This window comes from Pongo pygmaeus, chromosome 11 (assembly GCF_028885625.2).
Source record: "Pongo pygmaeus isolate AG05252 chromosome 11, NHGRI_mPonPyg2-v2.0_pri, whole genome shotgun sequence".
NCBI classification, from domain to species: Eukaryota; Metazoa; Chordata; class Mammalia; order Primates; family Hominidae; genus Pongo; species Pongo pygmaeus.
In genome coordinates, this window is record NC_072384.2 from 119,540,689 (window position 1) to 119,682,266 (window position 141,578).

The 141,578-nt window shown below is 45.5% G+C and overlaps 5 protein-coding genes across 23 annotated transcripts in view; 2 read left to right on the plus strand and 3 right to left on the minus strand.

Moving 5' to 3' along the window:
- Positions 1-6,405: 6,405 nt before the first annotated feature.
- LOC129031824 (non-homologous end-joining factor 1) lies at positions 6,406-102,188 on the minus strand. 9 transcript variants are annotated; one of them, XM_063647991.1, is made up of 14 exons: positions 101,181-102,188; positions 100,846-101,038; positions 100,544-100,701; positions 100,308-100,429; positions 100,052-100,125; positions 98,969-99,083; positions 96,139-96,392; positions 89,258-89,434; positions 88,556-88,768; positions 78,379-78,517; positions 77,458-77,516; positions 9,139-9,256; positions 8,293-8,411; positions 6,406-7,536 (listed from the first exon to the last, which is right to left on the minus strand). In XM_063647991.1, the coding sequence occupies exons 1-14, from the start codon at positions 101,213-101,215 to the stop codon at positions 7,462-7,464; spliced, it is 1,851 nt and encodes a 616-aa protein (XP_063504061.1). In that variant the 5' UTR covers positions 101,216-102,188; the 3' UTR covers positions 6,406-7,461. The 9 variants fall into 9 exon arrangements, with proteins under 9 accessions (XP_063504061.1, XP_063504063.1, XP_063504062.1 ...); XM_054478591.2 differs by lacking the exons at positions 6,406-7,536; positions 8,293-8,411; positions 9,139-9,256; ... (2 more) ...; positions 88,556-88,768; positions 89,258-89,434 and adding exons at positions 91,721-93,203; positions 93,298-93,393; positions 94,386-94,553; ... (1 more) ...; positions 99,234-99,357; positions 99,690-99,871 and having other exon boundaries at positions 100,332-100,429; positions 100,846-102,188; XM_054478594.2 differs by lacking the exons at positions 6,406-7,536; positions 8,293-8,411; positions 9,139-9,256; ... (2 more) ...; positions 88,556-88,768; positions 89,258-89,434 and adding exons at positions 91,721-93,203; positions 93,298-93,393; positions 94,386-94,553; ... (1 more) ...; positions 99,234-99,357; positions 99,690-99,871 and having other exon boundaries at positions 100,846-102,188.
- Positions 102,189-102,915: 727 nt separating this feature from the next.
- Positions 102,916-109,294, minus strand: CNPPD1 (cyclin Pas1/PHO80 domain containing 1). Of its 10 annotated transcripts, none has more exons than XM_054478598.1 (9): positions 109,154-109,294; positions 107,799-107,886; positions 107,264-107,372; positions 106,627-106,708; positions 106,002-106,122; positions 105,792-105,920; positions 105,158-105,219; positions 104,362-104,479; positions 102,916-104,141 (listed from the first exon to the last, which is right to left on the minus strand). In XM_054478598.1, the coding sequence occupies exons 2-9, from the start codon at positions 107,865-107,867 to the stop codon at positions 103,599-103,601; spliced, it is 1,233 nt and encodes a 410-aa protein (XP_054334573.1). In that variant the 5' UTR covers positions 107,868-107,886; positions 109,154-109,294; the 3' UTR covers positions 102,916-103,598. The 10 variants fall into 10 exon arrangements, with proteins under 10 accessions (XP_054334573.1, XP_054334576.1, XP_054334575.1 ...); XM_054478601.1 differs by having other exon boundaries at positions 108,731-109,157; XM_054478600.1 differs by lacking the exon at positions 109,154-109,294 and adding an exon at positions 108,985-109,143.
- On the plus strand, positions 109,251-114,521 carry RETREG2 (reticulophagy regulator family member 2). The gene is made up of 9 exons (XM_054478597.2): positions 109,251-109,659; positions 109,947-110,053; positions 110,761-110,791; positions 111,139-111,274; positions 111,699-111,783; positions 112,091-112,234; positions 112,398-112,492; positions 112,669-112,804; positions 113,043-114,521. The coding sequence occupies exons 1-9, from the start codon at positions 109,379-109,381 to the stop codon at positions 113,657-113,659; spliced, it is 1,632 nt and encodes a 543-aa protein (XP_054334572.1). The 5' UTR covers positions 109,251-109,378; the 3' UTR covers positions 113,660-114,521.
- A 21,709-nt stretch (positions 114,522-136,230) lies between these two features.
- ZFAND2B (zinc finger AN1-type containing 2B) lies at positions 136,231-139,093 on the plus strand. The gene is made up of 9 exons (XM_063647958.1): positions 136,231-136,491; positions 136,771-136,865; positions 137,092-137,223; positions 137,331-137,482; positions 137,701-137,793; positions 137,871-137,931; positions 138,017-138,084; positions 138,422-138,494; positions 138,707-139,093. Exons 1-9 carry the CDS (start codon positions 136,437-136,439, stop codon positions 138,749-138,751), a joined length of 774 nt encoding a protein of 257 aa, XP_063504028.1. The 5' UTR covers positions 136,231-136,436; the 3' UTR covers positions 138,752-139,093.
- A 120-nt stretch (positions 139,094-139,213) lies between these two features.
- ABCB6 (ATP binding cassette subfamily B member 6 (LAN blood group)) overlaps positions 139,214-141,578 on the minus strand; it is a 9,244-nt gene continuing 6,879 nt past the window's right edge. The window contains exons 14-19 of one of the 2 annotated variants that reach the window (XM_054478613.2): position 141,578; positions 140,393-140,567; positions 140,159-140,271; positions 139,829-139,923; positions 139,678-139,746; positions 139,214-139,494 (exon numbers count right to left, since the gene is read on the minus strand). The exon at position 141,578 is cut by the window's right edge and continues 104 nt beyond it. In XM_054478613.2, the coding sequence (XP_054334588.1) occupies positions 139,383-139,494; positions 139,678-139,746; positions 139,829-139,923; positions 140,159-140,271; positions 140,393-140,567; position 141,578 (565 nt within the window). In that variant the 3' untranslated portion in view covers positions 139,214-139,382. Of the gene's footprint in view, positions 139,495-139,677; positions 139,747-139,828; positions 140,038-140,158; positions 140,272-140,392; positions 140,568-141,577 lie in introns of those variants that run through there. The other variant, XM_054478614.2, reaches the window with a different exon arrangement.

Sequence of the window (141,578 nt, forward strand, 5' to 3'; positions counted from 1 at the left end):
TATCTTTTAAATATCAACTTTGGGCTGGGCCTAATGGCTTTCCTTCAGCCCAGGAAGGTGAGGCTGCAGTAAGCCATGATTGTGCCACTGCACTACAGCCTGGGCGAATGAGTGAGATACCTCGAAAATAAATAAATGAAAATTTTAAAAATAAACGGGAAATTTAACACGGTGATATTTTCAGCAAAAGGCAGAGAAGACTCCTCACTAGGACACCCAGCTTGTGAGGCAGCTGACTTCGAGTTTGTACTTGGCTGTCATGCACCCAGGATGCACTAGGCACAAGTCACAGCCACACTGTTTTTGGAGGTGTCATCAGTCAACGAGGTGAAGTACAGTGAGGCCCCGGTTCCTGCACTATGGACTAGTGAACGGTCAAAATATGTGTGCATTTTTAGGGTTTGACAAGTGAAAATAGCAGAACTGTGCCAAACGAAACTATTTAATCTGTTCATATAGGGTAGGGGTGGAGCAACAGCAAAGAACACTTCAGGGTTTCTCACCTAGGGTACTCTGTGATGACTCAGGGATTGGCCTGGCTCCTTTGGGTCATTCATCAAAGCCATTTTGAAGCAAGGACTGCTTAGTAGGAGCTGAGCTTTCCACCAGAAAGACAACTTAGGAAATAGTTCCTGGCTGTGAGAACCTAAGAGGTATGCATGGTTCTGGATGGGAATCTCAAAGATAATGGCGGTCATCAAATGGAACTGAAGCAGGTAGAGAAAGTGGTTTCAAAAGGATCTAAAGATGATGGAAAACATTTCAACAGTTAAACCACTTAGATAACTAATAGGAAGAATTCAGTGGGAAGAAAAATCCCCACTGGAAGCTCCAGAGAATGGGCTATATTGCTGACCAGGAAGAGAGATACAGGAAGCCTATAAAGTTGGCTTAAACCTCATGTTGATTAAACCTCATGGTGTTCACAGACTTGAACTGCAAATGAGAAAATCCAATGGGAAAACATTCCAGATCACTATAAAGCAATTCAAGGGAATGGCACTGGCTTGTAGGAAATGTATTGGGAATGAGATAGAGAAATCCACATTCAACAAGAAACAGGAATCATTAAACATGCATTAACTCAAATTATATACTTATTGACTGCATTGAGTGCTCATTCACTATCACCACCAACAGGGGCATTATGCTCCTTGCCGAATGGCCACAAACTGCCTGTGTTCAATAAGCCCACAATCTGCCACAGCCTCCTGAGTACCTGGGACTACAGGCGCACATCACCACACTAATTTTTTTTTTTTTTTTTTTTTTTTTTTTTTTGAGATGGAGTCTTGCTCTGTTGCCCAGGGTGGAGTGCAGTGGTACGATCTCAGCTCACTGCAGCCTCTGCCTCCTGGGTTCCTTCTGGGTTCCGGTGATTCTCCTGCCTCAGCCTCCTGAGTAGACTAGCTGGGATTACAGGCATGCGCCACCACATCCAGCTAATTTTTGTATTTTTAGTAGAGATGGGGTTTCACCATGTTGGCCAGGCTGGTCTCAAATTCCTGACCTCAGGTGATCCACCTGCCTCGGCCTCCCAAAGTGCCGGGATTACAGGCATGAGCCACTGCACCTAGCCCACCATGCTAATTTTAAAAATGTTTTGCAAAGACAGGGTTTTGCCATGTTGCCTAGGCTGGTCTCAAACTCCTAGCCTCAAGCAATCCTCCCGCCTCAGCCTCCCAAAGTGCTGGGATTATAGGTGTAAGCCATGGAGCCCAGTCTTAAATTTCCCCTTTAGCACAATCCAGACACTCAATCTTTTCTTTCTTTTTTTTTTAATTCAAAATACCATTGGACAGCTTATCCTTCTGAAATGATCTATTCCCTTTGTCTTGCTATTCTAATTATTTAAATTTTCCTGCCAGATTTAATTCACACCTATGAAAGAGGGCAACACAACGGACATTACCACTATCAGAAAACCACTCAAGTCGGGCCATCAGTATCACCTTCAAATGTCATCACACCGTTATTAGTATTGCTGTTATCTATGAAACAAAATCTAAATTATTACCAGCTCTGCCTTCCGCAACTAGTGCCTCCCCATTCCTCCCACGTGACAGGACACCCTGAAATCCCCCCTAGGCAACAATGCTAAATGAAACTGGCAGTCTTCCCTTCTCGTGTGGCATCAGGCTTTTTCTGTCTTGAGTAAGGGCTGTCTTTACCATGCATGATTCCCAACAGCACTGCTCTTGACCCCTGAGTGGAGACCCACACCCTATGGGGCTTCCCTACCAGCTCCAACCCCTTTCATCATCCCCTGCTCAGCCTTCAAGGCCTGAGGTAGGAGGGAAAAGCCAGGATGAAGTGCCAGTCAAGAGGATCACCCTTCCCCTACTCCATTCTCCCCTCTCCTGTCACCCATTTCTGACTGGCCGTCAATCCTATCAGGGGTCCATAAAGCTAGGAGGACTCTGGCCCAGGAGAGGGGGGTAGGGGTTAGGCAAACAGGCCAGGGAGGCAGTTGGTTGAAATTTAACCACAATATTCTCGGTCTCTATTGTTTTGAGTGAGGCCCAATATTTCCACAGCAGGATTATAGGATCTGATTAACCATGTTAGACAACAATGCCGAGCTGGGATGTGCTTCCCCTTCCAGCTGCCAATATGAAAAAGTAAATACAACACATTTCAGAAGGGACTCCCAGCAGCCCCCGAACCCTACTCCCCAATTGTAACTCTGCTACTGTTTTGGGCCCCAGAGTAAGAGGAGAGAGGAAGAGTGTGGCACTGCATGCTCCTTTAACTACTGGCCCTTGGCCCAGCAGGACAAGTAATCCTAGCACAATCTTCCCAGGTGAGTCAATGGCTGTGCGCTCCCCACACCCTGGAGCTCCTCTAGTGCTTCTTCCGGGTTCCCCTGGTAGGCTGGCCCAGATTCTCGAGCACCCATGAGAGTTGGGTGTTGAGTGGGTGGAAGGATAGCAAAATCTGTTGGGCTCCAAATAGAGAAACTGAGTGGGGTGGGACTTAATAGCTCAGAAGAGTGATGAAGCCTTTGCTAGAATACTTGGGTGCTACCTAATGACTTCCTATGTGCTAGGATAGAGAACTGAGAGCCCAGAGCTGAGAGGATACATAAAAGACCACCACAAAAAAAGTCTCAGAAGATGGGATGAAAGATCAAGAAAGATGGACTTCTAGATGCTAGACCCTATGGTCCCTCTTCCTCACATAAGACAAGCTATCTCATACCCTCCAAGCACTGGATGTTCCGCTCACGGTGAGATCTTCTGAGGCCTTGGCCAAGAACACAAGGAAAAAACATAGAGCAATGAGCTGCCCTGGACAAGAGTACCCTATAGCAGCTTCCAGGGTGTCACTGCAGCTGGGAACCCCCCTCCTACAAAGTGTGGGCTTCCTTCTCTTCCTGCATTCCCCTCTGTATCTAAGGGCCTAGTGTAATCCATTACAATTTTGCTAGCCCATATATTTATGGATATTAGTAACAGAGACAAGGAACCAAGGTTCTTGAGCTCTGAGTTTGGTGGCTTCCTTGCAGTATGTCACTTATTCCTTTCAAACAGTTTTTTCTTCAAGAAAAATTAGAAGACAGAAACTACTTCACAGCAGAGCTTAGAAAAACATATCCTGATTGTATCAAAATCGAGTTAACATAAAATTATATTCGTTAATGGTATAATACCCCTGCAGTGATATTTTCTGAGTTAGGGTCAAAACTGACCCTGTTCTCAAAGAGTATAACCTAATGAAAGGATGAAAACAGAAAAGTGCACAGAAAATGTGTCTATTAACACAGTCTACATTAACAGCATAAGCAGAACAGATAAAGTGAGCTTACCATATCATGAGGAAGGGCTATTAAGAGAATTTAGGCTTACTCTATACTCTTTGGAGCGAATCCGTGTAGTTTTGTAAGTAGGAGAAAATGAGAGAATAAATGGAGAGAGGAAAATGCTCCTAGTGACAATGTAAGGAATGAAACCAGGAGGAGCAGCCCAGCCTTTTCCATTCCCCACTCCTCCCGCCAGCTTTTTACAGAGTACACAAGGGGCCCCTGCTTATCTCCCAACAAACGTGGGCTAAGGAGGAGGTAAGGGCTTGGGAAAATGGGAGGTCTAAGTGAAAAGGAAGGAAAGAAAAGGGAGTCCAAATGTACCGCTGGATAAAAACAAGCAGCAGTAGGGCTGAATATCAAGAGATGTGAGCCTCTCTCCTTCCCCCAGTGCTCACTGTGGGTGCGCTGCACCAGGCCTGTGGAAAGATTTTGGTCTCAACAGGCTAGACTCTTTCCAGTTCAGAGCACAGAAGCACAGATCTCACTCTTTGCCACCTTACACCATAGGAATTTGCTTCTCAGGAGTCAGGGAAAGATGGAGACTAGAAGCTTTCTTCCTGCCTTCTCAATAACTTGACTATCCCATGGAAATTCTCCTTGATCTGGCAGACTGGCTGCCTGGTGACAAGAGAAGAGAATGACCCTAGTGATATCTTTTAGGACCCAGCCTGAGCTCTGCTTTTAAGGGTTGCTGGGGAAGCCCCCACTGAGGCATGAGAAAAGGAGGTGCTACCCAGCTAGAGTGGAAAGGGATGAGGCTTTCTCTCCAAGCAAAGAGCATGCCTGTCCTAGCTAACTATGGGGGACCAGCCGGCAAGGCCAAGTAGGCCTTGCAACCTAGGTGGCGCTATTTCTCTACTTTTTAGGTCAAGTTCCTGCAGGAACTTCCTCGAGGTCCCAAGTCCTGCTCCTGGTTTGCTGGCTTGCTCGTGTAAACCGCCTTATATTATTTTTTTTTCTAAAAATACTCCAAAGCAATTGAAAGAGTCCCTTCTCCCACCAGCCAGCCCTGGCCCCAGCCCCAGCCCCAGCCCCGGGGAGCGGGCGGGTAGGCGGGGAGGTGGGCCACTGCTTTATTAAACACAGGGAAAACTAATATTTACGGAATAAAATTTATGGAGCAGCCACGAGAATTCGACCCTTTTATGTGCATGTAGAGTGGGGGTTGGGTCAGGCTGGGGGCCTCAGGGAGGGGCCCAAGCCAGGGGGCAGGGCTGGAATACAGCCTGGCTAGGCCAATTTGTCAAAGCAGGGATTTCCCTGGAGTTGCCTTAGGATGAATGATTCTCAACCACTACCCCTAGCTTTGGGGGGTAAGGGCTTCGGGGCAAGAATGCCTGTGGCAGGGCCTCTGGTAGCAATGTTTCTCTAAGGACGTATTTAAGCAATACCTCCATGGAGACAGCAACCTTTGGGGATGATGGGGGCAGTGGATGGAAGGTTACTAGCTATAGTCCTACTTAACCTTTTTAGAAAGTCACACATTCTTTTTGAGAACATCAACAAAATTTTGCTCTTAAGATTTTACCTACAATTTTGAGGGATTCACAGGCCTCCGGCCCCACTGTGATGAAAAATGTCTTGAGTCTGTGCTCTTACAGTACAGGGAATGCCCAGCGTAAAGAACCCATATTTTCTCCAAGCTTGCAGGGGAAGCCTTTCCATTTTCCATGTGCCTTGTAGATACTGAAATCTGACTATCTAAATTATGTTGAAAAGAAACGAAAGATCAGCCAGACACGGTGGCTCAAACCTGTAATCCCAGCACTTTGGGAGGCCGAGGCAGGTAGATCACTTGAGGTCAGGAGTTCGAGACCAGCCTAGCCAACACGGTGAAACCCCGTCTCCACAGAAAATACAAAAATTAGCTGGGCTTGGTGGCGGGCACCTAATCCTAGCTACTCGGGAGGCTGAGGCAGAAGAATCACTTGAACACAGGAGGTAGAGGTTGCAGTGAGCCAAAATTGTGCGATTGTACTCCAGCCTGGGCAACAAGAGCAAGACTCCATTTAAAAAAAAAAAAAAAAAAGTAACGAAAGAGCAAAGTAAGCCAGCTGATAGGCTGTTTTTATATAGTTCCCAATTCACTTCAATGACAGTCACTACCACACAGCACACTCTAGGGTCCTGTGGTCTGGGGGTAAAGAAAAGTTATCAGCAGTGAATGGGAATGAGCCTTGGTGGAGCTCTCAGACTCTGCTAGCAGGAAAAAGCATGAGCGTAAGTCCTGGAGTCCTCAAGAGCTACTTCCTTGAAGAGCCCCTGGGGAGTAGAGCATCCTATTGAAAGGAGGTAAGGTCATGGGATAAGGAGGTTTACAGTGGGAGACTGGAAAGAAGGACCTAATGTCCTTTCTGGAAAATAAATGTTTTCATTAGTGTATATAATAATGCTGTTAAGAACTCAGCTGTCTGGGCTTAAATTCTGGCTGTCACTTACTAGCTGTATGACCTTTGATAAGTCACTTACTCACTTCAAGACCCAATTTCTTAGTGGGTTAACAGCATCTTCCTCATATGATGCTATGAGGATCAATGTCAGGTGCTCATTAGAGTACCTGGTATACATTAACTGCTCAATAAATGTTAGCTATTTATTACTGTTGTTCTTATTATAATTATTTTATTATTGTTTGATCATCTTCTCTCGAGACTTGACATCAGGACAGAAACACCAGTATATATACAGGATATATGAATAAGGAGGCATTTAACCATCAAAAGTAAATAAACCAGAAATGGGAGAGGCGTGGTGGCTCATGCCTGTAATCCCAGCACTTTGGGAGGCTGAGGTGGGCAGATCACTAGAGCCCAGGAGTTCAAGACCAGCCTGGGCAACATGGCAAAGCCTTGTCTCCACACACAAAAAAATACAAAAATTAGCTAGGTGTGGTGGTGTGTGCCTTTAGTCTCAGTTACGCAGGAGGATGAGGCGGGAGGATCGATAAACTACCCCATGTGGTAGTTTAACCTGTTGCCTATACTTTGGAAACAAAGAGAAAAATGCATCCAAGTTTGGCAAAGGAAAGCAGCAATCATCTATCTGTCTTGTGCCCACCATCAAGGGAGTTCTTGAGATCGAAGTTTCCGAATGGAGGCTTAGCTCTGGCAACTGCAGAAAAGTTTAAGAAGAATCTGAAGGACTGGACTGATGGCTAGACTTCATCCAGAGACAACAATGGGGTGGGACCCAGTGAAGGAAGTGAATTGGATTATGAGTTCCACAGCATAAGTAATCCCAAAAGCAGGGAGTGTGAGTGCTTTTTATTCCATGCAAAAGAGAGAAGTGGGTCTCTGAGGAGTATCTGGGGCTGGCTGGCTAGAGACACTAGGGAAAGGTAGACAAGGCTTCCTGAGTGTGTGGTGCTTTCTTGCTGACTTGCCCTATATACCTACAGTCCATGGTAGAAACCTGAACCTACAGAACCTCCACCAAAAGAGAGGAGAGCACGGGATTCTCAGAGACTGGCTTCCACTTGAATAGGGAAGGCCAATTCCCTGTGGGCATGTCAACATGAACTTCAGTTCTCTCGCCCTTACAGTAGGTCTCTGACTGTATCACTATTTTAGAAATATTGCTGCCATGTAAGCTTCTTTCAAGGTGAAGCTTGGAAGCTATTCTCCAAGTCCATCCTCAGCAGCTGAGGCCACAGCAGGTTAACTGAAGAGCCCCCTTGGCTTCTTCCTCTTGACCTTTGACAGCTGAGGTCTCTGCAGAGGGCCTGAAGTACCCTAGAAAAAAGGGAACCCAAGTTAGTAGGGGTTTTGAAATAGTTCCACTGAAATTAGGAAAGGAACTTTCTTCCTCTCATGGCTCCTGGTTAGGATGAGGCCTTTTTTTTTTTTTTTTTCCACCCAGGCTGGAGTACATGGGCACAATCAGAGCTCACTGCAGCCTTGAACTCCTGGGCTCGAGCAATCTCCCTGCCTCAGCCTCCAACATATCTGGCTAATTTTGTTTTTTGTAAAGATAGGGTTTCACTTTGTTGCCCAGGCTGGTATCAAACTCCTGGCTTCAAGTGATCCTCCTGCCTTGGCCTCCCACAGGTTGTGATAACAAGCATGAGCCACCACGCCCAGCTAGAAAGAAGAGGCATTCAGGAAGTGTCTGACATAGGTATTTTGAAGTCTATGTCAGACAGCAAATGTGATATAAGACCCTAAGCAGGAGATGTAGATTCCCTTCTCCCCCAAGGAATAGCCTCGCTGACTATCACTGGTCATCACTGGCCATCACTGGAAATGGGATAAGGTGAAAGAGGAGTCAAGGCACATCATTCGTACAAGAACTACAGAGAAGGGGCACCAAGGGAAGATGTGCAAGACCATGACTCTCCATCTAGACACCTACAATTTGGAGCCTGGTCACAAATATCCCTCAATATTTTTGAGGCAGTGCCAATGAAGCAGCAATTCCAGGGACCACTGGCTTGGGGGCTATAGGTGCCAACTCTCAGAACACCATCCAGGAAGCTGCTCATGACTCACCGTGGACTCTTTCTCAGGCGCTGAGAGGGTTGGGGCTGAGGAGACCAGTTGTTCTGGCTGGTTTACACACTGGCTATCGATTCCTTGCAGGGAAGCACTGTTTGAGGTATGAGGATCTCCTGAAATCAGAAAGATCAAGAGAAGATAGTGATAAATGCCTTCTTCTTACCAGGAAGATATTAGCATTCACCAAGCATTCTGATAAAGGCCAGGGTTTGGTACAAATACATAAGCAGACAGAAGTAGCCACAAGTCCAACTTCCAGCTGACTTTCAGAAAGCCCTGTTTCTGCTATGAAGATTTCCCCAGGCCCACTATCAGCAGGTAGGATGAGAGTTTCCTTGACTCAAAATAGCCAGCTGTTCTTCTACATATTCCCTGACATGTCTGAGGTACGGAGATTAATTTTTTTTTTTTTTTTAAAGAGATGAGGTTTTTGCTATGTTGTCCAGGCTGGTCTCAAACTCCTGGCCTTTCCCACCTCGGCCTCCCGAAGTGCTGGGGTTACTGGTGTGAGTCACTGCACCCAGCTGGGGAAACTAATCTTTCTCCTGGTTCTTTTGCTAACCCTTCTAAGTACCTAGACCAGTGCCATCCGATCGAACTTTCTGCAATGATGGAAATGTTCTGTGTCTGCACTAACTTGGTAAGCCACCAGCCACATGCAGCTACTAATCACTTGAAATGTGGCTAGTGCAAAAGAGAAAATACATTTTTAGTTTTATTTCATTTTTATTAATTTAAACTTAAATAGTTATATGTGGCTAGAAAACTATCATATTGGACAGCATAAACCTAGATCCTAATTGTATCCTCACACAGACCGGGTACCTCTGGAGTGCTCACCAGTGCCTTGATGCTTCTGTCCCACTTGGACCTCTTGTTTGGTGACTGCCATATACAGATTCTGCAGATTCATGACAAAGGGCTTTCCATCACCAATGCTGCATGCCTCTGGCAGTTTCTGTAAGAGAGAGGAGATACTGTCATTGGTTACACTGTATTGCTAGAGAAGTGATCTAATACCCCACATGCAGAACTGGCATCAACCCCAAATGAATTAATATAAAGCAGTTAGATCCAATAGGGGGCGTCCATATCCAAGCCTGGTGGCACCAATATAAAGATTTCTTGGGACATCTCCTCTGAAGGGCAACTCCAAATGTATATCTTATTTCCCCTAATCCTTAAGTCTATTATGTTTTCCCATGAATACCCTATAGATTTCTAGGCTCTTTTTCCAAAGGGATGATTTCTTAGAGGGCTATTTTAGGAAATTATTTCCCCTAAATTTTCTCTGAGCTGAACAAATTACTATTTTCATTAAATTCATTCCTAAACTAGAGAAAAATGATAAAATTCAGGATAAAGGAGAGAGAGCAAAATGGTAATGACAGACTGAGAGGCAAGAAACAATTATGGAGCTGTGATGTTCAGGCAGAGGAGACAGGAAAAACAAAGCTGACAAAGCTTTTGAGGCCCCCGGCCATTTTCCATTCCCCACTGCTGTCCCACCCTCCTTTACTATCACCCACATGCTCACAGTGGGCTGAGATTCCCCCAAGGGGGTGAAAACTGTTCTTGAGGGGTTAAAAAAACTGACTGTTTTAAAGTATAAAGGTGCACACGCACGCGCACACACACACACACACATACACACACAGAGTACATAAATAGATTTTTTGGTATATCTGTGGCATTAAGATTTCCTGAGAGGGAGTGATTAGGCAAAAAATGTCTTAAAATGTTCCTTAGGGAAGTGATAATTTTTAAAAGGCTGAGAAACACTGCTATGATTACATTATATTTATCTGTTTCCTTCACTACAGAATGAACTGTGGACTTATATCCACAGCAAAATACTTTGCCTAGTTGTAGTTTCATACACTTGGCTGAACCGGGTTGAGGTAATGGCTGAAGACTGAACAAAGTGCGATAAAAATGAGATGAAAGAGTAGAGTATCTAGTGGTCCCAAACCTGGCTGCACTTTGGAATCTTGGAAAGGGCCCAGAACTATTTCACCTGTCCCTAGGCGTGCAAATCACCATGGTTCCCAGCCAAGTTAGCAGGTCCCCAAGAGCAGCCATGCCAGCAGCTCACATGGGAACCAACCCAAGAATCCTGGATTGGCCCATATCTTGGGTCAAGGGCACCTTTTTGTGCTGTAAGGGCATTCATTTCTGAAAGCCCTCTCATGGGAGAAGAATAGAAAAGAGAAAGTGGGAGAGGCAGGAAAGCAGGTGCTGAACCAGTCAGGATAGCTGAAAACCTTGTTGATTACCAGGAAATGTCACATACATTTCTACTCCAACCCTATCCCCATAAAGACTATATCAGGCCTGGACTTTCACTGGAAACCACAGGCAATGAATCAGAGCCCCGAGTCCAAACTTTGCCTCTAGCCAGTAATCACACTAGAGTCTAACAGCCCTCTGGCAGCATTCCCTGAGGAATGAACTGAAACAGGGAAGGTAAACTATCAGGCCACACCACCTCTACCCTACCTCACTCTCCTTCCTAAGTTCAGCTCTCTAACTCCCAAGACACCACCTTCAAAAGAGGGTTCTCTCCTCCATAGCCAGAGAGCCCTGATGGTGGGGAGGGAAACAGCTGCCCTCCTTCCTTATATATTGACCTCTAGCATCTCCCTTCATGCTACCCAAGAAATGTAGCTTCTCTTAGGGTCACTCATACATGACTTGGTAGGCACTGTGCTGTCTACACAAACGGGTTAGGCAGAATGAGGCAGTCCAGAGTCATTTCCTCCTGCCCTTTCCATGGAATCAAACAGATTCATCAATTTTTCAGGGCGACCTTCACTCAGCTCAAGTATTTAACCTCAAAACGAAGTGCCAGAAATGCTGGACCTGAGTCTAAATGTGGAACCTAATCTAAGCCCTTCTTCCTCTGTCCTTCCCCTTCTCAGAGAGATCTGATCCTGCAGTTGCTGGCAAAGTTATTCCACCTGACTATCTATTCTCAGAAAAGTCCTAGGAACAGCATATCGTAGAACTGTCGAATACCTAATATATGCTAGACATGGCCGGGTGTGGTGGCTCACGCCTGTAATCCCAGCACTTTGGGAGGCCGAGGCGGGCGGATCACAAGGTCAGGAGAACGAGACCATGGTGAAACCCATGGTGAAATCTCTACTAAAAAAGACAAAAAATTAGCTGGGCGCGGTGGCAGGCGCCTGTAGTCCCAGCTGCTCGGGAGGCTGAGGCAGCAGAATGGCATGAACCCGGCAGGCGGAGCTTGTGGTGAGCCGAGATTGCGCCACTGCACTCCAGCCTGGGCAACACAGCAAGACTCTGTCTTAAAAAAAATATATATATATATCTAGATATATATCTATATATATCTAGATATGCTAAAATATATATATGCTAGACATTTGCTCTAAGTACTTAAAATGTATTAAACCATTTTTGTGTTTTCTACTACTATTTCCCTGGCATCTACAAGAACCCTGACCTCACGGTAGAGGCTCAGTACTATGTGTGAATGAATGAGCATGGTAGGCACTAGCATGACCCCGTTTGGCTGAGATGGTCCCAGCTAGTAAGTGGTGGCACATGGTTAGAGTCCGGGCGGTCTGGCTTCAAGGCCCACACATATAATTACTATCCTATTTACTTCCCTGAACAGCAGAATTTTGGTCAAACGGGCAATCCAGCTTCTCCCAGGATCACAACCTGCAATCCTTCACATCCCAGATCACCTGCCATCCAGCTGAGGAACAAGCTCCCCAAGGTGACAAGAAAAGGGAGCAGATAAAAAGGACACAGCTGGACCAGACTGGAACCCATGGGGGCTGAGAGACCATACTCTTAATCCCATTCTAGCCATTCCCCATTATCACCGATTCCTTGGGCCTCATTCTCAGAATACACTAGGGAAGAGAGGTGGAGAGGCAGGAGCTTGGGAAAGAGAAATATTAGCTCCTGGGGCAGGACAATGGTAGTGGCTACCTGGGGCAGGCGGCAGAGATCAAAGGCAGAATGCTGGAGTCAGGAGTAAGTAAAGTAAATAGTGCCCCCTGCTATAAGTGCGAGTGAGCCAGGAGCACGATGTACCGGCCACAATGCGGGTCACTGCCCAAAGTGGGGAGGGAAAGAAGAGTCAGGTCAGTAGAACGTGTTCATCTGATTAACCCATAATCAATTCTAGTAAGCAAAAAAGTTACTGAGAGTCTACTATGTGCCAGGCACTACAGGATTCAAGGCAGGGGAAATAGATGCATCAATCCTTCCCTCATAACAGGTCTGAGTTAATACAAAGATAGTAACTCAGAGTCCCTACTTCAAAGAGTTCACATTTGCATGTGGGAGATAGGCAGACATATGTTGTTTTGTTTTATTTTTCAAGTGATTTGCTATAACAGAGTTCTCAACAAAGGGTAATAGGGAACCACAGAAGAAGAAAGGGATGAATTTTGACACACGAGTTCTGCAAAAAGCATCAAAGGTGGTGACATCAAGACAAGCCTTGCAAAGTTAGACTCTGGATGTGCTGGAAGTAAGTGAAGCATAAAGGTGTGAAGACCGGGTATGTGGATGTCTCATGGGAAGCAAGACTAGAAGGCTAAGTTCACATTCACTAGTTTGCAAAGGACTTCATTTTCTGAATGAAGGTTATGCCCATGGGAATTTCCTTTTGTTTCATAAAGTGGCTTTCTCTACTCTACAACTGTTTGCCAAAGCTTCCTTGGCTCCAAACTAGTATTGATGGAACAATGAGGAATCCAGAGCTGCTTCCAGGCTTCCCTTTTTAGACTCTCTGTTACATTTACCTAAGCTCTTAGTACTTCCTCATTACTTACTTCTAGTAGTGTGATTTTTCAACAGCCACAAGAGCTATATTACTCTCCCATCTCCAATGCACTGGGACTTTGGACCCTGGTATACAGCCATATCAGAAACTTTAGGCAAACCAAAGTGACAGAAACCCTGTAGGGCATTTTATTTCCCCTTCTTGTCCCTACGGCAGCCCATCTTGGTTCTGAGGGTCCAACCTCCCCTCTTCAGAGGTAACTCTCATCTTCATGAGGTCTAAACTCACTCGCAGTGGTCCAGAAAGCCCAAGACTCTCTCAGGATTTGCTAGAGAGCTTCCAATTAGCATTTTCAACTACAAATACGTAACCTGCCTCTCCTCCCTGTCTCACCCCTCCTTTCCTCTGAGACTGTTTCAGAAAAGAAACTTCTAGAATCCTGGGTAAGAAAGGCTAGATCTGATCTACTGCTCACCCTATAAATATGGGCCCACAGTCTGAGGATACAGGTTTAATGAAGAAAAAGGGAAAACGAGCTAACTGGAGCTCTCCAGAGTCAGCCTTTGAGCATGTCTTTGGTTCTGGCACCCGCCCCAGAAACTGGCACAGCCCCAAGACCCTGGCACTGACCATCACAATATCACAAGGGCAGGGCCCACAACACGTGACTTCCCTAAGAGTAAGAATTCCGCTCCTCCCTTTTGCAATGTGGTAAACATTGCTGGTCTAGATACAAACTTCCTTCCCTCGGGAGCCCAGGTCTCCATTTAGGGAATCATGGCAATGTTCACCATCAGTTTCCCTTAGGAATAAGAGCATATTAGAAAACTCTTCTAAGGTCTCAAATGGCCAGGGGGTTTGCCAGAATAAAGAGAAAGGAACAAGAAACGTAATTTAGGAAGAAGACTCTAATGAGAAGGACTCTTCAAGAAACGTAACTCCCCCATTGCCAATCCATTCATATTTAACAAATATTTGCTGATCATCTACTGTGGTGTTTGGGATTATTTAGATGCTGGGAATATGGTAGTGAACAAAAGAGATAAAATTACCTGCCCTCTTGAAGTTTACATTCTAGAGGGGAGATCACCAACAAATATATAGCTAATTAAAATGTATACTCTGTGAGATGGTACTATTACCATCCAAATGAAATCCCTAAATCAAAGATAACCTGAAATGGCCCTGGGTCCATGACACAGACCCAACTGCAGTAGTAAAAGGCTGAGAGTCAGAAGGAAAGATGAACCCAACGTGCGAGGATAGTATCAAGGTTTAAAAAAGAAAGTCCAAAGTAGCTTATCACTCAAAGAGGAAGAAGCAAAGCTACTCGGGAATTAGAAAAAAAATTACCAGAAAAAAAAAAAAGAAATACACTTTAAGTTCTGGCCTTAAGGTCTCAAAGATGTGGATTTGTACCTAAGGTGGTCTTCTATTTGCTAGCTGTGACACTGTGGGCAAGCCATCATACTTAATGGTTTATTTTGAGAGAGAGAGGAGGGAAAGGAGACAGACATTGGGAGTCAGGCACTGAGGGATCAAGACTAACAACATTTACATCACAGAATGTGTGAAAGGATTAAATGAGAGAATCGAGTAAGTGCCCAAGAAATGTCTGTTCCTTCCCTTTGCAAGGCACACTGAGACTTTTCTTGCCTGGCCCTACTCCAGTGAGTGCTAAGTGGACTCAAGAAATGCCCTAATGATAAAGTACATAGAGAAACTCAGTCTGATCTAATTACAGATGGTCCCTGACTTAGGATTTTTCTATTTTACTGATGATGTGAAAGTGATAGGCATTCAATACACTCCTTGACCTATGATGGGGCTATCTTTGGATAGTCTCATAAGTCAAAAACGCACTTTCAACTCAGGATATTTTCTTTCTTTCTTTCCTTTTTTTTTTTTTTTTTGAGATGAAGTCTCGCTCTGTCTCCCAGGCTGGAGTGCAGTGGTGCAATCTCCGCTCACTGCAACCTCTCTCTCCCAGGTTCAAGCAATTCTCCTGCCTCAGTCTCCCAAGTAGCTGGGACCACAGGCACCCGCCACCACGCCTGGCTAATTTTTGTAATTTTAGTAGAGATGGGGCTGCACCATGTTGGCCAGGATGGTCTCGAACTCCTGACCTCAGTTGATCCACCCGCCTTGGCCTCCCAAAGTGCTGGGGTTACAGGCGTGAGCCACCACGCCCGGCTCTGCTATTTTCAACTTAGGATGGATTTATTGGGATGCGGCCCCATCGTAAGTTGAGGAGCATCTGTATTAACTTCTCTTCACTGGCGTCCCAAAGCATACTATTATCTAGTAATACGGTGACCAGTCAAGGTCCAGATCAAGGAGACACAGAAATCTACCCAGTAACCTGTGGGTAGTTCACTGACTCCATCGCCACACTAGCCGACTCCTCGGTCTCTAGTAATGACTGAGGCAGCATGGCTTTTGCATCAGAAGGTCCTGGGTTTAAATCCTGGCTTTGCCAGTTACCAAGTGTGTTACTAACCTCTTTTAGCCTCTGCTCCCTTACCAGAAAAATGAGGAGACCAACAGCTACTTTGATGAGGCTGATGGAAGGATTCCACGGGATGATAAGTTAAAGGGTGCCTACTCTGTAGGTATTGTCTCCCTACCTCCCCAAAATAGCTCCCGCTTCTCAAAGCTCTCCTTTACTCTCCAATTCTTCAGGACCTACCCAAGAGGCCAAGGTTTCATCTTCATTCTCTCCACCCTCTTTTTTGGGTGGCAAGTATAACAGTGAAGAGTAAAGCTGCTACTCTCTCCAGAAGCACACAAAGCACAAACAGCTTGCTTCCAACAACATTTTAGCAAGAGTATTCTGCACAGCCCAACTGATCCCGCAATGCTTGAACTAAGAACTCTCTCACCACCATTTCCTGCTTCCTAATGTGGCTTGTGCAAATGCTCTGCTATGTCATTTCCATTTTTAAGTAATATACACTCAATAAGGGCTGTCTGGAAAACACAAAAATATGATCTGCAGATATAGGCCATAAAAATAGCTAACAGTCAAATGGTTTTTGATGGGATTAATTTCACAGTTTCCTCAGAGTCTGACAGAAAAAACTACTAGGACAGAGAAAAGAGATAGGGTGGTGATAACTAGATTTTTAGAAGACAACTGTTTCATTCTCCTTTCTCCTCATTTCAAATTTTCCACAGCAGCTCACTTGGATGAGCTACCTCTGAGTTTCAGGCAATATCCAACCCTGATACTGGGTCTCTCTCTTTGTCCTCACAGAATACCCCTCTATCAGTTCACGATCAGAAACCTTGGTGACCTGGGAGAAAATATAGTACCCTAAATATACAAGGCACACTGCCCTTGAAGGTCCGAATGTGAAAATGAAGACAGAGCTAACACTGCCCTGTGTTTGGTCTGATTTAGCTTTGTTTGGGTCTGTGCCTGCAACAAGGTCTTCCCTGATCATTCTGCCCTGCTGCTGCCGACCTCGCCATGCTCTATGATTAGCCTCCAGCTCCTGAGCATCCACTCAGTGCTGGGCTATAAAGAAAAAGAACACAGAGAAATCCAAACTTAATCTTGTGTTTAGGGACCTTGCAAATTAATTCAATCATAGTCCAACTCACCCCACCCCCGCCACCTTTTAAAACAAGATGGGAGAATGGATGCAGCCATACAGTCATATACACAAACATCCACGTATGCAATCTAGTCAAGTTACCGAATCACTTTCTTTGTGGCCTCCCTTCAAAATGAGATAATTTTGCTGCCTCTCTCTCACGATGCTGGACATGCAATGGAGTAAGATAGGTACAGAGTTCAAAACCGTTTGAGACAAAGTCCAGGTCCTATGTATACTATTCAGATTTTTCTGGTTCAGTCTGAGGTCTGGCTAGCTCTCTGGACTGCAGAGTCAGAAGAGGAGGGGGATGTGAAGAAAGACTATAAAAAGAGGTCCAAACAGAAGGCTTGAATAATATTAGTAAGATTAACTTTGTAAATGCTTTCTATGTGCTAGGTACTAGGCTATGCATTTTGACACATTACTGCAATTAACCTCCACTGTTACCCTATCAGTTGGGCTCTAGAATCATTCTCATTTTATTTATTTTGAGGTTTTTTTCTTATTTACTTGTCATGACTTGAAGCCCAATCTCACTTTATATATAAGAAAACAAAGGCTTGAAGAGATTAAGTAACTTGACTAAGGTCAGAGCAGAATGGGGAAACAGAAGGCCCAGGAAGCTGAACTCTAGAACCTACACTTGAATCTCTACACTATAATGCATCTTATCAATGAGACATCCATTTCTCCCTCCCATCTCCTACCCCTGTAAAGAAGTTGGTCCCTGTTCTGAGGTCTAGTGGTACTAGAAGCTGGCTCTCACTTCCCTTCTTAAATCTCCAAAGAGCTCAAGAGGCTGAAAGAGGGAAAAGACAAAATGCCCTCTAGAAAAGGAAAGCCTTACTTCACCCCTTGAGTGTCCTCCAAGTATCCTGGAAAATAGGAAAAATGAATTTCTGGTATGGGAAGTCTCTAGACTTGAATCTCGTTTTAAAATAAGTACAGCCCCTCAGAGTCATAGCAGGAAGGCCCCTCAGCTCTGCCCCCAAAGAAAAATAATGGTAAAAGGAGTGGAAGTGAAGGTGGGGGCGGGGCAGCTGCTCTCATAAGAGCCCTTTGTGGTGGCTGCCTCTGAAAGGAGGTTTTGCTAGACAAGGTGGAACTTCTCAAGGTGACAAGCAAATGGTACAGACTGAGCTGTGACCCTCTGCTTGCTCTATAACCACCCCCTCCCCTTTGGAGGGCCAGAGCCTAAACTGTCCCTGGAGCCCCACCCAGCCCCAGCACAAACCATGGCTTTCTAGTCTGGAGGGCAACTAACGAGCAGCAGAGGGGCTCGGGGAACGAAAGTGGTTTCCTGGGGGGGACGGATCCTCAGAGCCCCTCAGAAAGTGTAGGAGCAACTCTCATTCCTTCTTTTCTCTACTCCCACTCCTTCTCCAAGAAGAACAAGCAGCTCCTGTCAGCTCTGGCTCAGGGAAGGGGCTCTGACCAGCCTAGCAGGGGAATAAGCAGTTTGAACATTATTTTAGCACCTCTCTCAAATTCAGCCACCTCAACATCCTCTTCCCAATGGAAATGAAACAATGTGGTAGAAACTGGAAAGAACAAAAGCATCAGATTTAATAACAAAAAGAAAATCACAGCTATAAGGCAGATAGTCTGGCTCTGAAAGCTCTTCATCCCTGCTCTGTGCTACTAGCACTGTGCAGGAGTGCAGATTCCTTTCTTTTTTCCCTGTCTTAGTGGAGAAGAGAGGACAGTCAACTGGGTGTGTAGGGCACAAAGTTGATTTAGAGTACCCTGCAGTATTCTCTGTAGGACCTCCACCACCAAAAGGATTCTCTTTCACTCCAGATTACACGCTTGACAGCTGGGAACACAGCCCACAGCAGCCAGGTTCTCACGGACTCCCTGCCCCCATCCCGCCTGCTGCCTGCCTTTCTGGAGGGTGACAGTGTCTTCTCTGCCCTGAGAAATCGTACTCTATAGGGTGATACACCACCTCCCCCACCTGCCACACACACTCAAAATAAGATAAGGTACTGATCTTCATGACCTTGAGGAGGTAAAGATTTCTTAACAGGACACAAACCATAAAGGAAAAGGTTGATAAATTGGACTAGATTAAAATTAAGAACTTCTATTCATCTAAATAGACACTTAAGAGAGCAAAAAAGCAAGCTATAATGTAGGAGAAAACACTTGCAATACATATAACCAACAAATAACTCATTTCCAAAATATATTAAAAACTCTTAAAAAAATCAGTAAGAAAAAGACTTAGTCATACCTAAGGCTTAGTCATATTTAAATGACTGATAATTACATAAAAATGTACAGAATCTCATTGAGAAAATTAAAACCACAACAGGATATCTCTACATATTCATCATAATGGCTAGAAGGAAAAAGATGATAATATCAAGTGTTGACAAAGACACAGTACAACCACAATTCTCCTAAACTGCTTGTGTGGTTATAAATTGATACAGTCATTTTGGAAAACAGTTTGGCAGTATCTATTAAATCTAAAAATATACACACCTATGACCTAGCCATTCCACTTCCATGTATTTCCCCAACACAAGTAGGTAAATAAGTTGTGGTATAGCTTTACAATACAATATTATACAGAAGTGAAATGTTAAAAGTATGACTACAAAGAGCAACATAGATGAATTTCATTAACATTTTGGGCCAGGTGCGTGGCTCACACCTGTAATCCCAGCACTTTGGGAGGCCGAGGCAGGAGGATTGCTTGAGCCCAGGAGTTCAAGGCTACAGTGAGCTCTGATCGTGCCACTGCAAGCCAGCCTGGGCGACAGAGTGAGACCCTGTCTCAAGAAAAGAAAAAAAAAATTAACATTTTATTGAGTAAAAGAAGTCATACACAAAAGAATATATACTATATTATTCCATTTCTATGAAGCTCAAAAACAAGCAAAATTAATGATCATATCAGAAGTCAGGATAGTGGTGTTACCCTTTGGAGGTCGTAGATATTGGTAGATAACGGGGGGTACTTCTGAGTACTGGAAATTTTCTAGCTCTTGATTTGGGTGCTGGTTACACAGCTATGTTAATTTTGTAATAATTCTTCAAGCTGTACATTTCTGATATGGGCACTTTCCTACATGCATTTTATACTTCAGCTTTGTTTTTTTTGTTTTTTTTTTGAGATGGAGTCTCACTCTATCGCCCAGGCTGGAGTGCAGTGGCATGATCTCAGCTCACTGCAAGCTCCGCCTCTTGGGTTCATGCCATTCTCCTGCCTCAGCCTCCTGTGTAGCTGGGACTACAGGCGCCCACCACCACACCTGGCTAATTTTTTTTTTTTTTGTATTTTTTAATAGAGACGGGGTTTCACCGTGTTAGCCAGATGGTCTCGATCTCCTGACCTCGTGATCCGCCCGCCTCAGCCTCCCAAAGTGCTGGGATTACAGGCATGAGCCATTGCGCCCAGCCTATACTTTCAATTTTAAAAGTTTATTAATAAAAGATGAATCACTATGGAAAACAGCGAGGTAGTTACTAAAAATGTTAAGCATAGAGTTACTATATGACCCAGCAATTCTACTCCTAGGTACATACCCAATAGAACGGAAAACATATGTTAACACAAAAATGTGCACACAAATGTTCACAACAGCATTATTCATAAGAGCCAAAAAGTAGAGACAACCCAAAAGTCCATCAACAGATGAATGGATAAACAAAATGTGGTATATCTGTACAACGGTATATTGTTCTACCATAAGAAGGAATAAAGTACTGATATTCGCTTTAATACATGAACCTTGAGAACATAATGCTAAGTGAAAGAAGCCAGACACGAAAGACCACATACTGTATGATTCCATTTGTATGAAATATGCTGAATAGGCAAATCCATAAAGACAGAGAGTAGTGATTTCCAGGGGATAGTAGACAGGGTGAATGGAGAATGACTGCAAATAGGTATGGCATTTCTTTTTGGGGTGATGAAAATGTTCTGGAATTAAATAGTAGTTATGGTTGCATAACCTTGTGAATACACTAAAACCACTGAATTGTATATACTTTTGGTATATACTTTTTGGTATATTTCATGGTATGTGGATTATAGCTCTAATTTTAAAAACAAGTTTTAAAATAGATAAAGTCTCTATTCTCCCCATCTTTTTTTGCCTATTCTCCACTCTATTTCCTCTTTTAGGAATAGATGCTTAGGCTCCCAACAGGCTTGGACAACTTTTGAAGAACTTTAAGGCAGTCAGTGGAGCAGATACCTACCAGTGGCTGAGAGACTGGAGGTGGCATGGAATGTTGAAAGACCACAGGATCTAGAGTCAGAAAGACCTGGTTTTGAAAATAAGCCCACCACTTACATGTTTGTTTTATGATCTTGATCTTGGCCAAGTGACTTAATTTTTTGAGCCTCAATTCTCTGTCCATGAAATGAGTAAAGGAATTCCTACTAATGAGGGTTGTCCAAGGATTGTTAAATGAGACAACGTAGGTAACATATTAATTCTGTTCTCTTGAGAGTTCCATGCACTCTCAACTATTTGAAGGCAACTGGGAAAATCACTTTATTCCAGCAAAAACAGTGTGGGCTCTGGAGTTAAATTGCTTACACTCAAATCCCTGACCCACTACTTCATCTTCATCTCTAAGTCTTAGTTTCTTCAACTGTGGAATGGGAATGATATTACTACCTGCACTATAGAGTTATTATGAGGATTAAATGAGATAATGCATGTAAAGTTCTCCCTATAGTGCCTGGCACATAGGAAGGGCTCAATAAATATTAACTGTTATTATTAATTCAATCATTAAACAAAATTGCCAAGGATACGCTATAGCATGCTGTGTCCTAAGGATAAGACAGGGTTCACTGCCCTCAAGGAGCTCATAGTCTGGTTGAAGAGTGAGACACATAAACAAATAATTGTTCTTCACATCTAGCCACACACGGGAGCCTTTGATTCCCAGTCAACAGCACTAGGTCTGAGGCCTTACTAAACAAAGCTGGATATGTAAGGAACAGCGTGGGGTGGGGGCAGCAGTTAACAGACTAACCGTGAATCAACAGTAGGCCCTTCTTTTCCCACAAATAGCCTACAAAAATCTAGATAGGCATAAAGACTTTCTCCTCTGAATTACTACTAAGGGGCCATCTGTGTCCCCCAACTTCTTCAAGTGACTGGTTTCTTCTTATCTTTCAAGTCTCAGTTTAAATGTCACTTCTTCTGGCCGCCTGACCATATCATCTGAAGTGCTTTTACAGCACTCTATTCATTTTCCTCAAGTGATTATACTTTTTAGTTATTCATTTACTCATTTCCTGTCTTCCCCATTAGGCTGTGAGCCCCTAGAGTTCAGGGACCATTCATCTAGCAAATATAAGTATCTACTATGTGCCAGGCACTGAAGTATGTGCTGGGAATTCAGTTTGGGGGTAGAGACATGGCCACTGCCCTCATAGAGCTTACACTCTGTATCTGTGGAAAAAGTTTTGGGATGCAGGTTTATCCGAATTCCAGCTAAGGACTCTCTTATGACTAGCCCAGTTAGATAGGAGCCTTTGGCTGCCAATCTCTCACTGAGTTCAAAAAGCCAGAAGCTGAAACTCGGGCGACTTCTCAGTTCTTTTTTCCGCAGTTCTAGATTCCTGTGGAGTTTAAGCTAGGGTAAACAGCATAAACTCAGAGCCATTTCTGCAAGTTCTTTCCTTATAAAGCTATTTCTATCAGCATTCTAAGGGCAAGCATGATCGGTATCAGGCAAGAAACACATTGGCTGGGGTGGAGGGTGGGGTAGGGCATGGGGATAGGGAGGCAAGAGTCTCCCTAAGTCCTGTAGAGATGAAATGACTGAACTGGAAGTGCTGAGCCCTCAGCGCCTTTCAAATTCTATGCCTTGAATTTCTCAGATGGCTGCTTCCCACAGTCTAAGCTTCTCTACCATTGGGTCTCACTTCGTCCTAAAGGCTACTTCCTGCTAAGCCAGCCTGACGTCTAGTAATGCTGAATTCGACTCTAGGAAATATATTCTGCTGCAAACTCTCTGAAGAAACGCCAAGGGAACACTGTTTTCCAGGACTGGGAGATAACAAAATTCAAAGGATTGTTGAAAAAGCTTCTTTAAATTTGTTATTAAATGAACAAGGGTATGTGTATATATGAAGTATGTGTGTATATAAAATTAATGAATAAATCTTTGCTTAATAGCAGGAGATAATGTCCTGAGAGCAGAATCAAGGACAAAGTTTCAAGCCACATAAGCAAACAGACCTATTCATTCAAGAATTATTTACTTGACACCTTCTCTGAGCCAGATTATTCTAGGTACAAAGAAATAAATGACTGATTGTGGGTTTAGCAAAATATGTTCAGTTCTATGATACAGGTCTATGTACAGTCTGGTTTGAGAGAAGAGCAGACCAGCCTGGGCAACATAGTAAGACTCTGTCTCTATAAAAAATGAAAACTTAGCCAGGTGTAGTGAGTGGCACATGCCTATGGTCCCAGCTACTCAGGAGGCTAAGAAGGGAGGATTGCTTGAGCCTGGGAGTTCAAGGCTGCAGTGAGCTGTGATTGTGTCACTGCACTCCAGCCTGAGTGACAGAGTGAGACACTGCCTCAAAAAAAAAAAAAAAAATTATAGGATTACAAAGGAAACCAATTAACTGAAATGTTACTCAAATATTTTAAAACAAATCTGTAATATTATAACATATGAGCTTCTTTATTAACACATTAAATCACAAGATCTAGCAATGAGTCTAATAACCATAATTTCAAGTAGTAATCAGCAAAAGTTGTATTTCAAGATATCTGCAGCAGTATAAAATGATATGAAAGTATCTGTGATTTCTACTGGTGACAGATACTTCTAATATACAGTGTCTTTTGCTTACATTTACAATTGAAGGAAATGCTAAATTTCAGTTACAGGTTAATGAAATAAAGATGCAACTTTCCCTCTCATTCCATTCACAAAACCCTGAACTCACGAACCCAGGTAAAAACCCCTGCTGTAAAGATGTAAAGGCTCTCATTGGGTAACAGTGGATGCATAATCAGAAAGACCACTAGAGCCAGTTCAGAGTTAGCAGTAAGGGGAACCAAAGCCACATGCCAATCAATGGTCTGCAGGAGTAGAAACAAATTGGCTGTGGGGGGCAGAGATAAGAGATCTTGAGATCCCAGAGAAAGAAGCTGCCTGTCCAGTTCCTGTGAGGCATGGGTAGCCATCTGAAATTAGGTACCAAGAGACCTCCCTGTGCCTATTCAGTAAAACCCCTTTTTACTTAAGCTAACTAAGGGGATTTTTCTGCCTTACAATTAATTGCTGAGATAATACTTTAAACAAAAGTGCTCACTGAAACACGTTTGTAATAGACTATGTATATGTGTGTATATTAACAGCCTTCCAGATAAGAAATTCCTTAATTTATAATCAGTTCAGGGTATGTATACTCTAGATTCTGTAAAGCCCACAGCTGCTGATTTCCATAAACCTGCTGTAGAAGATACCACTGTCGAATACCTTAGGGAGGAGGGAAAGCCACCTGTCCTCTACATAGAGGGCTACCCTGGCAGGCAGGGTGACTAATCAACAGGTAGACAGAGAACTCGTAGGAGCCAGAGGAAACGGAGCAGGATGAACAATCAATAAAGAAGTCAGGGCACTATCTGAAACTGTGCATCTTTAGGTTTAACGAGGCAAGGACAAGAGGGATATATAAATGGCCAGAAGAAGAATCCTAAGCTATCAGAGGTCCTCTTGCAAAATGTGTCTTAAACAGATTTTCGATATTATTGACAGGGGAAAATTGAGAGGGATAAACTGTGCCCTGAACACAGAATGGTCAGTGCCTAAACTCCCACAGGACAGATGTAGATCTGGGGCCACTTCTGTGGAGAAGGGAACAGAATGACGTTCCAGGCCTCTCCAGCTGCTCTTCCCACTGTTTTTAATACCACTAAGGGCAAACAGGAAAGGAGAAGTGACTGGGAAAGGAACTGAATGTTACTATTAATTAAATGTTTAAAAATGCAGTTGAATAGTGGGTATATAGTGTTTGTTTTATTATATGTTCTTTTGTGTGTATTAAATATTTTATAGTAAAAATATTTTAAAAAGACACAGTGAAACCAAATCAAACCAAACACACAAATGGAAAATGAAATTACTTAACACAACATCAGCAGTGACTACCGAAGTCCAAGCATGGAACGTGTGTGGAGGAAATCTCCAGCCTGTGTCAATGCCTGTTCCCACTAGACTCCAAGTTTAAAGATGGGCAAGGATTCTGAGGAAAGGCTCTAGAGAAAAATAAGTAAGTTCTGGATACAAAGTCACTTTCCAGGAAATCAAGACTGGCAGGTTTTGAGGTGAGGAAGTCAAAGGGATAGAAGGTCAACTGCTAGGCTTGAGTTATCTGCCACCAGTTTAACTTAAAAGACTCATTCTCAACAGGGTACCTGCCTAACCCATGGCTGGAGTGGTGATGGAGGGATCTGATCTGATCTAAAATGTTAGGATGACCCTAACATCCAGTGCCTGGGGAAAATTAAGCAGGACCTACTAGCCATTAAAAAGATCCCAGAAAAAGATGGAGGGTAGGGAGAAAAAAAGAACTGGAAATTAAGATATACTTCAATTCAGACCTCCCACTCAGAGCAGGAGTCTGGCAGTACTGTGGAAGCGGAGGTTGTGGCTGGGTGCTGGGAGAAGGGGACTGGAAAAAGAGAGAAGTATGAATCTGCAGAGGAGTCAAGACAGGCTTGATTTGGAAGAAGTTTTCCTAAAGGGATAAGATCAGGCTTGAGGCTAAGAGCTACTTCCTGAGACTTCTAGTTCCCCGGTTCAGAATTTCTTCATCCCTGTCCTGACTCCTGGCTATACTCCAGGTACTCTAAAATGCCCAGATCATTTCTAGGTGTAGTACATCTCACACTCTTTTGGGTCTAGGTTTCACTAAGCAGGAGAGAATGCCCTGGTTACTTAATTTAGCATTTCCTAACTGATAATCTCTCCACTTCCTTGCAGGAAGTTATAGCTGTGGGTATAGGATTCCCATTGAGTGTGCTAACCCCCTATCCTCAGGCTCACTTAGGAGGCACAAACAGGCAGCCCTGACATCAGGCTGACCCTAGGCAACAGAACAGCACTCCAGGGTTCATCTCCAGGTGAGGAGATGAAGGAAAGACCAAATCTAGGCTCTGGTTACAGGGCATCTTGAACACCTGCTAATAATAAAACATTATCTGTCAAGGCCTTGACCCTCCAAACCACCAAAACAGAGGAAGAGGGTGGGAGAGGAATTTTAGTCCCTCTGATTTTCACCCCAGGTAATAACAACCCCCCACTCCATCCCAAAGGCCACTAGCCAGAGTAGAAGAGCACCTAGGAGGATCTAAAGAAAAGACTGACCAAGGCATGTGGAAGACCATGTTGGTCCCATCCTAGAAGGTGGGCAGTGGGTGTGGCTAAGGAAACACTTGGCTAAATCAGCTTTCTTCCTTTCCCACTTCCATTCAGCCTAACTACCGAGGTGGCTTTTGTAAGATCTGTGAGAGAGTATGTCAGGGAAGACAATGGAAACAAAAGCCTACCATGATAAAAAGAGACCGACACAGTGTGTAGAGTTCTAGGCCAATATGCCGGGTCTCCAGTTTTGATGGGTATATCTTTTAACTGAGGGATGATAAATTATTTAGTTACTAGTAGTCCTGACTGTTAAAAGATCTCACCATCAAGTTCTTAGCATGTGTTTCTGGGTGATAATTGTACAATGCTTTAAACCTAATGGTCACTTAATAGCTGTCTCCTTCCCATATCATTCCCCGTATAACTGAAACCTAAGTTAAAGACTCCTTAGCCTCTGCCAACTTCTTGTGGCCAGGCCTGGACTGCTTCAAGGAAGCCCTTACCACAGGGATGAGAGCTCACAGCCAATGGGGAGAGCACCATCCATAGCAGGGATTAGTTTCTTGATTAAATTCTTAAGAGCCTAGGATCTAGTTCAGGGAGAAGGGGTATGGGTACTATTACAAATGCAATCAGAGAGCTAAGGGGCAGGTTTCAAAGTACACAGGAAATTCAAAACATTTTCCAGGAGGTAATGAGGAGGACTGAAAGCAGAAAACCAGATAAAAGCTGGCGAAGCAATAAATGTATCAATTTGACAACATCTGAATTGGGCCTAGGTAGAGAAGCTTTAAAAAAAAAAAAAACTGGCAAAGGGTAAGAGGCTTGATAAACCAAAATTTAGATTCAGGGAGAGAGGTGGAGACTCATATTAAGGGGCTCCTGGATACAAAGCATTCTATATCATCCAGAAACATTTCCTAAAACTCAACATCAAAGCCCAGAAATCAAGGAATCAAACTTAGAGAGGGCCACTTGGAGAAAGGATACATGGCTTTCTAAGATTTCCTTCTTTCTAAATAATTCAAGGCAGGAGGAAAGTGAGAGGACCTATCTCTTGCTATTTACGTATTTTTTAATTCTTTGAATTTTTATTGTACAGAGTTGATAGAACTTTGCAAGACTAATCCCTCAGGAGAAGAATACTTGAGGACACAGGAGAAAAAGAGTTGGCAATGACCCGGGAAAGATTCTGTAAACATAAAGTGCTGTAGAGATATATGAAATTACTACTCAATTGACTCAGATTTTCAGTCATTTTTGCTCTGCAATCATGCCTAAAAGTAGACAAGTATTAATTCAACAGGTATTTATTGAGGCCCTACTATGTTCCAGGTACTGTTCTTGGCTACTGAGAAACAAAAGTCAACAGAAGATACAAAAATCCCCGCCCTTGAGGAGCTTATATTATAGCAGTCGAACACCATCAATATTACAGTTATGTTAGGAAATGTTCAATGCAATGGGGGAAAAAAGAGTAGGGTAAAGGATTGGGAATGTAGGGATGAAAAGGTGGGATGCAATTTTAAATAAAGTGATCAGAGTAGGCTTTGATGAGACGACATTTAGCAAAGATTTGACAGTGTGGGAATTAGCCTATGGATATTTGGGGCACAAGTGTTGGGAGCAGAGGGCATAAGACAGGATTGTGCCCAGTGTGTTAAACAAAATAGTAAGATGACCAATGTAGCTAGAGTGAAGTGAGGGAGAGAAAGGTGGTAAGAGATGAGGTCAGAAAGATTATAGGGATCAGATAAGAAGGGGCCTTGTGAGCCACTGTGACAACTGTTTTTACTTGGAGTAAAATGGAATCCCTTGCAGAGTTTTGAGCAAGGAAGTGGCATGAACTGACTCCGAACTTTAAAGAATCACTCCAGCTTCCAGGTTGAGAAGAGATTATAGACAGTTCCTGGCTTATGATTTTTTTGGCTTTACAATGGTGTGAAAGTGATATGCATTCAGTAGATATTCAGGGATATTCAACATTTCCTTATAAAATAGGCTTTGTGTTAGATGATTTTGCCCAACAGTAAGCTAATATAAGTGTTCTGAGCATGCTTAAGATAGGCTAAGCTATAATGTTCTGTAGGTTAAGTGTATTCAATATATTTTCAACTTATATTTTAAACTTATGATGGGTTTATCAGGATGTAACCCCATCATAAGTCAAGGGACATCTGTACAGGAGAACAAGGATGGAAACCCAGAGACAACTGCAGTCCCCTAAGCAAGAAATGATGGTGGCTCAGACCAGGTATTAGAGCAGAGGCAGATTCTGTATTTATTCTGAAAGAAGGGCCAATAGAATCTCTTGATGGATTGGATGTGGGGTATGAGAGAAAGACAAGAGTCAAACATGACTCCAAGATTTATTTGTTTCAGACACAGAATCTTGCTATATTGTCCATGCTAGATTCAAACTCCTGGGCTCAAGAGATCCTCCTATCTTGGCCTTCCAAGTAACTGGGACTACCCATGGGCTCCACTATGTCTGGCTGAACTCCAAGATTTTTAACCTGAGCAAGTCTGAAAGGATGAAGTTGCCATTAACCAAGGAGAAGGCTATGGGATGAGCAGGCTTGATGTGGGGGTTGGGCGTAGGGGAGAAGAAATGAGAAGTTCAATATGAATATGTTGAGTTTAACCTATTAGACTTCCAGGTAGCAATGTTGAACAAGTAGTTGAATATACAAGTCTGGGGTTTGGGAGAAAGAACTGGGCTGAAGATACAGGGATAAAGATGATCTTTAAAGCCATGAGACTGAATGTGATCACCAACAGAGCAAATGTGGGTAGAGAATAGAAGAGGGCCAAGGACTGAGCCTTGGAGGTAGTGCAGAAGAGAAGAGATCAGCAAAGAAGATTGTGAAGAAGTAACTGATGAAGCAGAAAATAAAGCCAGGAAAGTGTATTGCTCTGGAAACCAAATGAAAGTGTGTCGAGAAGGACTGGGCGACCAACTCTATCAAATGCTGTTTGACCAAATAAGATGAGAGATGAGAACTATTTACTGGATTTTGCAACGAAAAAGTCATTAGTAACCTTTTCAAGAACAATTTGAATGGAGTGATGGGACCCAAAACCCCATTTAAATGGTTTAAAGACAGAAGTGGAAGAAAAGGAAGGTAAGATCACAGTAAAAATAGACAACACTTGTAAGGAGTTTTGCAGTGAAGGGGAGTGAAGATGTAGGGTGGTAACTGGTGGGCAAACTGGGGTGTCATAAGGATTTTTAAGGTGGAAGAATAATAGTACATTTGAATGCTAATATAACAATCTTACAGAAAACAAAAACTTAGGTAGAGGAGAATTACCAGAGCAATTTCCTTGATAGGTGAGATAGAATCTAATGCACAAATAGAGAGACAGCCTTTAGACAGAGGCATGGCTACTTTACCTTTGCACACAGGTGGAAAGGCAGTGTCTGAGGGTACATATGTTAGTAAGAAGTAGAAGTATGGTGTAAGTCTGCAAAAGTTCATTTCTGACTGATTCTTCTTTTTTAGGGAAATTTAATTGCCTGGCAGCATTAAGGGTGCATTTGAGAGGCAGGGTCAAGAATTTAAATTGAAACTAGGTAGGCTGGGTGCAGTGGCTCACTCCTGTAATTCCAGCACTTTGAGAGGCCGAGGTAGGAGGATTACTTAAGCCCAGAAGTTCGAGACTAGCCTGGGCAACACAGTGAGACTCTGTCTCTAAAAATTTTTTTAAAATAAATAAATAAAATGAAGAAACTAGTCAGCATGGTTTTATGTTTTGCTTTCTGACTACATTTGACTGCATAGGTATGGAGGAGGTAGAAAGTTGAGTTTAACTACACACAAGAAATGGGCAGGCAATAAAATCATTAGTGTGTGCAAGGGAGTGATTATAACTGACCATAGATGCTGGGTAAGGAAGGGAGGCAGGATATCACAGGAGTCAGGACAATGAAAAGGAAGGTAAGATCAATGGGCTGGAGCTCTCTGTAGGATTAAAGGAATGTTGAGTCAAGGTAGAGGAAGAGAGCCAGAAAAACAGGATGGGGATGTGCTCAGAACGTGGGACGTATAAAACTGAGAATATGGAGGAGTGCAATGATTGGTGATTACAAGGCCTAGAGCAGACTCTAGAACAGAGCTTCTCAACAGTGGCACTACTGCCACTTTGTGCTGGACAATTCCTCATGCTGGAGGGCTCTCCTGTGCACTACAGGATGTTGAAAAGTGTCCCTGGACTCTACTCACTACACCAGATGCCAGTAGCACTTCTCAAGTTATGAGACCCAAAAATGTCTCTGGACCTTGCCAAATGTTCCCTGTGGGCAAAATCTCCCCTTGTTGAGAACCACTGCTCTAGGGTATGTCCAGAGAAGTCAGTGAATGAGATAGGGCAAGAGTCAACATAATTAGAGAAGTACTGGAGAAGGCAGTAGTGAGTCAGGAGCTAAACTCCTCAAGAAATGAGTAGGAATTACTCAGAGTCAGTGCATTTCATAACAGTGAAGAGTCCTGGGTGATAGGTTCAGATGCATCGGACTCAAAGCTGGGCTTTTTAAAGAAGACGGAGGGGACATGGTCAGAAACCAGCAATTAGAAATAAGGAAGACGTGTATCCCAGCTCCATACTCACTAGTAAGAGGACTATGAAAGAAGAAACAGCCACTGTGTGAGAGTGCGGCAGAAAAGACATGGGAAAAGGCAGAAAAGACATGGGAAAAGTCTTTAGGGGAAGGCCAGGTTTCTGACCAAGAAGGAGAAAGTAATGCTCGAGGAAGAGACTGAAGATAAAGAAGATTTTGCTGATTATAAACTATGAATTTCAGAAGGTACAAAGGTAGGGCCCAGAAACCGAGGAAGGGTAGGAAAAGAGGACAGAATGGGGAAATGCAAGCTGTATTTCTGAAACTGGTAGGTGGCATCCAGTGGGAGGTCCACTGAGGGGAGGGGTGGTATAGTGGAGGCAGATCTTTAATACAGAAGAAGAAGGAAGCCTTCAGTTATTGTGGCAAGAAGGTGGACATAAAGTAAGAATCTTCTGGGAACATGGCACATGACATATTCACACTATAGTCAGGAATCACGCAGTAATTACCAACCCTAGGCTAGAACTAGTTTAGAACAAAAAGGATAGTTTTCTAAGCTTCAAGAGCTTTAATATGAGGAAGTCGACCAAACAGATACAAATCTATCAGGACGTGAGAACAGGGTCTTCAAAGGTCCAGGAGCTAAGAAAACCTTCAAGAATGGTGAAACTTGGCTGTGCATGGTGGCTCACACCTGTTAATTTCAGCACTTTGGGAGTCTGAGGCAGGTGGATTGTTTGAGGCCAGGAAGTTCGAGACCAGCTTGGCCAACATGGCAAAACTCGATCTCTACTAAAATGCAAAAAAAAATAGCTGGGGATGGTAGTGCACACCTGTAATCCCACCTACTTGGGAGACTGAGGCATGAGAATCACTTGAATCCAGGAGTCAGAGGTTGCAGCAAGCTGAGATCGTGCCACTGAACTCCAGCCTGGGCAACAGAACAAGACTGTCTTAAAAAAAAAAAAAAAAAAAAAAAGCAGCAATGAAATATGACTAAGAATCCAGAGAATCTGATCTAGTGCTTATACACTCTGGAAGAGAATTAGAATGCAGATTCCCACAGGGACCAAGAATCCCACCAAGCCAGACAGGGTTGAGGAAAGTAATCTGGACCCAGGAAGCTAAACCAATTGAGCTAAGAAGTGGCAAAGAACTCTATCAAGATAAAGAATTGGTGCTGGGAAAATTCATCCATTTATATTTCTTTCTCTATGGGCATTTTACAAAATTATTTTTTAAATACTAATCAATGTAAACACTATAGATGTATATAAATAAAAGACTTCTCTTTAACTCCAATCCCCCCCTCAGAGGAAACCACTGTGAACAATTTGATGTGTATCCTCCCAGACTTTTTTTCTATTTGTTATAAACATTCCAAATGGGATCACATTACATATATTCTTATGCATTTTGCCTTTTTTGCGTAACAGTATATCATGGCCATCTTTTCAAGGCTATTTATTTATTTATTTATTGGGGATGGAGTCTTGCTCTCTCACCCAGGCTGGAGTGCAGTGGCACCATCTTGGCTCACTGCAACCTCTGCCTCCCGGGTTCAAGCGATTCTCGTGCCTCAGCCTCCTGAGTAGCTGGGATTACAGGCGCGTACCACCATATCTAGCTAATTTTTGTATTTTTAGTAGAGATGGCATTTTGCCACGTTGGCCAGGCTGGTCTCAAACTCCTGACCTCAGGTGATCTGCTTGCCTTGGCCTCCCAAAGTGCTGGAATTACAGGGGTGAGCCACCGCGCCCGGCCTATTTATTTATTTTTGAGACAGGGTCTTGCTCTGTTGCCAGGATGAAGCACAGTGGGGGGAATCATAGCTCACTGCAGCTTCAAACTCCTGGGCTCAAGCAATCCTCCCACCTCAGCCTCTTGAGTAGCTGGGACTACAGGAACTTGCCACTGTCCTTGGCTAACTTTTTAATTTTTTGTAGAGATGGAGTCTCGCTATGTTTCCCAGGCTGGTCTTGAACTCCGGGCCTCAAGTGATCTTCCCGCCTCAGCCTCCCAAAGTGCTGGGATTACAGGCCTCAGCCACCGCACCTGAACTACCTCATTCTTTTTTTTTTTTTTGAGACAGAGTCTTGCTCTGTCACCAGGCTGGAGTGCAGTGGCACGATCTCAGCTCACCGCAACCTCTGCCTCCCGGGTAGCTGAGATTACAGGCATGTGCCACCACGTCCAGCTAATCTTTTGTACTTTAGTAGAGATGGCATTTCACCATGTTGGCCAAGATGGTCTCGATCTCCTGACCTCGTGATCCGCCCGCCTAGGCTTCCCAAAGTGCTGGAATTACAGGCGTAAGCCACCGCACCCGGCCCTCATTCTTTTTAATGGCTTCATTGTATTATATTATATGGATAAGCCGTAATTTATTCATATTTCCATAATGATGGACTTTTAAACCGTTTCCAATTTTCTGTATTATAAACCATGCTGCTGGTGTTTTTGCATGTTTAATAATTTTATAGAGTACATTCCCACTGGCTAGATTAAAGGATATATTTGACACTGCCAAAAAAATGCCCTCGAAAAATGTACCAACATACCTTCCAACGAAAATTGTATAAAGTGCCCAATTCCTCATACTCTAGTCAAAGCTATAATAATCTTAATTTTTGCCAACTAATAGGAGAAGATCAACTCATTCTTGTTTTAATGTGAACTCTTTTTTTGGTTTTCTTTATTTTGGTGGCAGTGGATATTTCAGTTTAAGAATACTGAAAACTTGCTGGGTGCAGCGTGTGCCTGTAGTTCCAGATACCAGGAGGCTGAGGCAGGAGGACCGCTTGAGCCCAGGAGTTCTGGGCTGTAGTGCGCTATGCCAATCAGGTGTCCGCACTAAGTTCAGCATCAGTATGGTGACTCCCGGGAGCGGGGAACCACCAGATTGCCTAAGGAGGGGTGAACCAACCCAGGTTGTTAACAAAGCAGGTCAAAACTCCCATGCTGATCAGTAGTAAGATTTTGCCTGTGAATAGCTACTGCACTCCAGCCTGGGCAACATAAAAAAAAAAAAAAGCCAGGCACAGTGGCTCACACCTGTAATCCCAGCACTTTGGGAGGCCAACACAGGCAGATCACTTGAGGTCAGGAGTTCAAGATCAGCCTGGCCAACATGGTGAAACCCTGTCTCTACTAAAAATACAAAAATTAGCCAGGCGTGGTGGTGGGTGCCTGTAATCCCAGCTACTTGGGAGGATGAGGCAGGAGAATCTCTTGAACCTGGGAGGCAGAGGTTGCAGTGAGCTGAGATCGCACCATTGCACTCTTTATAAAAAAAAAAGCAAAAATGGGAGAAAAAAACCCTGAAAACTGTTTTCAGATTAGGTTATATGCATAAACATTGAACCAAGAGGATACTATTTTTATTTATTTATTTATTTTTAACTTTTTTATTATTTTTTTCTTTGAGACAGAGTCTCGCTCTGTCGCCCAGGCTGGAATGCAGTGGCGCCATCTAGGCTCACTGCAACCTCTGCCTCCCGGGTTCAAGCGATTCTCCTGCCTCAGCCTCCCAAGTAGCTGGGACTACAGGCGTGCACAATACCTGGCTAATTTTTGTATTTTTAGTAGAGACAGGGTTTCACCATGTTGGCCAAGATGGTCTCGATCTCCTGACCTCAAGTGATCTGCCTGTGTTGGCCTCCCAAAGTGCTGGGATTACAGGCGTGAGCCACCGTAACTGACCACCATTTTTTTTAAAACAGAATGACTGCTAAATGGAAAGAAACCTAAGAATACATTACACATATAACTAATACTTTCAAATGCTTCTAATGTGCCAGACACTATGAAAAGCACTCAAGTATATCTCATTGAGCTCTCACAACTCTAAAGAGAACATTATCCCTATTTTACACCAAAATAAACTGGAGCCAGGTAGGTTAAGTAAGTTCTCAAAGTCACACAGCTAGTAACTAAGTAGAGCCAGGTTTCAACTCAGATCACCAGACTCTGGAGCCTCCATTTAGACCAAAGTCAGCTCAACTGAAGTCAAATAGCTAGTAAGTGGTACAGTCAGGATTCAAACCCAGGTTTGCCTAACTCTAGAGCACACATATGTAAGGTGTTTAATAGAATTTATATTATCTGTATGAATAATGTTATGATAGTGTTGGGAAGAATTTATTCTTACCCAAGCATTTTTTTTGGTTCTGGTTTTGTTTTTTTTGGTTTGTTTTGTTTTGTCTCAGGTTTAAAAAACAAAATGACATTGCCTTGGTTGAACAAAGTCAGGGTCACTGCACTGCATGAATCCAGGAGCATCCTACTTTATGAGAATGGAACTCACTGGAGCTGTGCCATGCACAACCTGCAGGGCCAAACATGGTGGCCCCAGGACCAGGTACAGACTGAAGGAAAAAGGGGATTTCTGCCTGCAACTATGCCAAAAGAGCTAAGGGAAACAGTGTGTCCCCTAGTGGTTGAGAACAGTATTGACAGCTGCAAAAGTCTAGCTAGAGAGCTCCAGAACTGACAGAATTAGGGTAGTTGCTGCAGTGAGACCAGCACACATGAAAACTTTAATTGCTGCTCTCTCTACCCAGGGTGTTCCCTTACAAGAAGGTGCAAGATCTATCAAGGCTACTCTTTGAAGAATCAGAGGTTCCCTAGGAAACAAAGGGGAACAAAGGAGAAGTATCACCCACAACTGAAGTCTCAAGAATAAGATGCCTACATAATAAACGAAGAGAACAACTTTTACTACATGACAGAAGGTGGTAGAGAAAGAGGGATATACATAAATAGACTCAAGACTAGATAATCAATGCTGGAAACTTCGCAGTAATCTTCCAAAAGGCACCCCCCACACACACACAAAAAAGAAGAAACCACTAGAAAATTAAGAAAACCTTGAAAATGTTCTCAAGAGGGAAAATGATGCTAAAAGAAACCCAGATGTGGTGAATATAAAATGAATGGAATTTTGGACTCATTCCTACTGTCAGCCTCTCTTAGAATTGAGGCAAAGGCAATTGCAGACTTGGGAAGAAAGGCTTAACTTGACCAAATTAAAATGGCCTAAAGCCATAAGGAGACCATGGGTAAAACAGAAACACACATCAGCTGGGGTGGAAGGCAAGCACTCAGATGTATCACAGGAACTGAGGGAAACGAAGAGGATTCACCAAGGTAAACCTGATTATAGTTGAGTGCTGTCACTGCTTGATTGAGAGGGGGATATTCTGGTTAAACACATCTTCTAGTTTAGTATTTACCATTTGTTCTGTAAGCAGATTACTAATTTTCAAATAATTAGAAAGTATATTAACACACCTCATAATCTTCCAGTAACATAGGGTGTTAATCAAAAGTATCAACTGTCACTATAGTCTAAGATTTGTGTAGAATCTGGTCTGTTATTGACTTGTCAAAGATCTGGCTAAGAAGAAATATCTAGAAAGATGTAGGTGGCACCAGATTTCCACTGGCCAGACAGGAAAGAGACTTTTTTTAGTTCAAAGAACTTGTACAGTAAGACATGTGGTTAATTATCACAGCAATGGGACAGAAGGGAAACCCTGCCACATCCGTTTTGACAGCTCACTAGACTGCAAGCTCTATGAGAACAAGGACTTTGCTTTGGTCGCTGCTCTGCCACTGCCTCTAGAACAGTGACTGGCACATAGGAGGTGTTCACAAAGTATTTAAAGAAGAAATATTAACAAATGCTGTTCCATTTAATATGCCCTTTTCTCATTCTTTCAAAAAAACCTCTTGAAATAAAGAATAAATTCTGTTCATTCTGTCTAACACACCGTCTTCCTATCCTCTAATTAGGGAAATCTCATTTATGAAGGTCCAACTCAAATTTCTTCTCTTCCTTAAAGTCTTCCCTGATCCCTTTCTGCTGCCTACAATCCTCCCTCCTTCAAATGGCCAGAATTAAACATTCCTTATTCATTTTCCCATGGTACGTTACTTGGACCTATATTTGCTCTCATTTCGTTCTATACTGTATTTCAATTTAGTATTTACATGTCCAATTCTTCCATGGGGTTATAAGCCCCTTGAAGGCAAGGTTTCAGTTTCAGTTATCCTTGAAGATCTATCTTCTAACATAATGCCTTGCAAATAGTAATTACTTAAATGTCTTTTAAGTTTAATAAAACGGAATTATATTCTTGGTATTTAATAAGGTACCAGCATATACTAAGTGCTCACTAAACGTTCATTCCATGAATGAATGGAAAGAAAGGTAATACCAGCAAAACTAAGCTGCCTCAAATCCCAGGACTAGGAGGCATCATGCCTTGAAGACAGAGAAATGGTCTTTTTCTCTTGGGTCTAAGAAGACCTTGCCTGGCTCCTGAGCCCAATGTCAGGCACCCTGGCACCAAAACTGTAGAGATAAGTTTGAAGAAGTTCCAGGGAGGGTCACATAATTGACTTGGGGTGGGGGAGAAAAGGATAAAAAAGGAGCGATTAGGGGCTCAAGTTAGACAGATGGCCTAAGTGACGTCCGAGACTAGACACGATAACCTTCTGCTAACACTGAGAGAGTGTAAACACCCAAGAGGGGAGGAATTGTTTAGCCTGGTCCAGTGGGCTCAAAGTAGGAGAAAGGATGAGACAAGGGATGGGAGATCAAAGCCCTGCGACAGAAAGCCAAGCAAAAGAGACACTGCTCTCCTTGGACTCAGAGAAAACAAGGCCATATACATTTTCACAGATATCTACAAGTGTTATATCCTCATCTTCAGGCATAAAGGAGGCCTACAACAGATGGATTATTGAAACCTAATACAAAGAGCCTATGCTTGGAACAGAAAGCCTTTTTACCATTATGCAAAATGTAGCTCCATACTCAATGTTATTAAACAGTGCCCCAAAAACCCACAGATTCAGGCTGTGCTCATAAGTAAAAGCACCTTCGAGAGAAGATGAGAAGAGAAAAAGTATAGAGAGTCAGCAAAGCAGTGAACTGGAATCCCACAGTTTGGTAACATGCATGAAATTTCTAACCTGTGTTCTCATTTGCTGTTTTCCATTTTACTCTAACAAAAACACCTCTCAAACTGGCATTTGCTGAAAAAATATTCATTTTTTCCTATTTCCCATTCTACTCCAAGTCGGCCTACCTGCCTTCTAGTAAGCTTGAGTGGGCTTCAATGGTGCCCACAACATTGATAGTGAGTGCTGAGAGAGCGATATAGAAGATATGGTGTCCTGCTTCAACAAGCTTCTAATCTACTTGAAGAGAAAAAAGGTAAGTATGTGAAAACAGCAAGAAAACAACTGCAAAGAAACATATGATATATGCAAGAGAAAGGAGGATAAATGAGCTATATAACTGCTAATGATCTGTCAAATCAGGGGAAGATAACTGAACTGATCATTCAGGGAGGGCTTCCCAGCCGAAGTGAAATTTTCTTCCTAAAGAGGAAAAATAGAAATCGATTGATTGAAACCAATTTATGGTTTACAAAAGCTAGAAGGAACCTCAGGGTGTATCTGATCAAAATTGCTCGTCTGACAGATGAACCCCAGGGAGAATAATAATATGCCCAGGTGACAAATCAAAAAAGTGGAAGAACTGGAATTCAAATCAAAGTATTCTGATTTCAAAACCCAGGGCAGATGACAGGAACAAATGCAGAGAAGCAAGAAACAGCAACGTCTATCAGGAAAAAGGTAAGCAGACTGGCATCGTGGGGACAGAGGAACTGTTTCACAGAGTAAGGAGAAATAAGAAGCCCCAGGCTGCTCCCAAATAATCTTAGTTGCTCCATATGGACCCCACTTCTTTCTCTCTCTTCAGGAACATCCACCATACCTTAAATTAGTGGCAGGTGCCCTGCAGGACTTATGTATTTCCCATACCACACGCCCTGCTCTGGGGCCTAATCTCCCTCTAAGGGCCACAATTCTCACTCCCAGAGTCTGTACTGGTTCTAAGGGCCCTAGAAGCTCCAAGATATACAAATGGCAAAACTAACCAAGAAGTTACTCCACATACGAACTTCTTGTTCTGCTTACAGCCCCACCCTCCTCCCTTGCCCCACCAACACTGAGGAAACCAGATGTACAAATGGTTAACAGAGAAAAAAAAAATCCCACCCAGACCACTTGAAACGCGGCTAGTCTGGCTGGGCTTCGAGTCCGCTCAGCGACTGCGCCATGACTGCTATTTATAGCTTCTGGGTGCCCAGCCCAGCTTCCAGGTCACTAATTGTGGCCCAGCCCCAAGCCAACCCTCACACCTCCTCCCCTGCCCTGTAATACAGGGAACAAGAAGAAAATCTAGCTTTGTCCAGCCCAGGAAGAACAGCCAGGAGTGAGATCTGAATCCAAGACCCTGCATTATATGCCTTGTGAACAGTATCAAAACTGTCAGAAGGCTCTGCCCTCGTTCCACACATCTTGAAGAGCTGAGTGTCCCTCCTTCCACAGCAGCCTCCTCTCCTGAATTCTCTAAGTTCATCCAGAGTTGAATCCTGAGTTCAGTCTAACCTATCCAAATGCTAGAGAGTGAGAGACAGGTTTTGGCTATCAAGGACACCAGCCAACAGTTAAGTAAAGAACATATGTCTTTGAGCAAGCATCTAATCACCCTTGGATTCATGCGTTTGCCTTTTCCTGGGGTCTATTTGTTAGATTATCTGTCCATTTATTTGTGTTACTACTCTAGTCATCCACAAAAAAAGTACCCAGGCAGGAGGCACGCTCAAAACTAAACTTCTAAAAATTCTTTTCTAGCACTTACCAAATACATTTTAAATCCCACATATTCTTAGTTTCAGAGGACCTGAATAAGATAGTTTTATGAGAGTGCTATAAATAATCCCTTCTGATTCCAAGATGCTATTATTTGAGTATTATTCTATAATACTGTTTTCCCCCTAGAGATACAGATTACTGAGATGGGCAATGACCCTTTTTTGGCACATGAGGCTTTGTGAAGTTATCCCAGGTGGAAAAAAAAAAGGTTTTTATAAGGTATAAGAGTTAATGGCAAAAAGACTCAGTGAAGCTTACTCTGTTAGTTCTATACCTGTACTACAGTGGGGAAACCACCATGGGCCACATTCCCCTGTGAATTCTACATCTGAACCCTTGTTCCCATCCCAATTAAACTTAACCACTGTCAATGACACCTATATTCAGAACAAAGGACTGGGACTAGAGATGAAAGAAGAGTTAAGAGACTTAGAATAAGAGTGAGATATCTCTTTCTTTTTCCAGTGCCCCAGCACCTAAACTATGGTTACCATTCTCAGACAGAACAACAAGCCCCCAACCCTCTATATCCTTGACTGATGCTGCCTAAGACTACACATCCCAATGCCAGTCTTTTCCTTCTCATTTTGGGGTTCATTTGGGCAACTGGATAATATGCCAGGGATTCTGGTTATTGGAGCCAGAACCAGAATGCTGCTGTGCTATCTCATCATCACCCACAAATACCAATTCCCAGCCCCAAATGGTCCCAAATCTTTCCTCCCCAAGACCACAAAGGATAAAAAAAAAAAGTTTCCAAATTAAAAAACTAAAACTGGCAACAAAGGTGCCCCATGGCAGTAACCTTTAAAACTGGCCATTAAAGTTTATAAGTCAGACGGGCACCAACGTGAAGGATCAAGAAGAGAAAAACAGCCCCCTCCCTTGGGGACCCGGAGCCACAGCCTTCCCCCTAAAGCCACAGAGCTGATGTCACAAGAAGCGCTTGCTGCATCAAGGGCTCTCTGTGTCCCAATTACAACCATTCACAATGTAGGCAGACTGCGTGCTAGAGGCGGGCTGGTGTCTGGCAGAGAATAAAGGAAAGGGGAGGGGCAAGGAGGCGTGCGTTGGGAGTACATATGAGGTAGGGAAAGGTGAGAAAGGAGAGAAAAACATCAAATCTCCTCCTAGCCCTCAGGACTGCCTGCAATTCACAGGCCAGGAGGAAACAGGCCCTGTCAGACTGCCTAAGATAGTGGTTCTCTTTTTCCATCTAACACATAAAAGGCATACCACAGATTTTCATCAGTAACGACAGTATATTATGCAATAATCCTTAACTATCTTGGGGTGGATAGTTTTTTGATATGTGTATATCAAAAATTTTTTGGTAAGGGTATGAATAGTTTGAAAAGGCTTCCAAATAATTCTAACCATCTCCCCGATTGGGTATGTACCCCCTATGAAGAATCATGAGCTTAAAGAGCCTACTTTTCCTTCCCTCCCTTCCTTCCTTCCATGTATTCAACAAATACATTTTGAGAGCTTACATGTGCCAAGCATTGTTCTATTGACACTGGAGGGACAGCAATGAACACACAGACAAAAATCCCTGCCCTCATTGAGAATCCATGTCTTCACAGGGGGTAAAATCAACATAACTAAAAAGCAGAATCTAAGGGGTGCCCACTGCACCCTGTAATCCCAGCACTTTGGGATGCCAAGGCAAGAGGACTGCTTGAGCCCAGGAGTTCGAAACCAGCCTACATAACATGGAAAAATCCCGTCTCTACAAAAAATATATATATATATATAAATTAGCCAGGTGTGGTAGGGTGCACCTGTAGTCCCAACTACTCGGGAGGCTAAGGTGAGAGGATCGCTTGAACCCCAGGAGGTTGAGGCTGCAGTGAGCTGTGTTTGCACCATTGCACTCCAGTCTGGGCAACAGAGTGAGACGCTGCCAAAAAAAAAAAAAAAAAAAGTAGAAATTTATGGTATATTGGGTTATGGTAAGTGCTACGGAGAAAAGTACAGCAGAGACAGAGACAGAAAGTGCTGGTGGGGTGGGGGTGGAGGTGGGGCTGAAATTTTAGATGGGGTGGCCGGGAAGTCCTCAATTAGAAAGTATCACTTAAAAAACGACCTGAAGGAAGTGAAGGAATGAATCATGCAGATATCTGGGAAAGACCATTCTTAGCAGAGGGAACAGCAAGTGAGAAGGTCCTGAGGTGGGGCACCAGTCTCAGATGTTCAAGGAACAGGAAGGAGGCAGCCACCGTGGATGGAGTCCATATGCTACTGTTCATCACAGCGCTCCTCCTCCATTTCAGATCCTTTGGCTGTGAGGAGTCTGGGCTGACTGCATGTTGGACTGAACTGTCCAAGCCAGGAACATGCTCGCAAGCAGAAAGAACTTAAATAGCTTGGTGAAAAGGGACATGGGGAGATAAGATGAGCTTAGTGTTAAAGTATTTCTCTTTACTGAAACAGCTCAAAGTTCCTTTAAATAAAACATCACCCATCCTCACAAAATCCTTGTAAGGAACAAAGGTCATATTCCTTAACTAAGGACCAGAGGGGGGAAAATCATTTTAAAGATGATTTTAGAACTGGAATAGAATTTACTCTTGATACCCAGACCAATGCTCTATTATTCATAAAAGCATAGACTACTAAAAGGTGGAAGCCAGATTTATCTCACCCATTCTCCTCATTTACTCAAAACGCAGCTGACAAAATTAGAACCCAGGTTTCTTGGATAAGGGGTTAACACTCCTTAAAAAGCAAAGTAGGGGGATGGTACAGCTTTTAAAAGAGGGGACCAGCTCTCAAATCCTGCATTCTAGAAACTCTCCTACAAGGGAAAGATATGGTGATGACATTAGCATTACAGAATACTAATAAACAGTCTTCTCAGTCCCCTGACCCCTAGAAAAAATCTAATTATCCCACACGCTTGGCCCACTCCTGTTATCTAGATCCCTTCAGCCCCAAATGTCTTTCATGAGACAGTATGGCCAAGCCAGTGGGCTGCAGGTTCTGAAGACCAGAATTAAGTCTACAGTGTGAATACAGACACACACACACACACACACACACACACACACACACACACACACAGAGAGAGAGAGAGAGAGACAGAGAGAGAGAGAGAGACATACAGTCAGTGGGAAGGAAGGGGAAAGGAAAGCACACACAACACAACACACCAGGGCAGCTGCAGAAAACAACTGCTTGTTAAGTTAAAATTAAACTCTGTACAAATATTGACCTTTGGAGGGGACAGAAACCGGTCCCATATTTACCAGCTTTATAAATGGGACTGACCACAGCTGCCCCACGCGCTTGGCCAGCATCATGGCAGGATGGGGCGAGGCCACGCTTTAGGGGTGGGGGGATGAATGAGAGGGGCAGGAGACATTTTAAACACTCTCTTAAATGTAGTTACTACTGGTAGGTCAAAGTTCCCAAAAGCCTTAAAAGGGGAATTTCTAGGAAAGCAAATAAGGCAGTCTCTCAAAGTGGGGGTCAGAGAAATAGGAATAGAGTGGAAAAGGAAAGCTTCGGCAAGGAAAAATTGCTAAAAAGAATGAGAAATATAACAGAGATTGTAACTAAATGGTGAAAGCACTGGGGAGCTTATCCTTTTGAACCCTGGCCCTTGGTCAAAGCAAGAGTCATAAGGTAGAAGACCAGGTGACCAATTTAAGTAACCTAATGGAACAATTTAAACTGACCTGGTTTGAGTTTTGGCTCTGTTGCTTACTTGCTATGTTACCTTGGGAAACTCAAGGACCCCCAGTTTCCTCATCTATAAAATAGGGATAATAATACAGAAATATTGTCCTAATTCACAAAGACTAGGACCAACCATAAATATCACACATATATAAATCATCATTATTAATTCTATTCCAGCTAACTGTGCCTTTTACACTCCAAACTGGCCAACAAACTGCAGTCTCTCCAGGAACAAAGTCAAGGGCTAGAAAGGAGAGCTTGATCTTGTCTTGAACTTGTAAAAGTCTCCTAGGGGCACACACCTAGACCCTTCTCTTGTTGCAGGATAACAGGGAGGCCAACCTGCTGAAACAGGCCCCAAAAGTCATACTCAGGTTGCAAAAGGTCCAGATATGAAGGAGGAGAAAGGACTCATCAATACTACTTCCCTGAAAGCTGATCTCTAGCAACCTGAAGTTTTTCAGGAACAAACATCACAGATGCTGGGCAACTTAGTTCTGTTCCAAACCCCTGAAACTTCGCCTTCTTTTATGCCCTCCTTTATACTCATGACTTTCATAATGAATAAGAGTAAGCAGAAAAAGACTGGATCCATCTCCATATGATAGGACATGACACATGCACACACACACACACACACGCACTGTGCCACCAAGAATCACAATTCTGAAAGTATTTCCAATAAAAACACATGAAAAGATTTTGCTGAAATTAGTTGCCCAGATTTACAGAAAGCTCTTATGCCTTTATGTGGTATATTGTTTATGCTATACATCTTAAAATCATGGGGTAGGCAGGCAACTATCACGGCATATGAAAAAGGCAACGACTAAGTCAAAGTACTTTACCTCCTCAGTGCTAACCAAACATGTGTCACCAGCATCTCTCGACTCTGCTTCACTTGTTCAATGTTTTACCTTAATATATTACAGTTTATATTGTTAAACGTGTGTCATAAAATATAAACAATGTACAGCAGAACCAGGTCAGCAATTCAGGAAGAATTTCCAACGCTGCAGTCTCTGTGGTCACAGGGCAAGATGATTTGCATTTGGTGTACCAAATACGTGCTGAAGCACAAACTCAAAACAAACTGAAGAGGGAGAGATGGACAGGAATAGAAAAGGGGAGGAAAATGGAGAAACTATCCTCCAGGTAGGGACCAGTTTCCTTGAATTCTGATTCAATATATATTTTTTATTTTGTAATCTGACATTTTTACCATCAATAACTTATCCTAAAATGTAATCATTATTTATCTCTATAACCCGCTTTCTCTGGCTTTGTCCTTCTTCAGAGGCTCCAGATAAGTGATAAGCCTCCAAGTTTAGCCACTCAGAGCCTCCAAGGCTTTTGTTTTGACATAGAAAAGAGCCCTTACCTCAGTCCACTCTCATTTTTCTCCCCCTCCATAAGTCTTCGTGTCACCTTCTATAAACTATAGAGAAGTGGAGTTAGCTGGCCTTACCTGTATGAGCCTAAGATCCTTGGCAAACCTATTAAGCTACAGCCAGAACTGCTATCATTTCCAAGGTATCCCATACTTGGAGTACCTTTCTAGAAAAGGGAGAGTTATCATAATGATGACCATCACCCATTTAATACTCCACAAAAAGTTCTTCCCTCTCATTCTCAGCAACAACGCTCACAGGAGAAGCCTGAAACAGAACTCAGTCTATCACTCTTCAGGATCCTCCTCCCACAATATTCTCATCCAAACAAAACCAATGCCTTAGACAGGGAGGTTTCTAGGCTAGGAAAGTGGGGCAGGGGCTGAAAACAAGCATCTTCCAAAGCAAAATATTCTTAGGGAGAAGTTCATGGCTTTGAGCATGTTAAGGAAATCTCTGAAAACACACACACACAAGCCCAGAAGGGGACAAACAATTGTCATCCAGCAATTAGAAGTGACATGTCCAAGGATACTTTGCTTACGAAGGGGTCTCCTGACCCTCCAACCATAGCTCCATCTGTAAGACCCTGCTGATTACCTCCCAGACTAAATTCAGGCTGCCTACATTCAACTCGATTCAGCAAAATGCAACCCCACATAGGATTTCTAGTTGAATATTGTTTGTTTCAGTAATCTCATACTCTTTCCTAGCCAAGCTGGTATATCAGTCTCAGAGAAGTCCCTAAGCAGATCATGTGCCTGGACTGATTCCTTTTAGAATGTCTTGGCCTAAGCAAGCAAAATGTCATTCTCAGGGGCTTCCAGACAGAAGGGCACTCCAATATTGCAGATGACAGCAGCATAAGTACTCCACAGGCCTACAAGAGGTAATGCTTACACAGGCCTAAGAAATAGAAAATGGAAGCCAAGATCCCAGGAAAATGCTCTGATGCAGCCCAACAAGAAGGACAGGAAGGGGACTCTTACACAGAAACTGGGTAAGGCTGGGAGCAGACTGCAAGCACGAAGTGACCCACAGACCTGGAGAACATCTCCATACACCAGTGCCCATCTAATTCTGTATCTGGGGCCTAGACATGGCAGAGGTTTCTGATTTTATAAGAACTATATCTGTAATCCAGAAACAACTAAATTTCAAGCATGCTAGGAAGCATCCCTCTACTGTAGTCTCTGAAGCCCCTAGAGAGGCAAATAAGGAAACATTGCTACCGGGTACCAGTGAGTGCTGCCGACTTACCAGGCCTAGGAAATGTCTGAACAGAGTCTTATTCAAGCCAAGGGAAAATGCTGTTAAAACACACAAAACTCCTTTGACTAATGTGAGAGGGGGAAAGAGCCTCTATAATTAACAGAAACTGTCACAGGCATTGGGGGCCTCCGACGTGTTCAATGCAAACCACTTGAAAAGACCCGGTCTTCTAGGAGGTTGGGGTTTGTGAGTGGGGCTCCAACAGACTGGGGACAGCTTTTCCAAAAGAATCCCACCATATTTAAAAAAAAAAAAAAAGAAGAAGAAAAAGAAGAAGAAAGGGGGCAGGGGGAGGAAAAACCCAAACCTCAGCTTAATGTTTTTCCACCAGTGGAACTAAAAAGCAAAAAAGAAGAAGAAAAGTCCAAATGTAACCAGTTTTCAATTAGGGTCTAATTAGAAAGAAAAGTGGCCATGCTATTACAGATCTAGGAAGGAAGAAATGCAGTCAACGACTTTAGTTTGGGCTGAGCCATCCACTTGAAAGCTATGATGATTAGAGGGATAATTTATGGTGAGAGATGGTAGAGGGGAAGGGAGGAACAGAAGAAGAGAGCCTGGGGGCTGACTGATCATGCAAGTCAAGAGCCTGAGCAAACAGTCAAAAATATGTATTGATCAGCCACAATCTGCAAAGCATTACACAAAGGGCTAGAAGGAGAAACAAAGATCACAACAGATATAACTCTGACCTAAAGAGGCTTATAAACACTTTCCCTGCAATAAGCACCCACCTCTTAACACTCAGCCACTGTATACACATGCACAAGTCTTCAGAGAAAATTCAACCTCAACTTCTTTTCATACACAAAGTCCACTCCGACAACTCATGTGGGCTGTCTCTGCATTTTTCCCAGCTCCCTACTCATTTGCAATTATGACACACAGAGACCCCATAAGAAAAAGATGTTATCACATCAAATATAATTCCTGGCCTGGCCCGATGGCTCACACCTGTAATCCCAGCACTTTGGGAGGCCAAGGTGGGCAGATCACGAGGTCAAGAGATCGAGACCATCCTGGCCAACATGGTGAAACCCTGCCTCTACTAAAAATACAAAAATTCGCTGGGCGTGGGGTCGTGTGCCTGTAGTCTCAGCTACTCGGGGGGCTGAGGCAGGAGAATCACTTGAACCTGGGAGGCGGAGGTTGCAGTGAGCCCACATCACACCATTGCACTCCAGCCTGGCAATAGAGCAAGACTCCCTCTCAAACAACAACATCAAAAATATATAATTCCTGAATGAAGTGATTGGATTTGCCTCTGCCCTCAGAAGAAGCCAGTCAAGGCCTATACCCTGGCTCAGGCAGGCTGAGACACTGCATCAAAACGGAGAATCTGAGAACAGCTGAAAGAGCATTTCTTGATTTCTTTTTTCTTTTTTTAATTCAAAATAAAAAAGATCCAAGTAAGGTTTACACATTGCAATTGGTGGATATATCTCTTAGGATTTTTTTTTTCTTTTTGAAACAGGGTCTCACTCTGTAGCCCAGGCTGGAGTGCAGTGGCGTGAACACAGCTCACAGCAGCCTTGACCTCCCAGGCTCAAGCAATCCTTCCACCTCAGCCTCCTCAGTAGCTGGGACTACAGGCATGCACCACCACACCTGGCTAATTTTTGTCTTTTTTTGTAGAGATGGGGTTTCGCCATGTTGCCCAGGCTGTCTCGAACTCCTGGGCTCAAGTGATCAGCCTGCCTTGGCCTCCCAAAGTACTGGGATTACAGGTGTAAGCTACCATACCTAGCCTTTCTGCTTTCTTTATGATCCCAAAGGATTCAGGTCCATTTTCTGTGTAAAGGCCATAACACATGAGAACAAGCAGAAAGAAACTGGGGATGGGCACCCTTGTGTATGGCTATAGGAAGGAAAGGATCAGCTGGTTCCATTCCACATTTGCAATAAACAAACCAGTTTGATTGGGAGAGGCGTGGAATACTTTCTTCCCCTTGCTCTGGGGTACCCTCTCCTTTGTTGATTTAGTTCAGGCAACTTGGAGGAGGGACAGGAAGGGCTAGGGCAAACATGTCACAGCCTGCAGTGAATAGAGCCAACAGAAAGGAGAGGCAAAGAACAGAGCTAAGAGGAGAGGAAAAGAGGAGAGGCCTCTCTTCCCATCCCACAACCTGGGCTCCATCCAACACAAAGTTAATTCCTAACCTCGGCTTCACCACCCTGCCCACTGCTTGCATGATTTATCCCCCTATCTGCCTGCATCGCCTTTACAAGCCTCCCAGCCCTGCAGACCATTATAAAAGCTGTCTGTGCTACTGGCTCGACCTGGCCTGGCCCGGGCTCCTGCCACGGTAACCCTTCTCCACCCCTTCATTTTACAAGCCTTCCACCATCATGGAAATCTGAAATCCCACGAAAGAACAGTAAACATCGCAGGGGAGAGAAAATACCTAGCCAGGCTACTCTGGACAGCAGAGTCACAAATAGACTGATGTCTCTAAGCCAGGGATAAAGACCTCTAGGCAACAGTGAGCTACCTTCTTGCCTGGACTCACCTGGTCAGTAACAAAGAGATGCACACACAGATGCCAATCCTTCACGGGGCACAGCCAAGTATCCTGGTGCCCTGGGAGTTCCCAAGCTCAGAGAATCAGCCAGAATGTTGGGGAAACTCACAAGTAAACACAGGTGTCAGGTTCAGAGAACCATGTGGAAATGTGAAATTTTAAATAACAGAAAGAGACTAAACATTTTTCAAACCGCGAACTCAGAATCAGCTCTGTCGCCTTCTTATGGGCTCCAAAGGGAGGTGACATGGTGTAGTGGAAAGAGCATAGGCTTTCAATTCAGCTGACTGGGTCTGAAAGCTAGCTTCATCACTTATTTATTAGCTGTGTGACTTTGGACAACTCATATTTTCTGAATCTCAGTTTTACTCTGTATCATAGAAAAATACCAACCTGTAAAAAGGTTGTGAAGATTAACAATAAGATTTATAGCCAGGATGCCTAGCATACAATAGGTACAAAAAGTTGTAGCTATTATTGTTATTTGGGATGTTAGACATCCTCACATGCGGGTGTGGTGAGGGTGGACAGGTCCTATTCCTTCTCCATGCAAATACAGCCTTTTTAATAGGCTTCCCCTTTATTCTATGCAGTTCCCTTTCTACACCAGATTCCACTGTTTGATCTCCTGGCCAGGGAAAGAGCCAAAGATAATTTCCTAGGCGAGTATTCTTTCCTACCCACTGCCATGAGGACCCCTGCCCCTTCATGACTTTGAACTCACATAACCTAGCTCTGCTCCTGGCCCTTCTCACTAGGCCCCCATTGGCTTCTTCAGCCTCAGTTTATAAAGGCTCTTCTTCTTTCTCTTCAGATGCCTCAAGAGAACCTGCCAGCACCCAACGGATTTCATTCTTTTCACGAAATGTTGGACTGCCCTATTACAACAGACCCTAAGCCAGAAGTGAGGGTTCATACCTTCCCGAACTAACATAGTGGAGAATGGACACTAAGGAATTCTCCAGTCTCTGGGGGTCCAAAATGCTCTGCCAAGGAGACTGAGTGCTCCCCAGAGCTCCGTTATTCACTTGGGGGTAGGCAGTGGGAAGATGGAGGGGGAGGGATGGGGAGGGCAGGAAGAGAAGAGAGCCTTGATTCAGGGGGCCAGACTGAGTCCGCTACAGGCCAGGCTCCGCTGAGGTTTCTCGGGTGAAACACGCCTCTGTGATGGCTGTGTCTGTAAAGCGGATGGAAATGCCCATAAAGCCGTATCAAACCCTGTGCAGAGAAGGACAGGGATATATATAGAACCAGGAACCAAAGGGACCACAGGGGATTCAGGCGGACAGCTCCGCCCAGCCCTTAAACCCGCCCCAGGGAAGGGGGAGGCCCAAGGAACAAGCTGAAGGAATGAAGGCTGGAGACAGCCCGGCGGGCTTACGAAGGGAGTGGGGAAATTAGGGGCATCGGAGACAATGCTGGAAGAGAGCTAACGACTGAGCTGTGGGAATCAATGGCGGCTGGTGGGAGCTGGGGCCTGCTCCAGCACACAGACAGATGCTAAAGGGCAGACTCTGAGTTTCAGCAGATCCTGGGGGGACTTGAACCATCTGCTTTGGTGTCCCACAGTCTTGACAGTGCTCTGCTTCCTTCTCAGGACCAACAACCCTCTAACAAACCACTTTCCCTGTCTTCCTCTGCATCCCAACCAGTACCTGCAGTTTAAATTAGTCGAGGAGCCGATGTTCTCCATGCCTCACTCCCTTAACCCCACTCCCAGTCTCCCAGAGAAATAACAGTTGGGGGCAAGTGAAAAAAAGAAACCTATCTGTAAAGAAGTATCCGGAAGCAAGAAAAGTAGTTCAAGACAGAAATCTGTCAAAAGACAGAAACAAATTCACAGAAAAGAAAAAGAGGCTCACAGAATGAGACAACAGTGTAGAAACTTATGGCATCTGGTGGAATTGGCCCTAAAGGAGTTTTGCCAGGGACAGAAAGTGAACTGTCTTCCACTCTGGTTTGCTGGGATCCCCCTCTCCCCATCAACCTTCCTGTCAAATCAAGACGTTAAGGGTAGAGATTCCGGTGATGGGGAGCTAGAAGACATTAAGCCCACAAGAATTTCTTACCTGAGCAACAGCCAGGGTAACCAATCCCCCACTCCCCCATCCCTATTTCAGAAGAGAATCCCTCCCCCTCACAAACCTGAGTCCTCCCCGCCACCCTGCCCCTGGCCCAGCACAAGTAGGACAATGTTTTGGCGCCACCTGCTGTCCTTTCATGACAACTGAGTAGAATAGATCTTTGAATTGAGTGGACCTCAAGCTACCTTCCTTAATTCACCATAAATCCTAAAGGAATTTAATCCAAGAGAACAGAAACCATAATTTCTATTAAAGAGAGTATTCCTGTGGAGCACACTGGAGAAATCCAGTGCTCCAATCTTCTCCTGTTTCCTTGGACCTTAACTAGCCAGAACATTCTCATAGGATTTTTATATCCAGTCCTACAGCTCTTTGTGAAGTTCCTTCTCCAAGAGTCTGGCCGATTTGAGAAAGACAAATACTCAACAAACCCTTTCTCTACTTAATAGAGTCCACATATTTTGAAATTACTATATCACATTGTTTTGGTTTTCTTGGTTTGGGGCAGAAATTCGAATTTAGCACTGAGAGGACATGATCTAGTGTTTGTCATCAAACACTAATGAACGCAGTATCATCCAAAAAGCAATGACTTAGATATATTATGCTGCTGTACCATTCCTATGGTCTTCACTCTGGGCAAACATTCTAATATGCAGTAAGTTCACTGAGCAGTCACTTCATCTCACAAAGATACTTTTTCATTCATTTAACAATTTCTACAGCCCCTATTATATGCCAGCCACAAACTGGAGGTACAGTGGTGAGTGAGTCACACAAGATCCATACTCTCAGAAAGACTACATTCTAGGATCATTTATCTGACTCAATAAGGTAGTGTAGCAATTTCTCATTCATTTTAAAGAAAATCTATGTGAATAGCAAAGATCAAGACAAAAATATAAACACGCTTTGGAAAAAGGCAAAATGAAGAAATGTAATAAGGAATCAGAGTAGGGGGCAATGAATGAGTATATAAAAAAGTGTTAATATTATTCTTTCTGGCTATGTTTTTTCCCTAAACCCCATTCCTGGACCTAACTCTAGGAACTGCGTGCCAGTGTCCAAGATCAGCTTCCTCAGACCTCAAGATTTACAGGTCTTTGTAGAAAGAATGAAGAAGAGGCGATGTTTATTCAATACTTAGGATTGCTGGATTAAATTATATGCAAGTATTTCCCCCAAATGTCAACTTGGGAAATATGTGGGGCTCCATAAAGTATAATGCCATTTGTAGAAGAGAGGAAAGTCTCTGATTGGCCCTAGTATGAGCCAATAAATCCAGGGGAATAGAGAGCCACCAAATCTTAGGGCTAGCCATGTCCTCTCCTAACCTCATCCTCTGATTGTTCCAAGCAGGACTATACTGATCATTATGTAAAGAATCTTAAGGAAACAGCCCTGGCGCAGTGACTCATGCCTGTAATCCCAGCACTTTGGGAGGTTGAGACGGGTGGATCACTTGAGGTCAGGAGTTCGAGACCAGCCTGACCAACATGGTGAAACCCCATCTCTACTAAAAATACAAAATTAGCCAGGCATGGTGGCGCATACCTATAATCCCAGCTATGTGGGAGGCTAAGGCACCAGAATCGCTTGAACCCGGGAGGCTGAGGTTGCAGTGAGCCAAGAATGTGCCATTGCGCTCCATCCTGGGCAACAAGAGCAAAACTCCATCTCAAAAAAAAAAAAAAAAAAAAAAAAGAAATCTAGGAAAGGAGTTCCCAAAGCTTCCCTAGTAACATAATCTAGTCAGGTAAAAATTCTCTCTACTTCAACTACATCCTTATAATTCAAGTTTATCCCTTCTTGTACTATCTTGAGCGAAATGCAGGAAAGCTATTTACTATCCTACATGTGTTAATTTTCCAAATTTAAAAGAATGAACTACCATTCAATCTACTCTCTGAATTAAATAATTCCATTGTCCTTGGATTTTTCTTATTTATTCTATGTCTACCTCTTTTATTATTGTTCTGATTTTTTCTATGGGCATTAAGGCCCCCAGGCATCTTTCACACGTGACATCAAAACCTCAAGAGCAGCTGGGCACAGTGGCTCATACCTATAAATTCCTGGCACTTTGGAAGGCCGAGGCAGGTGGATCACTTAAGTCCAGGAGTTTGAGACCAGCCTGGGCAACATGGTGAAACCCCATCTCTACTAAAAATACAAAAAATCAGCTGGACATGGTGGCGTGTGCCTATGCTCCTAGCTACTTGAGAGGCTGAGGTGGAAGGATCAGTTGAGCCTGGGAGGTCGAGGCTGCAGTGAGCCCTGATTGCGCCACTGCACTCTAGCCTGGGCAACAGACCCTATCTTAAAAAAAAAAAAAAATCAAATTAATGAAAATTGTTTAAAAACCTGAAGAGCTCAACTAATGCTAAATACAATAGTAGGGTGGCTTGGGGTTTTCATACTATTCTTTTAATCATAGTCTGGAATTATATTCATCTTTTTAAATACCCAAAATATACCAAGAACTATATCGCAATTGGGAGCTCTTACTAGTTAAATCTTTCAAGAAAAAAGGTGGGGCAACATCTCCCACCTAAGGAGTAGAAGACCACTTTATAAGCAAGAAGTTCTATTCAACAAGAGACTAGACCACAGGGCAACCATCTGACAGCAGGAGCAGCAACCACGGCTGGTAAGTAAGGAGCCCAGGAGGGTATTTACAGACTTGTGGAGGGTTATTCAAGAAGTCACAAAAATTTTACTTTACTTTCCTTAGATCCATGCACCTTTCAAGAGCTCCCTGGGAATCTTTCACTAATTTCCCCACCAGGGAATGACTTCCTCATCTGTCCTCACTGAGCACTTCATGTTTGTCTTTATTACAGCACTCTTACTTTGGTAAGATAAGTGTGTGTACACCTATCTATCTCCATTTCTGAGCCATATGCTTCTTGGGGGCAGGAATCATGTTAGTTATCTCTGTACCCTTGGCACAGTAAGTACTTAAATATGCTAGTTTCCTATCCCCCACAGTACTGGTACGAGAACCTAAACCCAGTGGTATTCAATAAATGCTGGATAAGGATGATAACATTAATAACAGTCATTCAGCACAACTCCACTAAGTTGTCAGACCAGTTTAGGATATTGGCATGAAAAATGCTTTTTCTCCTGGCCCAGACATTTACTCTTAAGATTTGCCTCCTCCTCAATAGACTCCAGGAAATAGGGTTAGTTTTAAGTTCTAGAAACTCTAATCATTCCTGTTTTCTCCAAACTAAGGGCCTGAAGGAAGACTGCAGATACCTCATGAATATTGATGAGCCTCTGCGGTCACATGAATATTAACAACACCCTGTGGCTTTCGGGAACAGCAGCCCAGCTAGAAGGTCTAATATTAACCTTGGCTAGGCCCAAAAAGTAGAAAGCGCATATGCCCATACATCCCCATGGGGAGTAAAGAGTGGATAGTGGAGGCCAGTTTGGAGCTTGGCCCCTATGCAAACACTGGGCACACAGGCAGTTAAGAAAGAACTAAACATTGTGTCCTACGTCCCTGGCACTGGGGAGCTCTGTTAGTAGCTACCCAGGCAGGAATCCCCAATTCTCAAGCTTTGCAGAAGTTAGGATGTAGAGGCTAAATCGTACTCAATTCAGAAAAACACTGGTAGGGATACACTGACCTAGTTCAATAGCTACAGTAGAGGGGTAGGAAAGGTTGACAGTCAGATCACATAGGACAAAAACCAGAATCAAATTATAAGGCTCAATTAGGCAACAAAGACATATTTTGTAGATCACACATTAACAGTAAGTAAAGTTCTATAGACTGGAGTTTCCAGCCCCATACCCTCCCATGAGACTAGTGGACACAGAGAACAATGACTGAGACTTAAGCGGAAAGCTATTCTAGGATTGATGCAGTGAGAGACAGAAGGAGTCAGATTCTTTTTGCACCTACAGATCCTCAACGCAGGAAACATCAGAAAGAATGATGATCATTATTAAAAACAAACAAAAACAACAAAACAAAAAGTACTGTGAATCAGAGTTAACCAAAGAAACCCATGTACTCCTAGACCTGGGTCTAAGTTCAAAATCTACTTCTATGTCACATGACAGAACTATTAAAAGGAAAGGCAAGTTAAGTAACCCCATGCAGTGGCTGGAATTAATGCTAATAAGATTCCTGCTGTACTCATCCACCAAGGCAGACTACATTTAAAACTAGAAAAGTGCCTCTTTACTCCTCTAGCCTGATCCTACTCAAAGGCCTTCACCCCTTAGCTCTGCCTGAAAAGCTGATCCGACCCCCTTCACCCACACTCAAGAGGAACAGAGAGGCCTGTAGGCCTAGCCCAAGCTGAGGTGGTGAGAGGCCACACCTAGGAAGAGGGTGGGGGCTACTCTCAGGCGCTGTGTTCTGTCACACAATTACCATATTATGTAGCTCTAATAAAAAGAAATACTTGAAGTTTTATTAGTGCCATATAATAAAGTATTTATAGAATCCGGGCGGTGGGGGCAGAGGTAGAGAGAGGGAGAAGGAAATAGGAGGAATCAAAATTGTTAGCAATAACCCTGGCAATGGCAGCCCCCAGCATTCGCCACCCTGGGTAAAACTTCAAAGCCTTCAGCCTGGGACATCAGGCCAGCTGTCATCAACCTAGATCAGCATGGCTTACTGTTCACTCCCTCTACAACATACTGTCTCTGACTTCTTCCTGGTTAACAAAGAAAGAGGTGAGGAACTGGGAGGAGTAGGGAAGAGGAATAAAGAATTGGTATCAGCAAAACTGTGGAGCCTAGGCCTGAAAAGGCTGGGAAGCAGAGGAAAGCGGGCATCAGTTGAAAGAATGAGTGGAATGTAAGCTTTAAAAGGTTCCATTCTGGAGCTAAATTTGAGTTCTCACCATCCAGCATATCTGACCGTTTTGAAATTTGCCCAAACAGGGTTTTCCATTACTGCACTGGCCCCTTCTGCACACCTCTCATACCCCCACTCCAACCACACTCTCCACTCACCATCACCATCATGAGAGGAGTGCACCCCACACCTACTCCAACCACACGACACACACCCACAGCTTCTCCCACACCGCCCCTCCTCACACATGGTCCTCACAGCCACAGTGCACACACATACAACACGCTCACCACAGCACACTCCTTCTTAAGGCCACAGGCTGCCTGCATTTCCTGGGCCTCTTCCCAACTTAAGACACATCCTAGATAAAAACATTTTCGGAGTCTACAACACTCTTTAACATTTTAAAATTTTCTATTACCCAGAAAATCTCCCCAAAGAGAGAGAGAAGTGAGGGCTGTGACATTATTACAGAGAAGACTATAAACAGAACAAATATAGTGCTGCTTTATTACAAGGCAGTGTGGGGTTGGTGGCTGGCTGATTACAGGGCCACTCCCCAGAGCTCTCTGCAGTCCCAGACCTCAATAAAGGCCAGATTTAAGCTGCCTTCAACTGAGGGGCCCCCTAGAATCCCTTCAGATTCCAGTCCAGGATGTGCTATCTGCCTTGGTTGAAGATAAGGAGGAAAGCAAACACAATCTAAGAACAACCATGCTTGGCAAAGAGCCACTTGACCATCTTCTCAAAGGCAAACACTATTAGGATGGTTTGGGTTTCTTGGAATCAATAGATTCCAAACTTTGGAAATTAAAAAAAAAAAAAAAAAAAAAAAAAAACCTAGAGAGATCAAGAACTGATAGACTTAAAAACCCATACACATCATAGATAGTGCAGAGTAAGGGGGAGGAATGGATTAGAGGACAGAAAGAGAAGCAGCGCAGCTTGAGTGACTAAAGCAACCCATATTACGCATAAAATCATAGAAGGAAAGAGTGGGAAATCCACAAGTCCTCTCTTCTGGGCTCTGGGCACACAGCGTCCCTTCTTGGGTGACTCACACTGGGATCACCTTCACCCCTGCTTCATGTGGTAAGGGCCTCTTTATAAGGAGACACACCACGAGCCTTCTCCTCCTCCACCCCTGCGAGCCAAGGCAATTGCGTCACTGACCTCCACACACACTCACTCCCTCCTCTTTCCAGCCGGCCACCACACAAGGGATCTTGTCTTGTGGTCCCTGCGATCCTTTCATCTGGGCTCCAAACCCACTGTCACCTTGGCCCTGAATCACTCCCCAGGAGACACTGGGAAAACAGAGCTGGACAAAGAGTGTCTGGGTCCTGTATGGCTAGAATTTACTGATCCCTGCCGATGAGAGAACCCAGACTATGCTCTTCTCTGCCCAAAGGCAGGGCACAGGAGTAATTTTTAACTTGGCCTTGTGGCCAGCCCTGCCTACAGACTAGGTGTCCACTGATTTGGGTGATACCCAGCCCCCAACAGCTGAAGGATAAAAAGCGCTGAGAGGCAGTCCTAAAGGTTCTAGCTCCTCTGCCTTACTTGTTCAGTGGCTGAGGAATTGCTAGAGTTGGAAGAGTGCCAGCAAGTATCCCCCCAGTTCTGCTCTCATCCCACTTGGCTATTCTGCCCCAAGGAAAACATTTTGGCAGCTGAAAATGTCACTGTTTCTTAGATCCTTCTCCAAGATAGAGGATTCCCTCCAACTGTGTCTTAGCTCATTTCCATGTTTCATGGTCCTAACATTTTTCCTTGACCTTCTGTGTAATGATATTCCACTTTGGGGCTTTGCCATTCTTCTGTAATTTCAGAACCTGTGGTTCAATGGGCAGATTTTAGGATGAGTTACAGGAATGCTGTTTACTCTCTGAGTTTTCTCCCTTTTCAAATATATTTCATTAGAACAAAGCCTCTAAGATAGCATGGGATAAATGGGGAAACGCTCTGCACTAGAAAGTCAAAGGACAAGGTTCTGTTTTCTACCTATTACTTGTGCAACTCGAGGCCATTCAATTTCTCTGAGCCAACCCATCGTATCTCCTCATCCTTAAGTGGCCCTAGTGGGCTTTCAAAACAAACAAACAAATCCTCAAAACAATAATTATGTCAATTTGGTCTTCTTTTTATCTGAGTAGGTGATCAATATATTTGTGTTGAACTTTACCCAAGGAAGCCTGCTCATTTTACCAGGCAGTTATGCGAATCAAATGAAATCAAAAACGCAAAAGTTCTCTGCAGAATTCATAGTAGCACAAACATTTACTGAGTGTTTACAATAGATCAGACAAGTTAAACAAGCCATAATATCCCTGCCCTTGGGGAACTTACCACCTAGTAGGAGGAGCCAGAAAAACCAGTAATTATAGTACAGTGTTGATATGGCCTACGATAGAGCAAACAGAATAGCACATAAGAAGGGCAAGTAAACTGAACTCAGAGGGCCAGGGAGAATTCCCTAGAGGAAGTAACATATTCACTGAAATCCAAACAATGAACAGGAGTTACCCAAGTGAAAAGGTGGAAGGGGGTTTCCAGAGGGAACGGCATGTGCCAAGGACTAGAGGTAACACAATGACGGGCTCTGGCAACTGATAGCAGTTCACTGTGACAGAAGTGTAGATCTAAGAAGTAAGGTGGAGAGTGTGGAAGAGGTTGGGGAGGAGGGTGTTAGTGTGGCCTAGCAGAAGAGTAGCAGACGAAGCTGAAGATGTAAGTAGCGGCCAGATCATAAGGGCCTTAACGATCTTTTTAAGAAGTTTGGACTTTATCCTAAGGACAGCAGGGAGCCACTGAACAGTTTTAAGCAGGGACACATGACCAGATTTACATCGATCAGGAGGTTCCATTTGGTTTCTTTTCCTGATTGTAGATCCCTGGGGCTAGGGAGGTGTCAAAAAGAAAAGAACCAGAGGTTCAGATGTGGCCTACTTCTTTTCTTTCCATGGAACCCAGCAGGTTCCTACTCCCTTCCTCATGGGACTCTCCAGTCCTTTAAGTGCTTAGCTTACTTTCCAGTCTTCCCTCTCAGTCAGTCCCCTTACTCTGGCAAAGAAAAACCTTTTATGATGTGGCAAGTCCTTTCCAATCAGCTGTCCTATTGACCTGGGATATTAGCCTCTTTTCTTGAATATTATCCCCTCACCAGCAACCTCCAAAGAGGGCTGTCAAGTAACCCTGCCAGTAATCCACATTTCTAATCCAAGGCCCATTTCTTATCTCTTACTTAAATTCCACCAACTCTGCCAATATTTACTTTTCTCCTCAATCAAAGATCTCTCAACCTCTAAAAACAATTTGGTGGCCTCCTAACAGAAGACCAAGATATGCTGACCAAACAGGTGATCAATCTGAAAGGCCTCATAAGAAAGACCTTATATCTAGATGATAATGATAAACTAGCAAATGAACTCTATGAAAACATTCATTCCTTTTCTTTCTCCCTTATCTCTTCTTAAACTGCAGTTTAAGGTTTAGAATCAATCACATACAGGAAAATCATCATGGTCATTAATTTTATCTCTTGGCATTACCATTTAACCTTAGAATCAAAGAACCTTGGCACTAGAAAATAAACCTTTAGTCCAATCTTCTACCTCAGTGTCAGAGCTCTTTGGTATGACTTGGCAATTGATATCAGATTGCTTTTTACTGCCTGAAATTTCCTGAGAATTCCTTTTTCTACTCATCCCCACTGAACAGGTTTAGAGCAAGACCTCTATATCCATTAGGAAATAGCTCAACTCATCAGGTTAAGGTTCCAGAACAATGCTATTCAAAGTATGATCAGCAAACTGGTTAGTGCTGGTCTGTGAACTCTTTGTAACTAGCCCATGATGCGATAAGTATAGAAATTGAGTGTAAGCATTTTAAAACTTTTAAAGCAACTTGAGATTACCAGGACATCAAAATATGTATTCAGAGGACTTATCTCAATGAACGGGGTATAAAACAGTTTGAGTACTAATGAACTTGTATGGTAAGTCACATATGGTACGTGCTGCATACTAGTTAGGCACATTAAGACCATATGTCAGATTACTTTGAAAAGCACTATTCTAGAAAGTTTTCAGAAGGGAAGAGGATAGGTCTGGTGGTAGGGGGGCTAGCTCTCTTCTTTTTTCCCCCTTCTGGGTACAATAGAGAGTGAATCTACTACCTCGGATGAGGAACAGGAAGCTGCTCCCACCAAGCCACTGACTGTATGGGGTGAAGAGGAGGGCAGGAGTTGGTGGCCAGGTTATCAGGCAATAACAAACTCAGCATCCAAGCACGCGACTTCCAGCAATGCAAGGAGCTTCCTTTGTTTTGGGAAAACAAGAGCTGCAAGAAGCCTCTCCTTGACACGTTCTTGCCTGGCCTCAGGAGAAGCCCAACCACCCCTGACACACAAATAGGAGAGTCCTGGCCAATGACCGGCCAGCCAGAATCCTGACCACAACCCCTGTTTGCTTTTCCTTTTCCACCACTTCCTCAGTTCGAGGGCCACTGTGGGGCCATAGGTAGCTGCCAGCCTAGGTCACCCTTCAAGAACTTCACCCCCAATGACCCAGTACCTAGTCCATACAACTCTTCCAATGCACTTCCTATAGCCTACTTTCTGTCCCCCATATGGTTTGGTCTGAAAGCAAGGGCTTTTGGCCCCTTCCCTAGAGTTGTAGGTAAAATTAAGTCTCGGAATACCACTCTAACAAAGGCCATGGTATGCTGTACCAAACTAAATCCAAGAAGATTATCATCTAGCCAAGTGCCCAAGAAGAACAATATTTGAGGCTTCAATAGAATATCTGAGCAACTATTTTTACCTAAACAGACTTACTTCATTGCATTAGATCCTCAGCTTCAAGAATCCAGTTATCATCAAGACTAAAATATGTAAAACAATGCACCTATACATGATGCAGAATGTCAAAACTAAACTTCCAAGGAGTTAGCTAGGAAGTTTAGAACCAAAGACCAAAAATCCAACACCTGGGACTTGGAGGTATAAACAGAGTAAGAGTCTCAACTCTCAGACTCACATGAAGGTGCCATCTAATCTAAGACGAAACGAAAGACTTTGGGACATTTTCTCCAAGAGCTCTGAGAAGTAGGACTAGCAAGTCCCACCTATGGCTTTGCTCTGATAAATCAAGAGCCTTGGGGACCAGCAAACCTTCCTCTCTCTCTGATTAATCAAGGGAGCTTACTCTTTATCCTGACGGTCAAAGAGCCCAAGTTTCTATGAAGACTAATTTGTCCTGTAAGGGGAGGGATGTGGGGGCGGGACTCCCCCCACTCCAGGCCTCCTTCATGCCAAAGAAGGAGGAAACAGAATAAGCAAAATAAAATTCATAAAGTGAAGCAGTAATTATGGTGTGGTCAACAAGAGGCTGCTCCTCAGGCCCATCATTATGTGGCTAAATTTAACGCCCTGCGCGGCCAGGGGAGCCGTGCGCCCCGGGCACCGTGTGTCCACACAGACGCCAGCTCCGCCACCTTCACCCGTTCGACAGCCGCCAGGGCTGCCAGAAAGCAGGTCACAATTTTTTTTATAGTCTGTTTACCAAGATGCTGTTTTTACTGCCGAGGTTTCTCTCATTTTATCTCTTTTTCCCTTTTCCCCAAACAGACTGGCCTGTATTTTCTGTCCTGTTTTTTTTTTTTCTTTCTCCCTCTCTCAGTTCTATTTTCAGAACTCTAATTTTATATGGTATGTCCCTTCTTTTTTTTTTTTTTTTTGGTAAATATTTGCCATAACTAAGCCAGGCACATCCAGTTTAAAAGGCTCCGTCCCACAAAACGTCAGGCCTTTAATGATATGCATCTCATTAGCGTGTCCTATGAAAGGGGGTATAGAACAAAAATGCAACTTACAGACTTTCTCACTTTTTATATCTAGAGAGACCTATATTTATATATGAGGACAAGCTGAAAACTGACATTCTGAGCCCCAATACAAGGCTAGTACAATGGTCATTTAATTCAGGCTTTGAGACCTCAGATGCAGTTTCAGGAGAGAGGGGCTACTGGTCTGTAATACTGCTGGTCCTCCCAGGTGGTTCTGACAAGGTAAGTACAGCTAGAACCAGTCCTTAGACCCAGAGGTATTAGGGCTCTCTAGATCAGAGGAACAAAACTCTGGCACAAAATTTCCTCTGACACAAAATTTCCAAAAATGGCTGTAAGAAAACAGAGCGGCAATAGGGCATCAATGTTTCCCTCCTTCTCTAGCTGATAAGTTAAAGAAAAGAAAGTTATGAGTTAAGAGTGCTTGGAGAGATCCTTTCCAAGCTAGAACTTCCACATCTCCCATTTACTGTCCAAAGGCTTCTCCAGCTGTGCAAAGCCCCAGAATTGAAGGGAAGATTTCTTTCTGTACATGTTAGGTTGGATGAAATGGGTTGTATGGTTGAGTCCACTATGGTACTGAACAAAAGACACAGCATCAAATAAGCACTCTCCAAATACTTGTCTGTGATGTGCTTTTAAATCCAGTTTGAGGCTGGGTGCAGTGCCTCAGGTGTGTAATCCCAGCACTTTGGGAGGCTGAGGCAGGAGGATCGCTTAAGGCCAGGAGTTCAAGACCAGCCTGGGCAAAATAGCGAGACCCAGGATCTACTAAAAATAACAAAAACATCAGCTAGGCATGGTGGTACATGCCTATTGTCCCAGCTACTCGGGAGACTGAGGTGGGAGGATCACTTGAGCCTGGAACATCAAGTCTGCAGTGAGCAATGATCACACCACTGCACTCCAGCCTGGGCAACAGAGCGAGACTCTGTCTCAGAAAGAAAAAAAAACAAAAAACTGCAGCTTGACATTCTAAGATGGTGTTAGAGGAGCCCCCAGCATTCAGTGTTTTTGATAAGACATGTTGGGGGAGAGAAATAGATACATGAATTGAAAGACCCTGCATGGCTGTTCAGGTAGCACCTCCTGGGGACTCTATACATTGCAGGGGTCATCAAAGGTCCAGAGTCTCTAACTTAGTTTTTATTAGTTCATTTAGGGATGTTCAAAGTTTAGAAGACTGGCTGATGTTAACTAAAAATTATAAGAGACTAATTTCGAAATTAAAATGCCAATTTATTAGTTTACAAGGTGAAGTCTAGTCCAGTTACCAAAATATCTTCGGCTGCTTTTTCCTGGGAAGCTGAATAAATATTGAGAGTGCTACTTGTTAAACACAGGAAAAGGGCAAAAATTGGCAAATAGCTTTAGGGGACAGTTTACATACATTGTGCAAGCTAGACATTCATCTTGTTCTACTGTATCACTGTTTTGGCATTGTGCTAGATAAATTAATAAATAGTTACTCCTTGGTTTTTCTTTTTTTGGATTCTATACAACTCTGTTCCTCTGTTAGTACATTTCCTCACACATCATGAATTAATTACATAAAAGTTTTTCTTTAATTGCTTGTAAGAGTCTAGAGGTGTACAAGACTAAAAGTGGCAAGAAAGGAATGTGGAATAAGAAAAGAAGCAGTACTTGGGGCAGAGCGCTCTAGCTTTGAACCATTTTCCTATATTTTAAGTTAGGTCTCTATACTGCTCACAAATTGGTCTCAATCTTGCCTACTGCCCACAAAACTTCCAACAGGTGTAACACGTGGCAAGGCAATCGGACATGATGGAAGAATACTAGACCGGAAGGTCAGAGTCCTGGGCTCTGGTGCCAAATTCTACAATTGTTTGTCTATGTAGAGTTATTTTACCCTTATGGACCCCAATTTCCACATAAGTAAAAGAGAGTGGCTTGATATAGCCTTAGACTGATAAAGTCACTTCAAAATTCCGTGGCTCTAATCTGGACAAAATATTTAAGAGGCTATAATTTCCTTCATTGAGATACTGGCCCAGGCCCTTAAGATTTGTAATCTAGTTTCATGAGCAATGTATTTATAAACTGTTGGATAGATTACTCAGTAGATAGCTAATCTTATCCATTTTATATTGATTCTTCTTTATACCTCAGTATGAGAGGTTACCCCAAATTTAGGGGGGATACTCTGCTTAAGACTTGCATTTCCTATGTAGTCACTAAACTCAGCAATTTCGCTATGCTCTTCCCCTAGCTGCTGGGGGTTGCAGAAAACAGAATGCAGTTGCCATCAACTATTCCTTCTTTAAACCAAGCAGTATTATCCCACCTCAAAATTTCTCTTCATTGTTAGCTTTACCCATATCAAATTAGAAGGGGTGCTTTGGAGTAAAAGTTTCTAAGAGAGCAATGCATAGCATCAGAATTGCTCAGGCTTCAAGCCTAAGATTAACAAAAGCCAAAGAGCTTTTAAAGGATTCCCTCAAACCACCACACTTCAGGAAAGCCCCTTAGATTGTGTAACTCAGTGAAAGATCTAGCTGTGTCTTTTCCTTCAGCAGCCATTCTCCATACAATATTCCTCTGAACTCTTAACTCAAGAGTAACTTCTTCCAAAAATACTTTTCCCAAACTGGCCTGCTATGAACCCCAGATCCCATCCAAATGAATCAGTTTCTTCCTCCTCTCAGGTACCATATATATATATATATATTATGTATTTAGAATATTCTTTGTAGATATGTAAATTCCAGCAGTTTAATCTCCATCAAAAGTCCATTTTTTAAGGGCAGAAAACGTGTTTTAACTTTTCAGTATAATTCCATCAAATTTCGTATCTTCGACGGGCTTAATAAGTACTGTCCACAAACAGTTTAAACTTCTAAACAGAAAAACAAATAGACCAAAGATCTCCCACACTGAACGAAAAAAATTCTTCTGGGACCTTCTGGCAATTTCTCCCTTCATAATTTCCTTATGGAAGATAATAAGGATGTCCGTGAATCCTGCAGTCTCATTTCCTAAATACTGGACAGCTAAGCTGCCAACCTACAGGACTCAGCCTTTATAGAACTCTCACTTTTCAATGTGGTCCACTATGCAAAAGAAATATCACCCGTAAGTGAAGGATATAAGAGAAAGCTTTGGGTATACGGTTAAAATTATGAAGCCAACAGACCAGGTAAAACTTAGAGGTCAGTTGTTTGATACTTTCTTTTCTCCTAATTTCTATAACCAGAGACAACATGTCCCAATGTGAGAGAGTCCTCTCATGCCATGACCTTTAAAAAGGCTACAACCAGGTACCTCCTATCTACAAGGCCCTGAGGTAGAGTTAGAAGAAGAAGCAAAATGAGCAAGACAGTTCTGCTCTTAAGAACTCTGTAAGCTAACAGGGAGATAAGTATAGCAATTCTTAGAATACAAGGCAAAAGTGATAAGTGACACAGGAAAGAGAAAGCATTGAGAGTTCAGAAGAGGAAAATAATATAGCTTGTGCTTTTACTTCTGTCCCTTTCACTATTTCTGTCATAACAGAAAGGTCATTGTAACCATCTGACTCTCTTTTTAAGTCAGGGAAATTAAATGCCCTTGGAAAAGACTTTAAAAATTATTGGATGAAAAGGCTGCATCTCCTGAGGGAAAGAAGTTGGAAGTATGCAGAAATCTACTAATCTATCTTCAAAATATCACCCATCCCTTCATGACATCCACAAATCCCAGAGAAAGAACTAATCCTTTCACTTGGCTCAACTCCACAGGTCCCTGCTTCCACACCATTCCTTTCCCTTCATCGGCATCAGTTTTTCCTTTTCCGCTGGTTTCTCCTTTGCCTTCAAACACATATGCATCTTTCCATCTTATTTCGTTTAAACTACTTCTAGCTCTCCAGCTATCTCATTTATTTCCTTCTCATTGTGAAACTTCTCTGGTGAAGAGTTCTACACTCATTGTCTCCATTGCCTTATCCATTGATCGTTCTTTAACAGCCTGCTTTCTTCTGATATTGCCCAAGACCATGAATTGCCTAATGGCCTTTCCTCTGTCAGTCAGTTACCCCTTCTCTTTGGCCTCTCTCCTGCACATGACTGTGGCCACCCTTGGTGATGGAAATAGCACGGGATTTGAGTCAAGACAAATATGGGTAAATCAACGGAATGGCCTTAGGCAAATTAGTTCACCACTGAGCCTCTGCTTCTTTATCTTTCAAATGAAGATATCACCTAGCTCATAGGTTTGTTGTAAGGATTAAGTTATAACTTAGATAAAGCACCTGTGTCTAGCACATACAGAGTATGGACTTTATATTTGTTAGTTACCCTTTCTTGGCTAATCTACTATGCTATTCTGATTATCTTCCTGTCTCACATTTCCATCACTGGCTATTACTCCTTCCAGTTATGACTGTTCCCCATATCTCAATCTTTGGGCCTTTGTTCTTTTTTCTATACTCTTCCCAGCTAAAGATCCATACATTCTCATGGCATCAAATATCATTTCTTTGCAGAAGATTCTCAAATCTATTTTCTGTAGACCCTTTTTTTCGACCTGAGCTTCAACCCTAGTTTTTCAACTCTTTCCTAGGCATTCTCACTTGTATGTCCCATAATCAATTTAAATTCAACATGTGGCCAGGCGCGGTGGCTCATGCTGGTAATCCCAGCACTTTGGGAGGCCGAGGTGGGTGGATCACAAGGTCAGGAGTTCGAGACCAGCCTGGCCAACATGGTGAAACCCCATCTCTACTAAAAATACAAAAATTAGCCGGGTGTGGTATGGTGGGCTCCTGTAATCCCAGCTACTCGGGATGCCGAGGCAGGAGAATTGCTTGAAACCGGAAGGCGGAGGTTGCAGTAAGCCGAGATCGTGCCATTGCACTCCAGCCGGGCAACAAGAGTGAAACTCTGTCTCAATAAAAAAATAAAATAAAATAAAATAAAATTCAACATGTATGTGAAAAAAATCTTCATCTTATGTTTTTAAATTAACTCTAATTATAAATAAGCCACTGATTTTGTAAAAAATAGGCTAAGGCATTGTTAAATTACCATACTGTAACAAATGGATTTTTATGAAACCCTTCTTCTACTAGGGGGAAGAGGAGGGAGACTCAACTGTGTAAATCTTCACAAAAAGCTCTGGAGGTACATGAAGCTTATAGGTTAGGCCCAAAAGGGCTAGGTATTTGTCAGAAGTAAGACATCAAGGCCGGGCACAGTGGCTCACGCCTGTAATCCCAGCACTTCGGGAGGCCGAGGTGGGCGGATCACTCAAGGTTAGGAGTTTGAGACCAGCCTGGCCAACATGGTGAAACCTTGTCTCTACTAAAAATACAAAAAAATTAGCCGGGCGTGGTGGCAGGTGCCTGTAATCCTAGCAATTCGGGAGGCTGAGGCAGGAGAATTGCTTGAACCCAGGAGGCGGAGGTTGCAGTGAGCCGAGACCACCCCACTGCACTCCAGCCTAGAGGACAGAGTGAGATTCCGTCTCAAAAGAAAAGAAGACATCAAACATCAATTATCACTGCCTCACAAATCAAATCTGAACCAAATGGATTTCTTAGACTGGAGATTTAAAGCAAGTAAGTGTGGCTCATGCCTGTAATCCCAGCACTTTGGGAGGCTGTGGCAGGCAAATTGCTTGAGCCCAGGAGTTCAAGACCAGCCCTCGGCTACGTAGTAAGATCCTGTCTCTTTTAGAAAACAAATAAATAAATAAATAAACCAAATGAGAGACTAATGGTGGGTTTGATGGAGCAAAACAGAGGAAAAAATAGTTTTCATTTTGGCAGAGTTGGTAACTTCCTTTGAGTAAAGTAAGATATACAACCCCCTGGAGTGGAGTCTGTTAAACTGTGCTAGCCTATCCGGGTCTAGATACAGGGACATGCATGATTTTGTTTTCCACAGGCCCCTACAACTCTCTATTGTCTTCTATCCAGCCTGATATACATGTTTATGTAATATGACTGGCCCCTGTAGATATCTGATTTTGTGATATCTGATTTTGTAATATCTGGTTTTGAGATTTTTTAGGATAAGAGAATTTGAGATATGGGAAACTCCTTTGCTATTGGAATTCTTAGAATCAGAAACCCAAAATGGATAATTTTTACCCCCTTTGTATTCTTTCTTTCTTTTTTTGAGACAGTATCTTTCTCATAATGTATTCCCACTTGGTTTCTTTTTTTTTTGAGACAAGGTCTCGCTTTGTCGCTCAGGCTGGAGTGCAGTGATGCAATCTTGGCTCACTGCAACCTCAGCCTCCAGAGTTCAAGTGATTCTCCTGCCTCAGTCTCTCAAGTAGCTGGGATCACAGGCCTGTGCCAGCAAGCCCAGCTAATTCTTGTATTTTTAGTAGAGATGGAGTTTCGCCATGTTAGCCAGGCTGGTCTCGAACTCCTGACCTCTGGTGATCCACCCACCTCAGCCTCCCAAACTGTTGGGATCGTGAGCCACCACACCTAGCCCCTACTTGGTTTCTTGATTTGTTTGTTTCTTTGAGATGGAGCCTTGCTCTGTTGCTCAGGCTGGAGTGCAGTGGCACAATCTCGGCTCACTGCAACCTCCGCCTCCCAGATTCAAGCAATTCTCCTGCTTCAGCCTCCTCAGTAGCTGGGATTACAGGCACCCACCATTGCACCCAGCTAGTTTTCTTACCTTTAGTAGAGATGGGGTTTCGCCATGTTGGCCAGGCTGATCTCAAACTCCCGACCGCAACTGATCTGCCTGCCTCAGCCTCCCAAAGTGCTGGGGTTACAGACCTAAGCCACCGCACCTGGCCCCATTTGTATTTTCTATATTGATTTCCTTTTTTCTCTCTCTCAAAACTTTAACAATTTTTTTAAAAAATTACTTTAAAATTTTTAATAAATTTCCTTTTGAAAACATAAGCCCTTATAAGCCTTTGCAAAAGGAAATTAAAGAAAGAGGTATTTTTAGCTCTTCTTGAGAGAAAAAAAAAAAAGAAGTGGTACCCCCTGGTTACTACAGGATTCACAGTGAGAAAACCCCAAAGAGAAGGTGAAATTCAGAAAAAAAAATATAGTTGAGAAACATGCACAGCCATACCTTCCTCCCTGGAGATTTTCATTCCAGAGCTCACATACTGGTACATTCATATTTTCAGTTAAGGAAAACCATTTTTTTATATGCCCACGGTTAAACCGACCCCACCCATGATCTTCCTAGTCTATCAATGGCATCACTATTCTTCAAATCACATAAGCATATGACCAAGAGCCTAATATTCCTAAAGATCACCTTCACATGTCAATTCTCCAGTCAAAACTTTCAATGGCTTCCCACTATCTGCAACAGTAATTAATAAGTGCAAGGAGAATGTGCCCCATCTCCTTCCTAGGAGATGTGTCCCCACTTGAGAATCACAGCACATAATGACAGTTAACAATTGAACTAAATGGAGAAATAAATGTGTTACAGGCAAAAAAAAAAGCTGAAAATCACCTTCAGAATAAAACACTAATCTGCCAGCCCAACATTTAAGGCCCCCACAATTTAGCCTCAAGTTATTATCTTGCTAACTTTATTTTCTACTAATCCTCATCCATTCTTATTCTTATTTTCCATCCTTTGCCCACGTGCTTCCCACCTAAAATGTCTTCCACATAGTTTTCAATCAAAGCCTAAATCAAAGCCCAGTTCAAGTCCTGCCATTTATAGAAAGCTTTTTCTAATCACTCCACTACTATGGCCCTTATTATCATTCACTAAGCACTGTAAGCTCTTTGATGGCAATATTATCATACCTTATATGCTCACAGAACCTCATTCAGCCCGCGTGCACCTGACCGAATACTGAAAGGATGAATTAACTGCAAGTTTTTCTAGGTCGGAGAACTGACACACAATAGGAAGGAGCATATTCTCATGCATCTAGACTTATCCTTTTTTACGATGCCCACATGGACACTAAAAAAAAAACACCCTGAATCCTGTGGCTTGCTCTACATATTGAACAACAGGTACGTGGTAAAAGGGTAGCCCTTCTAACTGTGGAAGTGGAGCCCTTGTGATTCTATGACTAATTTTCTTTCCAGGATTTTGTTAGGTACTTATTCTTTTGACTTTTGAGGTGTTAGTCTCTTAACTGGCTCTAAAAAAAGAGAGGTTCTGAGATTTCTCAATAATAAAAGATTCAAGGTTTATATACACTTCATCCAGAAGTTGGGACTGCTTTTCAGAAAACATAAATGTCAAAGAAATAAGGCAGGTAGTAGAATGGGAATATAGGTTACTCATCTATTTACATGTAAGGCTGCCTATGCCTAAGGCTACCAACAGGTGATTATTTGATGGCCTATTCATAAGACAAAATAAAAAAGAGTGGGAAGATATGATTCCTTCATCTATTCAACAAATACTTATAGAGTGCCTACTATGTGTGGAGGCACTGTTCTAGGCACTTGGGCTAGACCAGTGCACAAAACATACATCTTTGTCCTTGTTGAGCTTACATTCTAACAGACAGGAGATAGACCATAAACAATAAGTGTAATAAAATAAGTAAATTTTATGGCAATATGTTGGAAACTAGGTGCTATGGAAAAAATAAAAAGTAGAGGATGGTAAGATGAAATGGGAGTGCTAAGGTGCAGCAGGAAGAAATGGAGCTTACAACTTTAAATGAGTAGCCAGGGTAAACTCTGTTGGGAAGGTAACATTTGAAGAAAGACATTGTTGTAGTCCATGTAGATGGATATAGTCTATGTAGATATGTCTCCAAATTCTTTGACACAGCTCCCCTTAAGAGGTGAAGTTTAATTAATTACCTTCCACTTAAGTGTGACCTAGACTTAGTGACTCATTCCTAATAAAAAGAATACAGTGAGATAGTGATAGAATGTAACTTCTGAAATTAGGTTATAAAAGGACTGCAGGTCCATTTGGTCTTGGTTTCATTTCTCATTTTCTTTTCTTTTTCTTTCTTTTTTTTTTTTTTTTTTTTTTTGAGACAGAGTCTCACTCTGTTGCCCAGGCTGGAGTGCAGTGGCATGATCTCAGCTCACTGCAACCTCTGCCTCCCGGGTTCAAGCAATTCTCCCACCTCAGCCTCCTGAGTAGCTGGGATTACAGGTGCATGCCACCATGTCCAGCTAATTTTTGTATTTTTAGTAGAGATGGAGTTTCACCATGTTGGCCAGGCTGGTCTTGAACTCCTGACCTCAGGTGATCTGCCCACCTCAGCCTCCGAAAGTGCTGGGATTACAGGCATGAGCCACCACACCTGGCCTTGGTCTTTGTCTCTTGGATCACTGGCTCTGGAGGAAACCAGGTCCTGTGAGTAGCCCTACGGACAGGCCACATGGCAAGAAACGGCACCTCCTGCCAATAGCCACATGAGAAAGCTTGGATATGAATTATCCAGATCTTACAATGACTGCGTTACCAGCTGACATACTGACTGCAACTTCATGAGAGACACTGAGACAGAATCACACCCACTAAGTTGCTCCCAGATTCCTGACCCTCAGAAACCATGCAAGATAATAAACGTGTTTTTGGGTTTGTTTTTGTTTTTGTTTTCTGAGACAGAGTCTCGCTCTTTCGCCCAGGCTGGAGTGCCGTGGCACGATCTCGGCTCACTGCAAGCTCTGAGACCTCCCGGGTTCACGCCATTCTCCCGCCTCAGCCTCCCAAGTAGCTGGGACTACAGGCGCCTGCCACCACGCCCGGCTAATTTTTTGTATTTTTATTAGAGACGGGGTTTCACCGTGTTAGCCAGGATGGTCTTGATTTCCTGACCTCGTGATCCACCTGCCTCGGCCTCCCAAAGTGCTGCGATTACAGGCGTGAGCCACTGCACCTGGCCTGTTATTTTAAGCCATTACATTTTGGGACAATTTGTTACACAGCAATGGATAACTAATACAGACTTTAAGGAAGTGAGGAAGTTGGCCACACAAATATCTGAAGAAAGAACATTCCAGGCAGAGGGAACAGCCAATGTAAAGGCCTAAAGGCAGGGCATGCTTAGAGTGTTAGAAAAACAGCAAGAGGCCAGTGTGGCTGCAGCGGAGTGAATGAGGGAGAAAGTTGTAGGAGATGAGGTCAGAAAGGTAAGAGAGTTCTATAAGATCATATAGGGTTTTATAGGCCATGGTAAAGTCTTTGGATTTTACTCTATAAATGAAGTGTTAAGCCAGTGAAGGGCTTTGAGCAGAAGAATATCATGATGTGCCTTGTAACTTAATAAGACCGCTTTGTTGATAATAGGCCAGGAGGGGGTAGGAGTAGCTGCAGGATACAAATAAGGAGACTTTTGCCATAATGCAGGTAGGAGATGATGGTGGCTCCAGTATGGTAGCAGCAGAGGTGAGATTATGGGCATAGTTTTAAGGTACAGCCAACAGGATTTCCTGATGGACTGGCTGTAGGAAGTGAGAGGACAGCAGTCAGGATGACTCCAGGTTTTTTCACCCAACTAAAAGTGAAAGAATGAACCTTCCATCAACTTAGATGGGAGGGGGTTGTTGGAAAAGTAAATCTGGGCATATGACTGGAAGTTCAATTTTGGATGTGTTGAATTTAAGATATTTTTTAAACTTCTTCATGAAAATGTTGAACAAGCAGTCTGGAGTTTCAGGGTAAGACCTACAGTGAAGAATAAATGTGAGATTCATCCACAAGGTGGTATTTAAAGGTGCTATAGTGGAATGCCAGAGGAGCAGGCTGAAGACGTCAACAGGATCAAATCATAAAGGATCACGTGTGGCATGCAAGGAGTTTGAACTTTATCCTGTAGGAAACTGGGAGCCACTAAAGGACTCTAAGCCAAAAAGTGTCATAATCAAGTTTCAGTTCCAAAGACATCACTCTGACAAAACTACAAGTTCAACTGCAGGGGAATAAGAACTGACCAGGAGACAAGTTAGGAGGCTGTTGCATGGTCAAGCCAAAAAATGGACAGAAAGGCCAGGAACAGTGGCTCACACCTGTAATCCCAACACTTTCGGAGGCCAAGGCAGGTGGATCACCTGAGGTCAGGAGTTCAAGACCAGCCTGACCAACATGGTGAAACTCCATCTCTACAAAAAATACAAAAATTAGCCAGGCGTGGTGGCTCAAGCCTGTAGTCCCAGCTACTCAGGAGGCTGAGGCATGAGAATCTCTTGAACCCAGGAGGCAGAGGTTACAGTGAGCCAAGCTCATGCCACTGTACTCCAGCCTGGGCAACAGAGTGAGACTTGGTCTCAAAAAAAAAGGGGGGGAGTGGGGGAAAAGGGAGAGAAAAATGGCTAATCTCAGACAACGGGAGGTGGAATAGAGAAGATAGGCAGATTCAAAAGACGGTCAATAAATTAGGCTTTGAAAGTAAAGACAAAGAGGAAAGTGGGTGACTCCCAAATTTCTAGCTTAGAAAACTGAATGGATGATGGTATAATTCCCCAAGATAAGGAATATAAGAGAAATAGTCTGGGGGAGTAGATAATTCATTTTGGACATGTTTAGGATGTGCTTTATGTGGGACATCCAGGTGGAAACGCCAAATATGCAGAAAGAAATATGGGCCTAAAACACAGCGGAGATATAAAATTGGTATTCAGTGATGTACCAACAATAGTTGACACTGGGGTCTAGATGAGATGACCCAGAGGAAGGAAAGTGAAGTGTCAGAGGATCAGGGACCTGATCCTGGGAAACACTAACCTTTAAGAGGCGGGCAGAAGATGGAGAGCCAGCCAAAGAAACCAAGTAGAAGTGTGAACAAACTTAACAAGATGGGAATTTTCAAGTTAAAGCACTGCCCATCTTCCCCAGGCGATATAAGCCCTAGCTTCATAAGAGCAGCAGTGACTATCTTCATAGCTTAAAGTATCTGCTCTAGAATCAGGCTGCAACCAGACAGGAGCTGAAGACAGTAACTAAAACTAGGTAGAATATAACAACCACGGCTGCATTTAGGATGCTAAGTCAAATCAATGTTAACTATAGCCCCCTAATTTCTTAGCTAAGGTATTATACTGAACAGATTAAGACTTATAAGGCATTCAGAATGCAGCAGTAAGAACGACTGCAGAGAAGAGAAGAGAAGAGAAGAGAAGAGAAGAGAAGAGAAGAGAAGAGAAGAGAAGGAGAGAATTGCAAAATCTCCATCTCTGCTAAGGGACCCCTACCAAAGGAAGCCAACTTCAAGCAACTACCCAGGTTTTGGTGTCAAGGGCTGATTCCTAGCCAGGGGTTGCCAGCTGTAGAGGGCGGGGCTCTATTTTGGGCTGCCTGCTGTCCCTGAGCCTGGCCGCGTCTGGTTTGAGCAGCATGCAGCCCCAGTGACTCACACACCCATGCAAACCGCCTGTGGCTCAGTGGCATGGCCTTGGAATGCCAGCCTTAGGCCAGCTCCCTCCTCACCCCATTACACTGGGATAAATAAATAAAGAGCCCGCCAGCAGCCACACAGCCTGATGGCAACCAGATGGAGAGAGCGAGGCATGGACAGGGCCAGGGGAAGGAACTCCCTCCAGTGGACTAGACTGAGAGTGGGCTCTGCCCAGTCATCCTAAACTTCCTTTTTCATACAGTTCCTACTGCCGTGTAACAATAGTCCCTAAGTCCCTGACTCTTCTTTCACTCCTAAAGATGCCTCTCAACCCCCAGTCCTACAAAAGGCCCTATATGGGGTTCTTGGCCTCCATGAAGATCATGCCAACAGGCACCCCACCCAGCCTTGACTTGAGTCAATATTGTCAGTATCCCCCTCTAGTTAGGCCACTATCAATTGGCTCCTTGGGTTCCCCAGAATTGAGAAATCAGAGGCTCTTAGACAGAGTGGAAAAACAAAAGGACCAAACAGGGAGAAGTAACTCCCGTTCAATTCTTATTTTCCTGAGCCTTAGTATCCTAGCCACCTGCCTGCCCTACTGCCCCCCTGTGCCTTATTGTCTATAGCCTCTCGCCTAGTAATAATCCCAATGAGAATTTTAAAAACTGACCCCAGGCAATGACCGCATGGCCCTCTGACACCAGCCCTGGCCCCCCCTGCGCCTTCATCCCGAGCTCTCTCCCTGGTTTGTTTATCTTCCTATTCCATCTTGCTTATTTTGATGGCACATCCTTTCAGTTCAGTCTTGGGTGACCCCATGACCCTTCTGTGTCCTGTTTGTAGGACCCCAGGCAAGCAGAGTAACTAAAAAGATGCAGTAGTCATAAGAAGTTCTACAGCCCCAGTAGGAAACCTTTCAGTTCTAGCAGCTATACAGGACATTCTGAGGACAGTGCAATGACTCCAGAGGTCACAAGAATTCCATATTACCCCGGCCCTTATGTCTCCCCTAACTGGTGTGTACAACCAGTTAAAGTAGCAAAACAAAACAGGGATAATCCTAGACTATGTGTCAAGAAATGTGAGAAGTCCTAAACATAAAGCTACAGCTATATGACCTTAGGCAAGTCACTTAACCTCCCTGAGGCTCAACTTCTTCATCTATAAAATAGAAAGCTGTAACTACAACTACCTATCTCTCACTTCCTTTCCAGATATAACAAAATTCTACAAGTCTATGAGGTTGATCCACCCAGAACCTACAGGACCAGTATTCTTGAAGTAGCTGGTTCCAAAACACTGATACTCTTCCTGTGCTGCCACCTAAATTCTATATGCTTTCTCATTCAATTCCGCAGGGCTCCTCCCAACCCCATAGTATGAAAACGATGAGCCTCTAATTTTACAAATGAGAAGTGATTTATCCAAAGCTGCAAAATGAGCCATGAGAATAACTGAAGACCCCAAATACAGGTCTAATAAGCAACACTGAGCCAGGTGCGGTGGCTCACACCTGTAATCTCAGCACTTTGAGAGGCCAAGGTGGGCGGACCACATGAGGCCAGGCATTCAAAACCAGCCTGGCCAACATGGTAAAACCCTGTCTCTACTAAAACTACAAAAATTAGCCGGGTGTGGTGGTGCATACCTGTAATCCCAGCTACTCAGGAGGCTGAGGTGCAAGAATCTCTTGAACCCAGGAGGCAGAGATTACAGTGAGCCAAGATCACCCCACTGCACTCCAGCCAAAAAAAAGCAACACTGTATCCACAGGCCACAGTGTCATAATTTGTATAAAATCCCCCTAGCATAGACTTATCAAAATATTAATCCAAACTTATTGAAGACTTACTACCTGTAGGCACCACACACAGTGCTGGGGATATAGAAATGCATTCAGCATGGTCCTTGCCTCAAAGAGTCCACAGATCAGTGGAGGAGAAAGCCACAGTCTTGCAGGCATACAAACAGTAATATTACAATGTTATAAGTGGTAAAACAGAGGTATAATCGAAGGTACTATAGTAGCAGGGAAGAAGAATAGTCTTTACAAGCAGAGTACAGAAAGGTCTCCCAAACAAGGTGAAGCTGACATCGAGAAGATTAATAGAAGTTTACAAGTTAGATAAGGCCAGAACATTGGACATTCTAGATCATGGGAAGAATGTGTATCTAAAGATAAGATGAAACAGCATTGGGGGAAATTAAAAGTCATTCCATATAGCTAAGGCATAAAGTACATAGAGAAAAATGTCAAGAAGTCAAGCTGGAGAGGTATGCAGGCACTAGATCAGGAAGAGACCTCTCTACTGAGCTAAGAACAAGCCTTGCATTGTTTAACTAAGGGGATGAGGCAGGGAACCAGTATGTTATCCCCAGCCTTGATACCTAAACTTATAGACAGGGGAAGCTATCTAACAGAAAAACGGCCTAAGAAATCTCTCTCAGTCACAAGTTTAGGTTTAATGGTCTCTCTTTACCCATAAAAACTTGAAACCTTTTCTAGGCTGGGCATGGTGGCTCACATCTATAATCCCAGCACTTTGGGAGGTCAAGGAGGGTGGATCATTTGAGGCCAGGAGTTCAAGAACAGCCTGATCAACATGGTGAAACCCTGTTTCTACTAAAAATACAAAAATTAGCTGGGTGTGGTGGCGCGCACCTGTAATCCCAGCTACTTGGGAGGCTGAGGCAGGAGAATTCCTTGAACCTGGGAGAGGGAGGTTGCAATGAGCCAAGACTGTGCCATGGCACTCCAGTCTGGGTGACAGAGCAAGTGAGGCTTCATTTCAAAAACAACAACAACAACAAAAAGACTTGAAACCTTTTCTCTTTCAGGACTTAGCAATACAAGTTTTCCTTCTTCTCCAGACTTACAATTGCTTCAGTACCTGGACTGAGCACCTACCTCACATTTTTTGCTTTTAGTGTTTAGACCCCAAGCATTGTAGCTCAGTCAATGCACAGAGGCAGAACAGGAGGTGCCAAATAAAGAATACCTGCTTTATGCCTAGCCCTTTAAAAAGTGCTAATTTAGGGTTCAAAAGAGGTATGGGACACAGATCTTGTCCACAAAGAGCTTACAGATTAATCTAGAAGACAATAAAGAAATACAAATAATCTATACACAATACCAGATTATAATAGCATTATTTACTTACATGATAAAGTACCAACTTGGGTAACATATATAATTAGAAAATGGGGCAATAGGCCGGGCACAGTGGCTCACACTTGTAATCCCAGCACTTTGGGAGGCCGAAGCGGGTGGTCACCTGAGGTCGGGAGTTCCAGACCAGCCTGACCAACATGGAGAAATCCCATCTCTACTAAAAATACAAAATTAGCTGGGTGTGGTGGCACATGCCTGTAATCTCAGCTACTCAGGAGGTTGAGGCAGGATAATCACTTGAACCCAGGAGGCGGAGGTTGCTGTGAGCCGAGATCACACCATTGCACTCCAGCCTGGACAACAAGAGTGAAACTCCATCTCAAAAAAAAAAAAAAGAAAAAAGAAAATGGGGCAATAATACTAAGGTACTAACTGTACAACCAACAAGTCACAGAAGAGGGAGGGAAGGAGAAGATCAATAGTGACTGGCATTATCAAAGGTCACTATTATTAATACTTTCCCTATTTGGCATTTAATAGATGTTTCTTTTGGCTGAGCTCAGTCCTTAGAAGGGAAACCTAGGCAGGAGCTTCTGACAGGCCACAATTATCTACTCCCCATTCATTCCTTTGCCAGTCCCCTTGTATAAACACTGTGATTTTCCACAACCTACTGTGCCCACAAGACAGCCCCCAAATGGTAGCCCTAAGCTTTTTACCTTCCTCTCCTGCTGGATCCTGAAAGGGCCTAGACAAGTAATGACGCCTACCCTTCTGCTCCACAGTCCAGACCTTATGACCAGATCTCAACAAGCAAAAATTTAATAACTGGTCAATCAACCTTTCCAAGGTTAGAGAATTCCAAATGAAATCCCTGGTACTTTAACAGAGATGTTTTATAAATATCAATCAGCCCACTTCCGCCTCTTACGTTCTTTCCCCGTTTTTTCCCTCATCCTCCCTAAGTACATCTCAAGCCTTATCAGACTTTCTATGGGCAACTTTTTTGGACAAAGGGCATTCCAACCACACAAGCCACCTAACACCCAAAACACAAGTGGCCACTCAGGCACCTGGAAAGAGGAAGTAGGGCAAAGACACACAAGAAAATAACAAATAACTTACCTCTATCATAAATTGTTCCAAGAAGGAATTTTCTTCAAATGGTTCTGTCTTCAATCGATCTGTAATAAGAAGGATCAGAAAAAAGAAATATGAGTCATATAGGATGAGTTTCTTACCTGATGGAAAGGGAACAGAACAGGGCTACTTAGGAAAGAGGAGGAAGGTGCATCATGCAGAGACACGTAGTTCAGTGGGAGAAGAAGGGCTGAGAGCATGTGGGCAAACAGTGAGTTTTTCCTGCCACAAAAACAAAGGCCAAATTGAATTTTTATTCTGAAGTTGGAGCCATGAAGCTTCCTAAACTCCCAAGTCCATGTTGCTCTGGTACACTTCTGTATAGCTATTGGCTCCTTTCCAAAGTCTTTCCCTGCCATTGCCTAGGGCATGTCTGGACTCGGTTACAGCTTCTATTGGCCACTTGGGCTGCAGCCAGGTACTTGAGGCAGAGAAAAGTGTCGCCTAGGCCAGGCACGGTGGCTCACGCCTGTAATCCCAGCACTTTGGGAGGCCAAGGCAGGCAGATCACTTGAGGTCAGGAGTTCGAGACCAGCCTGACCAACATGGTGAAACCCCGTCTCTATTAAAAATACAAAAAAATTATCCAGGCGTGGTGGCGTGCGTCTACAATCCCAGCTACTCGGGAGGCTGAGGCAGGAGAATTGCTTGAGCCCAGGAGGCGGAAGTTGCAGTGAGCTGAGATCATACCACTACACTCCAGCCTAGTTGACAGAGCGAGACTCCATCTCCAAAACAAACAAACAAAAAAGAGTCACCTAATATCAAGACTCCAGTTTCTGGTTAGTATTCAGCACCCATCCTGGGGGAGGCACTTCTCTAATGCAAAGGAGTCTCCCTCTTTGCTAAAACCCTTTGACTATTTTTAACACTCCCCATCCAACTCCTCCAAGAATGTCCTCTCACCTCGAATCAGCGTAGCCCCACTCTCCTGGTAGTCTTGGATCTCTAGGTCTTTCATATGAAGTAATGTTGCTAGCTCCCTCACTTGGCACTGTAATGCCAGACTCATGCCCATCAGAGGACGAATCAAATGTTGGGAGACCTTTGAGGGAAGAGATATCAATTAGCCAAAAGACTCTTATAAAGTACTTTCTAATTCGGTATTAGGTACTAGAAAAAATACTGAAAAATAAATGTTCTTAACAGTTTCATAGGCAAGTAACCCATTTACATAAATGTAAACACAAATACAATAATTAAATATATTAAGAAGGTGGCTGGTGCAGTGGCTAACGTCTGTAATCCCAACACTTTGGGAGGCCAGGGCAGGTGGGTCACTTGAGGTCAGGAGTTCTACACAAGTATGGCCAACATGGTCATACCCTATCTCTACTAAAAATACAAAAATTAACTGGGCTTGGTGGCAGGCACTTGTAATCCCAGCCACTCGAGAGGCTGAGGCACAAGAATCGTTTGAACCCAGGAGGCACAGGTTGCAGTGAGCCAAGATTGCACCACTGCATTCTAGGGTGACAGAGTGAGACTCTTTCTCAAAAACAAGATCCCACCAGCTGAGATGGCTCATGCCTGTAATCCCAGCACTCTGGGAGGCCGAGGTAGGAACTCACTTGAGCCCAGGAGTTCAAGAGCAGCCTGAGAAACATAGTGAGACCCCATCTCTGCCAAAAAAAAATTTTTTAACATTAGCCAGGCACGGTAGCATGCATCTGTAATCCCAACTACTCGGGAGGCTGAGGTGGGAGGATCACTTGAGCCAAGGAGGTCAAGGCTGCAGTGAGCTGTGATCATGCCACTGCATTCCAGCCTGGGCAACAGAGCAAGACTGCATCTCAAAACAACAAGAAGAAAACAAACAAACAAACAAGAAAAGCTGAAGATCCAAGTAGCCCTCAAGAAAATAAGTGTGGCAAAAACAGAGTACATTAGCTAAAGTGTAACAGAAGACAAAAATCAACAGAAGGTAAAGACCCTTGAAGGTCAAATTAGATCCAGACACTAAGAGCCACTTCAGGGCTCATGATAGCCCAGAAGGAGCCTGGAGTTTCAATCTGTTCCCACAAATGCAGCATAGTCTAAGGTTATTGTTATAATAGAAGCAAGTTAGCTACCAAGAACTAGCCTAGGAAGGTATAAGCCAACCCACTCTACACACAACCCCCCCCCTTTTTTTTTTGAGAAGGAGTTTCGCTCATGTTGCCCAGGCTAGAGTACAATAGCACGATCTCAGCTCACTGCAACCTCCACCTCCCAGATTCAAGCGATTCTCCTGCCTCAGCCTCCCGAGTGGCTGAGATTACAGGCATGCACCACGATGCCCGGCTAATTTTTGTATTTTTAGTAGAGACGGGGTTTCACCATGTTGGTCAGGCTGGTCTCGAACTCCTGACCTCAGGTGATCTGCCTGCCTCGGCCTCCCAAAGTGCTGGGATTACAGGCGTGAGCCACTGTGCCCAGCCCACACACCCCATTTTTAACAAGAGGTAAGAAGAATGCAAACACAGCCATACTGCCGTACAAACACGGTGATACTCTCATATGATAATGCATAGCTATATAGAATAATCATTTAATTCACCTACACAAGGTGTCCATTAACCTATCAAAAAAAAAAATAACTAGGCCGGCATGGTGGCTCATGCCTGTAATCCCAGCATTTTGGGAGGCCAAGGTTGGAGGATTGCTTGAGTCCAAGAGTTCGAGTCCAGCCTGGGAAACGTGATGAAACCCAGTCTCTACAAAAAATACAAAAATTAACCAGGCATGGTGGCACACGCCTGTAATCCCAGCTACTCAGGAGACTGAGGCACAAGAATCGCTTGAATCCGGGAGGCAGAGGTTGCAGTGAGCCAAGATCATGCCACTACACTCCAGCCTGGGTGACAGAACGAGATCCTGTCTCAAAATAAAATAAAATAATTCAAATTAATAATCAATCTGTGACTAAGGGACGTTATCAGACTTCCTTTCCCTTCCTTTAAGGAGATGAACTAAAGAAGGCACTAAAAAGAAGAAATGCCCTAGATCAGAGGTCAGCAAACTTTTTCTATAAAGGGCCAGATAGTTAACATTTTTGGCTTTGTGGCCTATCCAGTCCCTGTTGCAACTACTTGACTCTCCTGTTTGTAGCACAAAAGCAGCCACAGACAATATGTAAACAAATCAAGTGGCTGTGTTCCAACAGAGCTTTACAAAAACAGGCAGCAAGCCAGAATTGGCCCATGGCCATAGTATGCCAACCCCTGTCCTAGACCTGAAAAAGGAGTACTTTTAGACAAGATACCCCAACAGGCTTGAAATGAGGAAAAGGTACTAGAGTGTCCCATAATATGTGCAAGCCAGACTCATCTGGATCCAGATCAGACGTCTGGACTCTTTCAGACCTTTGTGTTTTCATTTTCCATTCATTTTCTAGGTAAAAGTTACTACTAAAAGTTCTAATTGTGCTTTGGCTCAAATTAAGAGGAAAAGACTTTCTTCCACATTTCTGCTAGATTAGGAGAGAAAAGACTGGATGTGGGGAGGTGGGAAGAAAGGAAGTTAGTGGCGGCAGCTTTTGTACCAAAACCAAGGACTAAGAAATGGAAGGGTTCTGGCACAGAGGGGAAAGCCAGAAATAAAGTCCAGCTATAGATACTAGAGTCTTCCTTCTACCACACAGCACATCCCAACCTGGCACTGACTCCCAATTGAGGTCCTTAGCAAAAACTTAACCCTCTAGGAAGTACGGTTCAGAATGTGGCAGAAGTTCAGCTTTGGAAAAATTTATCTGCTCTACACTCGATCTTCTTTCCTAGGAATTGTTTTGTTAAATTTGGTCCTGCTGGGCGGGCATGGTGGCTCACGCCTATAATCCCAGCACTTTGGGAGGCCAAGGCAGGTGCATCGCTTGAGCTTAGGAATTTGAGACCAGCCTGGGCAACATGGTGAAACCTCATCTCTACTAAAAATACAAAAAATTGGCCGGACACAGTGGCTCACGCCTATAATCCCAGCACTGTGGGAGGCCGAGGCGGGTGGATCACCTCAGGTCAGGAGTTCGAGATCAGCCTGGCAAACATGGTGAAACCCCGTCTCTACTAAAAATACAAAAATTAGCTGGGCATGGTGGTGGGCGCCTGTAATTCCAGCTACTCGGGAGGCTGAGACAGAAGAATCGCCTGAACCCACGAGGCGGAGGTTGCAGTGAGCCAAGACTGCACCATTGCACTCCAGCCTGGGTAACAGGGTAAGACTCCATCTCAAAAAAAAAAAGAAAAAAAAAATTAGCCAGGTGTGGTGAGGCATGCCTATATTTTCAGCTACTTGGGAGGCTGAGGTGGGAGAACTGCTTGAGCCCAGGAGGTGGAGGTTGCAGTGAGCCGAGATTGCACCACTGCACTCCAGCCTGGGTGACGGAGTGAGACCTTATCTCAAAAAAAAAAAAAAAAAAAAAAGTTTGGTACTGTTTAAGGTAGATCAGGAGGAAAACAGGCAAATACTTGTATAAATGACAGTGAATATTTGATGAGTTGAATTGAAATAATTGTCATTATTACCCAAGCAGCAACACCATCCAACTGGTGGCAGCACTGAAACAACAGAAACTCCTAAATTAATAACCAGCTTCCCTCTGGATGGCTACCTCAATAGCAATTTCCTTGAGTGACAGTAAATATTATAGAAAAACATGAAACATGACAAGGAACAGCTTTTAATTAATGTCATGTCTAATTAAATATGATAATGCCATACCAGGTAACTGAAATTATCTATCAGACCCCAATGTCTATTTGGTTTAAAAAAAGTTTTTTTATCAGTAAATATTGTAACTGCTAAAATAATTTCATAGGATTGGGTTACAGCATTTTGAATTATTGAGGTATAATTCATTTCAAAGTTAGATGAACACTAAAATGATTTCCCTTAGACCAGATAGCCTTAAATTAATGCTCAGTAGAAATTTTGAAAATATGTGTTAATGGGCATATGAGAGACTAGATAAAATATGTAAAAAAGTCCCAACACTTTGGGAGGCTGAGGTGGGCAGATGACCTGAAGCCAGGAATGCGAGATCAGCCTGGCCAACATGGTGAAACCCTGTCTCTACTAAAAACACAAAAAATTAGCCGGACATGGTGGCACGCACCTGTAGTCCCAGCTACTCGGGAGACTAAGGCACAAGAATCACTTGAACCTGAGAAGCAGAGGCTGCAGTGAGCCGAGATCATGTCACTGCACTCCAGCCTGGGTGACAGAGAGAGACTCCATCTCAAATAACAATAATAATAATAATAACATGTAAATAGTTCAAAGCAAATCCACAGACACTATAAGGAAAAATCTTGAAGGGCTTTAGGATGTCGGGGACACTCCCCGTAATTTATAGACAGCAATATATGAAGATACACAGTTCATCAGTCAATTCAACAGATATCTACTGGGTTCCTAATATGTACTCTGACCCTATGAAGCCTCTGCCATCAAAGAGCTTACAACAGTTAAGGAGGTTAGGAAGTGTAAAGATATACAAACAGGAGTTGCTAATCTTTTTCAGAGGAAAAGCTATTTATAATTTTCTCCAAAGTCTTCAGATTTTCCATAGAAATGTTCATAAGTCATGAGCAGGGGAGCAGAATGATAGGTCTCAATCTCAAGATGAATCAAGCTGGAGGCTAAAGAAGGAGAATCACTTAGGCCCAGGAGTTCAAGACCAGCCTGGGCAACATAGTAAGACCCCCATCTCATAAACAAACAAACAAATAAACAAAAAAGATCAAGATTAATCATATCAGGAGATACAGTGAAGGCTGGAGTACAGTAGCACAATCACAGCTTACTGCAGCCTTAAACTCCTGGGCTCAAGTGATTCTCCCACTTCAGCCTTCCAAGTAGCTAAGACTACGGGCACATGCCACCACACCCAACTATGTTTTTTATTTTTTTATTTTTTTGTAACTATGGGTTTCACTGTGTTGCCCAGGCTGGTCCCAAACTCCTGATCTCAAGCAGTCCTCCTGTCTTGGCCTCCCAAATTGGTGGGACTACAGGCATGAGCCATCATCCCCAGCAACTCTTTCATTTATTTATTTATTTTTATTTATATATTTATTTATTTATTTATTTTGAGAGAGTCTCACTGTGGCCAGGCTGGAGTGCAAGGGCGCAATCTCAGCTCACTGCAACCTCTACCTCCCGGGTTCAAGCAATTTTCTTGCCTCAGCCTTCTGAGCAGCTGAGATTACAGGCATGCACCACCATGCCCGGCTAATTTTTGTATTTTTAGTAGAGACAGGGTTTCACTATGTTGGCCAGGCTGGTCTCGAACTCCTGACCTCAGGTGATCCGCCCGCCTCGGCCTCCCAAAGTGTTGGGATTACAGGCATGAGCCACTGTGCCTGGCCCCAGCATCTCTTAAAACGAAAAGTTATGGAGTTGAAATATTTGCCATCACAGGTCCACTATAATGCTAAACATAAGTAATATTACATATGTTCTTTTATTTAATCCTCACGACTAGACAGTAAGATTGTGGTTGATTTATTTTACAGATGAAGAAACTGAATCATAAAAATGCAGTACTTATCCAAATTAATACAAGTAGTCTCAAAGTGGTGGAGTTAAGTTACAAATTCAAGTCTGCTGGTTCCAAAACCTATCTCTTTCTGCCACTAAGAAACCTTTGGATATAGCTCCTAGGAATCATAAAATGTCCAAAGATATCACAAATCTGAAAGCTAAAATGTGGAATATCAAGAATTATATTAGATATTAGAAAGAACAGACAACAGGAAAGAGCAAGAGATGAAGTCTGTCCTAAATGAAGATGGATTCAGCGTTAGAACGCAGAGACCTGTGGCCAAGCGTGGAGGCTTACGCCTATAATTCCAACTCTTTGGGAAGCCAAAGTGAGAGGATCACTTGAGCTGAGGAATTCAAGACCAACCTGGGCAATATGATGAGACTTCATCTCAAAAGAAAAAGAAAGAAAAGGAGGGGGCGGGGCGGGGGAGAGAGAGAGAGAGCAAGCAAGCAGAGACCCAAAACCTAATATATTCTATAATACCCTTGCAGACTTAGAAACCATTAGCTTGTTAATGTGAGTATGTTATGCTGGAGAAGTATGAGGAACAGGTATTCTCCTCTTTCCTTTACAGCTGGAAGGAGTTAAGCTGCATAATGTCTCTGAAAGACAGTTTGGCATTATGTTATGTGGCAAGATTAAAAGATACAAATATTCCTTGACCCAGCTATTCCACTTAGGGATAGCTGCTTAATTTAAAGCACAATTGTTCATGAATTGCTCAAATCTAATTTCTTCCTATGGCAAACCAAGACTCATCCCTCCCTAAACACTGTTGTCTCTTTCCTTTAATGTAGTTCCCCAATTAGAGAAATTTGCCTAAAATAGCTAGTTTTTCTTTACATAGTTTTATATTATATTGTATTATATATTATATAATATATAATATTATATCACATATTATATCATTACATATTATATTAATATAGATTTTAATATAACATATGTTAATATATATTATATGTTACATATATTTACTCACATTTACATGCAGAAAAAGTAAATACAAGGATAGTTACAGTATATAACAACAAAAGACTTAGGTGTCTACTAATAGCAGATCAATTAAATATATGATACATTCATTAAATACAATGATATGTTGCAATTAAAAAACACAAAGGCAGGTCCTCTGAATGTGTTGATATGAATAAACTCTAAGTTCTTTTTTTTAAGGCTTGTCAAGTGAAGCAATGGGTAAGTTCTACAATTAAGTGAAAAAAGGAAGGTACTAAACAGTGTGTACAGCATGATACTATTTGTCAAAAAATACACATATACACAGATATATATTTGGTCATATGAAGATATATATACAGTATATACATATATAGCTTTAAGAATTCACAAGAAGCTGATATTGGTAGTTGCTTTGCAAAAGGAAAAGGAGGGACTAGGGAACGGGGTAGAAAGATCTATTTTTTCACTGTATACACTTAAATACTGTTTGAAATGTTTGTCTTTTTCAAGAATTACTCATTCAAAAAAATTAAATGAAAACGATCACAAGAATGAGTTACAAACAAAAATTATGACTGTGTGACCTTACAGACATACACACAAGCCTGAAATAGTATCCCCCTACATCCTTACCAGTGTCCACTGGCTCTAACTTTTTCCATATAAAGCTCTCTCAGGTTCAGGCGTTTCCCTAGGAGGGCATTCTTCTTTTAATGATGAGTATTTTATTTTAACTTAAAGCACAATTGTTCATGAATTGCTCAAATCTAATTTCTTCCTATGGCAAACCAAGACTCATCCCTCCCTAAACACTGTTGTCTCTTTCCTTTAATGTAGTTCCCCAATTAGAGAATAGCTAGTTTTTCTTTACATACTTTTATATTATATTGTATTATATATTATACAATATATAATATTATATCATATATTATACAATATATAATATTATATCATATATTATATCATTACATATATCAATATAGATTAATATAACATATATGTTAATATAATATATGTTACATATATTTATATGTTAATCTATATAATATAGATATACTATATAGATATAATATAGACATAATATAGATATACTATCTATATTATAATTGTAATATCATTATATTAGTGTTCCTTACTGTATTCTTTTGAAAGAAGAAACTATTAGAGCCCATCAGCCTCCAAGGAGAACTGTCTTCACAATCACACCACATATTCCGCATTTCTAGGTCCATGTAATGTAAAATGAGATTAGCTATTGCTAGGGATTCCCAAAGGCCGTCCAAATGGTTTGGTCCCAGAACAAACATTATTGAGGAAACACTGCCCCCTGGTGTTACTTAGAAAGTTTAAATGTTTTAAACGAAATAGATAAAAGTATGGAAAGGGGCCAGGCTCCTGCTTGTAATCCCAACACCTTGGGAGGTCAAGGCAGGAGGATTGCTTGAGGTGAGGAATTCGAGACCACCCTGGTCAACAGAGAGACTCCCCCCCATCTCTACAAAAAAAAATTTCTAATTTTATTTATTTTTTTAATTTTATTTTTTAAATTTGTTTATTAAATTTTATGTATATATTTTTATTTATTTGCAAGAGGGAAAAGTTTACAAGAAATTAATTTAAAATAAATAAATGTGAGTATATGCTAAGCACTGTTGATAGGCCTTAGAAGTTAATAAATGAATAAGTAATTCTCTCAGCACTCAGTTCTAGTTTTACTGGGCTCCAGATCAAAAATAAACATCAAGGCCGGGCGCGGTGGCTCACGCCTGTAATCCCATCACTTTGGGAGGCCGAGGTGAGAGGATCACGAGGTCAGGAAAAATCCTGGCTAACACGGTGAAACCCTGTCTCTACTAAACAATACAACAAAAATTAGCCGGGCGTTGTAGTGTGCGCCTGTAGTCCCAGTTATGCGGGGCGCTGAAGCAGGAGAATGGCATGAACCCGGGAGGCGGAGCTTGTGGTGAGCCGAGATCACGCCACTGCACTCCAGCCTGGGCGACAGAGCGAGACTCCGTCTCAAAAAAATAAAATAAAATAAAATAAAAATAAAAATAAACATCAGGCCGGGAGCGGTGGCTCACGCCTGTAATCCCAGCACTTTGGGAGGCCGAGGTGGGCGGATCACGAGGTCAGGAGATCGAGACCATCCTGGCTAACACGGTGAAACCTGTCTCTACTAAAACATAGAAAAAATTAGCTGGGCATGGTGGCAGGCACCTGTAGTCTCAGCTCCTCGGGAGGCTGAGGCAGGAGAATGGCATGAACCCGGGAGGCGGAGCTTGCAGTGAGCCGAGATCTCGCCACTGCACTCCAGCCTGGGCGACAGAGCAAGACTCCGTCTCAAAAAATAAATAAATAAATAAATAAATATAAATAAATAAAATAAAATAAAATAAACATCAGCAAACAGTTTCTCAAAAAGTCTTTCTATCCAGTCATCTATTGATGCCAAAGCATCACATCCCCTGTGGGAGACTAAAGAAGAGAGAAAAAAATTATGTCCTCTTGTCTTCGGATTCCTCTGCTAACAAATCTGTACTCTTAGGCTTCTCAAAGAAGACCCTGTCCCCTAAGTGCTACTGACTGAAACCGTGTCTGTTATTCCAGAAAACTAGTCTTTAACGTCCACTCTTAATTTCTAATAAAATCTCCTGAGAAACATAAAGCTATGAGTGAGTACAGGATATTATCCCCCTAGTCTCTGAAAATGAGGCTTTGGACCAGACTAATCTGGGATTCAAATTCCAGCTCATTTATCCATAAGCTGATGGCTTTGGACAAGTTATTTTCAATCTCAGTATTCTACTCTGAAAAACAGGGATAATAATACTTATCCTGAAGGACAGTTGTAAGGATTAAATGATGAGATAATGTTTAGAAAGGTACCTAACACTGGTACATATTCTACCCTGTTGCCAGAATAATCTTGATAAACCACGAATTGGATCATGTTAAATTCCTGTTTAAAGTTTTTCAGTGAATCCTGTTGCCTTTGAGATAAAATCCAAACTCATTAGAATCCTTCAAGATCTGGCCACTGCCTCCCTCATTTCTCATGCCTTCCTATCTACACAGCAGTCATGAAGTTCCCGAACTTGCCCCTTACTTACACATCTCTACATCTCTTGCCTACAGTGACTTTTCTATTTATTTTCTCCTACTCATCTTCAAAACTCAGCTCAGTAACAGTCTCTTCAAAGAGGTTTTCTCCAGTCCTCAACCATCCAGGGTCTACCTCGATCAAAGAACCTATCATACTTTATCATAATTTCCTGTTTGTCTGTCTTCTCACTAGATTATGAACTCCAGGAAGAGGCTATATTGTTTCAGGTCTGGATAACCAACAATTAGCCCATTGTAGATGCTTTTAAAATGCTGAATAAATTAATTAATGCATAAAGACACTCAATACTCTGCTCCTTTTGCAAGGAAAGGATGTAACAGTCAAGAATCCTTTCTGCCTTCTGTCCAGTCAAGGAAAGTTTTCTGATTGGAGAAGAATTTCAAACAAGGTTTGCAAAAAAATAAAAGCACCTAAAGCTTCCTCTCAAAGCAACTGGCATCCTTCCCCCAACCCCATATTCGAATTACACTTACCAGGGAAGGACTAGCTAGGATGCAGTGGAAATTCCAATAGAAAGGGAGACCAGAGAGCTCACTTCGCACCCGTAGAATCAGTGCATTTGCCACACAATCACAGGAGAAGGTAGCTTTGCTAGGGTGAGCAGCGTCCTTCAACAACGGGCGAAGCAGATTATCCAAATGACAGAGGAAAGCTGCAGGAGGAGCAGTGAGCCGCTTGTTCAGCTCCTAAAGAGAGAGCAGTGGTACAGAGTAAGGGTGCTAAAAGGAAACTAATTCCCTCATACGTAACAGCAAAGGAAAGCCCTGGTTAACACGAAGGCAATGGACATGAGAGGAAGGGGAGAGAAGATAAAAACATCACAAGGGGAAAGAAGAAAACAAAAAGAAGAGAGTCACAAAGATCAATTGGCCTACTTCACAATTCTGCCTTGGGCAAGATTAATTCACAAAAGGCCTATCTAGATCAAATAATATATTCATTATCATGCATAGGGTAGGGAAACTAACTTTCTTTCTCTCTCTCTCTCTCTCTCTCTCTCACACACACACACACACACACACACACACACACGAAGATTCCAGGGCTACAGGCAGAAGTAGAGGACATTAACTGGAATTGTCTCAACCCGATTCAACCTTCCTTGGGAAACTACAGGCCAGCAAGCTGGTTGATGTTCACATCCCCGACACAGCAGTACTTCTCCTCATACTTACCTTGGCTCGCTGGCTGACCACAGTAGTGTCCACCTGTTCATGCCACACCTGTTGAAGATCTGAAACCAACAAGGCATAGCCCTGCTTGGTGATAAAAACCTTGGCCAAGAGGGAGTTCTCTGCAAGCTGTAGCCACGCCCATGGCTGCATCAACAGGCCTTGCTCCAGTTCGTCCATCTGCAAAAAAGTCCTCATTTAGTAAAGTGCCTCAGGGTCATGCTGGCCTAGGGAGGGCACCACCCAAACCAGTCTGTATCAACTAAAATCTCGTGAAAATCCTCCCTGATAAAATAGAAGGCATGGATTTACGTTCTCCCAGTATACAACCAGCTGAGCACTGACTTTACTACCTATTGGCCACTAAAAGTATATTTAAAATCTTGAGGGTTTTTTTTTCCCATATTACATTCCTAGAGGACAGAAAATCTTTCTTCCATAGTGTTTAAGCCTCAGCATACTGCTGTTAGTATTTCTGCTTTCTAATACTATAACATAATGTGGAAACCTAAACCCTTCTTGTTCCATCTTTATCACATTCCTAATAAATATGTCACTGCTATCCTTTCCCAGAACTAGAAGAGAAGGAATAGTTCTTGTCTTATAAAACATCATAAGTCATAGTGTCAGAGCCAGGAAATTCAAAGTATTTGATCATTATCTAAAAACAAAGTTTAGGAAGCTCTCGGGATTTTTTTTTTAAATCCCTAAAACAGATTATTAATCTAGAGTCAATGCATGTGAATTCTCTAGAATTATATGAAAATGTTATGCATACACGCACATATGCATGGGGAGGGGGAAGAGGTCTACAGCTATCATCAAACTCTCGGGGATCGATGACACAAAAAAGAGCTAAGAACCTGTGTCCAGGAGCAACAGAAAAGACCTAAATTTCATTTCAACAAGAACCAGAATGACCAGGAAATCATGAATACAAGGCGGAGCACATCACAGAGGTAAAGACTAAATTAACTTCCACTTAACTCATCCTTCACATTCCCACTCCAGTGCACTGCCACCAATGACAACATGCCCAGCCTGGAACCCCTGCAAAACAACTTTTCTATCTCAGCAGCTAAAGTAGTAGGCTTAACCTAGTAGACAATCAGAACTACGGCTGCTTGACAGAGAATGTGATTGTTTTTCCTGTGGGGAAGAAAAAAAAGATGACAATTTCCTTCATTATTCCAGTCTACAAATATAAAATGAAGAGAAATACCAGGAAGGAAAAATTTAGAATGTAAATAATGAAATTCCTTAATAAGTCTGATTAACAGAGTCATTTCCTCTAGTTTTTGAAGTGTGCCCTTGTGACTTGTGACATAACATACATATATATGTGTGTATATATATGTATATGCATACATATACATATAGGCGGTGATCTTTCTTTATGGCATCCTCAAAGTCTTGTGTTTGGAGGATGGTGTTTCCGTCACATTTCCCACATGCTGCTCTTATGGGGACAGAAGTGGTCATGGGATGATTAAGCTAGTCCTAGCTGGACAAGAGCTCCACATTGCCAAAGGTCACAACGCAAATAAAGTCGCCAAACACTTTCATCTCCCTTATAGGCACTCCCCAGTGTACTCTAACAGTTGCCAAAATTGGTTTTACTATTCTAGCCCATTCCTTCGGAAAGCCCGGAAGCTCAGAACCCTCAAATTGATGGGTTTTGTTTGTCTGTTGGGTAAAAGGGGAGGAGTTTAAAATGTGGCCAGGAGTAACTGGCCCTATAAAAAGGCCTGACACATTGGGCACCAGACCCCGGCTGCCTGCTCCCACCACACGCGTCCCGTTCTGCGTCCGAGGCCTCTACACTTCACCCTTTTCTTTTTTCCTTCAAGGCTGCCTTTAACATTCACGTTAACCAGATTCACGGGTTTATTTCTCTTGAGTGGAGGGGCGCTGAGGGGCATCCCGGCGGAGGGGGTCCCTTGAGAACCTTTATCTGTACCGAGTTCCGCTCCTCAGCAGTGACCCCTCTGGGCAGTTCCTCCGACGCCCTGAGGAGGGCAGTAGGGGCCCAGAGAGCATCCCGGCTGGGCCCCCGCCCGCTCCCCCTCGGACAGCGCGAACCCCTAGGTCCCACAACCACAGCCCCACCCCAGGAGCCGCCGGGCGTCCCGCTTCCACCCGTCCCAGCTAGAAGAGGCTTCGCCGTCCGCCTTCCGATTTCTACAGCACTGGCTGCACTGGGGCGCGGCTTCAAGGGGCAACAAAGCCGGCCACCAGCGGCTTCGTCGCACCAAACAGGCGACCAAGGAGCCCTACCATCCACGCCGGGCAGCAGCCAGCGGACTGCACACGCGCGGCCCCGCCCCCTCCGGAGGCCTGCCCTGGTCCCCGGCAGCGCGCGCTCCCTCCAGGGAGAAAAGGCCAGAGCCAGGGCCAACCCGCAGCGTCTGAGCAGCGCCTCGCTGGCTTGCTCCTGCACGGACTCGAGCGCGATTCCACCTACCGTCAGCGGCCGCGAGAGCGCCCACCCTCCTAGCCGCACGCACGCTTTCCTGCCCGCTCGCGCAAACCGAAAGGCCTAGAGTAAGAGGCCGATTTCCCCCCCCAAGAGGAGGCAGGGTCTTGGGACACAGGGGCGGGGCCTATGCCTGGCGTGGGCGGGGCTTCTGGGCCTGGGACGCTGATGAGAGGAGCGCCACAGTGCCCAGGGTAACTGGAGGAGAGGCCGGGCGGCCGGCTAGTAGAGGGGTAGTGGCGCGTCTTGGAGTCACGCTGGCCAAGTAGAAGGAATAGCGGGCGAGGTGCAGGAGAGGGGAGCCCAGGTTTGGATTTGTCAAACTTGAGTCAGTTCTCTTCCCTCCCCTACCTGTCCGATCTCTTTTTAACAAAATAAGGGATTGAGCTTCTGTAGATAATCTCTCAGGTCCTCCACCAGCACTAGAGTTGTTGAAGGAAGGAGTCTCCCAGGCATAAGTCCCATAGTCTGACCTCATCCTTTACCCCTCCTGCCTCATTTCTCCATCATCCCCGTACTTATACTCCCTCACTACTGAGAAATTTGAAACCCCTCAGCTATCTTGGACTTTGTACAACCCATGGCTTTGCTCAAGCTGGACCCTGAACCTGAAAACTTCTCTGCATCCATTTTCCAAAACCAAAAATCCTCCTCATTTGTCAAGGCCATCCTCATTGCTTCTTGCATAAAGCCTTTCCCACTGTCCCCAATCAGAATTCATTATCCCTTCCTCTTTGCTCCCACGGCATTATTTTAATCTTTATTACAGACTGCTTTCTGCTTTGCATTTTCGTGAGTAATTACAAAGGTCTTTTTAAACCGTAAATGCCTTGAGAGGGCATGGACCCTGTCTTATCCCTGTAGTTCCAGGACCTTGCACATGGGAGATGCTCAGTAAGTATTAAAGTGAATGCTAGGGTTAAAGTGGCATTGATAGTACACAGGCAAAATCTCATTCATTCATGGTCCACTAAATCATGGCCTCTGCTCTGGAACAGTTAGGCCTAATTAAGACAAGGAAAGGCAACCCACCCTACTGGGAAATGGAACCTCTAGACAGGCCCATGTAATACACACACACATACCCTCTGCCTACGAGAAAGAACAGTTTGGGAGCTGACTCTCCAGCAGATGAGAGTTAGGGCTAAATTAACCAGGGCAGAAGTAGGCATGCCGATCATTTCTGGGACCTAAACCCTTCTCTGCTAGATTCAGGGCATGGCTCCCCTGAGCCAGGCAGCAAGTCTGCCATCTCTTCTGGCTCAGAGCAGCCTCCTTCCTCATCCCCAGGGTCTTCAGGCACTGGGCAGAGGCAGCGGAGAGGCTGGGGGATGCAGGGACAGAGGTTTTGGATGGGGAAAGGAAGTCTGTACACTTGAGCAGCCTTCTCCCTGGGCTTCTGAGGCATTCGAGCCTCTTGGGCAGTGAAAGGAGATGGTAGCCCTTGACCTAGGCCTCGCTCAAGCTGTGTGCCTGCAAAAGAGAGGTTTGTCAGACTATTGCCCATCCCAGGGAGGGATGGCTTCCTGGCCACTCTCCAGTCTGCTAGGGCCTAGCCTCAACTTACCAGGAATCGTGTTCTCTAGTAGGAAGCCTGAGAGTCCAGCCAGGAAGATGGGCTGTGTCAGCAGTGAGTGCAGTAATACATCCAAGGGGCTCCATCCTATGAAGGGTTGGGGCCAGGCAGGAAGGGAACTCTGATCCTATATCCAAGCCCAGGAGTCTTACCTTCCCAGACCTAAACCTAAGTCTTGGACTAAGGACAGATCTTTCTGAATTGTCATTTCATCCCTCTCACCCTTTGTCTTTCTACTCTCCACTTTCCAAATCCAGGCCTTTCCCACAGGATTCCTGCTCAACACCCTGTTGATCATCCACACACCCTCCATATATGCTCTGACTATTCCAGGTTCCCTTTCTCTAGAAAGCGTAGTATTTAAGCCCCAACCTCATCTCCCATTTTTTACCCTCTGTGCTCTATCCTGGGTTTTTCAACCTCAGTCCTACTGACATCTTGGACCAGATAATTCTTTGTTGGGGGTGGTGGTGCAGGGGGGATGTCCTGTACAGTGTAGGATGTTTAGCAGCATCTTTCTATCCACTAAACCCTAGTAACAACTCCCTCTTCCTCCGTTTGTAACAGCCAAAAATGTCTCCAGACCTTGCCAAATGTCCCCATGTGGGCAAAATCACCCAGTTGAGAACTGGGTGAGACAAATTAAGCAATTCACTGCTCTCAGGACATATCCTAAGACTTCCCACTTCTGTGTCTTTGCATAAATGATGGTTCCTCCATCAGGAATGACCTTCTTCTCACCAAAGATGTTTAAAACTTACCATCCTTCAAGACCAGCTCTGTTACTGGATCACCTCAAACAGAAGCTATCTCTCTTGCCACTGAGCACCATAGCTCTTTATCCAAACCTTTCCTGTTATTTTCCTACACATCTCATCTCTTGTACTACGCTGTAATAAAGGAAAGCACCTTTGTATTCCAAATGGCTAGCATAGTGCTCAATAAATATCTGTTAAACAAATGGATGAAGTATTTACACCAAAGCCCAGAGAAGGCTGTGGGGCCAGGAGTCCGGGCAGCCTGAAGCCTCAACTCCTTGCTTTCCTGCTACTGAGCAACGCCTCTTCCCTTCCACCTACCTGTGCTGAACAGGACCGGGGCTTCCCGAAACCATCTTGGCAGCAGCAAGGCCATGAAGATGGAGAAGCCCACAATGAAGATATTTCGCCCAGAGTCTATGTCAGCCAGGTAGAAGCTGGAGAATCCAGCAGACAAAACCACAGCCTGGGTCACCCCCAGCACCCCACCTGTCTCATACAGAAGAAATCAAGGAGGTCAGGAGGAGTCAAGGGGGCTCGCATAGCATAGAGTATTGCAGGGCAAGCAGGTTGTAATGGGAAAAAAATAAAACCCAAGAGACCGATTTTTTTTTTTTTTTTTTTTTTTGAGAGCAAGTCTCACTCTGACCCCCAGGCTAGAGTGCAGTGGTGCAATCTCGGCTCACTGCAACCTCCGCCTCCTACTCCCGGATTCAAGCGATTTCTCCTGCCTCAGCCTCCCGAGTAGCTGGGATTACAGGCATGCGCCACCATGCCCAGCTAATTTTTGCACTTTTAGTAGAGACAGGGTTTCGTCATGTTGGCCAGGCTGATCTCGAACTCCTGACCTCAAGCGATCTGCCTGTCTGGGCCTCCCAAAGTGCTGGGATTACAGGTGTGAGACACCATGCCCAGCCTGAGGCTGATTTCTGATTCTTCAGGAAGCCCAGAAGCCCGATCAAGAGAAGACCAAGATGTTGGGCTGAGAAATTGAGGCTGACACATGCTCATATCCATCCATCCATCCATCCATCCATCCAGGAAAGCTATTTAGAAGGAAAGGGTGCCATCCTAAAGAACTGATCGGGCCACACTGGGGAGTAGCAGTTAAATACCAGCCCTGTTGATACATCCACTCACCAACCACAGGCAGTGGGATGGTGGTGAGGAGCTGAGCCAACCTGGGGGAGAGTCCAAGCCCCATGCAGAGTAGCCCCACTAAGTGAGCCACTTGCTGAGATCCAGCCTGCATGAAGAAAAGACACTGGAAAACATAGCCACTTCCTCAGACTGTCCCAGGTCTTTGCCTTACTGGTTCCTTCTCATCATTTGGATCCCAGCTCAAATGTTACTCTTCCAAGAAGCCTTCCTGGCCAGTCTATCTAAACGTGCCTCCTTTCCATCCCACTACCCTGATTTTTTTATATAGCACTTATCGCCTTCTGAAATTTTCTTCACTTTTTTTTTTAATTTTTAATTTTTTGATATGGAGTCTCGCTCTGTCGCCCAGGCTGGAGTGCAGTGGTGCGGTCTCAGCTCACAGCAACCTCTGCCTCCCAGGCTCAATCGATTCTCCTGCCTCAGCCTCCCGAGTAGCTGGAATTATAGGTGCACACCACCACGCCCAGCTAATTTTTGTATTTTTAGTAGAGACAGGGTTTCACCATGTTGGCCAGGCTGGTCTTGAATTCCTAGCCTAAGTGATCTGCCTGCCTCAGCCTCCCCACGTGCTAGGATTATAGGCATGAGCCACCATGCCTGGCCCACTTTTTTAAAAAGATACTTTTTTCCTTCAACTGTCTGCCTCTCCCTCTATGAAGTCCCCAAGAGAGCAGAACTTTATGTGACTGGTTCTTTGCCCCAGCCTTGATACAGTGCCTCATGCACAGGAGTTCCGTGGTGATTTGTTCACTTCCCCACTCTCTTAGCCCAAAGTCTAATCTTAGGCACCTCCCCACGTAAGATAGTTCATGTGAGTTGCTGGGCACACCTGGCAATCAATCGGTGTAAGTTCCTGTCCTTCTTCTTTCCCTCTAGCTCCACCCCACCCCACTCCCATCCCAGGTCCACGTACCTGGATAAGACCCACTTTGCCCACGTTGGGGAAGCTGGATGCAGTGCCCATGGGGCTTCCCAGCAGCCCGGCCAGCACACTGCCCAGCCCCTCCAGGCTCAGCCCTCGACTGCAGGCATGTGGAGGTGAGGGAGGCAAATGCAGCAGCCGGCCACACAGGGCATAGCAGCCCAGGGAACTGGTGGAGGCTGCCAAGGCCATAGAGATGCCTGCAGCCAGAGCTCTGGGCGTCAGCAAAGGCCAATTCCACTCACCTGGGGAGGGAGAAGAAGCCACTTTGGGGCCAGACTCAAGTCAGGAGTACCCCCTGCCTCCAACAGCCTGTGCCACAAAAATCCTAGATGCCTCAATGTCTTTGAAGATAATGTCTTGGGACAAAACTACTGAACTCTAAGGAGAAAGACCCATCCCTTTACCATGGTCTACAAGGTCCTCTTTGGTCTGGCCCTTCCCTCTCTCTGCAGCCTCATCTCCCAGCACACTCTGCCTCACTTCCTTCACTCCTGCCACACTGGCCTTGTTGTAGGCCTTTGTACATGCTGTGCTCCCAGCCACCACAGGGCCTCTGCATATTCAGTTTCCTGCAATTAAAATGCGCTTCCCTCCTGCCTTTGTCTAGTTAGCTCCTACTCATCTCTTCCATCTCAACTCAGTGGCCACATCCTCAAGAATATCTTTACTTAGGCCGGGTGCAGTGGCTCATGCCTGTAATGTAATCCCAGCACTTTGGGAGGCCGAGGCAGGTGGCTCAGCTTAGGTCAGGAGTTTGTGACCAGCCTGGCCAACATGGTGAAACCCCATCTCTACTAAAAATACAAAATTAGCCAGGCATAGTGGTGCATGCCTGTAATCCCAGCCACTTGGGAGGTGGAAGCAGGAGAATCACTTGAACCCGGAAGGTGGAGGTTGCAGTTAGCCAAGATCACACCATTGCACTCCAGCCTGGGCGACAAGAGCGAAACTCCATCTCAAAAAAAAAAAAAAAAAAAATGTTACTGACCTCCCTGATAAATTCAAATTCCCTGTTATAAGTTTTTTGGTTTGTTTGTTTGTTTTGAGACAGGTCCTTGCTCTGTTACCCAGGCTGAAGTGCAGTGATGCAATCATAGCTCACTGCAGCCTCAATCTCCTGGACTCAAGCGATCCTCCCACCTCAGCCTCCCAAGTAGCTGGGACTAAAGGTGCATGCCACCATATCTGGCTAATTTTTTTTTTACTGTTAATAGAGACAAGGTCTCACTATGTTGCCCAGGCTGGTCTCTAACTCCTGAGCTCAAGCAATCCTCCCACCTCAGCCTCCCAAAGTGCTGGAATTTCAGGTGTGAGCCATGGTGCCTGGCATTTTATTTTATTTTTATTTTATTTTTTATTTTATTTTATTTTATTTTATTTATTTTATTTTATTTTTATAAACAAGCTCTCACTCTGTCGCCTGGGCTAGAATGCAGTGGTGCAATCATAGCACACTGCAGCCTCCAACTCCTGGGCTCAAGTGATCCTCCTGCCTCAGTCTCCTGAGTAGCTAGGCCTACAAGCATGTGCCACTAGGCCCAGCTAATTTTTTTATGTTTTGTAGAGTGGAGTCTTGCTTTATTACCCAGGCTGCTCTCGAAATCCTTGCCTCAAGCAGTCTTCCTGCTTCTGCCTCCCAAAGTGCTGGGATTATAGGTGTGAGCCACTGTGCCTGGCCTCCATTATAAGCTCTTAGGACACAATGTATCTCCCTTTGGTTACACTTCCCACAATGGCAATTTTATATTTCCTTGGGTGACTCTTTAATTAGTATCTGTATTCCCCAATAGACTGTAAGCTCCCTGAAGGCAAGTACTGTGTCTGTCATATTCATCACTATGTCCTCTACCATGTGCCTAGCACATAATCAGCAGTCAACAGATCCTTATTAAATTAATGAACAACCAGCCTGGACAACATGGTGAAATCCCGTCTCTACAAAACAACACAAAAATTAGCCAGGCATGGTGGTGGCACGCTTGTAATCCCAGCTACTTGTGGGGCTGAGGCACAAGGATAGCTTGAGCCAAGGAGGTTGAGGCTGCAGTGAGCCATGTTTGCATCAATGCTCTCAGCCTGGGTAACACAGCAAGACCCTGTCCCAAAAAGTAAATTAAATAAATAAATAAATTGAAGAATGAGCAAATTTCACATACAATGCCTCAAAAGCAATCTTTATACATAGGTTGCCAAGTCAAATGCCCATAGGGGCTGGTAACATAAATGTGTTCATTGGGTAAGGAGTATTGGTAGTGAGTATCGGGGGTTACAGAAACAACAGATGTCTGTCTCCTAACACTGACCCAAATAAAACACCTGCAGTGAGATGGGGCACAGTGGCTCATGCCTGTAATCCCAGCATTTAATCAAGCAGATCACTTGAGCCCAGGAGTTTGAGACCAGCCTGGGCAACATGGTGAAACCCTGTCTCTACAAAAAAAAAAAAAAAAAAAAAAAAAAAAAAAAAAAAAAAAAAAAAAAAAAGCCGGCATGGTGACACACACCTGTAGTCCCAGCTACTCCAGAGGCTTAGGTGGGAGGATCACTTGGGCCTGGGAGGTTGAGGCTGCAGTGAACCATGATCACGCCATGCACTGCACCCTGTATGACAGAGTGAGACCCTGTCTCAAACAAACAAACAAAAAAACACCTACAGTGAGTGGCTAGCATTGTCTGTCTCTCAGACTGGTAATTTCTCTCCCCTATATGTTTTCAAAAAACACAGGATTTAACTCAGAAATAAAATCCATTAAGTTCTTTGAGTTCAAATAGATACCTTTATTTGAACAAGAGAATGGAGGACTAGGAGAAAACCTACCTGGGTGAGGCAGCCAAATCCACGGTGCCTTGGTGGGGGCAGACAGTTCCTGGGGGATAACACTGAATCCCACAAAGGCAGAAACAATCCACACACAGGACACTGGGATCAGCACCTGAGGGGCGAGACTGAGAAAAGAACTCCTCCCCCAGAACCTTCTGAGCCAGCCTTGCGGGGGTAGACAGAAGCCAAAAGGTAGGGGATGGAGTGAGCACTCCAGGCCAGCCCTTCTGACCTCTACTGACCTGCCCAGACCCACACATACCGAAAGGAGCCGGAAGGCAGGGAGAGGAGTGCGAGCTGATGAGTTTGAAGCTCGCCTCCAGGGGCACACATGAAACTGGTAGGAGCCCAGGTGCTGAGAACAGACCACCATGAGCAGGATAACCCTAGGAGAGAGAAGGCTTTAGGAGCAAGAGGCAGTGGGTATCCTGAGGGATGGGAAAGGAGGTAGGAGTGGGCAGAATATCATAAAAGCGGGGGTGATCCCAGAGAAGGAAACTCCCATGGAAGGAATAGGAAGTCACCTTGGGGGACAGCAGAAAACAGTGTGAAAGTCAAGGAGACCAGATGAATCAAGGAAAAGTCTTGGATTCCAAATATAAAACATGTCCCTATTCCAGTCGCTGCTGAATCTGATAGGACCAGCAGCTCTGCCCTCCCCTAGTCCCCCCATACACCCCCACTGGGCACCATCCCACGCCTCTCAGGACTCACGTACAGCAAGGCCAACCCCCAGTGAGTGAAGCAGAACTGGGCTACTTCCCTGTGGGCAGAGAGCCCTGCCACAACCAGGCTAGGAGCCAGCACCAGGGGCCCACAGTGGGCGAACACACGGCCGGGACTCCCCAGCAGCCCCATCATGCCCTGCAGCAGCCCAGATACTACCACTGCCCCAGACACCTGGTAGAAGAGAGGAGAGGATGGAGAGAAAACATTCTACTCAATCAAACTGGCCTCAGCCTGGTCTTCCTAATTCTAGGTATGGGTTCCTCCCAAAACTCCTTTCCAGGAGCATCTCAGTCTCTGCATAATGGAAACAAGAGCCCCCCCAAGCCTGGCACCACCCTTATCCCTTCTCACCTCCTGGAGAGAAGTGTTCCAGTGCCCCAGGCCATGGCAGCTAGGTCCCCTACACAGGTGCAGCATGAGGGAGGCTAGGAAAAGTTTGGGGCACGGAGAAGAGAAAGGTGAATGGGATGGAGACCCATTGCTCTACAGTCCCACTCCTGGCACAGGTCCAAGCCCCCTACAGTGTCACAGTCTCACCACTGCCCAATCTCAATGCTGCACCCACCTACACCTGCACGCTCAGATGAGAACCCAGCCCCACCCTTACCCCTTGCCCTTGCTCTGTGCTCACAGTTTCCAGGTGTCTGGATGGCCAGAGGTAGCTTCTGGCTGGTCAGCACCAGAGCAGGAATAAGGAACTCTAAGGATGGAGCCTGGACAAGAGGCAGCCTGTAGGAACAACAGCCCCGGCAGGTCTGGAAATATGTGGCAGCCAGCAAGGCTCCCCCAAACCTCTCCTACCCTCCAGGACTCTGCCCCTCTCTCCAGGGAGGTTCCTCTCACCTGCTGCCCATCCAAGTTTGCAGGATGGTAGACACACCACATGAAAAGAAGCTGGAGGCCAGGAGCTGAGAAGGGGAGTAAGAGAGTCCTCCTGGGGAGAGACTGCAAAGCAGGAGCAGGTGGGAGACACAGAGCAGAGAAGCCATGACCAAGACATGCTGCAGGTGGAGGAATGGGGAGGGCAGTCTTCAGAGAAATGGAAATACCTACAATACTTCCAGAGGCTTTCACATGCCACATCTACACCTACTTCCCCACACATACCATCATTCAGCACCAACTCCTGCACCTCTGCCTCCTACCTGCAGAGCCAGAAGACAGCTGAGGCCCCAAGGCAGAGATCCACACAAAGGGTCCCTAGAGCGGGTGGAGGGATTCTGGGGAGCAGGTGGAGGCAAGGGGGCCAGGGCATCCTGGGAGCCCACTGATCGGAGTTGGCTGGGATTGAGGGGTGATCGGCTCATGCTGCCTTGCCTTTCACTTTGTCTTGGCTGCCTGGGACCAGAGTTAAGTAGAGAGAGTAACAGGTCAGAGTTTGGGTGAAGCCTGGGGTGGGGAGAAGGTGGGGAGAGGGTGGGGGTGTCAATGAAGCGGAGCAAAGGTATAAGGAATTTGGGGCAGGGCACCGCCCTTTCACCTTTGCCCAGCTGTTGTGCAAATTCCATCAGCCATTAACTGGGGAGCTGAGTTCTGGGGCCCTCCCCCGAGAATCTTCTTCCAGATTTCCTGCCCCTAGACCAGGCTGTAGAAAGTAGGATAGGAGGGGTGGGGAGGAGGGGAGCTCTTCAAAATAATCTGGGGAAATTTTGCAGACTTTTTTTCCCTCCCATTTAAAACCATCACTATTTGATCCACAGTCCTCACCCCTTTCAGAACCAAGGCCCCTGGACTACTTCAAAATGAAACTTGTGGGCTGAGTGTGGTGGCTCATGCCTGTAATCGCAACACTTTGGGAGTGAACTGGGTGTATCACTTAAGGTGAGGAGTTCAAGACCAGCCTGGCAACATGGTGAAACCATCTGTACTAAAAATACAAAACTTAGCTGGATGTGGTGGCACATCCCTGTAATTCCACCTACTCGGGAGGCTGAGGCGCAAGAATTGCTTGAACCCAGAAGGTGGAGGTTGCAGTGAGCTGAGACCATGCCACTGCACTCCAGCCTGGGTGACAGAGTGAGACTGTGTCAAAAAAAAAAAAAAAGAAGAAGAAAAGAAATTTGTGGATAACATATCCTACATCACATGTGACAACCACAACTACCTGAAATGTGCTCACTGTGAAGAATAAAATTTATAACAACATGTATTTCATTATGTGAAGGCTTAAGCACAACTAAACCAGAAGACAATAAAGTACAATGAAGTAGTCCAATCCCACACCCTACGAGAACTGCTGTGGTTGCAATAGCTGCGATGCCAGCTGGTATCGGTGCTTCATCAGTGACTCTGATGTTGGTAACCCGATTTTCCAAAATGGCAAACAAACTCTTGGTTAAGGTGCCAAGCAAAACAATGTCGTTTTAATTTACATGGGAATGAATTCCTAGCAAACTGAGTCTTTTCAAAACGCACAAACACTATTTCACGTTTACATGTGCAAAGATAGTTCTAGGCTCAGATAAACAGCGTTTTCATATACATAAAGCTGGTCATTCAAAAGTTGTCTTGGGAATTCTTCACAGTAAGGGAGGTCTGAGCATTTCAAGATGTCTAGCATCCCGCCCAGGTTGACGAAATGCCAGTAGCACCCCATCCCCTCGAATCCTTTTGACAATGAAAAAATGGCCCATAAATTTCTAAAATGCCCCCTAGGGGGCAGAACCACTTCTTCCGTGAAGGATCCTCAGCAGTCCCAAATACCCTCAGCCAAGCTGCCCAGACTGTTTTCCTTCCTCCAGTGACGACCCAGCCTTGGAGTTCTTCAAGTTCTTGGAATTGTTAAGCACCATGTGACCATCACCATATGTCAGACCAGTGAGGAGGTCAGGAGAAACGTCCTCGTGGCTTGCCCTCAGGAGCTCACAAAGCTCTGTTGGATATAAGGCCTGGCCTCTCTCCATGAGATGTGCTTTGGGATCCACAAGGAGAGTGCTCACCCAGAACAAGTGACAGACAGGGCCAACTCAGGCACAGGACAGTCACCATTTGTGTCCCATGGCATCCCAAGTTGAGCAGTGCTAGGGCCCAGGGTCCTGGGAGCAGGAACAAAGTTGGAAATGGAAGCCTATGCCTATCAAACGATAGCAAAGTCCTGAGATGAAGCTGAGAAAACGGTTTGTGAGATGACAGGATCAGGAAGCAGGGAAGCTTGGAAGGCAGATACAGGGAGGAAAAATCTTCAAGGGCTGCCGCAGAAGGAAAAGTCCAGGCCATGCAACTGAAACTGTTTATTGAAACCTCAGTTCTACAAAAGCGTGAAAAACCCTGATACAAAGCAGTGGCCAGAGAGGCCTGGGAAGAGAACACCAGGGAGAACCAGAAGAGAGGGAAACCTAGGAGCAGGACACTAAGAGAAGACTGGAAGACAAAAGGTCAAGGTTGAAGGTCCCAGCAGTCCTTGGCTCCATTCGACTAAAGCTAAGGAATGGGAGTGAAAAGGGTTCCCTGCCTCACCCAGCAGCTCCCACCTGACCCCATCAGTCCCTGGCTCTTCTGCCTCAGGGACATCACACAGGCCCATGCCAACATTTCCTTTCTCCTCTCACCCCACTTCCCTTATCTCCCACCTATACTCTTCCATCCTAGGGAAATCAAAAGTCTAGAAAATCCCAGGGACGCAGAGAGGGGCTTCTCCTACGTCCATCTGGGACATGTCCCTGGTCACCAAGCAGAAGCTCTCCCTGGCGGCATCACTGTCCTGGCCAAGCAGTCAGCCACTGAGATCTAGGAGTGAATGACCTTCAGTCCTTCTGCCCCACCACCCCATAAGCTCCCACTCAGAAGGACAGGGGACCTGCCAAGGACCCAGAGAGGCAGACAGGATCTAAATCAAGCTTTGCTCCTCCAGGTTCTCAGAAACTCCCAAACCCTCTTAATGCATTCCTCGCAGCCCTATCTAGCCTGGGAAAATGAAAGACTTGAGGCGAGCCAACTCCATGATACTGAAAAGGGAACATTGCTGAGGCTGAGGAATTGAAGCGGGCACCGGGCTCCAAGGCCAGGGGGGAGCCAGGCCATAGGTATGGTACCAGGGGCTGGACAGCGCAGTGGGGACTGTACGGTTGGGGTGGTGGCAGGCATGGCAGGTTGGGGAGTCTCTCTGGAGCTTCTGGCAAAGGTGGCAGTTATGAAAAGGAGTGGGAGGGGCAGGGGGGTCTGGGGGAGGCAATGGTGGAGGAGTCAGTGAGGCCAGAAGACTGCCCCAGAGTGACCGCAGCCCTGTGCTGCCTTCCAGGCAGCTGGAGACATTAGCGGGAGACGGCAGGCATTGTGGCACAGAAGGTATGCAGGGTTCCAGGAGGCAACGGGAGGTCAGTCCAAGGTCAGGCGGCCCAGGTGTAGGGGTGCAGGACAGCCCCAAGGACTGATGTATTACGGCCACCGATGCCACAGCCAGGGCCACACTGCTCACATATGCCACAGCTAAAAGGCAGGACAGCTGCAGGAGACGAGGTAAGAAAGAAGGATTCTGTCTTTAACACATTCACCCCTTGTCTCTAGAAACTTGTGTTCCAGTTGGAGGTCTCTATAGCCATTTACACCCCACTCTGCCCATCTATTCCCAACCCCATCTCCTGGGCCTTTCAGCAATCACTTCACACCATCCACCCTACACAACGGCCTGCTCAAGTTCTGTATCCTTCTGAGCCCCTCCTCACCTTTACCAGCCGCTGGCAGAGGGAGCCCAGGGCCAACTGCCAGGTCGGCTGCTCCAGCAGCACACACAGGTCTGTGTAGGTGTACCAGCCTCGCCGCCGTCCCTGCTGCTCAGCCACACTGGGGGAAGTGGAGAAATGACAAGAGTATGCAACTGTCCTGCAGCCAGCCCAGTGGCACCCTCATATAACTCAGGACCCACCAGGAAACACTGGGAAGCTTGTTAAACCCAGATTCCTAGGCCATCTGCTGATCTAGAAACTAAGGGTGAGACCAAGACCTATATTTTATTTATTTTTATTTATTTATTTTGTTAAGACAGGATCTTGCTGTCTCTTAGGCTGGAGTGCAGTAGTGCAATCATAGCTCACTGCAGACTCAACATCCTGGACTCAAATGATCCTCTCGTCTCAGCCTCCTGAGTAGCTGGGATTATGGGTGTACACCACTGCATCTGGCTAGTATTTTTTTCTGGTAGGGCCAGGCATCTTGCTATATTGCCCAGGCTGGTCTCGAACTCCTGGACTCAAGCAATCCTCCAGCCTCGCCCTCCCAGAGTGCTAGGATTATAGACATAACTACCATACCCACCCAATACATATATTTTAAATAAGCTGCTTCTCACCTTCCCAAAGGTGATGAAGAAGAGGACAGACAGCTCTGGGAACCACTATCTGGGCAATTCTCTTTCTTGTCTCCTCCCTCCCCCAGTTACACAGACTCTCATCTCTAGCTCCTATGGCTGAGGCCTCAGCCCCCAAATCCCTCAAACCCTTCTTCCCAACTCCTAGAACCTACCAGCTCTCCAACCAGCTCAGCACCTCAAAGATCTCCCGAGGGTCAGTGTAGAGATGCCAATCCTGTGAGTAAGGAGAGAGGACATCAAACCAGACTTGGATAAGCCACAGTCATTTAATAATAAGAGCCATAGCAGCAACTACAACCGCCCCTATGGCTAATGCATATTTGGCACTTACCATGTGCCAGATACTGTCTCAAAAGTTTTTACACATTAACTCATTGAATCACCACCTGCCTGGTTTCACATTATACTCTCCACTAAGCAAGAGGGGAGAAAATGACCCTGAGAATAGTCCGTGTCCACAGGGAGCTAAACATCTAGGGGTAGAGAAAGTATGGACACAAATACTCAGAACCCAATAGGATAAACTCTGACTCAGAGTGTACTCTGTGGGGCCCTGGAGGAATAGAGGAGGTGAGGAAATGTTCCGCTCCTGGCCTCACTGCTCTACGAATCTCCAAAAACTGTGGTTAGTACTGAAGAGATAGGAAAGAAAGACACTAACACAAAGGCACGAGGAGGACAGGAAGAGAAATGACGAACCAACAGAAGACTGAGAGAGAACAAAGGACTAAATGACGGTTAAAGATGGGCCAGTGAAACTGAGCAAGAGAGAGAACAGCTGCTCACCATGGCACTCAGGAAGCCCCTCTCCAAGGCATTGAGAGTGGGCACGGCCACACCCCCAGCAGCTCCCCATTCGTCATTGAAGACCTCCTCCTCCTCCCCTTCATCATAGAGGTACTTACTGGCCACCATCTGCAGGGGAACCATAAGTGGTGGAGCAGAGCTCATAGCAGGCTCTTGGCTCTTTCGGGAGACGGGGAGGGGGTGTCTTACCATGGAGATGAGGAACAAGTCAGAGGATGACACATGCTGCAGGTAGTCTGGGTTTCGGTGCCGGAGCCGTTCAATGTACACCAGAGCCAGCATCATAGCACACGGGGAGATGCATGCCTCCCTGGGTGGTAGAAAGGATCACTAATTAAACCCAAGGGTCCTTCAGCTCTTCCAAGTCTTATGATGCTCGCTCCTGTCTTTACCTCTTATCTTTGGAAAAAAACTATTCCTGGCTGGGCACGGTGGCTCATGTCTGTAATCCCAGCACTTTGGAAGACCAAGGTGGGTGGACTGACACCAGGAGTTTGACACCAGCCTGGCCAACACCAGGAGTTTGACATCAGCCTGGCCAACATGGTGAAACCCCGTCTTTACTAAAAATACAAAAATCAGCCAGGGGCGGTGGCGTGTGCCTGTACTCCCAGCTACTGGGGAGGCTGAGGCACAAGAATAACTGGAACCCAGGAGGCGGAGGTTGTGGTGAGCCGAGATTGTGCCACTGCACTCCAGCCGGGGTGACAGAGCGAGACTGTCTCAAAAAAAAAAAAAAAAGAAAGAAAGAAAAGACGATTCCCCTTTCTCTAGGGCCCAAACACTCTCATCCTATCCTCATTTCCAGGCTTACCGGGACACATGAGCTACATATTTCTTCTGGAGTCGGCGAATAGGGCTGGGGGCTGCCTTCTGGAGCAGTTCCACAGCAATGTCTGCAAGGGACAGAAGGAAGGCCGAGTGAGCAAACAAGCACCCACCCACACCCAACACACCAGTCCCCACTGCTAACAGAAGACCCAGATCTGTATTTTCTGAGGCCTTGGGGACAGGACCATAGTAACAAAATAGAGATCAAATTCTCCCACACTGAGACAAAAAGCCCATTCCAAGTTTGAATTTCAGCTCATTCTAACAGGAAAGCTTATTGCCCTGTCACGTAAAGCTATCCAGATTTGTCTGTCACTGCTGTTCATCTGTGGCATAAACATGCCTTGTTTACCTGGGGAACATATGATGGATATCCTTGGAAAATTAATTTTTCAATATATAAATCAAGAGTGATTTGTATAGATATATGTGGCAGCAATGTTTTTTATTCATTTGGGCTAAAAGAATGGGAAATGCAAACTGCCCTCTTGAACCAAGTACCAACAAGCTAGCAATGAAGAGACAGTGCAGCCACGGGGCAAACCTCGAGTCATTTTAGTGGCTGATGACAATCCCATTTTCATGCTTCTCACTTGTCCAGTCACACAACACTGCCTAACCTGCCACCGGGCTAGAGAGCTCCTCCAGGCTACAGTCGGCTTCCCAGTCCCAGCCATAGTAGAGCCTCCTTCGGATCCGGGCACTCAGCTTCTGGTGTCCTGGGAGGAACTGAAACAGGGCAGGGGCAGCGGAGGGTGAAGGGCAGGGAAAGGTATGATGCAGATCCTGGCTCCGGGCTGGAAGGCGGGGCGGGGGACAGGCCGGCCTCGCTGCTAGGGGGCCCGTGCCTTACCCAGACCCGCGTTCTGTGAATGGCTTGTCAATGGCACACTGGTCCATAGAGAGGAATGCCCCCACCCCCATCGAGGGCTTCCCGGGAGAAGTTCTCCGAGAAGGGCCCTCGTGTGGCCACCCCTACCCCCATTCCTATACTCCGCGGCTCTCCCTCCCGGCCCAAGCGGCCGCGGCCTCAAGAAAGCACTGCTCGAGCAGCTGCCGCCCAGTCCCAGCACAGCAGTTAGGCGAGCTCGCAGCGCCGCTCAGGCCCGGAGGGGCGCGCCGGAAGGCTGGGGAGGGGGCGGGCCCCCCACTCACCGTGAAGTCCTGGAAGCCGGCGAGGGAGAAGGTACCTTCTTCGTCCAGCAGGAGCCCGGTCAGGTCCATCGCGCCGCCAGTCGCCGCCCTGTGAAGGTGAACGGAAGGAAACGAGTTGTAGGGGGCTCACGGAGCTGTCCTTGCCCGCCTGTCCACCTGCCCGCCTGCCTCCCCGGGGCGGGCCGCCGCCCTCGCCTTCGCTCTCGCAGCTCCCTCCCCCCGGCGGCGGAAGGCGGGTCCCGGGCTGAGGGGCGCCTCTTCCTGTTCCGCCCCCGGCTTGGCGCGGCGCGCTGGGCCCTAGGCCCGGGAAGTAAGGTGTCGAGCGTCCGAGCGGCGCTCACCTCGCGGAGCAGAAAGGAGACGCGGCTGCGAGGCGCGTACTCCGCCTATGCCGCGTCCGCCCGGCGTTTACAAGCCGCGGGGTTGCCGCCTGTAAGTCAGCGCCTGGCGCTTCCTGCCGCCAGTCTAGCCCAGCCTCCCGCCCCGACCCGCGGGCAGGAGCCGGACTCAAACTCCTGGTCTCACGGAACGTGGCCAAGCCCCAGGCGCCTCTGTCTGAGAAATGGGGACAATTCCTAGGGGGGGACCACGCCGCACTGAGGATGAACAAGCCAGGCGTAGCAATGGAGAAATTAATGTGAATAAGACGAAACGCACAACAGGAAGTTGTTCACAGTTGCTTTTTAGGAGAGATTATACATACTCAGCAATGCATATGAAAAGCGTCTGAAAGGACACACAAGAAATTTAGCAGTGGGTGAACTATGAAAAGGAAGAGAAACTCAGGGTTTTTTTTAGTGTAATTTGTACTTTTAAACCTAAGGCTACTGCGGAAATTCTGTGATCTTAAGCGAATGTAAGGCCTCAAACCGTGTCAACACGTCCACCCAAAAGTAAACTGCATCTACCCAAGGTTTTGTTTTGAAACCCACCTCCCGCCTCCGATCTCATGCTTGAGTACGCTGAGGTGGGAAGAAACTCCGATATGTGGAAGTGGGAAAGTTTAAGGAGATAGGAAAGAAACAAATTTTCTGAGTAGATGTTGTTTTCGAGTCTGTCGAGTCAAGCGCTGGTGTGTGTTTGTTTACCCACTGAGGGGAGGGAACTGGGAGGACCAGTGCGTTGACGGTTGGTTGAGTAATGGGACGGCCACCGCCCTTCCCGAGCGTGCAGAAGCAGATCCTACCGGGGATACTGGGAATCTGGAAGCCCACTTCCTGCCCCACACGGGGATACCGGGGCAGCACCACACTCCCTAGCCGCCCTGCCCACTGTGGGATAAGAAAACGGGCTCGACTGCCTGGACCGGGGCCCGGACTCGCACCCCGGGGGACTTCGGCAACCAGAAAACGAACCTGTGTAGGCGCAGGGTCAGCGGCAGCCGCCGGCGCGCATGCGCGGGCCGCCGTATCCGAGCGGTTAGGCCGCGTCACGTGACGGGCTCAGCGCTCCGCTGTCACGTGACGCCCGTCCGCAGCCTCTGCTGTCTTCCGCGGCGCCCCCTTCCGCCTGACGCGCCCCCGGCGGCGGCCGCGCAGCCCTGGCTCCTCGCGGGCTCGGGCGGCGGCTGCGGCGGGGCTATGGCGAGCGGCGGTGGCGGGGGTAACACCGGCGCGGGTGGGGGGCCGGGGGTGGGCCTGGGCCTGGGCCTGGGTCTGGGTCTGAGCCTAGGCATGAGTGAGGCCACCAGTGAGGCAGAGGAGGAGGCGGCCACGGCCGAGGCGGTGGGACGCCTGGCCACGACGCTGTGGCTGCGGCTCCGCGGCTGGGAGGCGGTGCTGGCGGCGGCGCAGCGGTTGCTGGTGTGGGAGAAGCCGCTGCACAGCCTGGTCACGGCTGCCGCGCTCAACGGCCTCTTCTGGTAACGGCCGCGGAGGAGGGGGCGGGGCCGGGATGAGCGGGGGAGGGAGGGGTCGAGAGCACCATTCCGCTTTCTGGGTTATCACTTGGCCTGGGGGCATGACCCATCCCCAGTTTTTGCAGGCTGACATCCGCTTAAATTGCCCATTTTTTCTATCTCTGAGTCGTGAGTCGCGAGTTAGGCCTGGAGGTGCCATTACCCCATCAGTAGGCGCCTTTCCACATTCTGAGATAGATCCATGAGCCTGTCTCACCCACTCACTGCAGAGGTGCCTGTCTCTCCCTAAGGTTGCTGTCTTCCTCGTCCCTCCGGCCCTTCTTCTTACTCAGCGTCTCACTTTTGGCCTATTTTCTGCTGGATCTCTGGCAGCCTCGCTTTCTCCCTGACGTTTCAGGTGAGTGTTTCTTCATTCAGTAAGCACCCACTGGGTACTTGCTTGGTGCCTGATTCCGCTGGGTGGGGTTAAGTGGCGAGGGGAACGTACAGCAGGCCACCTGCCTCCCAGGCATAGCCCACTTCCTTTTTGTACGGAATTCCCTAAAATGAGAATTGCCCCTTTCCCAAACTAATACTACTGTAGGTGCAGTGGTTAAGATGGTGAAGTCTGCAGCCATATTGCCTGGGTTCCATTCCCTGTTCTGCCACTTACCATGTCTGTGACCTTATAAAAGTAGCTCAGTTTCTGTTTGCCTCAATTTTCTTATTTGTAAAACACAGATGATAGAACTTACTTCATAGAGAGGTAAGGAGAGGATTAATGAGTTAGTACACATGCTGTGCTTATGATAGTGCTTCACATATAAGGTTTATAAATAGAACGTCAGTGTTGTTTTTCTTGTTATCCATATAATTTACTTAGTAGGTGACAGGCTGTGTGTGAGTTGCTTGGGAGATAAGCATGAGTAAAATGTAGTTCTTATGTTGGAGAAGGGTAATGTCTAAAGAAGGAGACAGACGCAAACAAAAACATGTAACAGCTCCCCCATTGGCATCTGAAGAAAGTGCGCTGGGGCTGCAGAGGAGGGACAACTATTTCTGCCTTGGGGAGTGTCTCCCAGGGCCCCTACCACTCAATAATTTGCCCCCCTCCTCTCTCTCTAGCATCATCCCCAGAGGAGCCACACTCTGACAGGTGAGTACAGGCCACCTCTTGAAGACAAATGCTCACATCCTGTCCTGCTTGCCGGTGCCGGTGTCACCATGGAGCAGGGCAGTGCCCCAGCATTGTGAATGAACTGGTAACAAGCCATGGGTTTTTCATGGTCCTAGGCTCCTGTGTAGGTGTTTGCGTGCCTGCTCCTTTTGGGGCAGAGGGTTGGGTCCTCCTGGCTTTGCTTCCTAAGACCAGGACAGCCTCCTTTTGGGAGGTGGGGTCATTTGCTTTTTTAGACTAAAGATATCTTTGGCATTCTCAGAGGGATTTAAGTGTCTAGGAAGCTGGTATCTGAGGCCTCCAGGGGTCATGTCATGTCTCCCCAGTGAGGGTGCGGGGTCAGGCGCCCGGCCGCACCTGCTGAGTGTGCCCGAGTTGTGCAGATACCTGGCTGAGAGCTGGCTCACCTTCCAGATTCACCTGCAGGAGCTGCTGCAGTACAAGAGGCAGAATCCAGCTCAGGTAACCTCCGGTACATCATACAACAGTTCACTACACTGAAGGGGAATAGAGGTGGCGAGGGATGGGAGTGGAGGGATATAAACTCCCCGCTTGGAGACCCTGAAAGAAGAGGCCTGGGCGCCTTCTTGAGGCAACATTCACAGCTAGTCCCTGGTGCAGGAGGCAGTGTCACCTCAGGAAATAAGCTTTTGATAGCCTGACACTTTCTCCTGCCAAGGCAGACCAGTGTGAATTACAGGTGGTGGGCATTATCTATTGCCAGCTTCCTGAATTGGTGGTCTTGAGCATCCTCTTAACCAAACTGGACCACCCCATTCCTTGAGTACATACCCATCTTTCTACCAGCTGAGCAGTAGTTTCTTACCCAGCTGAGCGGGGCGCATATCTCAGCGTACTGCTCTTAGACTTGTGCTCTTCTCTGCAGTTCTGCGTTCGAGTCTGCTCTGGCTGTGCTGTGTTGGCTGTGCTGGGACACTATGTTCCAGGGATTATGATTTCCTACATTGTCTGTGAGTAGGGTCTGTCCCTGCCCTATTTAAAGCCCTCTCCTTTTTCCTTTCCTTGGACTGACCCAGAGAGAAGACTATGCTCTCTCTGCTCAGTTTCTGACTTGTGGAGATCTCCAGGGATGCTTTAGTATTAGTAACTGTGGAAGACGTACCTGGGGAGGAGGGCAGTGGATGTGGCAAGAAGAGGTTGGCACAGCCTTGGGAAAGGACCTTGCCTACTTTCAGCACTTCAGTTTAGGGACCAGTTGAATGGGGGCTCTTAGGAAATTGGCGTAGGGAGCTCTTAGTTCACGTTCTTAACCCATAGTGTTGAGTATCCTGCTGTGGCCCCTGGTGGTTTATCATGAGCTGATCCAGAGGATGTACACTCGCCTGGAGCCCCTGCTCATGCAGCTGGACTACAGCATGAAGGCAGAAGCCAATGCACTGCATCACAAACACGACAAGAGGAGTAAGGGGCTACCCTAATCCAGGAGGGTGAAAGAGCGGATGGGCCTTGGCTTGGGGTTCATGAGATGCCCTGGAATTGAGATCTTCTCCAGTTCTTTAGCTGTGTTTGTCTCCCCTCCCATCATTCATGCTTGGTCATTGCTCTACTACTCTTGCTTTTCTAGAGCGTCAGGGGAAGAATGCACCCCCAGGAGGTGATGAGCCACTGGCAGAGACAGAGAGTGAAAGCGAGGCAGAGCTGGCTGGCTTCTCCCCAGTGGTGAGGTCCAGGGAAGACGGGGGTGTCAAATAGAAAGCCAGAGGAAAAATCTTTCTGCTTTGGAGCTGCCACCTCCAAAGGAGGTGGAAGCCAGAGGTTTTGGGAGAGGGGATGCTCCTGATAAATTGGTTCTCTTATCTCCTCACATGTCGTGTTCATCCTGGTTCTTCTGCCAGGTGGATGTGAAGAAAACAGCATTGGCCTTGGCCATTACAGACTCAGAGCTGTCAGATGAGGAGGCTTCTATCTTGGAGAGTGGTGGCTTCTCCGTATCCCGGGCCACAACTCCGCAGCTGACTGATGTCTCTGAGGGTATGGAGAGCCCTTTGCTGCCCTGCTCCCCGCCACAATCTTTGTGTTCCCTACCATGGGTACTTGCTGTGCTCTCTGGCCCACTCACTCTCTAATTCTACTCAGCTCCTAAAAGACCTTAACACCTAAGGCTTGGCCCAGCTTTCCATGACTTGAGTTCTCATCCTTGAATTCATTGGCTGTTGTGGCTAATCAGAGCAGCAGCAGGCCCATTCTTAATTCTTTGTTCTCTGCACAGATTTGGACCAGCAGAGCCTGCCAAGTGAACCAGAGGAGACCCTAAGCCGGGACCTAGGGGAGGGAGAGGAGGGAGAGCTGGCCCCTCCCGAAGACCTACTAGGCCGTCCTCAAGCCCTGTCAAGGCAAGCCCTGGACTCAGAGGAAGAGGAAGAAGATGTGGCAGCTAAGGAAACCTTGCTGCGGCTCTCATCCCCCCTCCACTTTGTGAACACGCACTTCAATGGGGCAGGGTCCTCCCCAGATGGAGTGAAATGCTCCCCTGGAGGACCAGTGGAGACACTGAGCCCCGAGACAGTGAGTGGTGGCCTCACTGCTCTGCCTGGCACCATGTCACCTCCACTTTGCCTTGTTGGAAGTGATCCGGCCCCCTCCCCTTCCATTCTCCCACCTGTTCCCCAGGACTCACCCCAGCCCCTGCCTGCCCCTGAGGAAGAAGAGGCACTCACCACTGAGGACTTTGAGTTGCTGGATCAGGGGGAGCTGGAGCAGCTGAATGCAGAGCTGGGCTTGGAGCCAGAGACCCCCCCAAAACCCCCTGATGCTCCACCCCTGGGGCCCGACATCCATTCTCTGGTACAGTCAGACCAAGAAGCTCAGGCCGTGGCAGAGCCATGAGCCATTGGGGAAGGAGCTGCAGGCACAGTAGGGCTTCCTGGCTAAGAGTGTTGCTGTTTCCTCCTTTGCCTACCACTCTGGGGAGGGGCAGTGCGCGGGGAAGCTGGCTGTCGGATGGTAGCTATTCCACCCTTTGCCTGCCTACCTGCCTGCTGTCCTGGGCATGGTGCAGTACCTGTGCCTAGGATTGGTTTTAAATTTGTAAATAATTTTCCATTTGGGTTAGTGGATGTGAACAAGGCTAGGGAAGTTCTTCCCACAGCCTGCGCTTGCCTCCCTGCCTCATCTCTATTCTCATTCCACTATACCCCAAGCCCTGGTGGTCTGGCCCTTTCTTTTTCCTCCTATCCTCAGGGACCTGTGCTGCTCTGCCCTCATGTCCCATTTGGTTGTTTAGTTCAGGCACTTTATAATTTTTCTCTCGTCTTGTGTTCCTTTCTGCTTTATTTCCCTGCTGTGTCCTGTCCTTAGCAGCTCAACCCCATCCTTTGCCAGCTCCTCCTATCCCGTGGGCACTGGCCAAGCTTTAGGGAGGCTCCTGGTCTGGGAAGTAAAGAGTAAACCTGGGGCGGTGAGTCAGGCCAGTAGTTACACTCTTAGGTCGTCACTGTAGTCTGTGTAACCTTCACTGCATCCTTGCCCCATTCAGCCCGGCCTTTCATGATGCAGGAGAGCAGGGATCCCACAGTCCATGGTGCCAGCACTGGAGTTGGTGAGCATGCGCTCTCTGTTGAGATGAGGAGCTTCCTTACTGCTCCTCTGGGTGATCCAAGTGTAGTGGGACCCCCTACTAGGGTCAGGAAGTGGACACTAACATCTGTGCAGGTGTTGACTTGAAAAATAAAGTGTTGATTGGCTAAAACTGCTGCCTCCCTGACTGAGCTGCCTTCTACACCCTGCACTGCACTGCGTTCTCTCCTCACCCTTAACCTGCTTCACTCCAGTCTGTTCCGGCTGTTTATTACCTTGTTGCAAAACAGGGCCGAAGCAAGGATTACCTTGACAACCCTAGCTTCTCCTTAGCCATCTTCCCTGACAGTGTGATCTGTTCAGTGAGATTTAGCATGTGTGAATAAAGTATATGCAGGAGGAAATTGCTTTGTCTTCCCAATCAGTAGAAATTTGGGACCATAAAAATTGTGTTTCACCATGTGGTCTACAACCTTAACACTGTTTTCTTAAGAAGTCTTCACCCATCTACATGCTAACAACTCACTCAGCCCGGATTTATCTATACTGGGGAAGCCGAGCAAGCAATAGAGGACCTTTACCTGTGTTAGAAATGAGTTGGAGCCAAGGAACACTGAAGAAATAGTGTCTTAACCGTTACTGAGTCCATTGTATGTGCTTGGCTCTGCTCTGAGTGATTTATATGTATTAAGATTTTTGCTCACAGCTCAGATATACACTGTTACTTACTTCATTTTATAGACAGGTTAAGTTTCCTGAAGGCCACAGGTCCCAGTAAATTGTGGAGCCAGAACCCAAACCCAAGAAGTTTTGGCTTCAGCAAGTGGATCAGACAGCCCCTGTCCATTAATAGGGCACAAGTAGGAAGATGCACAAGGATGTGGGAACTATAGAGAACCAATCTGATACCTTGGCTTAACAAAGAGTGGACTTGGCAAGCCTTCCTCTTCGGGGAAGAAAAGCCCAGAACTGAGCAGATGGCCTCCTTTATGAGTTCTTGTCCTCCGCCTTCAGCTGGAGGTACCATATGGTGATGCTACCTGTCTTTCTGCTGGAGGTACCATATGGTAATGCTACCTGTCTTTCTGAGGTTGACTTTTATGCCATGTCTTTCCTAAGTGTGTAAGAATTTTTCTGTTTGCTTCACATTTGACTGAGAATCATTCCAGGGTTTGACTGAGCCCCTGTCCTGTGCCACTGAAGGAACTCGAACTTTTCCTCATTTAGAGATTTCAGAGGGGAATGGAAAAACAGTTCTAATCAATAAGCAAGCAATTCAAGAAAAATAGAACTAGGCAATGGCTGCAACATGTCCTATCTTTAATCCATTTTCTTATTAAGCTTGGACATTGGCAATAGAATCACAAGCTTGTAGCTGGATCAAAATATTCTCCATAGGCCTGGAGTTTCATGAGGGTCTATTCTTTTGTTGTTTTTTGTTTGTTTGTTTTTTTGAGACAGTCTTGTTCTGTTGCCCAGGCTGTAGTGCAATGGTGCAATCTTGGCTCACTGCAACCTCCACCTCCCAGGTTCAAACAATTCTCCTGCCTCAGCCTCCCAAGTAGCTGGGATTACAGGCGCGTGCCACCATGCCTGGCTATTTTTTGTATTTTTAGTAGAGGTGGCGTTTGAGACCATGTTGGCCAGGCTGGTCTCGAACTCCTGACCTCAGGTGATTCACCCACCTCGGCCTCCCAAGGTGCTGGGATTACAGGTGTGAGCCACGGCGCCTGGCCTCATGAGGGTCTATTCTTTACATTCACCATGATCTGATGGTTGCTACATGTTTGTCTATGATTTTTTTTTCTATTATCAGGTGTCTTGGCCGGTTCATGCCCCATGATGAAAGGGCCAGAGGTTTTCATATGAGTAAAAGAAAAAAGCAGAAATGTGAAACCTACAATTAGGCTAAACAAAAATCAATTGGAAAAGTACAGGCTGAGGGGAGAAGAGGTGGCTACATGTTTATGTTGGGGGAGGTACATTTTAGCTATGTATTCAAACAGCTAATAGTTTAATGTTGCTACTTACAAACTTAATTTTAGGCTGCATTAATAAAAGTGTAGTCTCCAAAACAAGAAATGTGATAATTCTAGTGTCCTTTGCGTGAATATTCTAATACTTCCAGAGGATGGCTTGCTATGCTTGTGGGCAAATTGTAGTATGTCCAGGAGATGACTGCTAGAAATGAAGGCTGAAAATCATCATATGACAAACTGTTGGATAAACTGGGTATCTCTAATCCAAGAAGAGAGCTGAGTTGGTTCACATCAGCTGGCTTCAAACTTCAAAGTTTGTCTGCAGGACTTCAGAGGGCAGATAGGAGTTGAGTTTGGTTGATAATAGTGCTAGGTAGAATTTAATTTTCTAGTCAAGGGAATATTGCAAAACAGATTTAAATGGTCTTCAAAAGTATAATGATCAAGGGCGGTGATTCTAAGAATAATTCCATCATGGAAGGACAATATTATCACCATGTTTTGCTTTTAGTGTCCAACTAAAGTCAGCTTGGACTTCTCTTCCTCTATCTGCTCCCTTAAAAGTTGGTATTTTGGACCAGGCACGGTGGCTCACGTCTGTAATCCCAGCACTTTGGGAGGCCGAGGCAGGCAGATCACAAGGTCAGGAGTCTGAGACCAGCCTGGCCAACATGGTGAAACCCCATCTCTACTAAAAGTACAAAAATTATCCGGGTGTGGTGGCGCATGCCTGTAATCCCAGCTACTGGGGAGGCTGAGGCAGGAGAATTGCTTGAATCCGGGAGGCAGAGGTTGCAGTGAGCCGAGATTGCACCACTGCACTCCAGCCTGGGCAACAGAGCGAAACTCCGCCCCTCTCCCCCCAACCTAAAAAAGTTGGTATTTTATTGGGTGTCAGTGGCTCACTTGTCTTTGCCCTCTGCTCACTCATCACGGACAATTTCATATATTCACCCATTTAGTTCCCACTCAGATGCGGATGCCTTCTAAATCTTAGTTCATTTCCTTTCCCAGAACTCCCAACTAGGCATCTCCACTTGAATGTCCCATGGGTACTGCTATGATTTGAGTATTTGTCCCCTTCAAAACCCAGTTGAAATTTAATCCCCAATGTGGCAATATTGACAGATGGGCCTTTAAGAGGTGAACGGAGGCCGGATACAGTGGCTCACACCTGTAATCCCAACACTTTGGGAGGCCAAGGTGGGCGGATCACTTGAGGTCAGGATTTCGAGACTAGCCTGGCCAACATGGTGAAACCCCGTCTCTACTAAAAATACAAAAATAATCCGGGTGTGCTGGCACATGCCTGTAATCCCAGCTACTTGGGAGGCTGAGGCAGGAGAATTGCTTGAACCGGGAAAGTGGAGGTTGCAGTGAGCCTAGATCGTGCGATTGCACTCCAGCCCAGGTGAAGAAGCGAGACTCCGTCTCAGAAAAAAAAAAAAAAAAAAGAGGTGAATGGATAAATCCGTTCATGAATTAATGGGATGATGGAGTAATGAGTTATCATGGGAGTGGAACTCATGGCTATATAAAAAGAGGAAGAGAGATCTGAGCTAGCATGCTCAGCCCCCTCACCATGTGATCCTCTGTGCTACCTGAAGACTGTAGAGTCCCTGTCAGCAAGAAGACCCTCACCAGATGCGGCTCCTCGACCTTCGACTTCTCATTCCCCATCACTGTAAGAAATTATTTTCCTTTATGAATTACCCAGTTTCAGGTATTCTGTTATGATATAAACAACGGAAAATGGATGAAGACAGGTACCTTCTGCTCATTATATCCAAAACTGAACACATCCTCTTTCCACTCTGCACTCCACTCCCCCACCTCCCCAAAACAGAAGTCTTTTTCTGTAATTTCCATCTCACTTGCTGGTATACCAACCACGAAGGTCTCCTTCTGCCTCATCTCACACTCAGTTGATCACCAGTTGCTGCTGATTTCTTGACTGTCACCTTCATCACAGCCCTGACTCACATCCTCCTCATCTCACCTGGCCCAGTGGGACAGTTTCCCTGCCATATTCTTGTCCCCCCACCTGAAATTTGTGCCCAAGAAGGTGGCTGGATTATCTTAAAATACAAATCTGATGACCTCTCTACTACTTACTGTTAACTGAAGGCTGTCCTCTGAGACATAAATTCAACCTCCCTGATACAGTCAAGAAGTTTTCTGAGGCAGGGCGCAGTGGCTCACGCCTGTAATCTCAGCACTTCGGGAGGCTGAGGTGGGCAGATCACCTGAGGTCAGGAGTTTGAGACCTGGCCAACATAGTGAAACCCTGTCTCTACCAAAAATACAAACATTAGCCAAGAGTGGCAGTGCACACCTGTAATCCTAGCTACTGGAGAGGCTGAGGCCAGAGAATCGCTCGAACCTGAGAGGAAGAAGTTGCAGTGAGCCGAGATCATGCCATTGCACTCCAGGCTGGGTGACAGGAGCAAAACTCCCTCTCAGAAAAAAGAAAAAAAAAAAAAAGGAAGTCTCTGAGGCTGGGTGCAGTGGCTCATGCCTGTAATCCCAGCACTTTGGGAGGTCAAGGCGGGCGGATCACCTGAGGTCAAGAGTTTAAGACCAGCCTAGTGCCACAACATGGTGAAACCCTGTCTCTACTAAAAATACAAAAACTAGCCAAGAGTGGTGGCGTGCTCCTGTAATCCCAGCTACTGGGGAGGTGGAGGCAAGAGAATCACTTGAACCCAGGAGGTGGAGGTTGCAGTGAGCCAAGATCGCCCAACTGCACTCCAGCCTGGGCGACAAAGCGAGACTCTGTCTCAAAAACAAAACAAAAGTAATCCCAGCACTTTGAGAGGCCGAGGATGGATCACTTGAGGTCAGGAGTTCAAGACCAGCCTGGCCAACATGGTGAAACCCCATCTCTACTAAAAATACAAAAATTAGCCGGATATGGTGGCGCATGCCTGTAGTCCCAGCTACTCAGGAGGGTGAGGTGGGAGAATCGCTTGAACCTGGGAGGCAGAGGTTGCAGTGAGCTGAGATCGTGCCACAGCACTCCAGCCTGGGCAGCAGAGCAAGACTCCATCTCAAAAAAAAAAAAAAAAAAAGTATTCTGAGATTTGACCCTGGCCTGTCTTTACAGCAACAGCAAACCCCAAACAGCTTGTCCTTCCCACTGCTCAGTTGTGCTGCCCTCCCCTCCCCCCCTCCCCGCCCCGCTCTACACACACACACCCTATCCCTTCACTTGGCAAATGTCTCACTTACCTTTTTATTTTATTTTATTTTTTTGAGACGGAGTCTCGCTCTGTCGCCCAGGCTGGAGTGCAGTGGCATGATCTCAGCTCACTGCAATCTCCACCTCCCGGGTTCAAGCGATTCTCCTGCCTCAGCCTCCCAAGTAGCTGGGACTACAGGCTCACAACACCATGCCCAGTTAATTTTTTTGTATTTTTAGTAGAGACATGGTTTCATCATGTTGGTTGGGCTGGTCTCGAACTCCTGACCTCAAATGATCCACCTGCCTCTGCCTCCCAAAGTGCTGGGATTACAAGCAAGAACTACCATGCCTTACCTTCACTTATCTTTTAAGATGTACTTCAGGCCACACCTCATCTACCAATGTCCCCTGATATCCCTCACCATGCCACCCCCCACCCCAATGTCAGTCCTGCTCTCCTAGTGCTTCTGTAGTCTATTGGGCACACTTCTGTTTTCCCACTTACCACAGGGAATCCTTATACCCTCTCTGAAAGTATGTGGATATAGAGTATATAGGTCTGTGTGTGTGTGTGTGTGTACAGATACATATATATGTATGTATACCCTCCACAATACTGCTTATTCTTGAAGGCAGAGACAATGTCTTATCATCTGAATATCCTCAAAACCTAGCATAGTGTCTGGCACATAGTAGGTGCTCAAAAAATGCGTGTTAGACTAAACTGAACTAATACTAGAGTAACCAGATACAGATTTTGAAGCAACTAGTGAAAAGAGTTTGGTGATTGGTACATGCCTATGTTATTGATGCATGCCTTTGCTTGTCCGTTACTGTTCTAGAGGGAATAGTAGCTAGGTTAAAATAATCGGCAGATAGACTTGTGAGTTCTTTTTCCCTGGACTAGGTTAAAGGCAATTCAAACAATCTAGAGCTGGAGGTTCATATTTGCTGGTTTGGGAGCGGAGTTTTCTGAGTTTAAGGTAAGATTGCCCAACTAGCTTGATCTTCTGTGATTGCATCAAATTATTATGTTATTTGGAAAACAATTTTGGATTTAGATTCTTTTTTGAGACAGAGTCTTGCTCTGTTGGCCAGGCTGGAGTGCAGCACTAAGATCATAGCTCACTGCAGCCTTAAACTCCTGGGCTCAAGTGATACCTTTGCCCCAGCCTCCCGAGTAGCTGGGACTACAGGTGCCCACTACCATGCCCAGATAATTTTTTGTTTGTTTTGAGACAGAATTTCACTCTTGTTGCATAGGCTGGAGTGAAATGGTGCGGTCTCAGCTCACCACAAACTCCACCTCCCGGGTTCAAGTGATTCTCCTGCCTCAGCCTCCCTAGTAGCTGAGATTACAGGCATGCATCACCACACCTGGCTAATTTTGTATTTTTAGTAGAGACAGGGTTTCTCCATGTCGGTAAGGCTGGCCTCAAACTCCCGACCTCAGGTGATCCACTCGCCTCGGCCTCCCAAAGTGCTAGGATTACAGGTGTGAGTCACTGAACGTGGCCCAGCTAATTTTTAAAGTATCTTTTAGAGACAGGGTCTTGCTTTGTTGCCCAGGCTGGTCTCAAATTCTTGACTTCAAACAATCTTCCCACCACAGCCTCCTGAGAAGCTAGGATTACAGGCATGAGCCACTGCACCTGTGATATGGTTTGGTTGTGTCCTCACCCAAATCTCACCCTTTAGGAAATGACTAGATCATGAAGGCTCCACCCTCATAAATGGGATTAGTTGGCTAGGCATCGTGGCTCACCCCTGTAATCCCAGTACTTTGGGAGGCCAAGACCAGTGGATCACTTGAGGTCAGGAATTCAAGACCAGCCTGGCCAACATGGTGAAACTCGGGAGGCAGAGGTTGCGGTGAGCTGAGATCACGCCATTGCACTCCAGCCTGGGCGACAAAGTGAGACTGTCTCAAAAAAAAAAAAAAAAAAAAGGGCTGGGCACGGTGGCTCACGCCTGTAATCCCAGCACTTTGGGAGGCCGAGGCAGGTGGATCACCTGAAGTCAGGAGTTCGAGACCAGCCTGACCAACATGGAGAAACCCTGTCTCTACTAAAAATACAAAAATTAGCCTGGCATGGTGGTGTGCGCCTGTAGTCCCAGCTACTCAGGAGCCTGAGGCAGGATAATCACTTGAACCCAGGAGGCAGAGGTTGCAGTGAGCCAAGATAGCGCCACTGCACTCCAGCCTGGGTGACAGAGAGAGACCTTGTCTCAAAAAAAAAAAAAAAAATTGGGGTTAGTGCCCTAATAAAAGGACTTGAGATAACCTAACCTTGTTTGTGCCTTCTACCATTTGAGGACAAATAGAAGGTGCCATCTATGAGGATGGGCCCTCACTAGACACCAAAGCTGCTGGTGCCTTGATCTTGGACTTCCCAGCATCCAGAATTGTAAGCAACAAATTTTGATTGTTTATAAATTATCTAGTCTCAGGTATTTAGTTATAGCAGCCCAAATGGACTAAGACAACACTTCAGTAAAAAGTGTCAATACCAAAGTGTACTGATAATTTACTTCTGCATAACAAACTACTGTAAAGTTAGCAGCCTAAAACAACAAACATTATCTCACACTAATTCTAAGGATTAGGAATCTGGGTAGTTGGCCGGGTGTGGTGGCTCACACCTGTAATCCCAGCACTTTGGGAGGCTGAGGTGGGTGGATCACGAGGTCAGGAGTTCGAGACCATCCTGGCCAACTTGGTGAAACCCTGTCTCTACTAAAATACAAAAATAAGCTGGGTGTGGTGGCACGTGCCTGTAATCCCAGCTACTCAGGAGGCTGAGACACAAGAATCGCTTGAACCCAGGAGGCGGAGGTTGCAGTGAGCCGAGATCGTGCCATTGCACTCCAGCCTGGGCGACACAGCAAGACTCCGTCTCAAAAAAAAAAAAAAAAAAAAAAAAAAAAAAATCCACCTGTTGAAGGGAGAAGTATCAAAGAAATTGTAGATATAGTTTTAAACTACCACACAAAATTTACTTGGAAATTATATCAAAGGATTTGGACTGACAATGTACTAATTTTTTAAAATTAAAAAGACAATTTGTCAACACATGAGAAATGAACAAATTTAGTAATAACTAAGAAATATACAAACAAGTCGGGCGTGGTGGCTCATGCTGAGGTGGTAGGATCACTTGAACCTAGAAATTCGAGGCTACAGTGAGCTATCTATAATTGTGCCACTGCATTCCAGCCTGGGTAACAGAGTGAGGCCCCATCTTAATAAAAATAGGCTGGGTGCAGTGGTTTACGCATGTAATCCCAGCACTTTGGGAGGCCAAGAGTTCAAGACCAGCCTAGGCAACATAGTGAGACCCGCCCCCCCATCTCTACAAAATATATATATTTAAAAAATTAGCCAGGTGAGGTGCTTGTGCCTATGATCTCAGCTACTCTGGAAGCTGAGGCAGGAGGATCGCTTGAGCCCATGAGGTTGAGGCTGCAGTGAGCCATAACTGAGCTACTGCACTCCAACCTAGGCAACAGAGCAAGACCCTGTCTCATAAAAAAAAAAAAAAGCACAAACAACTAATAATATACATTTGTTAATTATTGAGTATGTGTCAGAATTCAGTGCTTTACATGCATCATTTTATTTAATCTTCATCACTCCACATTGATGTAGGAACTGATTTTTATAGATGAGGAACTGGAGGCTTATTGAGGTAAAATGACTTGGCCGAAGTCATGCAGCTGGTTGTGATCACAATACTGTTTTTCAGTATTCTGGTATTCCCACATAACCTCATATTTTAAAGTACCAAAACAGAACTTTAGTTGAGGTGAAATAATTCCTTTTATTTATTTATTTAGTTTTTTTGAGACGGAGTATCGCTCTGTCGCCCAGGCTGGAGTGCAGTGGCACAATCTGGGATCACTGCTACCTCCGCCTCCCGGGTGCAAGAGATTCTTCTGCCTCAGCCTCCCGAGTAGCTGGGACTATAGGTGTGCACCACCATGCCTGGCAAATTTTTGTATTTTTTCAGTAGGGACGGAGTTTCACTATGTTGGTCAGGCTGGTCTTGAACTCCTGACCTCCACCTGCCTCGGCCTCCCAAAGTGCTGGGATTACAGGCGTGAGCCACTGCACCCGGCCCTAGGTGAAATAATTCTTTAAGCATTAAAAAAAGAAATCTGACTTCTAGATCATTTGTAAATGAGGTATAGCTGCATTAAAAATTTGAACACACAAGGGCTTATTTGTTTAGAAAGCATTGTTGCATTCCACAGACTTCAAAAGGAGAAAAAAATGTCAATGGACAAAACAAGCTTCTGTTGCGACAACAGTAATTCTAGTTCAAAGGCTCTTTAAACAAGTAGACCTTAGAAACAGGACATTAAATTTTAAATGAGTTTTCTGCATCAGAATCTCAATCTATATTCAATGAAATTGAAGAAGACGGATATAGGGCTCTGCATGGTGGCTCATGCCTGTAATCCCAGCTTTTTGGGAGGCTGAGACAGAAGGATCCCTTGAGCCCAGAAGTTTGAGGCTGCAGTGAGCCATGATCATGCTATTGCACTCCAGAATGGGTGACAGAGTGAGACCCGATCTCTAAAAAATAAATAAATAAATAAATAATAACTGAAAAAAGAAGATGGATTCAAACCAAAAATATGTCCTTTGAAGAAAAAACTAGAGCTCACCAGAATTTAAAACAAAAAAACACATCTATGCAAAGAAACAAAATAATTGTTCAAAAAGATCTCATCCAGCACCATGAGAGCTATTTTTTTAAAAAAAAGGAAAAAAATTAAAACTCCTCAAAGTTACCAAACAAGAGATGAGATTATTTAAACAAGAAATAATGAAATAACTATGTGAAGTTAAATTATAACCATCTCTTTACCATTCTCCTGAGTAGTATAACACAGAAAGAGCTTTTTAGAAGCTAGCAAAATTTGCACAAAAAATACATTTGCAACTTAACAGTAACACCTTTATATATCTTAAGAGATCTCTATTCTTTTTTTTTTTTTTTTTTTTTTGAGACAGAGTCTCGCTCTGTTCCCCAGGCTGGAGTGCAGTGGCGCCATCTTGGCTCACTGCAAGCTCCGCCTCCCGGGTTCACGCCATTCTCCTGCCTCAGCCTCCCGAGTAGCTGGGACTACAGGCGCCTGCCACCACGCCCGGCTAATTTTTTGTATTTTTAGTAGAGATAGGGTTTCACCGTGTTAGCCAGGATGGTCTCAATCTCCTGACCTCATGATCCACCTGCCTCGGCCTCCCAAAGTGCTGGGATTACAAGTGTGAGCCGCCGCGCCCGGCCAAGAGATCTCTATTCTTAAAAAAAGCAGGCCAGGAACGGTGGCTCACACCTGTAATCCCAGCACTTTGGGAGGCCGAGGTGGGTGGATCATTTGAGATTGGAGTTCGAGACCAGCCTGACCAACATGGTGAAACCTCATCTCTACTAAAAATACAAAAATTAGCTGGGCATGGTGGTGCGTGCTTGTAATACCAGCTACTCAGAAGGCTGAGGCAAGAGAATTGCTTGAACCCGGCTTCAACCCGGGAGGCAGGGGTTGTAGTCAGCGGAGATCGCGCCACTGCACTCCAGCCTGGGCAACAGAGTGAGACTCCGTCTCAAAAAATAAAAAAAAAGAGCAAATAATTTTATTTTCAATTATTTGTGATTACATTTTCATTTTTATTAGTTTAATTTTTTACTTTAACATATTACTTCTGTTGATTTATATTAAAATAATAATTATATTTGTCATATTTTTACATTTAGTTATATATAAATATATACATAAATGTTTGTCTTTCAAAGGTATTAAGCATTTTGTTTTTAATGCTGAACATTTTGCTTTAAAAATAAATTACCATTTTATGTAAAATAAATACTGAAATACTAGTGAAGTCACTGTGCACTGGTCTTTCCATTTCTAACCGCTGGTAATTACTGGCACTGGGATTTGAACTCAGAATAGCTCCAGTTTTACATTTCATCTAAATCAGCGTTTCTCAAAGACTGTACTACTGACATTTTGAGCCAGATAATTATTATTTGGTGGTAGGTGGGGCTGACTGTCTTATTCATTGTAGAATGTTTTTTGTTTGGTTGGTTTTGGGTTTTTGTTTTGTTTTGTTTTGTTTTGGAGACAGGGTCTCACTTTGTTGCCCAGGCTGGAGTGCAGTGGCGTGAACACAGCTCACCTGCAGCCTCAACCTCCTGGGCTCAAGCGATTCTCCCAGTTCAGCCTCCCAAGTATATGGGGACTACAGTTGTGTGCCACCACACTCAGCTAATTAAAAAAAAATTTTTTAATGTTTAATTTGTGTGGGTACATTGTAGGTGTATATATTTATGGGGTACATGAGATATTTTGATACAGGCATGCAATGAGTAATAATGACACCAGGGTAAATGGGGGTATCCATCACCTCAAGCATTTATCCTTTGTGTTACAAACAATCCAATTATACTCTTTTAGTTATTTTTAAATGTACAATTAAATTATTTTTGACTATAGTCACTCTGTTGTGCTAGCAAATACTAGGTCTTATTCATTCTTTCTAATTTTAAAAATTTTTGTAGAGCCTGGGTCCCGCCATGTTGCCCAGGCTATGTAGAATGTTTAGTATCATCCTCGCTTGCTTGCCACCCATTCGATGTCAAAAGACACCCCCCTCCTACCTCCCCACTCCCCAAATATCCCCTGGAGGCAAAATTGCCCTGGTGGATCACCACTGATCTAACTGACAGTACCCTCTGGTTATATGGGAAAACTGCTAAACTTGGAAGCAAGAGGTGAGTTTGAACCCTAGTTTTTGCCACCTGAATATAGATGTTTACACACACACATTTCAAAACAATACAAAAATTACCTGGCTGTTCAGCTTCATATCTCTCCCCATTTCCTTCCTCTAATGGGATATTCCAACCCCAGAACAGCAGGAGTTTATAACCCTCCCTTCTCATTCCTCTCTTGTATTTGCATCTTTCAGTCAGGACCACTTTTCTGTCCATCTCACCTGGACAATCCTGAGTCACTCTTCAAGACTGAGCTCAGACAAGCTAAAGGCAGGCCCCTGAAAGGCAGAGGTGGCAAGCCCCCTGGCAGGAGAGGGCTTAGAGGCTGTGATTAAAGATTCAAAGCCACTAGGACCTTGGTTTTAATGTTAAGGGACAACCTAAACTTTCCTGAAGATGAGGCTAATTCTGGCTGAGGGAAAACAAAAGAAGCCAGGAAGCTTCTCAGGAAGTAAAACTGAGGAACGGACGTCGAATCTGACTCAAGAAAGCAGGTTTGAAGAGACAGAACACAAATAAGCCCTGCATTCCTTGAAAACAGATTCCCAACAAATGATAGGAGGTGGGGTTCAGGAGAAGGTCCAGGTAGCCTCCCCATTTTTTTTTTCTTTGAGACAGAGTCTTGCTCTTGTTGCCCAGGCTCTAGTGCAGTGGCGCGATCTAGACTCACTGCAACCTCCACCTTCCGGTTTCAAGAGATTCTCCTGCCTCAGCCTCCCGAGTAGCTGGGATAACAGGCGCCTACCACCATGCCTGGCTAATTTCTGTATTTTTAGTAGAGACACGGTTTCACCATGTTGGCCAGGCAGGTCTCGAACTTCTGACCTCGTGATCTGCCTGCCTTGGCCTCCCAAAGTGCTGGGATTACAGATGTGAGCCACCGCACCTGGCCGCCTCCCTTATCTTAACAGACAAACTCCTCAGACTGTGCAGGGTTTTTTTTTGTTTTTTTTTTGTTTTTGTTTTTGAGACGGAGGCTTGCTCTGTTGCCCAGGCTGGAGTGCAGTGGTGTGATCTCAGCTCACTGCAATCTCTGCCTCCCAGGTTCAAGTGATTCTCCTGCCTCAGCCTCCTGAGTAGCTGGGACTACAGGCATGTGTCACCATGCCCAGCTAATTTTTGTATTTTTAGTAGAGATGGGTTTCTCTGTGTTGGCCAGGCTGGTCTCAAACTCCTGACCTCAGGTAATCCACCTGCCTCGGCCTCCCAAAGTGCTGAGATTACAGGCATGAGCTACTGCGCCCAGCCTGTTTTGTTTTGTTTTGAGATGGAGTCTCCCTCTGTAGCCCAGGCTGGAGTGCAGTGGTGCGATCTTGACTCACTGCAACCTCTGCCCTCCGGGTTCAAGCAATCTCCTGCCTCAGTCTCCCAAGTAGCTGGGATTACAGGCGTGAGCCACCATGCCCAGCTATTTTTCTTTTTCTTTTTCTTTTTTTTTTTTTTTGAGACGGAGTCTCCCTCTGTCGCCCTGGCTGGAGTGCAATGGCAGGATCTCGGCTCACCGCAACCTCCACCTTCCTGGTTCAAGCAATCCTCGTGCCTTAGCCTCCCAAGTAGCTGGGATTACAGGCGTCCGCTACCAAGCCTGACTAATTTTTTTTTTTTTTTTTTTTTTTTTGAGACAGAGTCTCGCTCTGTCACCCAGGCTGGAGTGCAGTGGCACAATCTCGGCTCACTGCAAGCTCCGCCTCCCGGGTTCATGCCATTCTCCTGCCTCAGCCTCCCGAGTAGCTGGGACTACAGGCACCCGCCACCACACCCGGCTAATTTTTTGTATTTTTAGTAGAGACCGGGTTTCACCATGTTAGCCAGGATGGTCTCAATCTCCTGACCTCATGATCCGCCCACCTCAGCCTCCCAAAGTGCTGGGATTACAGGAGTAAGCCACCGCGCCCAGCTTCTAACCTCTACTTTTTAAAAAATAATTTCCTCCCATCCACTTTCTGTTATGGGCACTACTGTTCATAAAATCTTGAAACTCCTGGTCTGATATTCTACTTTGCTTATTTTCCATTCCTTTACATTTTTTTGTTCTACTTCCTATATTTTCTCAACTTTATGTTGTACCCATTCTTTGGAATGTGCTATATTTCTGTGATTGTATTTTTAAAAATGTCTAAGAGCTTTATTTTCTGAATATCCTTCCCCCTGTCCTCCCCACCCCCCATTTTATGAGATAGAATTTCACTATGTTGCTCAATCTGGACTCCAACTCCTGGGCTTGAGCAAACCTCTTGCCTCAGCCTCCTGTGTAGCTGGGATTACAGGTACGCACCATCACACCTGGCTTGAATATCCCTTTTTATGTTTTTTTGCTCCTGTGTGTTAAATGAAAAATCTGCTCCCTGGGCTGGGTGCAGTGGCTCACGCCTGTAATCCCAGCACTTTGGAAGGCCGAGGCGGGTGGATCACCTGAGGTTGGGAGTTCGAGACCAGCCTGACCAACGTGGAGAAACCCCGTCTCTACTGAAAATACAAAATTAGCCGGGCATGATGGTGCATGCATGTAATCCCAGCTACTAGGGAGGCTGAGGCAGGAGAATCGCTTGAACCTGGGAGGTGGAGGTTGTGGTGAGCCGAGATCGTGCCATTGCACTCCAGCCTGGGCAACAAGAGTAAAACTCCATCTCAAAACAACAAAAAAATCTGCTTCCTGAGTAAACTGTATTAATATTAATCATTCTTTTTTTTTTTTTTTTTTTTTTTTTTTTTTTTTTTTGAGACAGAGTCTTACTCTGTCACCTAGGCTGGACTGCAGTGGCACGATCTCAGCTCACTATAACCTCTGCCTCCCGGGTTCAAGTGATTCTCCTGCCTCAGTCTCCCGAGTAGCTGGGATTACAGGCGCCTGCTACCAAGCTCAGCTAATTTTTGTATTTTTAGTAGAGACAGGGTTTCGCCATGTTGGCCAGTCTGGTCTCAAACTCCTGACCTCAAGTGGTCCACCTGCCTTGGCCTCCCAAGGTGCTGGAATTACAGGCGTGAGCCAACACGCCCGGCCTAATCATTCTCTCTCTTTTTTTTTTCTTTTGAGACGGAGTCTCACTCTGTTGCCCAGGCTGGAGTGTAGTGGCGCCATCTTGGCTCACTGCAACCTCTGCCTCCTGGTTCAAGCGATTCTCCTGCCTCAGGCTCCCGAGTAGCTGGGACTATGGGCACCCACCACCACACCAGCTAATTTTTGTATTTTTAGTAGAGACAGGGTTTCACCATGTTGGCCAGGCTGGTCTCGAACTCCTGACCTCAGGTGATCCGCCCACCTCAGCCTCCCAAAGTGTTGGGATTACAGCTTAAACAACAGTGAGCCACTGCCCCCAGCCCTGAGCATTCTTAATAAGTTATATTATTATATTATTAGTAGTCTAGTTATATAAATTATATTTTTATATTCCCTGCATTGTACTTGTTTTCCTCCTCACCACCATTTATGTCTTTATTTTGGTTTCTGTCTTTCATGGAAGAGACTTCCCTCAAACCCTGGTTTGCTCCTTCATATTTGAGCAGAGGCACTTAAAGGCCAACTGAATGCTCTCTAAAACTCGAAGATTTGCATCTTCTCTGTAGGGTGAGGTGGCAGAGACAACCATTGTGTTGAGATCCCTCAATGCCCAGAGAATTTTTAGGCTGCTCGGTTCTTCCAGAGAAGAACCCTGCAGCCTCTGGCCTGGGGACCATGAACCTGGCTGCCGGTGCTCTAGAGTCAGGAGAAAGTAGCTGTGGTTTCTCTCCCTCTCTACCCTCAGCTGGCTGACGACCTGAAGCCCAGGGACCCATTGCTTCATTCTCTCCAGAGAGCCCAGATACCTCCTGCCTTTTCTGGGGGGGCAGTGGGAGAGGGGCAGTCACCCAGCTGCCCAGGCTGGAAGAGAGAACATGAGAGTCTAACTGCTCCTTATGTCGAGTTTAAACTCACCCTTCATTTCCAGCCCCCTTCTTCCACCCCCACCTTTGGAAAGCTTGATGCTCCCAGTCCCAAGCCTTTCAGCGGCAATGAAGTCAACACTGGCCTGCTGCTTGTTGTTCCTACTGTTTCAACTTCCTCGGACCCGTCAGTTTTCCTTCTTCCATCAGATGTTTAGCTCCCAAAATGTTTTTGTCATATCTTCATGTATTGTTTTCGCTTCTGTTCTCCTTATTGTTTTACTGTTATTTTGGTGGGGTTTGGGAAGGAAGCAAACATAAAATCACATGCATTCATTTTACCACATTTAGCAGAGTCTCTTTCACCTCTCGCCTCTTGCACCCTCGGACTCCTCTGAGCTCTACTTGAAGGTCATCCATAACCTTTGCGCTGCTCTCCCCAGGCCCCGCCTCTGGCTAGAGTGCATTTGGCATCTTGTCTGCCTGAAGCACTCTCACTGTGCCTCCCCAGCCTCACTCTTGGCCATTACTGGCTCCCATTTCCGTGTCCTGCACCTTCCCATTAGAGCATCGGTTTCAAACGTGGAGTTATGAAATTAGTGGGCCGTGAAATCAATTCGGTGCTGCTTAAACAACATTGATTTTATATTTATATACATTGGGAGGAGATGTAAGATATATTTCTTACTGTAGGTCAAAGTTGAAAAACTTGGAAAGCCACTGTATTTGGTCCTTCTCACTTTGAACTAGTTGCTGCATCTAAGACCTGACAACTCCAGTTGGTATTTAGCGGATTGTGGCCAGGCGCGGTGGCTCATGCCTGTAATCCTAGCACTTTGTGAGGCTGAGGCGGGCAGATCACCCTAAGTTAGGAGTTTGAGACCAGCCTGGCCAACATGGTGAAACCCTGTCTCTACTAAGAATACAAAAATTAGCTGGACGTAGTGGCGGGTCCCTGAAATCCCAGCTATTTGGGAGGCTGATGCTGAAGAATCGCTTGAACCCAGGAGGCAGAGGTTGCAGTGAGCCGAGATCATACCACTGCATTCCAGCCTGGGCAACAAGAGCAAAACTCCACCTCAAAAAAAAAAAAAAAAAAAAAAAAAAAAAATATATATATATATATATATATACGTACACACACACACACACACACACACACACATATATTTTAGCGGATTGAATATATATGAAATCGCTGTATAACCTGTAAAGTTATATGAATCTGAACTATTTGTCTAAACTAGGCATCTAAAATGAGTTCACGGGAGAGCTAGTGCACCTGAGGACAAACGGCTAAGTATTGTCACAAAGATTGTGTATCACACACCCAAGGGAGCAAGGCAGAACTCAGGGAAGGCAGTCATGCCAGCCGACTAATCTCCTAGGATCTGAAACCAGCTTCAATCAGCTTCCCCATCCTGGTACTCTCACTTAAATATTTAAATACCTTGCACTGATAAGGTGTTTGATTTTTGATAACCCATGGAGAGATTTGGGATTTTCCACAAACACTCTGAGGAAAATCATCACTTAAGATTCCTTTTTTCGAATTGGGCATGGTGGCTCACACCTGTAATCCTAACACTTTGGGAGGCAGAGGTGGGTGGATCACGAGGTCAGGAGTTCTAGACCAGCCTGGCCAACATGGTGAAACCCCATCTCTACTAAAAATTAGCCGGGTGTGGTGGCAGGTGCCTGTAGTCCCAGCTACCTGGGAGGCTGAGGCAGGAGAGTTGCTTGAACCCAGGAGGCAGAGGTTGCAGTGAGCTGAGATCACGCCACTGCACTCCAGCCTGGGTGACAGAGCGATACTCCATCTCAAAAAAAAAAAAAAAAAAAAAAAAGATTCCTCTTTTCAGTAGTTAAGGAGGGGCCAAGAGTAGATTTTTGGGATGCAAATTTGTATGATGGAAAGAACATAGAACTGAAGACAATACAAAAATTTGGGTCCAGATTCTGACTTCGTAGCAAGTAATTTGATGTTCTCAACTTCAGATTTTTTATCTGCAAAATGGGGAAACATGATACCTACTTCAAAAGATTTTCTTTTTTTTTTTGAGACAGAGTCTCACTCTGTCGCCCAGGCTGGAGTGCAGTGGCACAATCTCGGCTCACTGCAAGCTCCGCCTCCTGGGTTCACGCCATTCTCCTGCCTCAGCCTCCCGAGTAGCTGGGACCACAGGTGCCCGCCACCACGCCCGGCTAATTTTTTGTATTTTTAGTAGAGATAGGGTTTCACCATGTTAGCCAGGATGGTCTCGATCTCCTGACCTTGTGATCCGCCCACCTTGGCCTCCCAAAGTGCTGGGATTACAGGCGTGAGCCACCGTGCCTGGCCTACTTCAAAGGATTTTCACAGGGGATTAAATAAGCTAACACATGAAGAAGAGCAGGACACAACAATAAGTGCTAGTTTTTCTTTCCATTTCTTTTTTTTCCTATTTATTTATTTATTGAGACATAGTCTCGCTCTGTTGCCACCATGCCTGGCTGATTTTTGTATTTTTAGTAAAGACAGGCTTTCATTCACCATGTTGGCCAGGCTGGTCTTGAACTCCTGGCCTCTGGTGATCCGCCCACCTCAGCCTCCCAAAGTGTTGGGATTATAGGCATGAGCCATTGTGCCTGGCCTTTTCTTTCCATTTCTATAGGCACTGTTTCACTAAGAGTCAATTGAGAGGCGGAAAACCACTGAGACAAATACCATTAAACTAATATTCAAGTAGAATTGGAGCCAAGACACCTTTTCTGGCTATCCTCAGTTTGACCTTGTCTGCTTTAGACCTGCTAAAGCTAAAATAACTGGTGTCTGGCTATGACTATGCCCGCGAATTTATAGAGGAACCTATGTCTACTGTCCCAATGAGAGGCTGCAGCTCAGTTACCCACAGCTAAAGCGCAAGGCTGCTTAGCAGGTCAGTGCGTGCTTTGTTGGTCTACAATAAAAGAGACTTAAGCAATGCTCAGCTGTTAATTGATATCTCCTGAAATAGTTTATTCAAGTTGCAAAATGTTATTTGATTTCTCTCTCAGTGTTCTCCTGGCTTCTTTTATTCAGGAAGCAAGGAGGCTACATTGGGGAATGGTGACTTTGGTTTGTGCGGGCACTCTTTTTAAATTGTGGGATGAGAGCATCACCCAGTGAGAAAGCCCCTGGGCTGGTAATCAGCACAGAGAGCTTAGTCAGGACTATAACCCATCAGTCAGAAAAATGTTTGCCTGGGAAGAGAGATACTACTGTGAGAGCTTCATTCACTTTTATTGTGGTCGCTGGAGTCTCTGAGGTAAGTCTGTTATGGCATGATATGGTCTGGATATGCGTCCCCTCCAAATCTCATGTTGAAATATATTCCCGCCGGGCGCAGTGGCTCACACCTGTAATCCCAGCACTTTGGGAGGCCGAGGCGGGCGGATCACGAGGTCAGGAGATCGAGACCATCCTGGCTAACATGGTGAAACCCCATCTCTACTAAAAATACAAAAAATTAGCCGGGCGTGGTGGCATGTGCCTGTAATCCCAGCTACTCGGGAGGCTGAGGCAGGAGAATGGCGTGAACCTGGGAGGCGGAGCTTGCAGTGAGCTGAGATTGTGCCACTGCACTCCAGCCTGGGTGACAGAGTGAGACTGTCTCAAAAAAAAAAAAAAAAAAAAAAGAAAGAAAAAGAAATGTATTCCCAATGTTAGAGGTGGGACCTGGCAGGAGGTGACTGGAACCTGAGGGTGGATCCCTCATGAATGGCTTAGTGCCATCCTCTTGGTGATGAGTGAATTCTCACTCAGTTCACATCAGATCTGGTTTTGAAAAGACTCTGGGACCTCCCTCTTCTCTCTCTTGCTCCCACTATTGCCATGTGACATGCCTGTTTCCCCTAGGCCTTCTGCCATGATTAGAAGCTTCCTCAGACCTCACCAGAAGCTGAGCAGATGCTGGCACCATGCTTCCTATACAGTCTGCAGAACTATGAATAAATTAAACCTCTTTTCTTTATAAATCAACCAGCCTGTTTTTTTTTTTTTTTTTAAAGACAGGGTCTCACTTTGTTATCCAGCTGAAGCACAGTGGTACAATCATAGCTCACTGCAACTTCGACCTCCTAGGCTCAAGCAATCCTCCCACCAAAGCCTCTCGAGTATTTGGGACAAGGGGTGGATGCCACCATGCCCAGCTAACTTTTTAAAAAATTTTTTGTAGAGAGGGAGGTCTTACTATGTTGCCCAGGCTGGTCTCAAACTCCTGGGCTCAAGTGACCCTCCCACCTTGGCCTCCGAGGGATGGGATTACAGGCATGAGCCACCGTGCCTAGCGAGGTATTTCTTTATAGCAACATAAGAACAAATGACTACATTTGCACTGCAAGCATTCTGGCTCATGCTCAAAAATGAGATCCGAAGATTTTTATTTTTTGAATTCCACAAGGCTTTGGTTATCTGAGCATTTGTAAAGTGGGAGTGGAGAGAGACGCAGTGTTTATCTTTGTTTAGTCTGCTCCATACACGTTTCTCCAAACTGAAAGCCTACAATTCTTTCTATTTTTGTAGAGACAGGGTCTCACTATGTTGCCCAGGCTGGAACTCCTAGGCTCAAGCGATCCTCCTGCCTCAGCCTCCCAAAGTGCTGAAATTACAGGCGTCAGCCACCATGCTGGGACTGGAAGCCTACAATTCTAAATTGTACTGATGAATATAGAGAAGAAAAAAAATGAATAAACAAAATTCTTAGAACCAAATGATTACAATGAGACTGGGAAAAAATTATTTGAAATCTGACAGTTATATATTGAAACAAAATAAAACCATTTATAAAGTCCTGGACGCAATTTAAAATAAAAAGAATATTGGCTGGGCGTGGTGGCTCATGCCTGTAATCCCAGCACTTTGGGAGGCCAAGGCGGGCGGATCACGAGGTCAGGAGTTTGAGACCAGCCTGGGCAACGTGGTGAAACCCCGTCTCTAAAAATAAAAAAATTAGCTGGGCGCAGTGGTGTGCACCTGTAGTCCCAACTACTTCAGAGGCTGAGGCAGGAGAATCGCTGGAACCCGGGAAGCAGAGGTTGCAGTGAGCTGAGATCGTGCCACTGCACTCCAGCCTGGGTGACAAGAGTGAGACTCTGTCTCAAAAAAAAAAAATTATATTGGTCAGGTGTAGTGGCTCACGTCTGTAATCCCAGCACTTTGGGAGGCCAAGGCAGGAGGATCACTTAAGGCCAGGAGTTCGAGACCAATCTGGGCAACAAAGAGAGACACCCCACCCCCCATTTCCACAAAATAAAAAATTAAAAATTAGCTGAGCATGGTGGCTTGTGCCTGTAGTCCTGACTACATTCATTTAATAATCACTAAGAATATTCTAGGCTAGCGTTTTTCAGAGTGTGGTGCATGGGCAATCTGTGTCAGAATTCCTTCAGGTGCTTCCTACTGAATTAGAAGCTCCAGGGCCCGGAAATCCGCATTTTAAACTAGCTCTGTAGGCGATTTGGATTCACACTAAAGACTAAGGACCACACTGTTCTAGGCACTGTTAGGTGCTGGAACCTAACACGAAACAAGGTAGACGTGGTTCCTGACTTCCCAGTATACTCATATAGGGGCTGGGCTCATTAGTGATATGGGTGCTAGAATGGAAGAAGGAAGATCACATAGCAGGTGCGCCTAGTTCAGACTGAGGGATTTGCAGCTCTAGAGACCTCTGTACTTCAGAGAAATACGGGAGCTGTCAGCTCGTGGAAGCGAAGGGCAGCCATGGCCGTGAACAAAATGGCCAGGAGGAGGGCATCGTGTGTGAAGCGGGCTAAGGACCGAATTGTGAAAGACCCCAAACCACCCAGCCTTCCATCCCCCAAGATACCCGTCTTTGCCTTCGCTGACCCTTTCGCCCGTCCCTGATCCCTCAGAGAGATCCTCTGTGGAGCTATGCCCGCGCCCAGGGTCGCGGAGCCGCACACCAACACCCTCTCGCCTCCCGACAGTCTTCCGACTCAGCCTCCTAGAGCAAGGCGGGGCGGGGCTCAACCGAGGCCCTCCCCGGCTGCCCGGAGACTGCGCCGGACGCGCCAGCCCTGCGTGATGACGTCAGCGCGCCGCGCGCGCCGAGGGCGGAGCGGGCGCCGGGGGCCGGCTGGCGCGGGGGCTCCGGTAACCCCGGCTGGGCGGGGGAGAGGAAGGGGCGGGGCAGGGAGCCCGCCAGAGTGCGGAGTCGCGGTCCGGACCCGGAGCACGAGCCCTAAAGACGCTCAGCACTCGTCGCTTCTCCTAGCAGACCCCGCCCGGCCTGGCGATGGAGTTTCCGGACCTCGGGGCTCACTGTTCGGAGCCGAGCTGTCAGCGCTTGGGTGAGGGGCGGAGCGCGCGGGGGGCGGGGCCCAGCGGACAGGGACTTTGAACCGCAGGTGGGGAGGGAAGGGTGGGCTCCCAGGCTGGCAATGCCGGGGGGCGGGGCTTGAAGTTGGGGGGGGGGTCAGCGGCAGAGGGGGCGTGGCCAAGGAGGTAATGGGCTTGGGAAGGGGCGGTGTGTCGCAAGTAGGGTGGCGTTTTCCTTCCCGAGTGGAAAGCTTGAGTGAGAGAGGACATCGAGGTCCCGCTGGACCTGCAATCCGACCAACTCTTTGCAGATTTTCTGCCGCTTAAGTGTGATGCCTGCTCAGGCATCTTCTGCGCAGACCATGTGGCCTACGCCCAGCATCACTGTGGATCTGCTTACCAAAAGGTGAGGGGGCGATCCTCAGGGTGAAAGCAGGCAGATGGAGAATGCGTGCAGAATCCCCCAAATCTGTGTCTCACGTTTCTTCTCCCTTTTGTCTTTCTGAGGCTGTCAGTGCTGGGAAACACTGTTTTTTTGAGTGTTTGTGGTGGGTCATATCCAAGTTCTTTCAGGACCAGAGATTTGTTGGACTGGAGTGGGCCACAGACTGACCCTTGCTCCTTGACTACAGGATATCCAGGTACCTGTGTGCCCTCTCTGTAATGTGCCTGTGCCTGTGGCCAGAGGGGAGCCCCCTGACCGTGCTGTGGGAGAGCACATTGACAGAGACTGTCGCTCTGATCCAGCACAGCAAAAACGTAAGGTAAACATTGTAGGGGTCAGCCACAACCCAGCTGGGACTACGGATGCCTGGAAACCCAAACAGCTAGTCAGAGTCTCAGCAGAGACAACCTTCTTACTTCACCTCAGATCTTCACCAATAAGTGCGAGCGCGCTGGCTGCCGGCAGCGAGAAATGATGAAACTGACCTGTGAACGCTGTAGCCGAAACTTCTGCATCAAGCACCGGCACCCACTGGACCATGATTGCTCTGGGGAGGGGCACCCAACCAGCCGGGCAGGGTAATTGCAGCCAAGTCCTCCACTTGCTTTTGGGAAGCATTCTTTTGGAACTGACTCAAGCTTTGTTGTTACAAATTGGGGAGCTTCAACCCTATCCCTGTCAGCTAGGGGAGTCTTTTATCTTCCTTTTCAAGTGCATGTTTTTCCAGAACTCCCCTCCTGACTTCCTGGGTAAGGCTAGTTCTTGGAGACATGCCAAAAATCTGTCTTCCCTACAGACTTGCTGCCATCTCCAGAGCACAAGCTGTGGCTTCTACAAGCACCGTCCCCAGCCCAAGTCGAACCATGCCTTCCTGTCCCTCTCCCAGCAGGTAGGCCTGCCCGTTTCCCTGCTCCCCCTTTTTCCCCTTCACACCTCTGACCTCCACCTCTTCAATGTCTGTCGTAGAGCCACAACCCGATCTCCGTCCTGGACAGCCCCTCCAGTGATTGCTTTGCAGAATGGCCTGGTGAGTTGGGCAGAGGTTGGATGGACAGAAACAAACACACAGAGAGTGAAGTCCAAGGACGCTGGTCTTCTTTCTCCCTTTGTAGAGTGAGGATGAAGCTCTGCAGCGGGCCCTGGAAATGTCCCTGGCAGAGACCAAACCCCAGGTTCCAAGGTACCTTACCCTCTTGTGAAAGAGAGCGCAAGCTGTGGGCAAGGGCTTGGTCTGGAGGCAGGTAGGTGGGACCACTCTGACACAATGCAAGATAATCGCTGGCAACTTGGTCTCAAAAGTAAGATGAGCTATATGATCTTTGACAAGTTATTTAACCCATGGAGCCTTCACTTCCTCTATAAAACGGGGACAATACTAACACCCACCTTGTAGTGTTGCTATGAAGATTGAGATAATCCTCAGCAGTGCTCGGCACCATGAGGCCCGACACACACTGATCAGATGTCCAAATTTCAGATCTTACCATCATCCAACTTAAACCGTTTCTCCCTCCCAGTTGTCAGGAGGAAGAAGACCTAGCTTTAGCACAAGCACTGTCAGCCAGTGAGGCAGAATACCAGCGGCAGCAGGTATGAGCCTGGGGTGAAGATGTGTGCTGCAGTGGGAGGGAGGCAGAAGTCAGGGATGGGGGTTCTTCCGAGTGGTGCAGGGTTTTGGAATGGTGGTTGTCGTTTGGTTTTCAGTATGACTCCAGCCCGTGCTGAGCTCTGAAATGAGGGCTGTCCCTCATTTCCTTGACATTGCACCGTGTCTTCCCCTCCTTCCCCTCTCCTTGCTCCAGGCCCAGAGCCGCAGCTCGAAGCCGTCCAACTGCAGCCTGTGCTAGGGCCCTGGGCTTGGGGAGGGAGATTCACCTGAGGAGGACTGTGGCCCTCACACCTCTAGGGTACACAGGGAGAGGAGGCCCGGAGCAGCCTGGAGGGCAGAGACAAACAGGAGTGATGTGGAGGTCGCCCTGGGAGCCTCTGGAAGGCCTTGCTAGTGCTCCAGCTGCATGGAAGAGAGCGACTAGCAACTGTTCCCTGGTTGGGCCCTCAGTGGATGCTGGCCAGGCCCTACTCTCAGCCCCTTCATCATGTGATCTCCCTGATGCTGGAGCTGCCCCGATGTGGAGTGGGCAGGAAGGGGCCTGGAAAAAATAAAGGATCTTGGCAGTTGATAAAACGTACAAGTGGTGTGTTTCTCTCTCTTCTCTAACCTCAAACAGAAAAGCCGTGTCAAGAATGCTCATCTGACTTATGGGTAGAGGCCCACTGCAGTACCCCATCCCACAGAGCCACAGTGATCCTTGCACAGTCCACATTTTTATTTCCCCAAAAAGTGCTTTTCTGAAAGGTCCCTTTCCTTTACTATAGCTAGCACCACACCCCAAGACCAGGATGAAATAAGCCAGGGAAAGGAGATACATCTTATTCCCTTCTGGGTTAGTCTTTGAGAGGGAAGTGGCCAAACTTTTGTCACCGTTCCATGGTCTGAGGCTCAGTGTCTTCAGAGGTTTCTTCCTGTCCCTGTTGCTGCAGCTGCCACATGTCAGCATACACCCCACCTCGGGACAACAGAGCCTCATGCCTGGGGTGAGGAGGAAAGTGTGAGTCCTAACCATCAGTTTTACACCGAGGGTCCTTGCCGCCAGCCCACAGAGAGGATGGGATGGGAAGGGAGGTCCCCTCCAGAAGCCCCTGGGACTTCGTGCCCCCTTTCCTGGAACCCCCAATTCAGAAGACCTCTCCTTTTGATCTATGTGTCTCTTACCGTCCCCTCTCCACGATGCAGCCATCCTTGATGACGAGGATCTGGTCAGCATTGACCACAGTTGAGAGCCTGAGAAGTCAAAGATCAGTCGCCTACTACCCCACCCAAAGCGGGCCACACCACCAGCCGCCCCAGGCCTGTAGTCCTGTACCTGTGTGCCACTACGATGGTGGTGCGGTTGGCACAGACTTTGGCCAGAGAAGCCTGGATGGCCCTCTCATTAGATGTATCCAGTGCTGACGTTGCCTATAGAGAGGGTCCAGGTAAAACTGTTCCTGCCACTCAAAACCCTCAATGGAAGGAGGCAGGCTGCTGGCTGAGGCCTCAAGAATACACAAGAGCCTTGTTTGGGCTTGAGAACTGTAAAGTGTGTTTTGTGAGATGTGGATTCATGGTATCTGTTCTAGGTGGGGACAGTGCCCAGCAGGAATGGCTTGAGCATACACAAGGGAGGAAGGAGGGGAGGAGACCCAGGGCGCACCTCATCCAGCAGAATGATGTCCGGAGCCTTGAGGATGGTGCGGGCAATGGCGACGCGCTGCTTCTCCCCGCCGCTCAGCTTCAGTCCCCGCTCGCCCACCTGTGTCCTGTACCCTGTGGATATTACCCACCACACGTTTCTTACGTGGAAGAAACAAGAAACGGAGGGAACAGGGGTCAGGGATTAACAGGACAACACCAGGAGGGGAGGGGACTCTCTGCAAAGGAATCTCACCTTCAGGGAAACCCATAATGGCATCATGGATGCCTGCAGCCTGAGCAGCAGCCTCCACCTCATCATTCCCAGCTGTAACACGGCCGTAACGGATATTGTCAGCGATGGTGTCATTAAAGAGGACAGTGTCTTGGGGCACAACTCCAATGTGAGACCGGAGAGAGGCCTGGGTCACCTAGGGCCAAAAGACCACACACTCTGCCTTGTGAGATACCCCCAAGGCCTGGGAGGGACGGTGGGCTGGCTGGAAGCACGTGGGATAAGAGACTCTGGTAAGAATCCCATCATCACTGCCCCAAATCCTAGCCGTGTGGGCAAATCACTCCTCTCTGTTTCCCCATTTTCTCTTCCTGCTTCACCAGATTGCTGCAGATGTTTTGTTTTGTTTTTGGATAGAGTCCACTCTGTCACCCAGGCTGGACTGCAGTGGCAAAATCTCGGCTTACTGCAGCCTTGACCTCCTGGCTCATGTAATCCTCCCACCTCAGCTTCCTGAGTAGCTGAGACCACAGGCACTTGCCACTACATCAAGCTAATTTTTAATTTTTTGTTGAGATGGGGTTGCCAGGATATGTTGCCCAGGCTGGTCTCAAAATCCTGGACTCAAATGATCCTGCTGCCTTGACCTCCCAAAGTGTTGGGATTACAGGTGTGAGCCACCACACCTGGCTACAGAAGATCTTTGTACTTTTGGTTTTTTGTTTGTTTGTTTGTTTTGCTTTTTGTTTTGAGACAGGGACTTGCTCTGTCACCCAGGCTGGAGTGCAGTGGCATGATCATAGCTCACTACAGCCTCCTGGTGGGACTACATGTGTGTGCCACCATGGCCAGCTAATTTTTGTATTTTTTGTAGAGAGGGTGTTTTGCCATGTTGCCCAGGCTGGTCTTGAACTCCTGGGCTCAAGTGATCCACCTGCCTCGGCCTCCCAAAGTGCTGGGATTATAGGCATGAGCAACTGCACCGGGCCCTTTGTAGCTTTTATGGCACCATACAAATCCTTCACAGGACTACTTTACTTGTGTGACTGTAGGTTATGCTAGCATGGCCCTAGTTTTTTTGGAAGGGCCCTAGTTTTTTTGCAAGGCCCTAGTTTTTTTGCAACTAGTCTCTCTGGACACCCAGCCCTTATCATTCCTCCACACATAGAGACCCCTAAACTACAATCTGCTTCGGAGCAACCTTACC

Excerpts from the sequence above, each read along its gene's own strand:
- LOC129031824 (XM_054478594.2), bottom strand. The coding sequence starts at position 101,208 with ATGGAATTTGCACAACAGCTGGGCAAAGGTGAAAGGGCGGTGCCCTGC. Across the intron at positions 100,126-100,307 it reads GCACAGAGCAAGGGCAAGGG|CCTCCCTCATGCTGCACCTG; the intron begins GTAAGGGTGGGG and ends AACTTTTCCTAG. Across the intron at positions 99,084-99,233 it reads CTGCCTTCCGGCTCCTTTCG|GTGCTGATCCCAGTGTCCTG; the intron begins GTATGTGTGGGT and ends CTCGCCCCTCAG.
- CNPPD1 (XM_054478598.1), bottom strand. The coding sequence starts at position 107,867 with ATGGACCTGACCGGGCTCCTGCTGGACGAAGAAGGTACCTTCTCCCTC. Across the intron at positions 107,373-107,798 it reads CCGGCTTCCAGGACTTCACG|TTCCTCCCAGGACACCAGAA; the intron begins GTGAGTGGGGGG and ends GCCCTGTTTCAG. Across the intron at positions 105,921-106,001 it reads ACTTGTTCCTCATCTCCATG|ATGGTGGCCAGTAAGTACCT; the intron begins GTAAGACACCCC and ends GTTCCCCTGCAG.
- RETREG2 (XM_054478597.2), top strand. The coding sequence starts at position 109,379 with ATGGCGAGCGGCGGTGGCGGGGGTAACACCGGCGCGGGTGGGGGGCCG. Across the intron at positions 109,660-109,946 it reads GCGCTCAACGGCCTCTTCTG|GTTGCTGTCTTCCTCGTCCC; the intron begins GTAACGGCCGCG and ends TCTCTCCCTAAG. Across the intron at positions 110,054-110,760 it reads CTTTCTCCCTGACGTTTCAG|CATCATCCCCAGAGGAGCCA; the intron begins GTGAGTGTTTCT and ends CTCTCTCTCTAG.
- ZFAND2B (XM_063647958.1), top strand. The coding sequence starts at position 136,437 with ATGGAGTTTCCGGACCTCGGGGCTCACTGTTCGGAGCCGAGCTGTCAG. Across the intron at positions 136,866-137,091 it reads GTGGATCTGCTTACCAAAAG|GATATCCAGGTACCTGTGTG; the intron begins GTGAGGGGGCGA and ends CCTTGACTACAG. Across the intron at positions 137,224-137,330 it reads CAGCACAGCAAAAACGTAAG|ATCTTCACCAATAAGTGCGA; the intron begins GTAAACATTGTA and ends ACTTCACCTCAG.